The sequence below is a fragment of the Nesoenas mayeri genome (assembly GCF_963082525.1).
Source record: "Nesoenas mayeri genome assembly, chromosome: 2".
Lineage (NCBI taxonomy): Eukaryota > Metazoa > Chordata > Aves > Columbiformes > Columbidae > Nesoenas > Nesoenas mayeri.
In genome coordinates, this window is record NC_137543.1 from 112,745,113 (window position 1) to 112,889,291 (window position 144,179).

At 39.7% G+C, this 144,179-nt stretch overlaps 1 protein-coding gene across 2 annotated transcripts; it reads left to right on the forward strand.

The window, feature by feature from the left end:
- Positions 1 to 19,009: 19,009 nt before the first annotated feature.
- On the forward strand, positions 19,010 to 121,249 carry ARPP21 (cAMP regulated phosphoprotein 21; the record flags this gene model as incomplete). 2 transcript variants are annotated; one of them, XM_080339211.1, is made up of 20 exons in its annotated part: positions 19,010 to 19,177; positions 19,588 to 19,629; positions 20,029 to 20,070; positions 21,054 to 21,143; positions 25,270 to 25,417; positions 26,624 to 26,702; positions 28,010 to 28,069; positions 28,943 to 29,083; positions 45,109 to 45,217; positions 47,058 to 47,159; positions 53,537 to 53,574; positions 55,657 to 55,716; positions 58,316 to 58,545; positions 66,115 to 66,345; positions 70,803 to 70,972; positions 72,560 to 72,664; positions 75,113 to 75,376; positions 82,738 to 82,864; positions 119,690 to 119,841; positions 120,992 to 121,249. In XM_080339211.1, the coding sequence occupies 20 exons, from the start codon at positions 19,010 to 19,012 to the stop codon at positions 121,247 to 121,249; spliced, it is 2,616 nt and encodes an 871-aa protein (XP_080195337.1). The 2 variants fall into 2 exon arrangements, with proteins under 2 accessions (XP_080195337.1, XP_080195338.1); XM_080339212.1 differs by lacking the exon at positions 19,588 to 19,629.
- Between the last annotated feature and the right edge of the window lie 22,930 nt (positions 121,250 to 144,179).

Sequence of the window (144,179 nt, forward strand, 5' to 3'; positions counted from 1 at the left end):
TCTTGTACAGTCTGTTTCACATACTTGCATTGATATAAATGTTTAACATATTAAGTCAACGAGCCTTTTTCATAAGAGATTATAAAAACTTAAGTGGATGTAAAAGAAAGTTATGCAGACACTTTTACTTTCTGAGAATTTGAAACAGTTGTTTAAATGCTTTGTCATATTCTGGTTAATTTTGTCAGGGAGCTTATGCAAACTGTTCAATGTCTGGACTTAAATGAGGATCACTCTGATTTCAGTAGAAGAAGGCAGAGTGTTTCCAGTATAGAAGAAGGTAAGCTGATCTCGAGGCCCCTAATAGGGTGTATCATACATGGATGGAATTACAACCAGCAGCCACACAGGACTGTGGTGTTGGAGGGTTGGAACAGTAGCTTTGCCAATCACAACTTCAGCTGAAATACTGCTAATTCTGGTGTGGCAACGAGTCAGTGCAGTCTGATATTTGAATCAATTGTTACAAGATATTAAGTGTTCACATATTGAGAAAATTACTTCCACTGAAATTGAAACAGGTTTCTCTTATTCCATTTTAACCCTTTGCAACCAAAAAAAAGTGGCTATCCAGAAGTTAAACGCTTGAGAGGTCTTTCGTACAGTAGAGGGGATAATAGGAAGGCATCTGGTAATGAAGGAACAGGAAAGAATGTCCTCTAGAGGAAATCTTCCAGTAGTGTGTGCACTACCAGCAGTATGCAGCCATCTTAACAATGCTCTATGAACTGTGCTTGGACAGCCAAATATTTTGTCCTTCTGCAGGGAGTAGCCTATGAGTTGTTACAATGCCAGTGGTGCTACCCACCAAAAATGTGAGAACTGCCTCTCTTAATTATCCCTGCTCAGTCTGAGGCTTCATGCTTCAGAAATTTTTGTATCGAGAAGCCCTTTGAGGATGAGTAAAGTCTTACAAATTGTTTTAAAAGACTGATTCTAGCCTCCCTAATTGAGTATCTGTAAGAGCTGTACTTCGCAGTTGGGCCTAGAGTTTACAACCAAGATCAATGGCTTATTAAACTCTTCCCTTTTTGGTTCCACACACTCAAAAAAAAAGGGTCCTTTGCATTGAACAGGCATGGGTGGGAGGCAGGTGAAGAAATAGGGGCAAAGATCCATGTTCATGCAGCCAAACAGAGCATGGGAATGTGAGGCAGATGCACTTGTTGCATCGGAGGCTGGTGTTTTTTTCTTGTTGTTTGTTTTGTTGTTTTGGTTTTTGTTTGTTTTTGTTGTTGTTTGTTTGATTTTTTTTTTTTCATATCAGGAAGTCACATTCTTTCTAACAGAGGGTGAGAAAGCATTTCCCAATGAGTGTATATCTTCAAATTGATACCTTTCTTATGATATTGATGAACCCAAACTTTAATTGATTTGTGGAAAGTAATAGGAGTAAAAATACCTTTAAAACCTCATTTTACTTTCCTGTGGTGTTTTTGTTGTTGTTATTTGTTTGTTTAAATACTGCCCAGTATTCTTGTCAGTAGTCTTACTTCTGTATATCATGACAAGAGTGTTTTTAGGCAGCCATGTTAAATCGCAAACTAACACGTTCCATTTGTGCGTGTGCAATATGCTGAAATGTCAGATACTTAATTTTTTAGGCTGTCCTAAGTATGAAAATGACTATACGCCATAGCCTCCAGAGCAATGATATCCTTGTCGTGCTCTGATTGTAGCCAGAACACGAGAGATGCTATATTTTTGGGTAGAAGATAAGAAAGCTAAGAATCGGGTCAATCCTGATATGTTTGAAAAGCTTCTCATTGTGGCACTCTAGTCTCACCAGCTTCAAGCAGCATGGATCAGAATTGCACATAGTAGAATAGTTACAGGTGTTGGGCTGCTTTGCTGTTGGTTTAAAAACGTTAATTGAAAAGATCCATTGCTGCCTTTTTTCTGCCATGACCATCCTTTCTTTTATTAAACTGCTGACAAGCCACTTGTAGTGAAAGAAGCTTGATTCTGTAAATGTTTGTGGATAGGGAGGTAAGTATTTTGGGGCATGTTGGTGTTCTAAAAGCAGAAGTTTTGTTGGTCAGTTGGGATATGTTGGTTTTGGTCGACTAGTATGGCTAGAACAGGGTTCATTCAGTTGGCGCTCCAACGTGTCCTGCCTTGTTGTTTCATTCTGAGTCGTCAAGCGACCACTTTGGATCCTGGAGGCTGGTTAGTCTGTCTCAGTGTTTTTCTGCTCGGTCAGTGCCTTGATATTTTGATTTCGTGAGGTCTAAATGTTTCCCAGAACAAAGGTTTCCAAGAAAGGAGAAAGGCCCTTTGAACCTGACAGCTGAAATTTGGGCAGTTCTATCAGTTAATAACTTTTATGAGACCATGAATCTTTCAAATTCTAACCTTTGGTTGAATGACTAAAAATGCAACATTAAGCATAAGTTAACATGCCAGCAATTACATTTGGCAGCCTTTGCACCTGTCTTTGGCTGCAATCATATACAAATGTAAAGAGCCTCAGACCTTTTTATTCTTAGATCTCCAGTCAGACTGGAGGAAGGCTAAAAACTTGTCTGGATTTGAGATGGCAATGATGTGGATAAGGACTGGGAAAAGTCAGATGAAGACAGAAAATGAAAAAGAACAGTGAATTCCCTCTCTATTCCTTGATCTTCAAAGATACTACTGGGTTTTTTTGTTTGTTTGTTTTGTGAGAATGGTCTCCAAAGCTAGAAATAATAATGATTAGTATTCAGAATTGTTGTAGTAGTACTTCAAAGAGTTGGTCAGTTCCACTGACTTAACTATTATGCTTTCTCACAGGCTTTGTCTATACCAAGAAGGTGAAAAGGGGATGCCAAAGTAATAAGCTTGCACACTGAATAAACCCATAGCAACAAATAACATAAGAGTTACAAGATAATGTCTTTTCATATGGCTCATGAGGATGGGTTAGGCCATAGACCTTGTGTCTGTTCGCAGGAGGATAAGGAACAGAGAACATTGTTTCCCTTTAGATTGAATTCATCCATCTTCAGAACTCATTGTCACTTAGTATTATTTTTCAGTATCATATTATTGTAGACCAAAAAAAAATTCCCTTTGGACAGAGAAGATCTTACTATGACCTGTTAATGGAAAATGGAAGGTCTTTTCTTGGCTGAGAGACGTAGGTCTTTTCTTGGCGGGCTGCATTGTAACTGGGAACACACGATAAAGGGGATCTAACTGTTGGTGTCAATGCACATTGGACTTACTGTAGCACAGTAATGTTCAAAATGGAGAGTGGATTTGTCTGCATGGTGTTTTAAAGGTGTATTAGTGTAAGTACTGGTTTTCCTGATACTTGGTGCTCTCAGCTCTCTTTAAATACCAAGTTCACCATGGACTACAATAATTAGAATACACAGAAATTATAATATTCCTCCTTCTTTTTCTTGCTCTACTTTCCTGTATCTTCCTTTCTTTTCCTCCCTCATTTTTGAAACAAACAATGAGTTTAAGTACCAAAACTCCATTAGTACAACATCACAGTTGAGAATGAAATTGTCAGGATGGCTGCTTACAGTTCCCACAACAATCATAACTAGGCTAAATTGCATGTATGTATTAAGGCATAAAACATAGAATACAGCAATACCGAATATTCCTCATAACGCATTATGCATGCTGTGGGAGCCATCACCTTGCAAATCTTGACTTCAGTGTTTTTAAAATCTCTTTTAAAATGCAACATTAATGTAGTTTTTCCTTTTGCATGTAAATTCTTTTCTTTGCCCACTGGTGATAAAAATCAGGTCATGAATGCCATCTTGGTATCCCTGTGAACTCTGCATAGCAACCAGTCCTTCTTCATTTAGTACTTTTGCAGTGAAAACTGATACAAGAAAAAATAAATAACAGCATGAAGTGAAATGAAAAGCGTATAACAGCGAGTTCCCATTATGGCCGCATTTCATCTCAGTAAGATCTCTGGTAAATATTTTTAGAAAAACAAATTGAAATATTACTTTCTTGGCTTATAGATACATGTTAAGGGGATACATAGATCACCTTTCTATTCTGATGACTGGTAAGTGTCGTATGGTTTTGCAATCTGGCCAACCTTTGGTTCCTGTGCTGCTGTACAATTAACAGTTCCCGTGCCAAGGCTACATCATGTAGATGTCAGGGGGTTACTAAAACCCTGAACTAGGAGGATTTAAACACACAGTGATTGCTGAAGCTAATGTCACCAAGCTGCTGTGGCAGCATAGCAAGCCTTGGTCTGTCCTCTGGTGCAGTGGCGGGACTCATGGGCTGTTGTCATCTCCTTCTAGCCTACTTCCAGTCTCATCCATCCTTTATCCTGTTTGATTTGGTTCTGATGTTTGTATGTTTTAGCTGTCAACCAAATGAAGACTTTCCTGTGAAACTTACAGAGCCAGGAAGATTGACCTGAAACTGGTCATGCAAAGGTCTGATTGTTTCCGCTCAGTTGAAGAAGATAGCTTCATTTTCAGTGGCAGCGTTACTGTTGTGCTTCGGGCTTACAACCATCATCCTCTTCTTCTGACTCCCATTGAAATCAAGAGGAGTTTGTACAGAGCAGCAGCATAGTTTGTAATCAACAGCAGGGTATTGCATTTACAGTGATTTTGTTTAATTTGCTGTAATTGAAGTTAAGTGCAGAAATCTTGTTTAGTTGTATCTTCTTATTATAAGAAGCTGGAATTTTCATAAGGGTCTGTGATATTTTGGTGTCCAATTTTCATTGGAGGTTAATGAATACTTAAGAGTCTTTATTGTTCTATATTTTGAGCAACTGCAGTTTAATGTTGAGTAACAGAATGCTGATAGAACTTTTACAGTTTTAATAGAGATTTGGTTTTGTCTCTAAAAACACATACCAACTTCTTGCCTCATTTTAGCTGCTGGACTTGTTTCCTGTATTATGGTAGGTCCAGGCAGCTCCTGTCAAAATTTTATGTGGAGCATGCTGGATAAACGCAGATGAAAAAGTATTTCCCTCAGCAAACAATGCAATCAGCTTAATTTTGTAATTTTAGAGTGACAAATTAGACTTGAAAATTGTGGCATTATCTGAAATATTTGAAAAGCAGCTACAGCTTTTTCGTGGTTTCAGGGGTGTGTGTTGTCTTTGCAGCTGCTGATAATCTTGCATTGGTATTGGAAGATGTACCATGAGACAGTAGCTCTGACAGCCACAACTCCAAGGCTCCTTCCTTACATGTCAAGATAAGGTTGACTATTAATAAACCCAAACATTTTTATGATCATATACTAGCAGGAAGGTCCTAAATTGTACTTTTGTGTTCCATGAGCTGTCTGTCTTAACAGCTCTCTTTAGGAGAAAAAAGGTTGAGAAGAGGGGTAGAAAGAAGAGAGAAATATTACTGTTCTTGGGGTTTTATCTGTTTAGTTGTTTTCTGACACAAAAAGTATCTCTTAGATGTAACACACAGTGAGATCATAAACTCGAGGTAGGTTCAGGTCTCCATGCATGCAGGCGTTTTCTGAGGATCAGGACTTCTCTAGCACAATTCTCAGCTTGGCACAAACGTAGCCTGGCTGATGGTGTTTAGTTGAGCCTTTGATATATTGGACTACATGGTGCAGTAGCACAAGTTGTTGATGGGCCTGTTCTTGGTCCTTTCTAAATTGTGGCAATTTTGTAATGGTGAGTTACTTAGATATTTAGAGGACAAGCTATACTGTGCCCACAAGTTTTCTGATTCATGACAGCTATGGACCTACTTAAAAGTAAACTACAGCACTGAACTTACTACTGGATTTATATATATATATATATATATGTGTGTGTGTGTGTGTGTTTGAGGTAACAGTTTATTAGCTTCTTTTTCTGTTGCACTCCTAGGGGAAGAAAATAAAACTTGTCAGGTTATTCTGTATATATTGTACATGTGTATAAAGGCAATACCCATCTGTAAGAGCTCTGAAAAATCACCTATGCAACATAGAAACTTGGGCAATAGTAAAAGGAAAAAAAAAACTTCAGCCCAGTTCATCCTGTTTGACAACAACAAAAAAAATCCGTCTAAAGTTCTGGAAGTCTGAATTTTAAGGGAAAGATAGAGAACATTGTTCAGAGATACAACTATTTTAATTGAAGTATTTTTGAAAATAAGTAAACTCTAAGGCAGCTGAGGCTACTTTCAAATCTGTTTTGTTATAAAATTATTTTTCAAGTCCTCCCTTAAGGTTGTTGCCATAACTTTTATACTGTCAAGTGATTTCAGTCACAAACAGAAATTTCTTATGGTGACCAAATGTTTTTGTAATTTAGAGTGAGATTTTTTTCATTTCTGTAAGAGGGTGAAAAATTTCACTCAGTCATACAGATTTGTTTGAAAGTCATGCATTATTGAAAGTCCAGTGATTCTCCAGCAGAGTTGCTAGTGTGTCATTATTTACACTTGCTCCTGCTGGTATCTGCTAAAACTTGGAATAAATGTAAGCTTGCTTATAGTTGGTACCTATATACAAGAAGTCCCTGGGTGTTTTAACCACATTTTAAAATGGAGTATATTTACTAGGGATGCTGTGGTGTTTTTTGGTGATGGTGTTTGTGTTAATACTTACAAACCAAATTTCATAACTGTTTTGTGTGATTTTGAGATACTTTACCGCTAATAACACCATTTGTGGAATAGTTCCTTTATTATTCTGTATGAAACTGCGATTCTCCCCTTTCCCTCTTTTCAGTGTTTCAAATTTTACAGTAGTTACAGGGTTTTAATTGATACTTGATCAGATTTGTTTTTCTCTAAAGTGTGTCATAAATTAAGCAAAACATACAGTTCGCTAGTTTTACTTTTTATTGTCTTTTGAAGAAAATTCAAACAGATCACTTTTAACATCAGAAGAAAAGGGCATAAATAGTTGCCATTGCACTTCGCATGTTTTATTGTAATGTGTCAATGGTCGAGGTCTTTTTTGTTGAGAAGGGTGATTTGCAAGAAGGATCGCAGTTCCTCAGAACTGGGCCTGCAGTGACAGGAGTGGTTATTGACTTGCCCTTTCTTGTTGTTATGTCATGTTTCATCAGCCATTGAAAATCTTGAAGGTGTCAAAAGAAATCCTGAGGCTCAAATAGCATAGCATTACACATTAAAAAGTATTGACCAAACAGATTTTGTGTTGTACACAAAATAATGGGTTTGGTTCTTCCATGGGGAAGGTTAGCCTAGGCTCAAAATATTATTAGATAGGTGAAAAATACTTCATTCACAGGTGGACTTTTTAAAGTGTTTAGAGGAAAAAAAAAATCACTGGATTAAGTGGTTGAATACCACTGAAATATTCATAACTATCCAATAGGAAATTTTTATTAAAGAATTTAGCGCAACTGAAGTTCCAGAGTACTCCTTGAATTCTGAAATCTTAGAGGTACCTTCTTGAATTTTTATGAAAGCCTTTTGTTCTTCCAAAGACTAATAAATGAAGGTCCCATTTAACAGTCTTGTTTAAGATCCAGGCTGGGACCCAAGCCTGGAAATACATCTTTAAAAAATCTGTAGCATAGAGCCGTCTTTGATGCATACCAATTTTCGTAATGTTTAAGTCCCACTGCCTCCATTTTTCTTCTTCAAATTTCATAAATTATATTATCCTCTACCATTTCAGTGTTGTACTTTATAATAATATTTTTATTTACTCTTTGATACTGAGCACAGCAATGGAAAAATCTGATGTTATGGCCATTCTGCAATGGAAATTGAATATATTACAGGCTATAGAACTTCAGTCCCACACTTCTCTCCTGTAATTTAAGTCTCAGTATTTTTAGATTGTTGATATAGTTAGTGGTTTCTAGTGCCAAGTAAGACAGATTGTTTCACAGCAGGTAAACACAATTTTGGATATTATAGAAGTTTTCTTAAAATCATATTTGAACTTGTAGAGACTTCAATCTGTATAACAAGATTTAAAGTAATCAAAAAAATCACTTTTTTCTGTTTTTTTTAAATGTCATTTTTGATTAAAGCTATATATTTTTTCTAGTTTAAATTGAATCGGACATATTCCTTGGAGACATTGGCTTGAATATTTGATTTCTGCTTTGTATTCATTGCTCTTTTATTAGTTCATGTGTCACGAAGCTTTCTGGCTAGGCATATGTGGAGTGGTCAAATACATTTTTAAAAAAACTACTTAGCTCTCTCCCATACATATGTCATAATTTCTTCCCTGAAAAACACAAACAGACATGGAAGCACTTTTTCGGCCTTTTCTTTTGTTCACAGTATTGCCTGGAGCCTGGAAGTACTGGCTGGAAAAGGGAAACATAATGCAGAAACCACAGGGTTTCTGGCAAGGCCCTTTCAGAAGCCAAAGCTGCAAATCTATGAACTGACGCTGCTGGTTCTGTAAACCTGGCGTTCTGCCTTTTCTCTCTTGACTATTGTAACTGCTTTTGAAGAGAATTTCTTCCTCTCACTGGCCATTATGGTGGCAGTATAAAATACCTGGCTAGTATTTTATAGTTGGATTTGTTTCTTCAGGAACTGATCGCCATGTCTAATATATTGTACCGATGCTGCTAATGAGGAAATGTGATGTATATCAGCACGTATCTTAAGGTGGGTTTTAACATAGGGGGAGGATCTCTAGCAACATTTTTAGGGATGGCAAAAGATATAAATGTTGATCTCTTTGTTATTTCTACAAGTGGGCATAAGCTGAGGATATCTGGCACTTAAGTGCTTGGAGCATTGCACAGAAATGTGTAATGGTTTCATTGGCTTTTATAACATGCTTTTAATTATTAGGCATTTAAACTTCTAATTTATAGTAATAATTGGCACGTTTCTTCATTTTTCTTTGAAACCATGGCAATATAGAGCATGAAATACAATCCATAGCATGCTTATGGCTTCTTTTTGTAACGTGTGCCATTTACTGTTCAACTGCATTGCCTGAGACCAACCAAAATGGAACAAAAAAAAAAGTGATTAATGTATGTACATAAAATACAAATATACATAAATTAAAATGTAAAGATATAAAAATTAAATACATAAAATGTACACTTTTAATATAAAACATATAGATACATGTACCTATTTGTGGGTTTATAATTTCCCTATAACATTAGGACAGTAAGATAAAGTGTCTGCCTTAATTTTCTTAGGAAGGGCTTCAAACAATGAGAAAACAAGGGAATGTGGATCTAACAAGAAAAAGTGGTCATTTTCAGGAGATTCAAAATTAAAAACAATAAGCATCTCGAGATTTGATTGAAAACTGCCAAAATCTCATCTAGACTTCTTGCAAGATTTTAAATAGAATAGTGGTATTTAGCAAAATAAGCTTACTTGATGAGATTTTGTCTGCATAAAACACTCCTACAAAACAGATACCCCCCCCCAAAAAAAATGCAATCAAACAAAAACCAACCAATGAAAAAAAAATCCCAAACAAAAACTTTATGCAGATTTTTTTTTTTTTTCTTCAGCTGCAGGCTTGTTTTGTTTCAGAAAATAGCATTAGAAGAAACAGGAATATCTACTGTGTTTAATTCCCATGATCAAGAGACTTCTGGAGGAAAAGAGTGCATCTTTTTTTCTTTCAGTTTTTATGTGAAAAGCTTTTTGTTGTTTTGCTGTTGGTGTTTGTCTGCTAAGGCAATTCTAGTGGTTAAGTGCAGCTCTGTTTCATCAGCATAATGCTGCTTTGCTGTTAGCAATTATTTTCTTTGAGGATTTGCCAATTAAGCTAGTGCTAGTGAAAATGCACCTAATTTGTCAAGAAATGGCAGGATGAAATATAGGGGCCATTATATAAATTGGGAAAGAGGAAAATCAGGAAAAGCATATGTGAGACTTGGTGATACTTGATCCATTCCTGGGACATTTTCATTCTGGTTATGCCTTCCTCCACTGGTGATGTTGGAAAATGTCTTAAATAATTGGTCATAAGTTATGGGTCATCTATGTCATGAGTATAAATAAAAATTTTGCTTTGAGAGAAGCTGCCCAGAAAGTTTTGTGCTGGGATTATGTTAGCTATGCACAAAATTGTTTTATTTGTTTTGTTTAGTGTGGGGTGGTTTTTGTTTGTTTGGTTGGTTTTGTTTTCTTTTGCTTTTTCCCCCTTAGACTCAACTGGTTTGTGTTTATCACAACTGGTTATTAGTGAATGAGGCATGATGGCTTAGCTGGCTGCTGGTTTTACCTGCAGTCTGCTTAGACTGAAGACTTCAAAGGCATGTGTGCTCAAAATGCAGACTTGTGGTGTTTGGGTTTTCTAGTAAAGTCCTTAAACTTTAAGAGGAACTGAGTAAAGATTTAGGTAAAGTTGAGCTTATAGTTTTTGTATGTAAAGCAAAATGGACTTAATCCATGGTTACCTGAGAGGATAGAAATGGCAAAGAGAAGGCATTGAAAGGAGGAGTAGGGATAGCTTGACTTGAAATGTTTCAAGAGCTGCCGCATTAAATAATTTATATATTGTTCACATTAAAATTAATGCAAATTATATGTTCTTCCAGATTTTATTATGTGTAGCAGTGCATCATGGTGTACCACAAATCGCTTTAGTGATCTCACCTAGACTGTGCTGGACACCTGTAGTCCCACCACTTCAGTCCATGACAGCACCCAGACTCGGCAGTAGCTCTGTTTGCCCTCAGCACTGCTGAGACCCCTCTGTGGGGGACTCTGGCTTATTTGTGCTGTGTTGTTGATCACTATTTCGTACTGAGACACTAGTTTTCCTGCTGGCATATTGTTATGATATTCCCTGTCTTTAAACTGGTTTTAGTGTTCTCCACTGTGCGTCAGTGGGTGGAGGAATGTCTGTCTGCACACAGTGCAGTCCTGATGGAGGAAGAGTGTGAGAGACATGTAAAGAAATGTTGAAGCAGATGGTCCATGGATAAAAATTAGACTAGTTCTAGATAGAAATAGTGTGTATCTCTTTAACTGGCAATTAAAAGGAATTGGCTTATTTAAATTCAACAGCAAGTAGTGAGGTGACATAAAGTTATTTCTCACAGGAAGAGAGAACTATTGAGAAATCAGGAAAGCTATTTGGAATAAAGAACTATTGGCACAAGAAGAAAAATATACAAAGTATTTGATGTATACAGTGGGGTAATAGAGAAGGTGTCCTGGCAAGACAGTGAGGTTCTTGAACATCCTTACAGTAAAATTACTAGAGCATCCTCTCCAGACCTCCTTTAATCTTAAAGTAAAGCTATCAGTCTCTAAAGAGGACTTCGTGATGCAATTATCTTTGATAGCTGAAAAATAGACCTGATTATCTGGAAAGATGAGTTTCAGTCCCCCTTTCCCTTTGAATTGTGTATTTGCCTGTGTCAGCTATTGTTTTCATTACAGGATTTGAGGAAAATGACTATTGTGTATTGCAGGGTGACTTGTGTGCACTGAAAGGATGGTTGGGCACCACTGTGTCTCTGTGTTTGGAGTCACAGGAGCTGCACTGTGTTCCACCACCTAACAGTCAGACTACTTAGTTTAATGGTTTTGATTTTAGGGAAATTTGTCAGGTTTATGTCTCGGAATGAGATACAAATTGGGGTATGTGTTTGAAATGCATGAGGCGGTGTTGAAGGCTGGGCCAAAGCAAGCAACTCATTCCAAGGGTGCAGATTTCTACATCTGATTAGCTTGTTAAAAGTTTGGCTGTTAACTCTGTTCCTAGTAAACTTATGTGATTGACATTTATTAGCCAGATGACTCAAAGCCTCATATCTTTCTATGCTGATCCTGGAAGACTTCAAGTGGTCATAGTGACAGATAAAAGAGCTTTTATTTTTTTGAGCCTTTTCTTAAGTATTACAACAAAACTGGCTCTCCCTATAGGCCATCTATATTTATTATCCTCAGTAACGCTTCTAGCTCTGCAGAAATATAACAAGCTAGAGGGAACGTCATCGGTATTATTTGGCTGAAGATAATGACATTGACATGAGGTCTTCTGACAGGGGATTAAAGTGGAAAATATTGGTGGCAATCTATTGGGAACAAGAGGATCCCTTTGAAAAAAGCAATGAGGTGTAAACCACAAAAAATTGCTTTGTTTCTGTTTGGTTTTTGTGGTGTGTTTTTTGTTAGACTGTTCTCATCCCTGCTGTAATTTCTAAGTACTGGATTTTGTGTGCAGATTCGGAGGAAAAACAGTGCTATTCCAATACAGAGGTTTCAGCTGGGATGCTGCTTCTTATATCATCTACCTGCCTCTTTTAGAAGGCAACTGACTGTTGCGTAGCATCTGAAATCTGAGACAATATATTTCAGTTTGCCCTGTTTTCATCAAATTTGACCACCGTTTCCACTGATGATTGTTTGCTGGCCTGCTTAAGATGTGTCAGTGGCCTCTGTGCTGTTGCTTGTACATAGGTGCTCGTGTTTCTGTAACTCCTTGAAAAAAAAAATTGCATCTGCTGATAGTCTCTATTAAAGTGCCAACAGTAAATAAGTCTAAATAACCTTTTACCTGCAAAGGTCTGTGGCACATAGAAGCACAAAATGTAGGCAATCGCTATATCTCTTTTTGTAGTGAAGATGGAGAAGGGGATGAAGTGAAGACAAGAGGAGGCTGGAAATAAAATAAGGTTTCAAGTATTTCCTTTAAAATACATTTTTTTTGCCTTTGGTTTTTAAGGTTTAGTCTTCAGTCTTTCGACAACCAATGAACTTGTAGGATTCCACATATTTCACAGCCTTGAATTTTATATTATTTTGGTTTGATTTGTTTTCACACCAAAGCATTTTGATGTGAGAGCTGGTGTGGATCATCACCCTGCCATGCTAATACGCAGCAGTAAACTTGGCTTCCAAGTGAACATGTGTATTTCTGTGGGAAATGTGGGAAAACAGCAAGAAAGGAGCACATGGTGCTGCCTGTTTGATGATGTAGGTCCTGAAGACTAGGACTGACAAATTAGTAGTGTGTTCAAACTGAAACTCTAGGACTCCAGGATTTATTTTACTTGCCTTTTTGGGGGTGTTTGGTAATGGGTGTTGTGTTGTAGGTTGGTTTTGTGTTTTCTTTTGAACAGTAGGTTTTGAATTCTCAAGGTTCACTTTGAAGCCACCACAGAGAGTTGAAGCCTTTGTTTTCAGTGTGAAGCCTGAGATTTTCCTGGATTGACTTAGAATCATAGAATCGTTTCAGTTGGAATAGACCCTCAGGATCATCAAATCCAACCATAACCTAATCTAACTCTTGATGGTAGGAACTGGAATTTTTAAGTAAATGTTGAATAACAGGAAGTTTATGCTTTAAGACATGGGAGTTTGGCAACACGGAGGACTGTGTGTACTGATAATATTAAGATAATGCTATAGTCCATTTCCAGTGGTTTCCAGGAATCTGATGAGTGAGTTAGCAATCATGAATCAAGGCTATTTTTACAAATATGGATGAGGTATATATTGCATAGTGGAAATCATGACTGATATCTCTGCTTCCAGCTCATGCGCTTGTACCTGGAAGCCATTCATGCGAGTGGAGAATCACCATGGGATGGAAAGGATTCTGACATGTGGGTACCACTTACATCAGTCAGTTTTCAGTTACAGGATCTGTTCAGGCTCAAATGATTTTACTTCTGTGCTTAGCAGCTGTATTTGGAGGAAAAAAAAAAAACCCTTGTACTTCACTCTGGCAGAGTTCAATCCTGCTTGCTGCTGCAGCCTGCTCTTGGTTAAGAATATGCTCTTTGGCCTTAAAGTCTGCTCATCTTCTCATCCGAGAGGCCATTTTGATACTTACTGAGACCATAAGGATCTCAAAATTCCTGTTTCAGTATGTCATGTTTTTGAGATCATCAAAATGCTTCCTGATACGTAAAACAGAAAGGGCTTACTCTCCTGTGGTGGGCTCTTAGGGTTTTGTCAGAGGTGTCTCTGTTTAATTTAAGTTGACGATCGTCTATCAGATGGTCATCGAGGAGGGCTCTCTAATGCTTTTGCTCATTTTTCTATTCTGTGCTTTTTTGACAGCTGTTCTTCTGGGTATAGGATTTAAAATCTTGTATTAAATTTAGCATATTCCTTCCCACTGACGTATCTTGGAATCTGCGTGGTATGTGTTATACGAACATATGTGACCATATGTGTCTTCTTCCATCCCTGTCTCCTGAGCTCTGGCAGTAGCTGCTCAGGCTCAGTGATCCCTACAGCTTCTAAAATCAAAATCCTGTTAATAGAGAAAGCAATTTAAGAAAATAACCCAGCATTTCTATGCAACAGTCTATGCTGATCAGTTGGTGTTTACAAATTCTATACAGATTATATTTCCATTAAGGTTGTTCTGTGAATGGCTTGATGTGGGCACCTATGTTTTTTCTCTTTCATAGTGGTGTACAATACCTGCTTTCAGGAATTGGAGGGTGAAATCTTGCCACAAGCTCCCACAGACTGCTTCTACAGAGCTCAACACCCCGAAGAAATTTTGCTTGCTTGCCAAGATAGGGGTTTTTTTTTTGCCTAGCAACAAGCTTTGCAGTTTCTACCTGAGGATCAAAAACACAAGTGCATTTGTTCAGCCTTTTGCGTCACTTCAGTACTGAAAATTTTGATAGTGAAATCATCTCTGACATTTCTGTTGATGTGCAAGAAAGAGAATAATCCAGTATGTTTTTCCATAGCAGTGCTGTCACTGCAGGACTGACGATAGTAAAAAGTGCATTCATCACTGAATAACCAGATATTCTGGAAATGTGTGAGAAAAAGAGATATATTTTCAATCAAATTGTATCACGCTTAATGGCTATTTTCTGAGTGATTCTTTTCTACTATTTATACTCTCCCGGAAGTATTTCATAGAAACCTGAGTCCCTTTGAGAACCCACCCAAACAGCCAGAAGTGTATTTTACGTATTGTAGTATGTAAATGATTAGTCATCACTTGTAAATTGCCTAATGGAGGAGGAGGAAATTTATATTGAGGGAAGGTGAAGATCTCAATTTTGCCTGCTATATGTCTCCGTTCTTCCTTTTTTTTTTTTCCCTAGAAAATAATGAAGGATTATTTTTTAAAAAAATCACCCTAAGAAAATTTGTAATTGCAGGTTTGAAAAATGGTACCTGTACACCATAATCTGATTTTCCACTTGCTTGTGTTTTCTTGGGGAAATATATGGGGTTTTTTTGTTGTTTTCATTTAAGATTCCATGTTTTTCTCATACATTGCCAAGGAAAAATGAGGTTGGCATCAGAGTTCTCAAGTGTAACAATATGCGGAACTCAGTTTATGAAGAAATATTATTTTGGTTAAGCATGATAAGATTATGTTGAGCATCTGTGGCACAAGACCAGAAATTCTCTTTATTGGAGCCTTGGCAGATCTATTCACTCGCTGATATCATACCCTTTGTTGGTTGGTTTGGTGTCTGGTTTCTGTTTTGTTCTGTCTTATGAATAGTTACTTCACAGCACATGGTAACACTGAAGAATCCTGAAATTATTTTTGTGTATCCTGATTTTGGCACAGATTTCTGATTTCTCAGTTAATTTTGGAGGGCTTTGATTGCAGTGGTCTATCCCCTGGCTGGTTGTTTTCTAGGTGAGACTGTAATGTACTATGTTTCTTTGGGTTTTTTGGTTTGTGGTGGTTTTGGTTGATATTTTTTCTCTTTTGAAAGTGTGAGGAGAAGGGTTAATTGAAGATGGTTATGAGGAAATATTTTTCAGTGAGTGCTCTTTTCTCTCTGGATATTGGGTCCATGAAATAAATTTGCATGTGCTTGAGTGCTTAGGCATAATTTTCCTTATTGTTCTTCCACTCCCGTCATGATCCTGTAAATATGTTTGTCAATTAGATAAAAATTCTGAAAATGCCCTGTGAGAAATAACAAAAAAGTGAGTGGGAAGACCGATTTTGTATTACTCTGTACACACATAGTTTGTTATTCTGTACAAATTATTAAGTGGTTTGAGGAAAAGAAATATGTATATAAATTTGTAGTCTAGCAGTGGTGATTTACAGAACTGCGTGCTGGTCTCCTTTATGCACCCAGGCTCCCGGAGAGAGCAGGACTTGATTTTTGTGAAAGGCTAATTTCCATTTCTGATGCATTAAATTCAGCTCTTTTAATGTGGTAAGTTCCAGTGCGCTGCCACATACTGCACAGCAATTGCAGAATCAAGGAGTCTAATATTGCAGTGAGTTGATTTTCAGTTTTGGTTCCCCTCCCCAGGTAGAAAGATACATGTTTCCTCGTAATGGCTGTTTTTGTGTATTTGCACTAATTGGTTCAACCATGATTCATATGCAAGCCTTGAGAAGAGATGCCTGTCGTTTTGAGGCAGTTCGGCACATGGCCACAGCTTGTAAATCAGTCCGACTCATCCCAAAAATGCTTCTCTTCTGTCAGATCAGCTATTCAGCTGGCAAACACAAGCCTGATGAACAGCATAAATTGCATAGCTGAGGCAACTCTTTCTTAAGGCTTCTTTTCTGAACCATAACCTGGAGATCTCCTTTTTCCTCCTCATACAGTGCCTCAAAAGAAAGTTTTTCTGGTGGCCGTTGTTTGGGGAATAGATTTTCTTCCTTCTTCTATTCTTGATCATTTCAACTTATATTCGGCTTATTAAATGAACATCTCGATTCACTACCCTGGCAAAGGAGGTCACTTTCTAAAAGCACCCACCTAGCTTCTTTTTCAGTTTTTGACTATTGTAATTTTAATTGGAGCAGAAGCCCTAGTTAAATAGCAGGCAAGTACTTTTTCTTCATACCTCATTGATTTCTGTCGGAGCAAACAGATGAGTTTATATATAAATATCTATATATGCTTTTTTTTAATGAAAAGTGCTGGAATTCACTAAAAAAGATTAAAATTGAAGTGAGTAATCTTCAGTGCATAATGCAATTGTTAATTTTAGCTCCTTGCGTAGGAGCTGTTATGCCTTGAACAGCCGGCTCTAGCCTTCATTAGAGAAGAAGCAGGCAGTTTTGAGACAGGTGGAGTTGGATCAAGCTGTGGAAGTGATTTGCTTGAAGCTGGTCATTAGTGTTAGAAATCTGGTCCTACCTATTGCATCCTTACCTTGTGCCATGATCGTTACCGTTGTTGTTATTTACTTCTCGTCTTTTTCCAGGTTGACTATGATCCGTCAAACTCTCTGAAGGACCAGCATGGAGATTGGCACTCTGAACTGTTAATGGGGACATGGGACTCACGTTGTCATTTATCATTTGTGTGGACTTAACCAGCGACGAGCAACAGAAGACACTAGAAAGACAGTGGGAATTATAGCAGTTTTTCAGGTAAATTACTTTGTTAGTGCACCTGATGAACTCTAAGTGTAATTGTTTTTGTGAGCACCATGCAAGCATGTAGCTGAGATGCAGGGTAATATGCCAGTGAATAACTTGTGCATGTGTGTGCATTTTTTGGTGAAAATCCTTAACAAATTAAGGGTTATTTATCAGAGCAGTTTCAGGTCTTGCCATTCATCCTCGTTTGAATTTTTAGCAAAGCGGTTAGAGTTTCATTTGTAACGGCAGAATAGCCAATACAATGGGACTTCCTGGGGAGGGTGAGGGAGGAACGAGACCAACCCAAACTTTCACTTGGCTTATAGTGAGCTAATTGGTGATCTTAATATTCCACCCGGTTTATTTATGAACAGTGTAGCTTCATTTCTTGTGGAATCCACAATCCTTCTTGGATGGGAAGATTATGCAGGGAATGTTTTATTATTTTATTTGTTTACGTTGTCAAAATGAAACCAAAATTTGGAAGAAGTAAGTTTTTAAAACTCAGTACGTCTTGTTTTTTCACTTAAAACATAGCTTAAAAATAAATGAAGGTGAGTGATACCAGGTCTGCTGAATGTTAGTTACAAGCTGTAAAAAGAAACATGGCAAAGTGTAAATTTGCTTAACAGCCACTGTTTCATTGTTGAGAAGTGCCAAGGTATTGCAAAAGACCCTTTCTGAAATAAACCCCTTTCTCAACCGCAGTTGTTTTTCCTGAAGATGCCTCTTAAGGCAAATGGATGGGGAAAGAAAAGTTAAATTATTCATGAGTCTCATTTAACAATTGATCAGTGGGGGAGGCTTGAAGAGGAGGAAGCTGGGGGGAGAGAGAGAGAGGGAGAGAAAATAATAATAGGTTTTAACTTTGAAAAGCCTTTTAAAGCTTCTGTACAACAACCCATTGTGAGCTGAGAGTAAATGCAGTTCAGTTAAGATATCTTCATTAGAAATACCTGCCAAGAGCTTCCTGTAGGATTTTCATAGTGCTGGAGAGTGACATGGGGTTTGGGAAGAGGCTTATGATTTTAATAATGGAGCTGTCAGTTTGATGCCTGAAAATGCTGACCCGGAGAGCTTTATTGCCAAATTTAGATTTCATAGTTATATTGAATTATTGCCTCTTCAAAAATATATATATATATATATAGATATATATACATATAAGTATTATATATATTTTTAAAGCTGGTAGTACCATGGATTTCTGCTATGTACAAAAACCATGGTTGAGTGCTCTAAACAGTGTTGTTGCTGATGCTTGGTTTTTACTTCTGTTTGCACTTTTTTTTTTTTTAAAAAAAAGAAAAAAGAAAAAAAAAATCTAGAGGAAGGGAGCACTTAGATGCCAGAGACCTGGAAGTTTGAATGGATCCTTCCTGCCTGGTGTTGCTGGACCCTGTAGTGGAGAGTCCATCACCATCCCTGCCTACACCACTGTTCTTCTGGGGCTGGGCTGAGAGAGTCAGGGTTGGGAAATCGCAGCACTTTGCCTTAAATCTGCTCACCATCAAGACTGTGTAGATCGAAACTCTGCTTGTTTGATCTGACACAATTCTGCTGTTACTCAATATTGTCAATTCAGTACATCTCTTCAGCTGAGGCATATATAGTTTCCCTCTCCTGAGCTGCGCATTTTGGTTCTTTATCAAAGGAAATGAAATTACTTACTTGGAAATTTAAAAAATACATATATATATAAAAATTCACCCCCAGTGTTTTTGTGTGTGTGTTTGTGTCATGATATCTTGACTTTTCAGGTCACCAAATCTTGTTATTTTAATTTCTGTCTGGAAGAATGTCTGAGCAAGGTAAATTGAACGAGGAGACGGCAGAAGAAACTGCAAAAGAGCAGGAGTCTGCTCTCTCTGAAGCAAACCCGGACAACTGTATCCTCAGTAAATCTGAAAGCTCAGAAGTAGAAGAGAAGGAAGAGAAGCTGAGCGATGCCAAGACAGAGCTCCAGGTAAGAAAGGGACAGTGAACGGGCACGTTAAATAGCAATGTGTTACCATTGCCTTTCCATTTCTGTGATGGTTTCCATTGTCTACGCTTCCCCTATTATTTCCCTCATAATTTTGAGACTCTATCTATTTTTTTCTTCTTTTTTTGATTTTATTTATCTTTTTTTTTTTATATTTGGTCCTTTTGTCTCCCTATAAAATAAATGCTGTTATTTGTTATACCTTTCAAGCTCTTTAGGCTGCTGTCCATGCTATTAATTTTTCTGAGAAGTTAAATCCTAGACGTCTGTGTTAAAGTTTGGTGAAATATTTGACTGTTTTCCCTCTTTGGGGATTTAGAAAACTACCTTGATCTCATGAATTTACAGGTAATACTAATGAATAATTCCTTAATGTGTGGTTTGGTTTGTAGGTGTTACTGCCAACAAAAAGTTGTAATGCAAAGCCTAAGAAGGTAATTTGATAAGAAGACTATCGGATGAGGGGGTTTTAATCCTTTTTGCTCAAACGAAAATAAAAATAAAGGGGGAGACTACAATTTAAGAGGAATTTGGAGAGGGGGAGCATTTACTTAAGTATGCCTTTTCTTACATTTTTATTATATGCAAAATTACAGAACACTGTGCACTGTGTTTTTCTTGTTTATACCTGTTCTCAAAATGAATAAAATGAGCAGAGATGATTCTTGGTTTTCCCTGCTTTCCAGACTGGGTTTGGGGAAGTTGTTTTGCAGTCAACAACTGATTAAAATTTCATTTTAGGAGTCATTTAATCTCTTTGTTTATTGGTAATGCTCTTGCCATGTAGAGTTTCCACTGAAGTGATAACTGCTTCTCTTTTTTGCTATACCCAGAAACGAGGTGCAAATCAGAACCAGCAGAAAAAGAGATCCAAGGTGAGGATCTGTCTTGTTTTGGAGTTGCGTGTCATGGTAGGATAATGAGTTTCAGTCAGCTGTCTGTCTGCAATTGAAATTATGGCCTTTCGTCACTTACGTGGTGGTTGTTCTTTTTGTTTGTTTGTGTATTATTCTCCCCCCCTTACCCCATAATCTTGTTGTACAAAGGCAGTGGAGTTCTTCTAGGTGAAACATATCAGGCTCCTCTTCCTTTATCCATCATACTTCTATGCTGCTGGGCTTGCTGTGTGCTTGCGTTAGACAGCATGTGTGCACCATTGGGGAAGGAAAAAGCTTGTTGCTTTTGCTTTAGTAATTAATGTTTTTGTTTGAATTTAATTTTAGTGAACAAATCTTGACATAAGCAGAGACTGACTAGCTCCCTAAGGGAGCTGGTAGGTTAAGGAGCCTCTAGGAACAACAACAAAACCCACAAAAACCAAACTCCTCAAAAAACAAACAAAAAAACCCCCAAACAAACAAAATAAACAAAAAAAACCCACAGCAACCACCCACAAAATATTATTTTATTTTTCTAAACGCAGATCCATAAAACTTGCTCATTTTATTGTCTGTGTTCCTTTGATATAACACTACTAGAACAAGGGTGGTGGTGGAGGGGAAACCAACCCAAAACAAGCAAACAAACCCAAGCCTAAATGACAGAAGGAACCTATGAGTTTAACTTTATGTTAAATTACCTTCAGTATTGGATTATCCTTTACTGTTATGATCTTTGCTGGAAATGAGTGAACTGTAGCAGAAATTATTAAAGGCAAAAATAAACCTAGCACCTCCCCTGTGTGGCAAATGGCTCATTGCTTAGAATCTTTTTCCATCCCCATCAAAAGCAGATACAATTTTTTTTGGCTGGGTGGGTAGTTGTTATTTGGGATATTTAGGGGCAGCTAATGTGTGCAGCTTATGTGACTTGGGGTCAGTAGCAGTGTTCTCTGTTTTGTTTCCTCTCTCTTATTCAGTCAGGAGCTAAAGGAAAACTTGTCCGGAGTCTTGCTGTGTGTGAAGAGACATCCCCTCGCCCAGGAGCAGAAAATCTTCATGATAATCAGGTATGCTTGCAATCATTGCTGTTAGCTGCATGGTTGCCTTCTATGTTCAAGTTGCATGATTATGTTACTTAATTGGGCATTTAACGATGTCTTTCTTGGGGGAAAAATTACATCCAGCAACGAACACATTTTTATGAAGTTATCTGGTTTAGCGTGAACTTTATTTTTGAAATACTAATTTTATACTATATCACAGGGTGTTGTTTGCTTTTTTTTCCAGACCCCCTGAAAATTTCAGCAAATGGAAAAGAATTCAAAAGAATTCACATTTTAAAATTTAAAAAAAATATATATAGTAACAATCAAAAAGAATATTAATATGTTCTTTTCTCTAAGGCGATCTCTTTCGAGGCTGCACCAGATACAGTTATGAATATGCTCTGGTTTCTGGTTCCTCTGAGACTCCAGTTCATATAAGTGTCCCCCTTCACATAAAATTCACAGGTCCTTTGCTTTCTGAAATATCTTGATAGAGCCAAGGATGCCTCCTACTGAGTGGCATTTGTTTTTTAAACTCTTGGTGTGAATTTTCCGGTATTGAAAAGCGTGTATTTGCGTTTATCTGTACTGGTAGTGTTGTAGTCCTAGCAGCTGGTAAGAGTTCTGTCCCCTGCACATCTGACCTTGGACAGTAACACTTTTTGTAGACTAACTTCAAAAAATATGCCAAAAAGCAGAAGTAAAAACCTCAAATACTCTTCTTTGCTTGCCTGGTAAGAGCAAGGCTTTAAAAAAAACCCAAACCAAACAAAACAGCAAACCCAAAATATCATGAGTACTGCCTGTAATTTACAAGATGTGCAAATGAGATCAGCCATCAAGAGAGCTTGAGCAAGTGACTTCTTATGAGCTTAGCACAAAAAAAAAATCACATTTAAGTGTACTTTCTCACCATTTCCTCTATTGACTTGAAACAAAACAAATCCAGCTCTCCTCTTAGCTCGTAAGTATGGAGAGATTTTTCTCTTTTAAAATTTTTTCTGAAAAACCAAAACCCAGGTTGTTTAGCAGGGGAGCATCTACATGTTCTACTGCTCTACAATGATGCTTACGCAGTAGATGAGCAGGTTATTTTATCAGTTGTTCTGTTGTAGGTATACGCTTTCTGCTTAACCTGCGTTACTCGACATGTGTGACTCTTGTTCTGCTTTAATTTGTATTTTCTATTGTTTAATGGAGAATGAAAAGGAGAATAATATGAAAAGATTGTATTAAGCATCGCATGGTAGTTTATAATGTACTGCACAAGACCTGTATGAAACATCAGAGAGACTGGCAGGTTTTTGAGGTAAAATCCCTGCCTGGTTTGCACCCCGATGCCAGGCAGAGGAGAGGTTCCTGTTACACGCAGCCTCTGGTCTTACCTGGCTTTGACCAGCCGTGGCAAAGATTTCTTGGACCATATCGAAACATTTATGGGAGATAAAAGGCCTCCTTGGACCCCAGCATCCATTTCCTAAAGACACAATTGGCTTGGTGTATTTAATTAGATAGGAGTAGCACTTTTGCTGTTGCTGACCTTTTACTAATGAATTTGGCTCAGCTTTGCCATGGAAAAGCTGGACCTGCAGGCTCCTCCCTGGACTGGCTGAAGGATACAGGAAGTTTTATGCTAACTGAATTGCTTTGCTTCACTTTAGAGGAGAAAAAGCTTATTTTCAAGTATGGATTTTTTAAAAAATATTATTTTATCTTAATGGTTTACAAAGCACAGGGAATTAATTACCAGAGAATGTACAGTACATTGCCAGAACTACTGAGTTTGGATTGTACTGCAGACTTGATGTTTGTATTTATATCTGAATACTTGCCTTCATTTTCCTGTATAGGGAAAAAAACTTGTTTACCTGTATTACTTGATCTTGAACGCTTACTTGATGGTTCACTATGTCCTTACTTAAAAGGAATGTTGCCTTTAATGTTATACTATTGACCAAGAAGTGTATTATTGCAATTTGAACAGTTATTTTGTTGTTCACTTTACTTTCCCTGTATCAATGTATTTATAAACATTGTATTTTATTATTGAGAAAAATCAATAAAAATCTAAGAAAATACACAGTAGCTTGCTTTCCCGACTCTACAGCCCTTTCGTGTGTTTATTCAGTGCATATATATAAGAATTATGTTATATGTAAGACAGTATCTACTGTATGTTCATATATGTGCTTATGTGTAAAGTCTGTTGTTTTCCTTTTTGTAAGTGCATTTTAACAACCACTGCAAAGGGTTAGGATTCATGTCCTGGGAACAGCATGGCCAGTTACATTTTTCTCCTGTTTTGGAAAGTTAGTGGCACAGTCCCTCTGCTCGGGGCAGTGCAGGGAGTCTCTGTTATCCCTCGGGGTCTTTTGGTAGTGATTGATCCAAAGTTTGTTGTTTGAATGAGAAAATGAACTGCCCTTGGAAGTGGAAGAAAGCAGGCAGAACGTAAGTCCTCTAAGTACAACTGAGCAGGCTAGCAAACATTTTCCTATCTATCCTTACCTCAAATGACCAGGAGTTCCCACTCTTTCCCTCTGTATGCTTAGTTATTCACCAACAGTGTCAGCCAAATCTACCAGAAGTAGGGGATAAGGATGGTAGTTCAGGTTAAATTTTGGCTCTAGGGCTTTGTTTCTCTTTTATAGTGCTTTTCATCTCAAGTCTTTTGTGCCACATTTGAACCTCACAAAAAGTCGATAATGATTAAGCTGAGAAATGGCCCAATTTCTGTCTTACTGTGGCATGTTTATGCTGATACCTTGTTCTGTTAGGATCTTGTCTTACATGTGTTGTGGTGGCTGATCTGTAGTTCTTTAAAAAATTCAGAAACATAAAATATAACTCTGGAAAGCAACTTTTGAAATTATAATGGTCTGGTTGCTTTAAAGAAGAAAAAAAAAAAAAAGAAAAAAAAAGAAACCCCTGACTTAATTTTTTTAAATTCATCTTTTAGTATGCTAGTATTCTCTGAAAAATTGTGAAGGAAGGGAATTTGCTAGCCTTCAAGAAACTCTGATTTCTCCAGTATGGGTGAATTTGGTTTTCATTAACATTATGCCAAAAAAAATTATCACACATGCAGGACTCTGTTAAGAAAACTGCATTACCAGGGAGTTTCATGAAGTTTAACTCAAATGTGTGTTTTTATGCTACTTAAGCCTACAGTGTTATTTTGGCCATTTTTTTCTTCAAAAGAATATGAACATAAGAAGTATGCTTCGTTCAATTTTGTCCAACCAGATTGGTATTTCTTCAAGTATATAAATTATGCCATGGTAACTTCAAAATAAAACAATTTGTATTTTGTTAAAACAAAGCCAATATAAAGTGATCTTGTAAGCCAGGAAATAGCAAGTTCTTTAGAGCAAATTGGAAAACACAAACCAGCTTAAATTCTCAGTTTAATTACGTTTTTAAAGCTGAAGCATGCTTTCAAAGGGGCTCATGGTCTGTGAAATGCTGAGGCTTTGAGGATACTTGTGGTGCCTTGGAGAAATTCACTTACCACGACTTGTTTGAAAAATGCAGTGCACATTTCACCCTTTTTGCTAAAGGCATGTTTGCATATGTCTTTAGATACAAAGTACCTGCTAAGTTAGTAAGCCCTCATATACAACTGAGTTTAGAATTTGCTCACAGCTACTGTCAGAGCCTGAAAGCTCAGTCTAGCTGATACTGTGCTTACATGTACAAAATAGTTAATATGAACCTGCAGGATTTTTTAGGGAGGTGAGAGAAGTTATATTTTCTAGACATTTATCCATTGATGGTCATTTAACGTGTACTGATTAAATTGATTGAATTAGAGAAGTGCTTAAGAAAGCCGATATAAAATTTATTTCACTGGTCTAATAAGCCTTAAGTGAGAATTACTGAATTGTAGAATAATATAGTACCTTTAATATAGGTAGACTGAAAGTTTATACGATTAAAATATTAGGGAAGAAATACATTTACTACTAGAATTTGGCCTCTAAAATGTCATTATACTCCTGGAAAAATCATTTTTCAAATAGGAAAGAAATGTATCTGGCTTCAGCTTTTCTAGCTACACATAGTTTAATGCAAATCTCTGCAGGTTGGAAGCCATGGGAAGCCTACTGAATCTGGCCCTGAATTTATCTCTCTTTTTTCCCAACAGGAATCAATCCAACTACAGCTTTCAAGTTTTCCTAGCTTGCAAGAAGAAGATAAATCTAATAAAGATGACTCCGAGAAAGAAAAAGAGAAGGATAAAAATAAAGAAAAAGATAAAAACAGTGAAAAAAAGATCAGAATGTTATCAAAAGGTGAACTTAAAAATATTAAAATTGTTATAGTTACTGTTATAAAAATGATTGTGTTTTTATAAGCATGCATATCTTTGTGTATAATTAAACAGAAGTGTTTTCATATATTGAGAAAATTCAAAACCTGAAATACATATTCACGAGAGCGTTTGTTGTTACAAACATTGGGTTTTGAAAGTGAAGAAACCTTCCAAACCGAGGTTTGGTATTGCAGGGTATTAGTTTTCTTTAATGTAAAATAGGTCTTCTGAACACTTTACCGTGTTGGTATAAACATATATATATGTAAATATATATGTAATTATAAAAGAAGTGTAAGACTCTAGTATGCTTTTTTTCTCTAGATTGATGACTATATTGGCATGTCATTTGTGCAGTGTTGGAGAATTCTCATGGAGAATTTCTCTTAAATGCTGTAAGGAAGTCCATCCATGACATTTAGCCTGCATTGCAATCCACTTTATAACCTACTAAGCATTCTTCAGAAAAGATTTTGTATCTAAATTTGGTATTAAAAAAAAAAAAATCTTATCTGTGGTACAAAGTTGCATTGTAATCTCTTAAAAATAATAATTGCCTACCTGGGGCGTGGATCCGCAGCTGGTGTGAATTGTCAGTTGGCTTCAATGGAGCTCTCACAGTTCACGCCAGCTTAGGGATCTGTGTGTACTTTTGAGTCAGGTGATATGGCAATGCTGAAAAATTAATTCTGACTTCTGTCACGCATCCCTATTACCTGCCCACTCTCAGGCGTCACTAGATTTCAGTCTGTTAATGCAAATAGAATTCCCACTGGCACGATGCTTCATTTCCCATGTGTGCAGCATATATTAAGTGATGCAAAGAGACATTGATGAATAAAAGTGGGTTTTTTTAAATTTAAAAAGAAATTATTTAGTGGTCTAAAGGAAGAACTTGACAGAGTCTTGATTGGCATTTAAGTGATTTTTCAAATGACAAGCACTTTCTGTCAGTGTCTACTTTTGATGCGATGTTCTCAGTAGAACAGTACAGAGGAAGCAAGAAAATCCACCCGGTGCATCTTAGTGTGGGTCTTTCTTGGCTGAACTCCAAAATGAACGTTTTCCTTCGGAGCATATGCTTTCGAATTGTTGTTGGAAAATGGATTTTGATTTATAGCATAGGTTAATCCTAACTATTGAAATGAAATAAATGAGTGCGGGGGTGTTTGTTTTTATTTTTCAGATTGCAGTCAAGAGTATACAGACTCAACAGGCATAGATTTGCATGAGTTTCTCATTAATACATTAAAGAATAACCCCAGGTAGGTATTTTCTGCTTTAGAGCTGACACTCCTGAAATTATAGCTGGTAATCAAGTTCCGTAACTGTATACTGTGTTTTATTAGTTCTGGAGATGGTTATGAGGGAAAATGTAAAGGAGGTAGGCTGTTAACTAAGCAAAAAGCTACAAAAAGTCATCAGCTTCTCCCCTCTTCAGTCACCCATTGCTTAATTTCACTTTCAATGACATCTGGTCTTTGTCCTTACCTTCTTTGCATATAGCTCTACATGATTTTAGCAGTAATATAACTACTGCAGTTGGAGACTTGTGTATGAATATAAAGTAGCTTTCTTTTGGCAGTGCTGTACACAATTAAAATCCCCTGCACAGTGCCAAATTCTGCTCTCGGTATTCCCATAGTTTTCATTTGGAGCAGCAAGCTCATCTCGTCATTAAATTTGCAGCTAAATGTCCAAGGAAGGATCTGTAATGTTTTTATGTGTTGTGATTTTCTATGTTCGTTTTAATTGAATCTGTTAAATAGGTACCACATAATTCTGCAATTATAGGAGAACTAGGAATAATTGGGTACCTAACAGCTTGCATAACCTCTTGTATAGATGACGGAAGGTCCTTGAATTGCTTTATCTGCACAAAATGAGAAAGTTCAAGAGAAATAAGGAGTGATGGACTCTCTCAGGCTTAGAAATAAATGTATATGTGGGAATATGCTGGGGGAATTTTTGAATGTTTTTGGCATGAGAGTGGTGCGGAAAAGAAACATCTGAGACCTTCCAGTTAAAACCAGAACATTTTGACTGAGAAATGCTGTGGCTTTGTCTCCTGGCAGCCATAATTCAAAGGGGTTGTTCTCCATTGTGCTCTCTCTAACTATATTAGATGTGACCAGTCTTCTCGCCTGCAGATCAATGCCTCGTGGAAGATCTGTCTCAAACAAAATGCTGAAAATGTCTGTGGTAGCACCTCTCCTTATGAAAGAGTTAGGTTAGCTGGAAATTTCATTTTCCTTCAAAAAAGTGTGAAAAAGGACCAAAGCTTTCCATAGCAGTCAGAGTCTTTCTATGCAAGGTGTTGATCACAACCAGGTGTGGCTGGAAGCCCTCTCAGATCATACTTGAGCTTAAGGAAGAGCTAAATCTGTCACATATGTCAGCAAAGCAGGCTGCAGTCTTCTCCAAATGCACCAAGGCAAAGCACATTTAATTTTTAATCAAGGTGGCTGACAATACTTGCAAAATTGCTTTAAAAACAATGAGATATTCATTTATTCATCTGAAATGTCTGTTTGTAGTTGAGGCTACAAATCCTTGCATTTCTTTTTGACAGGGACAGAATGATACTCTTGAAAATGGAACAGGAAATCATTGATTTTATTAGTGACAACAAGTAAGTCGAGTTCCCTGCTTGTTTATTAAGTCACGTGTGCATGTAGCAACACAAGCTGTGTGAGGGATATGCTCATATGGACCACGGTGTTCCTGAGTGCTGTTACTGGCACGCTGCAAGACCAGGCTTTTATTTCCTAACACATGGTGGTACTGCTTAAAATACAGTAGATGTAAACAAACAAAAACCTTTTGCATTTTGCTATGTCAGAAATTTTCAGTCGCTTCCACTGGCTCATCTCATTAGGTGCAAAAGTAAAGCTTTCGCTACAGAGGACAGTCAAATATTCTACTTGGTGGGTTTCCATGGGTGCTATGCTATTCTAACGTATTGAAAAATAAAACTGAACTTGGGTGGAGGGATTCTCACTACTACATGCTCTTGATAATAAAACTTTAAAATAATAGAGTTAGAATAGGTGCAGAAGTTATGCTGATGGAAAATAGATGCTTTGTCAGTAAGAGAAAAAAAAGGAATATTTACCAACCCAGATCCTTCCAGCATCGCCCTACATCTGACCTTTGGGGAAAAAGGCAGAAAGCTGTTGTCAGTGTCTCAGCAAATCTGCAGGATTGTTTGTGTGTGGGGCTGGAGTTGAGTTCTTTCCAATATACGGAATATTCAGTCAGTGCCATGAAGTGTGAGCTTTGTTTGTTCCAACATAGTGCATAGAAACATGCTTATGAGAACCTCAAAATAGAATTCCTTTCTCTTGTCTGCCCTTTTGTAGCAGACATTTATATGTAAATGCACGAAGGAGAAGTTTTCAGTTAGATTTCTGTCCACTGAATTATCAAATGTATTGCTATTTTCATTTAATTATAGCTCAGAGGGAAATGTAATTATCATTGTGATTTGTTTCCTTTTTTCCAGTAATCACTATAAAAAGTTCCCTCAGATGTCATCCTATCAGAGGATGTTAGTGCACAGAGTGGCAGCTTACTTTGGAATGGATCACAATGTGGATCAGACTGGAAAATCTGTAATTATCAACAAGACCAGCAATACAAGAATGTAAGTAGCAACACTGCTGTGTTTTCCCTTGTTCCCTTTCACAAGAGCTGGTTTGTACCATAACTGTGTGGCGTAATTCCTTTTTTTCTTTTTGTTAGCAAAAGTGGGTGTTGTTTATCCCTTTCTGGGGTGGGAGGAAAGGACAGGCCTAGCATTGTGAGGGTATTTAAGGGATATGAAGATGCACAAGGAGAAATCAACTCAATTTGTCTCTTGCAAGAAACTTAACACAGTACGTGGGAATGTTTCTTTCCCCGAATCCTTGATGCCACCACTTTGCTACGGAAATGGGCTCATTGCTTTATATGTCACCTGATACCATGTGGCTGTACTCCTAAATAACCCCAACAACATATTTGGAAGATTGTCTCTTCCCTTGTTCTGGCTCTCCCTGCTTCAGAAGGCATTTTCTGCCCAACCTGGTTATTTAGGATTTAGTTCCCCTCCACCCCCTGCCACCATTCATTCCCTTTTCCTCTTCTTTTCATCTCCTGGTTCCACTTTATTTTCTCTTCAGATCTCATCATTTGACCACAGAGTTTTTGTGGGATATAAATTCCTTCTGATGGTTCAAATGCATTGCAAAATTCTTGGCAGGTTAAACTTATGCTGGCATGCTCTATACTCTCCTCTGTGAACCTGTATAAATCTAGCAAAAGCTTGATATCAAGTTCCCTGGCTAATTCAGCAAAGATACAGTCATGTGTCCTTGCCTGATCAACATCACTTGTTCTGTTGAGTGCCACGTGTGTATTAACTGTTATGGAACCATAGCCTTCCTCTCCCTCTTTACCTATCAGCTATATAATGAAGGGGAAGTAATTACAACTGGGTAATGAAGTTTTGGTATCTGGTATTGGAACAGGAAAGCCACATTTGAAAATTGTGTACTTCCTGTATTCAATTAGTGTGAGAAATAAAAACAATTATTTCATTTGCATATCCAGCAGTTAGGTGACTTACTTAGATGCAGTTGCAAAGGGTCTTTTTCTTTTTTAATGTTATTATCTTCTTTAGAAAGCTAGAGGAACTACCTGCAAGATCAAAACCTGAGCCAAACACATTGATGTTTGTTGTTTCATGGAGCCCTGACAATTCTGTGTGTGTGTGTGACGTAAATTTAAGATCATGGACAAATTATTTTAGATCCTTTTCATGGGCTATCCCTGAGATACTCAGACCTTTGTAAAATAACACTTGGACATTAATTTTTAAAGGTTTGAAGAAAGCATGCACTGACAGTCTGATTGTCAGAACTCTAGAAAACTACAGTAGCTCAATAGTTAAAATTAATACTGAGGCTGCTAAGGCTTAGCCTCAGGGTCTGGTCATACCTGCCCCTGTGCAAGGACCATGTTTGGGTATGAATACAAAAAAGCTGGGTATGCAGCAAACCAGTGTTCATTTTTGAGCTGTAAATGATTTAAAAAAATAGTCTCCTCATAAACAAAAGACAGTCAATCATATTTGAATACTTTTTGGGCTGTCCTTGATCTTTACAGTTCTCTCTTTTCTGTTCCCGTCTGTGTCACCTCTGCGGTGCACCAGCTGCTACAGATCTTTCCTCACAGCATTGCTTTCTCCTGGTTAACTTGATAATGTGATAATATCACATTAATATCTGATAACACCTTGCTCAATTGTGTCTATGCATCACAGAGATGTGTAGCACTGGAAGCACTGTTGGAAATGCTTGCACAACACTTCTGGAGAGGACACTGAAGTCTTCAGCAATCAAAACTTCATCTGAGTGCTCTGGTGAAGCTGTGGTTTCTTGTGCGGTGCCAGGCATGAGCTGGCAACCGTGTGGGCAAACTCAGCGGGCAGGGTGCTGCAGGGGTATAATGGATTGAATGACCCTTTCACTTGTGGTCTTGCAAGCTGGAAGTGAGGCATGGAGCCAGACAGCTGAGTTCTGACAACGTTTCTCTGTAGATCTAGAAATAAAAACAGGGCTTTGCCCCGCTGTTGACTGAGTACAGCTGTTCTGTAAGCACCACACAAACTGCAGATTTTTTTCCCTTCTGCAGTGATTTGGTGGTAGGTAACTGGATTATATGAAGCTTGTATTGCATCATGGTGCTGCCAGTGTGTTATTTACTTTATTTTGATACTGCTGCAAAATAAATCTTTGAGAAGTAGCTCTTTCTTTTCATAACTGGAGGAGATGGCATGGTTTGTGGTTGTTGTTTTTTTAGTTTTTTGTTTTTTTAAAATGGCTCTGGCTCTGACAGAAAATAGGTTGTTATTATCCAGCTTGAATAAGGGCTGATGAGATTTTATTATCCACAGCAAATATTGTGTAAGTTCCACATCTGAAAGCATCTAATGTGATTTCATGTGTTCCGCATTTCAGTACTCTCAGAGGAGACAATTTTGTGTGGTTCAGAATCAACACCAAGTACTGGGAGTGTGTTGACTCTATTAATTACTACTTGGGCAGTATCCAGAATACTGGAGAATCTAGAGAGCAGCTGAAACACTGTTCAACGTGGTTATGCTGTAAGCCTGAGCCTTGATAGTTTTATGCGAATTTATGGAGAGGCCCCGTAGGCGGATATTCTGAAGTTTCGCATTTTGACAGTAAATTATCTCTTCATGGCATATGGTTTCCAAAGTACTTTAGCTGCATACTGTGGAGAGAGAAGAATAGTCTTGCATACTCAAGAATTCATAAATTCTGCACTGGCTGTGACTTGTGTGTGTGTGACTGTTTAGGAAGAGCATATGACTTTGCGGAGTCACCAGGTGGGCTTTGAATAAGCACCGTGTGGCTTATTTCTCTGGCTGAGTGAAGGTTTGTGTCACATCTCTGTGCACACTTGCAGATGATGAGTTGTTCCCTGGCTCCAGGCAGTGAGGTGCATTTGTCCTGTTCAGCAGAGATCTCTCGTTCTGGCTGCCCACAGGTGCTTGGAGGCACAATTGTCAGGGGAGTTAATGGCTTTGAGATGAATGGGCTGGTGTGGAAAATCTGGTAACAGTGCTACTTGTAGAGATGCTGTGACAACGCTGCCTTAGAGGTGGTGCAGTATGGAGTAGGGTCTGTCAAACGGGGGACTAGGATATGAAAGGAGTGAGTGGGGACATTTAATTTCTTTCATCAGCTGGCCATCTTAGGGCAACATCTGTTTCCTTCTGTGCACCTGTGCCTTTAAAAAAACACCCGCTTTTTGAGGGCTTGGAATTTGAGAAAGTGCTTATTGAAGAGGTTGCAGGTGGAAGGAGGGCTGTGGCTTGTCTGGCCAACAATGCTGCTTTATAGAGAGGGAAAGACAATGGTAAAAATGCACTCAGAGTCTAATATCTCTGGGATTGCTGTCCTGGAGCTTTAGTAAACTCTTGGTGAAGTCTCTCTTAAAACTATAGTCAGACCACAATGACAGTTCTGCAGTCTGAAGACTGTTTCTGATGAGAAGCTTAATCTAAGGTGCCTTTTTTTGTTGTTTTTAATTTTATTGGAATGTGAACAAGTCATTCCGGTTTTGAAGCTTTTTTATGAAATGAAATGAAATTTTGAACCACAGAGAAGTGACCTCAGCTACCCAAGTGTTTTTGAACCTTCATAAAGTTGTCTCCACTCTAGCTCTCATTACAGAACACTGGATTTTAAAAACAAATTATTTTTCCATATATTTTTTGAAATTAAGACTAGGTTAAAAAAGGAGAATAAATATATTTTTTCATGGTCTCATATCTTACAAAGTCCTGCCTAACTAAATTGTACAACTTTTAAAAATCTTGTTCTCAGCAATATATATGAGAAAAGTAAATCAGGAAATGACGGAGGGGTTTTTGTTGTTGTTTTGTTTTTGTAGTCAAAGAGTTCAAATACTACTTAAAAAGGGAAGTCTACTTTGTTCAGTATGGAACTGCTCTTGTGTCACCATTGTGGTGTATATTTGTCTGTCATCTGTGTCTGCTTGTCATCTATCTAAAGATATACTGAAATGTATAGGGAACTTAAGACAGTGAAATATGATATAAACAGAAATTTGGAATTGAGGCAATACGTTAGGGCATCCCAAGCTGGAGAAAGAAAGAAAAGTTTATGTACCACCTTCTAATCTTCATAGTTTTTATCAAACATCTGGAAGTACTTCCGAGCTTTTTGCACATTTGCTCTTATTATCAGTTCAGTCAGATTCATTCATTTGATTATCTGCAGATAGGTGGGAGAAATGTAGGGGAAGTGTGTTTGATGTGCTTGGTAAATGAAAAGGGTTTTCATTTGGTTGAGATCATCACCCATGTGAAAAGTATGTCTGTACTACAACCCACACAAGCATTCATGTACATTTTTATATAAGTGTGAGTGGCAGGGCTCATCAGAATTGAGAAGGTAGAGTGCTTAGAATATGTAAGGTTGTATTTAGACATTTTCATACATTCTGAGGGTGTAACATACCTATTATGAACTTCATACTAATACTCATATATTCAGTTATGACTAATATTTTTTTCAAGACCATCATGAGTTATGATTCTTGTAATATTTACTTTTCTTCTTATTCTGTTAATATGTAAATGTTAATGTATTACTGGCCCAGCTGGAAGGTTTTTAGTGCCTTTGAGATTCGTCAAAAACCTTGGGCAATACTGAGATGTTCTATGTGTTACAGGAGTTCCTTATAATCAGGGACTGAATTGTATCAGCAGGAGGAGACATCATGTATAGTATGTATGTTGAATAACCTACAAGACCTTCATAGTTACGTCATACAATCTGTGCTATTCTGTCTCCTTTGTGTAAGAGTGTTTTGAATCACAAACAGAGAAGAAAAGTTCTCATTTCTGTTGTGTATATACCGAGTGATCTCGTTGTAGTTAACTTCTATGCTAGTAGAGGTGTGGTGTGCCAATTTCACTATCTTAAGAATCTGAACTTTGGTACAGCATCCTACAGACATGTCTGTAAAATAGCATTCACCGAACATTGGCAATTTCGATGAGGAATAGCTTATAGATTTTTTTTTTTCTCTAGGCTGAAGTGCCAAGAGCACTTCCTTGAGACGCCAAGTACTTTTGAAGCTTTCAAAAAAGTATGCCTTTCCCGTTGGCTGACTAATGTATTCAGTGTAAATGACTTTAATTTCTTCATGCAGTTGTTTGAGGATGGGAAAAATGGGACATTTTCCACATGCAATTGGAAGCAGCTCTTTTTTAGTTAGCGATATGGTAGTAGTTACAACTGTGTACCTGAACACATTTATCTTATTTTTTGGAAAATCTCAGTCAAAGCAATTCAATGTTTTCCAGAGAGTTTGAAGCACAGTTTTGGTTCCCCATGTGCCCTCCCCCTGACACACACCTCCCCCCTGCCGCATTGTACTATGGAACAGTTAGTTATCCAGCAAATAGTTTGATGTATGGTATCTGCATCTAAGCACCTTATGCATTCCTTGATTTTCATATATGTACACAGAGTAATGATCTCACAAGTGTAGAATCACTTTTATGTGCCATATGATGGAGGAAAACAGATGTGAACACCATTATTTCTGTGAGCTTTTTGTTTTGTTTTGTTTTGTTTTTTCCTTGGAGTCTTGCATTTTTTTTTTTTTTGTTCAAGAGACTATGGAGCCCATTCCTGTTTCCTGTTGTTCTTACCGCTTTCCCATCTCCACTACAGAATAGTTGTTCCTTGACTAAAAGGAATAAGAAGAAACTTTCCATCTGGTTTACGATTGCTATTGCCCGATCAGGATAGCAGTGTCATATGTTACAAATATATAAAGAAATATAAGGGCAATAGTCCTATGCAACTAAAATGGAAAAGAAATAAATAACTGAGAAGTAACACTTGTTGTCTGAGACATTTTGTTCCAGTTTAAGATAAATTAATACATTATGCAACTAAGAATTCACTAAGAACATAATAAAGCAATTATGTATAAAAATAACTATGAGTTTATGTATCTACATAGTAACGTAGCTTTGAAGAAGAAATAATATTGGTTTTCATGGATTTTTTTTTTTTGTTTAAATACAAAAGGACCCCTGTTCATTTCAATCTGGGATTAAATTAGGAACATGATTCAAAAATAACCCCTTGTTTTGGTGCAACAGTAATCGTGTCCAGGATTCAAGAGGCCAGTATTCCCCTAGTCATTGTTGTGATGCTTCGGTTTTAGCCTTTAGCTCCTTCCTGGCCTTTCCTGATGTGGCCAGAGCTGCAGCCCAGCGCTGGGCGGTACATCCCTGCGTGCCGAGCAGGAGGAGCCTTCCACATCCGAGAAGGAATGGGGAACTTCCCAAAAAAATGCTTCAGAAAAGCGTTAAGGGCAATTAGACATTTCACGTAGAGGTTCAGGAAATGTCTGCCGCCAGCAGTGGCCTGCATTTCCTCACGCACTGCATTGCCTGGGCTTTTTGACGCAGAAGAAAGCCACCTGATGTGGAGGAATTGACTTTCTTTTATCCATTTGCATGGTGATTGGCGAAGTAATTCAGGATGTGCATTACTGCTAGGAATTTTAGCAATATCTCAATGTTATGCTACAGACACTTGTTTCAGACGTAAAGTTGCCCCTGTTCCACTAAATGCATTATGTGAGGTTGTGCATATTCGTAATTTGACTGCTTGATGCTCATCTGGAAGAGATTGAGCTTTTTTCTCCCAGTCGTTGTCTTTTTTTAATGTTTGTTGACTTTAATGATACTTAAACTAGGACAGCCTTTTTTTTTCTGAGCAAGCTTTCTGTTGTTTTACTCACATGTCTGTTTCACATGAAAGACACAAAAGAAAGAAAAAAAACAATAACAACTTTGTACACTTGAGGTTGAGCTGAATTTGAGCCTGAAATATTGGCTTCATTCTTGCTTTGATCAGTGTAAGCCATATACTGGACCCGTGGAAATGACTTAGTCTGTAAATGAGATGTTAGGGTTAATGAACCAGTTCTAATAGCTCCAATATTAAATTTTCATCTAATGTAATTTATCAGAACTAAATTATGTATAATTAAGGTGGACCTGTACTTTACTGCTGTTCTATACTGTAATGAAATATCAGTTAAGCATTAATCAGAAGACATCTATGGTATTTCTCTTTTTCTATTTTTAAAAAATCCTTAAAATCACAGCACTTAATAATATTAGTTTTGATAAACCTAGAAGGTTATCATCACCTGCTCTCTGTGGGGAGATGGGAGGTTACCCAAGAAAAGAGCTGTAGCAGGAAAGTGCCTGTTAATCAAGCTACTGTTTGGTCATTTATGCTTTCAAATCACTAGAAGCAGATCTGGAACCTGAAATGGCACCTCAGAGGTAACTTTGCATCAGTAATAGGTGAAATAATGTCTTTAAATCTGGGCATTTAAAAAATGACGTGCTGACAGATGAGCAAGTGAGTTTTCGAGGTGGTCCAAATTGGTTTTAGTAATTGCCTTTTACTGTTCTGTTGCCTTCCTCATCTTTAATGTGGCATGATCATTAGAAATGGAAAAAGTACCGTGACTTTTGAGAAATATTTTTCTTTATAAGCAAAGTCAGTTGTTTCTGCTTGCTGTTTCCAAGGTAGCCTCTGACAAGTTATTAAAAATAGACGCTCTTCTTCAGACCAGTGATTGTTCAGTGGATGAATTCTGATCCACGAGTTTTCCTGCTGGAGACAAGTAAAATGTCCATGGCCTGAAGTAGAAGTAAGCACAAGAATTTGCTATGGTATTGATTTGTATGTGTGGGCCATTTTAAGAGGACTAACAGTTTCTTTATTAGCTGGTTGGCTTTTGGGGAAGTATCTTGCCTTCCTTGGTACTCTTCAAATCTTGAATTTGCTTCCTTTTTCTCTCTCTCTTTCTTGTTAATTTTTGAACTTCCAAGATAGAAAAATGTAATTTTAAATAGATCATATCGGTTATACAACACTGTAATTTTCAGCAACTTAGAGTATGCCACATCCTTAAAATCAAATATTCATGAATTCTGTAATAAACTATGCTACCACTTACAAGCCTCTACTAGCTGAAAATAAATTGGCTCTGTGGAAGTTGTTCAGTCTTGATAGACACCCTGAAAATCAAGAACTAAATCCAGTCCAGGAAAGTGGGAGAAGGAGGTCCCTCGGGACCGAGAGAAGGCTTTGCACTTCAGCCCCATGTAGCAGAAGAGGTGCCCTTGGCCTGCCAGCACCTCCTGTAAGTTTAGAACTAGGTTCCTATGTTCTGGCTTCAAAATACTGGGCCAAATATTGAAGCCTGTATTCAGCTGGACTCTCAGGGAGACAAGATGTATTATGGTTTTGTGTCCATAGACTTAAACAGGATGACTTTCTGGAATTAAGCTTTGGGAAGGCCTGTGAACATCATGAGATGTGCTATGATACCTCAACATTAGATCAGGTTCTTTACATACCATATATTCTGAAAGCCTTCAGTATCTGGCCCTCTGTGTGGTCTGGCACAGACTCGGCATGGAAGAGATTCACTGTACATTTACTCTATCCATCTTGCATCCTTCAGCTTCACTCTAATTTTCTTAATGAGAAATGCTACTGGTGCCAGCCCCACTGAAATTGTGCTGCTGGGGTACTGGGACTGAGCATCTTCAAGGGGTGGGCGAGCGTGACAGAATTAACCTCATTCTTTCTCGACAAAAAACCCAGGGGGGCGTAGCTTCCATGTAGCATTACCAGCTCTTCCTTTCAGTCCTGCCAGTTATCTGCAACCCTAATTAGAACGGTTGAATGCCCATCAAAATAACTTGTGACTTTTCACATCCTTGTTGTTTAGTAATGAACACAGAACATGTTTAGAATCCAGATGCTGCTCTGAGAAAAATATTAAAGAATATAAAATCTTCAAGCAGGTAAAGTGTAGCATTTGGTATTTGAGGGCTTTTCCCCAACTCTGTGCTGCAGGGTAGGCAGCATCTTGAAGGAATTGTCTTGTACAGGGTTGATTTTTTTTTTTTTTCCATGGCTTTCAGTGTGCTTTTATCATCATAACAGAAGGTTTTAGTGACTCATACTATAAAAGCAGCAATCTGTTAATGAGGCATTTACCTTCAAATACTTGAAATGCCATCTTGAGTGGTTTTAAGTAGTCAGTTGTGATAATATAACTGCACTGTACTTTAACAATTATCTGTATTTAAATTTCCACTCTGACTTTTTGAAACTGTGTTTTAGCATCCATCAGCCCCTAAATACCCAAAATCCATTTAAAGGCTGTAATTCTTGGCCCTCATTCTTGAAAAGCATTGTTCTGGGAGAATTTAATAAAATAATTTAACCTGGAGGGCTGGGATTCTGCCTTTCATCATTAAGTTGGGGCCTGTTGACAATGACAGTATTTGCTTCCAAGTTCTGTGAATTCTCAAACTCTCAGAATATGTTCCCATGCTTCCATGATCAAAACATTCATTTGTACTGCAGATAATAGAGTTTTGGCCTGCAAGTTAAAGCAAAGAAACAGTAATGCTTGTGTAGTTTTTACTATGACAGTAATGTAGAGCCCTAGGAGAGCCTCCAGCATAAAACCAAAAAAAGCACTGCGGGCAGATGTAGTAGATACTCGCAACTAGCAAAGCAAGAAAAGCCACCACACTGTGTCACAGCGTGCCTTCAAAATAGTGGCCAAAGTAATGTGGGACTGAGCAGTCAGTTTAATTAGAGACAAGTGCAAATAACAAGAAAACACCGTTAAACCATCAGAACACCTGCGTAACAGTGCCCCTAAATCTTCACAACTTCTCTGAACCCTGTTGGCAGCAGCGCTTCTCCTCTGCTCTCATCATCTTGTTGTTCTTCTGATGGTTTTGTCAGTTATTCATTTTGTTTGCCAGATGACGCTCCTGCAGCTACGTGGGAGTGGTGTTTTGTCCATTCCTAGCCCCATTATCCTACCAGTCTTCCACTCTGTGTTGCCGTTCCTTCAGGAGAGCATTATTAACATGCTGTCCCTCATTATGTGCAGTGAACGAACATTGCATTACAAATGCAAAGTTCATTGTGTAGACTCTTGCACACCGCAGCAACCTCCACTTTTGAACTCACTATCCTGTATTGCATTCCTTCAGACAGCTGCTTCACTATTACCTGTGAGGCTTTTGCAGATGATATACTACAGCGCTTGCTAGACTTTATAACTACATCAGGTGCTGCATTGGCAAACTCATCTTTTCCACACATGGTGAGGTTGTTGCTTCTTTTGAAAGGCATCTTGCAACAGCCTGTGCGCTGCGGTGCTGTCAGAAGCATATGCCTCGTAATAAAGATTTATGTGCTGTATATAAGTCAGTGCTGACAATCCCAGACTGTTTGTGTGCTCTGCTACTATAGTGACAGAGTCTTCAGAACCATAATGTTCAAACCTCATGCTTGTCTCTTTCCATTTGTCCTTTTGGTGTGGTATCTGTATTTCCTGTTTCTTAGCCAGCTATTTCAGAGCTAATTAACTTAATTTTAAGTGAGTGTGGGTTTTTTCCCCCAGGATTCCATTTCTTATCTCCCATGCAAACAGAGGTCTATGAAACTGCATTAGTTTGCTTCCAAACATAGGAGACACAAGCAAATGCCCTGTGACTTTCTTAGTCCATGCATACTGATAGCTTGTACCACTCTGCAATATGTTTTGAAAATCTGTAATTTGATTAAATAGTGAATACCTGGTTAAGGAACTTAGGGTTTGTGAGTTTTTTCATTGCTACTTAAAACGATTGACTTGGACTCAAAAGCATTAAATGAGCATGTAATGGGGAATTCTTCTTAAAGGGTCCATGTAATAAAAGTGCCTGAGGAGTGAACTCTGTTTTCTGTCATAACGAGATAAATTGAGAGGAACTCTACTGAAGTAAATGGAAATAGCTCACATTAAAATCACTATAATGATAGTAGGAAAAAACCCTTATAATGGATGTTGTTATCAAAATCTTAACTTTTTTCTTTTTTCGTTTCTGACACACAGAAATGTTTTGCTGCTTATTCCAGCTTTACCATTTCCAAAATATAGGCTTTGTATAAGGAGTGAGTCCAGAAAAGTGTTTTTTTGGCCCTTGCTTAAGTAAGAACTGCAGATGGCTTTTAAGTAATGATAAAATGAGAAAGGTAAATGATAATTACCAACTTGTGAAAGAAAAAGCAGGCACAAAATCTGTAAGAGTCTAGTGATGGAGCTTTGTTCTGCTGTAGATTTGTTACTATATATCTGACTCAGTGTTTCACAAAATGACACTATGGTTGAGGTTGGAAGGGACCTCTGAAGGTCACTTTGTCCAGCTCTCCCTACTAAAGCAAGGCTACCTAGAACCATTTGCCTAGGACCATCCCAAGGATTGAGACTCTACCACCTCTCTAGGCAACCTGTGACAGTACTTGGTCACCCTCGTAGTGAAAGCACAGAAACAAGAAACTTGACTTGAAATGACCATTCTCATGATCTCCCAACATGAAAATGAAGGTGAAAGAGTTGAAATGATGCATGAGAAGGAGCATAGCCACTACAAGTGGGAAAGCAGGATTGCCATGAGGTTTTGCCTGAACACTCTCCCCAAGTCTGGGCCTGATACTGCATTGAAGTATGCAGAAGTGCTCTCAAATCAGGGAAAAACACGGGATAGGAAGCTTAATGATGCCTGTTACATTCTGTGTGTGTAAATTGAGTAAACTGATCACTCACCAAAAAGCTATTTCATTATCTGTCCTTTCCCTCTTTTCACTGTGGAAGAAAATGGATTAGGAGAACGTTTCCAAAGATTTTGAGCAATGGGGGCAGACTTTGCAGAAGTCTGCAGATGCTCAGAAAGTTTCATGAAGCTTTTTATGGTGAAAGGTTTGGGTGCTTCAGAACACCTACTGAAGTTGGTTCCTTGTAGTGGGTAATCCTGCTGGCACCTACCTGAAGAGCATGGTGCTACCTTGCGAGGCAGGATGGAGAAGAGAGGCTGTCTTGGCTGCTGGAAGGGCCAAGGCTTTCTGGCAGATCTGGGAGTGAGAAGGGGACTGCAGAGCTGCCCAGAGATGCACAGCAAACAGCACTAGCTTATTCCGAGATCCAGTTTCTCTTAAATATCCATAGCAGCTGATCCAAAGCTTTACAAGGAAGGAGGAAAAGCGCTGTGTGTTTTGTTCTGAGATATGGTGCCAGAAAGGTGACTTAACTATCCGACAACTTTTAGGAATTAAGTGAATTCATATGCGATTCTGTTCTTGCGAAATTGCATTTTTATGGCACAGGTGTTTTGCTTCTACTCGTACTGTAAAGCAATAAAAATTTGGATGATCAAAAGGTTATATTAAATAAAAAGAAAACAAACAAACACACCCAACTTTACATTTTTTTAGCTTGTATGATTTCACCCTTCTCATGTGTTGGTTTTTGAGACTTCAAGTTATAATCAGGTCTTATTTTCTGGTTTTCTCAGTGCAGTCTCCAAATTGCAAAAATCCTATTAGCTTGAAAGGGAATTGGTATTTCCTGATTAAGCTTTTTTTTGAGTTTGAGGTTCTCAAGTGGCCCACTATTTCCAGACATGGGGACTAAATGAAATGCTGAATGTCATACAGGTGTGCAGCATTGTTTCTAAGCCTACCTTTGCACATTTGTTTTCTTGCACACAGTTGTTAGCATGTAGATGTGGGTGTACTGTGTGGCCAAGGTCAACCCACCAATATAGGATAGGTATTGTAGGTTTGTTTGTTTGTTTGTTTTTGCATAAGATCTCTAAGTACTTAGGGTACTTGAGTTAGTGATGAGATCTTCAGAAATACTCTCTCTTCAAAAAGGCTATGCAAATTCAATTTTTACCACATAAAGTGAGGTTTGGTTAGGATTTTAAGGTGTAAATTAGGTAACCAGCGTGATAGTCATGAATAAGTTCCTGATTTCACATGGGATTGAAATAATAATTGTAAACCATGCTTTGACTTGAGTAAGATCTTAATTCATGCCAGTACTGAAAATAAGCTTGATAAATACACTCCCTTACAAGCATGAACACAATTTGGTATATTGTGCAGACTCTACTACTGACAGTATCAGGGCTAAAAAAGCTTAGAAGAGAAGTAAATGTGATTGTTATTAGTTTAGGACTCCCATGAGATGAATCCCACTGTATCTGCTGTATTACTGTAATTGTATACTGTATTAGTACATTGGTAGTACACTGCAATTTTACTCAAAATTACATATTATTTTTCCCTTTTCAAGCAGTTGATTCATCTGGAAATCCATATACTAATGCAAAAAAAGTGTCTGCTTTCTTTTAGCAAATGCATTCTATGGTTATAGGGAACTTCAAAGCTGTCAATGTGGAACTTGCACTGACTTCCATCAGAGGACGAGACCCAAATCTTTCCAGAGTCCATCACTTCTCTACTGAAGTGATTAGAGCATTTGGTTCCACTTGTTGGTTTTAAAGATTGTTTGCCATCTATATCCTACTAATAATACATTTTTTTCAATAACTGTTAAAAAAGAAAGCGCAGTAAACAGTATTGAAGGAAAAGGAAAACACAGACACATGTAAATATCACTGAACTCTGATGTCTTCTTTAAAATAGTTTACATTTCTTTCAATTAAATGTCTGTTTTGGATTTTTAACGTCTGAGGGAGGGCTGCAGCTTGACGTGCCTGAAGATATTTGTTGCTCTGCTACCCCATTTCTCACTTGACAGTCTTCCCTCAGGCCTGAGATGGCCATGCTGCTTGCAGCCTCACTGGTAACAGTCACCCAGAGTTGCAGTGACAACTGGGCGAGAAGGATCTTCTTGTGGTGGTGGTACCACGGCACTCCATAATGCTCTGCACATTCGCAGAGTCTGCTTTTCACGACTGGAGATTAATCAGCTACTGGGCTTGTAGATTAATTTTATTAACAGGCACATACAGGATCATTAGTTGAGGCTCATGGCTTGATCTAATGCTTCTCTTCTGACAAGTGGAAATGTTTTATATATAGTAAATGAAGGGCAAATGGGAATAAAAACTGAAAATAATGCTATGAAGTATGGAAACCATGTTGTTGTTTAAATAAGTTAGTAGTTGGAGGAGACAATTTCCCAAATTGCTTTTTCAAGCTTTGTTTCTCTCTAATTTTCGATTACTTTCTTTTTCGCTGCATTTTAAAATTCCAATTATTTGTTATGCCTGATACATACTTCATTAGATGCTCAGCAGATAGTTTACAACTATAAATTTTAAACTGATCATTCAATTGCAGAAATTTTGTTTGTGCTTTAGCATGTAAAACCAGAAAAGTAATATTCCTCAGCTGGTCCTGTCAAAGCAGACTGTTTGAGGGAATTAATCTTCATATCTGGCTGTGCAGGCACAGTGCTCATTAATGGGAGCAAAGGCAGAACAGCCCACCTAGAAATCCATTAATGGGGCTGTGTAGCCTTTCAGTGTGAGGAAACATCACTAATGACCCATTAGGTTAGAAAACTATGCAGAGAGCCACGGTCCTCTGGCCTTTCCCAAAAGAAGGCTAGTAGGGCATCCCAAGAATCTCCTGACTTTCACATGTTAGGCCGTATATCTGTTATTGTTTGCACCTACAGGTGATGGACAAAGGCTTCTTGAATTCTCAAAATTTGTGGAAATTGGGCTGGTATGTTTTGTCAGTTTATCATAAAAATACAAATTGTGAACAGAAGTTAGAGTCCTTCAAATTCGTACAGAAAGAAGAGCTGCTGTCTCTTAATATTGTATTTCTAACAGTTCATTACAAATGTTTCCTGCACATCTGACAATGAGCTGTAGTAGACTGTAATTATGGCATGAATATGTGCTGAATTTTGATTTGAATTCCATTGTTAATTAGTTAACTGCAAATCTGAATGCTATAACAACAAAATGGTGGCTGATTTACATATCTGGTTTAATTTTCCATTCTGAAATAAGATGAAGCAAAGGTTTTTATTTTTAAGTTTGTAGAGGACTTTTATTTACAAAGTCACTGACTTCTGTAAATTCTACCTTTTCGTTTCTTCACAATTGGTCCATTGATGTCAGCGGAAGCTTTGTTGTCTTGTTTATGTGGGTCTCTAGACATGAGCATCTCCTACCAGTACTGATGTTAGCAGGTCCGTCAACACAGAGTGTAAGGTTTGTGTTCCCTGATAGAAGCCTTACAGCATGACACAGCCTATTTCTGCTTTTAAAAAGCAGCTTGCGCATTAGCCAGTCCCAGTTGGGTTATAGCAGTACATGAAGCCAAGCTTGGTTCTTCAGGCCATTGGTCACCTTATCAACATCTGTGGGGTTTAAAACATTACAGGTTTAGGTCTGGGCGTGTTGCAGGCTGGAGACTGAGAGCTGTGAGGTGTTGGCAGTGACAGCAGATGCTTCTTAAAATTTGCTTTTTGTGCAAGGTGAAGTGACATGAGATGCAGCTTTTCGTGCAAGGTGAGAGCATGGAACAGAATCCTTCTAGCTTAAGAACCTGAAAATGTTGAGCTTTTCACCATTGGGGTTTGGGTTCAAATAAATAAATAAATAAATATCTGGATGGGTGTAAATTTTTTAGCTAATTGATGTTCTTTGGTCTTCCTGGAGTATCTTCCCGACTTAAAGGTGATGAGATAATATTTTGTTTAAGCAAAACACCATCAGTCCCTTGAATTACCGATTTTGTTTATTAGGAGTGAGGAAACTCTTAGGTTTGGTTTTCAAGATTTCTATCAGTTTTTCCTTACTTTTAAAACCGAAAAGGCTTCACTAGGTGGCCATGTTGCCGGAGGGCATGGCTACCAAAGGAAGCAAATTAACATAGAATATGTTAATTTGTTTTCCCCGTCCTTCAGTCACAGTGAGGAGTGTCTAAATATTTCAGTGACTGAGATTTTGGATTCCCACTCCTTGCTACACAACAACAACAACAACAACAAAAGCTATTTATAGCAATAACAGTTAGCAGCGATACAGCAGCCTCAGACAGCTATAGGCAGCGTCTCACCATGACCACAAATGTTAACTGCTTTTGCACTGAATGCCTCTGTGAAAACAAAGAGCACTGAGAAACAAAGATCAAAGCAAAACCAAAAGAAAGATTTTTTTATTGCTATGTTTTACTTTGCTGGCAGACCAGAGCAAAGGTTTTCTGAACATTTAAAAGATGAAAAAGGTGAAGAATCCCAGAAGCGATTTATCTTGAAGCGAGATAACTCTAGTATTGATAAAGAAGACAATCAGGTTGGTTCTCGGTTCGAGAGTTGCTGAAATTTGTTCTGTTTTTGAAGGTGGGCTGACTGATGTTATTGTTGTTCTTTTGTTGTTGCTCTCTTTCTCCTCCTCCCCTGCCCTCCTGCCCCCCTCCCCGCCTCCTTTGGCGTACGTACCACCCACCGTGGGTAGCATCGAGCCCCGGCGTGGCCGCTTCAGCCGTGGCAGTGTGTGGGTTTGCATGGGCGGTTTGCTTGGCGCAGGACTTGCTGCATGCCCACGGGAGGGGGGAATGCCGGCGGCTCTGGGCTGCGTGGAAGGATGTGTCAGTCGCATTTCTCAGTGTTTCGCCTAACTATGGCAGTCGTGCCGCTCCCTCCCGCTTTCTCCCTTCCCTTGTAACCTACTCAGAGTTGGATTTCAGTATGGACCGATGACAAACTGGTGTAGCCCAAAAAGGAGAGAGGAAAAAAAATTAATAACAATAATAATTAAAAAAAAAAGTCCCGAACAAATGTGATGGTGAGGCCAGGCTGATTTTTTTTTTTTTTTTTTTTAAAACTATCCTAAATTAAGTTTTGACCAAAAATCTATTTCATCTTTTAGTTCCCTCCCTCCTCCTGTGCCCTCACCACCTTTTACTGTCTGTGTAACTTGCTTGTTGTGCATGTACTGTGGCAGACGTTACCCCTCTGTGTTGCCTGTGCCATAACACTAGCTTACCTTAGGTGAGCCCGATGAGTAGGGGAGTGCCAGGGAAATATGTTTGTGCTGCCTTTAAAAGCGGGTGTTGTGCTGTTTCAATCCAGTGCAAGCTGTGTATGTGGAATATATTAACCAAAAAAAATCCAAAACGGTTCTAATGTGAATTACTTTTATGAGAATGTTCTCACAGGTAAGAAGACAGCATGTGCTTTATTTGCTTAGGTTATATTTGCGGAGGGACCTGCCAGTGAGTCTCTCATTGATACTCTCCTTCGTGTTTTCAATAAAGGACTGATTTTTCCTTTTTTTTTTTTTTTTTTCTTTTTATCCCCTTTTTTCCTTGACTTTCAGTTGTACATAGCAGCCTTGCCAGTTACGCTGCATCTGAGTTGGCTTTGATAGCAAACCCCAAGCGTTTTCAGGGTGTGACGAGCTTGGGAATCAGCCAAAGGAAAGCAGCATGGTCTAGCTCACCAGCTGCTGGGGTGCAGGTGGAGAAGGAGCAGTACCTGAAACCCAATGGCCAGTGAAGCATTTCTTGCTGGGGGTCCTCTTCTCTTCTCCTTCCCATGGCACAGCCAGTTTCTGCACTGTGGTTTACAGAAAGGCACAAATGGCCATTCTTTTCCCAGCAAAACTAAGGCTGAGTGTTCCTTTATGGTGTGGAAATGGTTAAAACTGTCATGCCAAATATTTGGGACTTCTCCTCCTGGTACATGTAGACCATGTAGTGGGTTTCTTCTAGGGTTTGCAGCTTAGGTCTTACTGCCTAATTTCCCTCTTTTCTTCCTCGATTTCGTAGGTAGTGCAGCGCTGCCTGCCCTCCTACACAGCCACTAGGGAAGTCGAGAAATCTTAGCAGTTGAGAGCAATGGCACTTAGGCTTGGGCTGAGAACACCCGATTTTAGGACAGGGGATCCACCAAAGCCATGCAGAAAGCCTCGTTTTGACCAGTCACTCTACGAACCCGCGTGTAGTATCTAACTGGATAAGCTGAAACTCTTGGGTGCCCAGCCACACAGGGCGCCTCATGCAGCAACGACAGCTATCGTTTTCATGCTTCATTTGTCTAAGTGAACATTTATTATTCTCAGCTGACAGTTACTTAATGGCAGTTTTTAACAGCTCAACTTATATAACCCTCCTGGTTTTCTTTCTGCTCAGCAAAACAGAATTCTTCCATTTAGAGATGACAGACGAAGTAAATCAATTGAAGAGAGAGAAGAGGAGTATCAGAGAGTGAGGGAGAGAATATTTGCACAAGATGTGAGTAGTTGTTTTAATTGCCTCTTTAGTGCCATACCTTTGCCGGTAGTCAGACAGTCTTGCCCCCCTCCAACACGAACACCGCAGCTGGACTTGCCCTGTGGAGCTGGAGGTGACAGGGAAGGACGATTGGCACAGAGGGTCCGAGAGCAGCTCGAGAGGTGCGCAGAAGGTTGGTTTCTGAAGAAGGAGGTGACGAGAGATGCAGGGAGAAGGGCAGAGGAGAGATGAGGCCCAGCATGTTGTCTAGGGAGTGCTCATCTCCTTTCTTTAAATGTTAGTGTGGTCTAGGTTTCCTTCTTTTTTTCCTTCTCTTTTACCAACCAAAGAGCAGTGATTTAAATGGACACTCTCAATAATTTCAAGTAGCTGTGTTATTTCAACTTCGTTTCAAGCTGAATCAAATTTTTAAGTGTCCTTCTGCACAGCATTCTCATGGTTTTGTTTCTTTGGATGAGTGGCACTAGTTCACTAAGAACAAAGCAAAGACGGAGGTTAAACATCGAGTTGCATGGGTTTTTTTAAATTGACAATTAAGGAACTGTATTTCTGCCGTCAGAAAGAGGTGGTCATATTATTGATGATTTTACTCCGAAAGGAATAATATGAAACAGGCATTATAGTTCCTGCGTTTACCAAAAAATAAGAACTTGCTCTATTGCTAAAAGAAAATGTTTAAATCTGAAACAGCTGTGAGCAATACTTAATGTTCCTGAAAAAGGAAGAAATTTGCTATAATACTGTAATGACAGGGTCCTAAAAGAAAAAAAAAGTCACCATTTTGTTGTTTTATCTCATATCTCAGTGGGAGCTCTTCCACTTAAAGGAATGAACCAAATTAAAACTATTACTGAAAATCATATTTGGCAGTGTCCTTTTAAATTAAAGCTGTTCATATGTTACAGGGCTAATACTAGTATTTTAGATATCCTTTTATTTAACTCTGATTTTGGAGCTGGACACATCCAAGTTATTCTTTTTCAGCACAATACATTGTGTAGTTTTAAGGTGTGTGTTGTCTCATTTGTGAAAAGTAAATTCACTTTTTAATAAGTAGCTTGCCACATATAAATATATTTAGCCTGACCTTTTCTTTCTAGACCAAGACAATTCAAGTCCAGGTAGAGGCCCTTTATTTTACCTTTTGGTTTCAGCATGTGAGTCTGATGTACATACTGTCACAGTATATACCGTAGAGTTACTGAGTCTCTCAAGGGCTGCAAAATCCTCTTTGCAACCTATTTCCTATATAAAAGTTTCTGTTTCTGGCTTATTACAAAGGAGTTTGTACAAAACCAAAAAATCGTTGGGTTTTGAAGCAGACTTTGAATGAGGCACAGTGTTGTTTAAAAATATGGTATGGAAAGTTGTTACCAGAATCATGCAGTTTCTATCACAAGAAACAGCTTGAAGTGCCAGGCTGGAAAAAGTGTGTTGAAATTTGCTCCACAATGCACTGTTTTTTTTATCTTTAGATACTTGTTAAAGACAGGCAAGCGGTGGGCGTTTCAGTTGCCCGCAGCAGGAGGTTGTTGTGGTCCACTGGGTTAGCATCTCTGACTGGCAAGGCCTAAGTAACAGCGTAGTTTGTGGCTGGCATTTTAAATTGATTGAGAGTGAGCGTTTTTAAAGATGGGCAATGTTAGATATCTCTCCCTCTCTCTCTCGTATCCTCTCATTTGCTCTCTCTCCCTGCTATTGCAGGTGTTAGTGGGCATTGTAGTGCAGCGAGTTTCAGCAAGCTGTACTAATAATATTAACAGGAATATATTCTTAGCTGAGCTTTTTTGAGTGGAGCACTCCTCACAGATATGAGGTGTTTTTAGGATGATGACAGTGGTTGTGGTGGTGGACAATGTCATTTTTTTCAATTTTAGGAAAGAGAGAAATGGCTTCCTTTTATAGGTAGCCACTTACTGCATGGAAGACTTTATAGTTTTAAAGCCCTCTGCAATTGTTAATTAATCCAGTTCTCCCCAGGTTTCTCTGAGGTAGGTACCTAAGCATTGTCATGCTGCAAATTACAAATGTAGAAAGAGAGACAGGGAGCGATTAATCATGTGGTATTTTTTATTATCTCTATACTGTTTACACTACTGTAGTCAAACCTTTATTGGTGCCTTGCTTATGAACCACAGCAAATGGATTATAGATATTTCGCTTTTTGTTAGAGTATGCATGAAGAGACCTTGCATGAGAGGTTTTCAAAGGTTAACAGAACTTCCAGAGCACGTTGCACCTAGCACTCCTCCCTGAACATGCTGAGGTGCCCAAAACTCTTTCAATATATACCAGCCCAAGAGTCAGAACTTTGAACAAAATTTAGGAGGAAAAGGCAGTCTGGTTACGGGAGCAGAAAATGCTGTGTATGTTTCAAATGCTGTGAAAAATGTCTTAACCTGGACCTCACATACCAGCCAATAGAAAGTTTGCTTGCCCTTCCTTTGATTTTACAGCACTCTAGTACACTAGATATCTTCATTTCCAAGTGGGAAGGTTTTAACAAAATAAATATGTTCATGAATAATGCCATCATTATCATAGTCCTTATGATGATTAATCTGATATTAGTCAGTTTAAATTATACTTTCTGACAAGTTTTCCATCTGCTATGTTGGCTTTAATAAATTTTGACAAGGGGAGCTGGAGGTTTTAATGACTCCTGTCATGCGTAGAGTCATAGCAAGTGGCAGGGATTAAGAAGCATGTTAATGTGATAACTTAATAAAAGGATCGGTAAAGAAGTAAATACATAATAAATGTGATCATTCCAGCTCACTGAAATAAGAACTTAAAAGTACACATTAAACTTTTCAGGCTGCTAACAGTGAAATATTGCTGCATGACCTGTGTTAAAGCTATTTTCAAGGGTTAGTTTGTTTGAGGTTTTTTTAGTTGCAAAGTCTACAACCTTCCATTTTGAAACATGTTTTTATTGGAAACTTATTTTTACAACAATTTGTGAATTTTACAACCAAGTGCACTGGAGCAGAGGACCGGGTGTACCTGGCTCTTGCAAACAAATTGTTTCTTGTCTGAATTGCTTTGCTTGCTTTTAGCTGGTTGAAAAGTAATTGTCCAAGTAAGACAAAAAACAATCTAAAAGAATTTTAAAAAATTATATGTTGTTCTTTTCCTGTGCACTAATGCAAATTGTAGATTTAACAGAGAATCGCAGATGTATGTGTAAATGGTACACTACATTTGGCTTCTAAGCATGCAGAAAATTGATTCTAAAGACTAGCAATCAAATTATATGGAGGAAATTTTGTTCTTCAAGGTTAACACAATGTATAACCTCATGAGGCATGATCACATAAGGACCATCCATTGTTCATAAATGTATTTGCTAGTAATTATTGTGTATTCACTGAAAAATGTAGATGTTTTATTACTTACACAAATGCTAGACTTGCCCATGGTACACATGAAACTTATTAAAGGAAATAGACCATGCTTTGTATTTTTTGTTGTTAATTGTAATGGCTGTTTTTGACTAAGGAGATTATTCTGAGAAGCCATATCCTTTAGAGAAAATAAATCATTATTCCTCTGTTTAAGAAAACACTGAGGATCTTTATCACTCTCTGATTAAAGAGAGTCACAAAATAAATATTTGAAAAGGTGGCTTCAGCGTGTCTTATCCTTCTAGTAGGAAAAGATTAGGAAGAAGAGGGTTTGAAATTAATAACAACAAAACAAAGACATGCCTCATGTTGGCTACCATAAACTTGTAGCTACTAAAACTCCTGTTTTGCTGTACAGAGCCTTTGTTTGTGGCTGCAGATCAAGTAATAAGCATTAGTTGGTAGCCTGAGATCTATCATGTCTTGTTAACTGACATGAAAATGATTACCTGATGGTATCCACTGCAGGATATTGCTGCATGTTAATAGTTATCTATGTTGGCTAATGTAATTAACAAAAAAGAACAGCAACCCCCAGTATACCTAGTGCACTGGCAGAGCTGATGCACATTTTCCAGTTGAGACTTAAAAAGGTTCTGGGAAATTGAAAGAGTGAAATACTTGTTTCATAAATGTCAATTAGTCATACAGAGCCACCCTAATGGAAATCTTGCACGCAGAGATCTCTGAGGAGGTGAATTTGTAGGTAATCTTATGTAACTTTTTTTCTTTTCTAGGTTTCTTGTCCATGTCTTTGAGTATACATGAGCCAAGCGTTTTCAGAATGTTTTACACAACAGCTGTGCTGTGTACTTAAGCTTTGCTGGTGCTTTAAATTGAGCATTATTGATGCTATAGATCAGGAAAGTGAGTCCTGGTCTTGTAGGAGCTAAATTGCTGTCCAGAGCTGCTTAGCCATCTGATTTTTAACAATAAGAATAACATAATAAAAAAGAACCTGTCTTCTCTGCCTCTCAGACTCACACCTGTACTCAAAAATAGTTTCCAGGGATTTTGTGGCCCTGCACCAGCAACATCAGCCAGGAAAATAAACAGAGTTAGTATGGACCCTGGCTTTAAGTCTGCAATGCAGTTGATAGTGGTTCCCATTGAGACACTGAAAAGGGAGGAGACCTCTCCATTTGCCCCAGTCTCTTTAAAAGCTTGAAAAAATAAGGTACATGCCCATGTGCTTTTGCAGCTTTGTGGGGACACAGACCAGTACCCTGGTCAAACCAAAGATTTTTACTCACTTGTCCCCGAAGCATAGCTATAACACTGCTTTTGAAATGTGACTGAAGTGAAGTCAATGCACAAATGCCTATCATGAACCTCAAAGTGAAGACACAACCCCAAAGTTGAGGTTGTACAAGCCCCTGGAGTGTTTTTGCTATGATTGTAGATAGTTACGCTGAAGTTTGTACAGCCACATTTGTTAAAGAAACATTGTGAGTAAGGTACATAAAATGAGGGAAGATGCAGTGTCTTAGTTCTACAAAGGGTCCCGGCAGTTTTAGGTGGAACAGTTTGTGTCTCCTCTCAGCCTGGGGTGAAACCCTGTGTCTGCTGTAGCTGGTGGGAGTTTGGTCCCTGGCAATGGCAGACTTGGTCCTGATATTACAAGGCTTTGCGCTAAGGAGAGACACGCTTGCCATGGATGCAATGTAGAGCCTTGCGTGTGTAATAGGAGTGCAGGGTGGGAGCTCACCTGGGAATCCCACGGAACTGTCAGATGTTCCCTGATGTGGATGTTGGGTGGGTGAGTTACAGTTTTAAGGAGAAAACGCATTGCCTTCTCAGGGCTAAATTACTTCCTTGTGTAAGTTGATGGGATGGCACTGGATGCGGTGGCAAGGGAGAATCTTGCCCATGCATCTGCTGGAGCATTGGAAATGAGCAGGGTGTTGCTTCTGGTGTTGGCTAGCACTCTTTGAGCAGGTCTTTAGCTCACCCTTTTCAAAACAGAAATGTCCCAAATCTGTGCATATCCAATACCATTAAAATTTGACACAGCTAATGATGGCATTGCATTATTCTTTGAGCTGATGAGTCCTGCTTTTATAGAACTAATGGGCATGATCTCTGGTGCCCTCCTCCCTTTGCCTGCCTTTTGTTTAAATTCAGTACAAGTACTGACTGGCTTTTCTTCTGTACCTCATGGAGATATAATCCAATGACAGCTACGAAGCACTTCCTGTAGTGAACATGAAATAGGAGGGAAATGAAAAATCAAAGAGAGAGAATTATTCATGGGAAATTGAGCACAGCTTCATTTCTCTGCATACAAAATTAAGCAATGCTAAAAGAATTACACACTTGCCCATAGGATTTATTTCTTCCAAGCCCTTCACCTTTCTCAGGATCTAAGTCTTCCAGCAGAGAACCTTTTTGCAATAGACAATTATTGTTAATATTATTATAAAGATTATTATCGTAATTTCGTATCTCATTGTGGGCATGACTGTTTCCTCTCCAACTGTAAAATGTGAAATCACACAGTATTTCTAAGTACTCCAGTGTCTTCTCTCTCTTTGAAGAACTTTGTCAATTCTGCATGCCTTCCTCCTGTTTGTCCTTCCTACCTGCAGCTCTGTGCTATTCTGCAATCTTATTTTGAGGTGGTAGGGCAGACCAGTGGAACCTAATATTACATAGGAAAAATGTTTTTCCCCTTTGAATTGTCAGTATTTTGCACATACCGCCTTCTTTTTATCTCAGGACTGAGAAGTTTCAGTTTGTTTGCAAACTGAGACCCCTCGTTGGCAAAGTGTTGTAATGCATGGAATTCATTTTACTGGCCTGACCTTATTCTTGACCTTTTTCCCCCTCTTGTCTTCTGCAAATACAAATGATGCATGAATTGAAATCCCCTTAAGCCTGAACAGGGGAGGTAATTCTAAAATCAAGGAAGGAATTGGAATAGCAGAGCATATCTAGAACGTCTGATACAATGCCTTTTTTATTTTTCAGTCAGTTTGCTCCCAGGAAAACCTTTTTGTGGAAAACAGGTAAAAAATAGCTTTTTGTGTGTGTGTTGAACTTAGCTGTTTCCCTTATTATTTTGTCTATCTGTAGTTCTATAGTTGTTTATCCTAATGCGAAGACTGTTGAGCAAATTTGTAATTGATATTATCTGCAGTGTTTTTGTGCTTTAAGAGGAATGAAAAGAGATTGCCTTGCACTATTGTTTCTGAGCAGATATGGTATTACTGCTGCTTTCCCAAGACTTTGCATTTCAGTTTAAAAAGCAGATTGTGGAAGGGAGGGGAAGCCCACTGAAGGTTTCATTTCAAATGACAAACCTGTCTCTGGAGTGCCTTTAGAATTTAACGTATTGATCTTTAAAAAGCACTCTAGCAGTGTCTGGATGACGGTATTTATGAAACACCACGCTTGTGTTTCTGTTGTTTAACCTGCTCTCCCGTGGGGCTGAGCGGCAGCACTGACTTCACTTCTTGCTTGTGAAGCCTCGCACGTCCCCCAGACCAAACCTGCTTTGCTGCTGCATTGTGAATGTGATGAAATGGTGACATCTGACCCACCTGTTGCTTTGCATTAATGTATGATAGTTCTTACGGATGTTCTTTTTATTACAATGAATACACTTTAAACAAAGGGAAGAAGAAACCGTGTATAAGATCTGCAAAATATGAAGTGCTAGCTCCATAGCAGCCATAAATTAGCTTAACTGTGATGAAAATCTTAGAAATTGTGCGCCTTTAGGGCAGATAGGCATTTTAAACAAAACACTGGGAATTTCACTGGTGAGTGTTTCAGAAGTGCTAGTCCAAGTCTGTCCTGTGGAGATTTGAAACCTGTTTATCATCCCCTTGAAGGACAGGAGGTTATCTTTCACGGTATTTCTATCTCTGTCCATACTTACATCTGTGAGATGCTTTGATGGGTAAGACTGTTCACGTAGAAAATGACTCCCCAGTAATGGTACAAACCAGCTTTTCCGATGGACAGTCCTGTAAGTGCAAGGAGGGAAGGCTCTCAGGAGGTAATGGCCACTGTCATCTAACCACCTTGTATTCTGAGAGCCAAGGATATTTCCTCAGCTGCTGCTTCTGTATCATGACTATGGAGATACGAAAATAAATCAAAATTACAACAGAGGAACCTGAAGAGCAAAAAGCAGATGCTCTCATAAACCTACTTTTCCGTCTCTGGAGAGACTGGGATAATAAACGTGACATATCTGTTCATGTTCCCGAGTCAGTATGGAAAGTGCTCAGACACTATGCTTCTTGAGGAGACCTTTATGGGATAAACCATGAACTTCACAGCCAGGCCTCCACTGGTTTATGCCTTCAATCCCACACCTGCATGCTGGAGAATGAGGCCAGTTCTGGTGTTGGCACACGGTTTGCTTTGCTGAAACCTGTGAGCCGACTGACCAGCTGTCCCAGTGTGAGGATGCATACCCAAGTGGAGACCAGTAAAAGGGCAGGTTGGAAACTGGGGTTCTGTTACTGCCTGCACTGTTGTTGTCAGGAGGGAGACTTCAGCTGCCTTCCTCAGAACATGGCTTGTTCTTGCTGCATGCCTTACAGCTTTCGATCACGTCAAGCACTTAAACTTGTACTTAGCTCCGTGGACGTGAGCAATCATGTTGATTTGCCGTATTGAAAGTTAGGTATGTGTTTAAGTGCTTTACCTTTCTATTCACCAGACAACCTGAGCATTTCTCTGAGCTGCAGACATTTCCAAGCGACTTAGCAAGTGCTTAAAATTATATATGCAATATTTTGCTGGCGTGCATTTTTTATTTTCTTATTGGGTGATATTTTTAAGAATTTTCTATTGAATGTAGATGTATGGTTCCTTGGTTTCTGAGAATTACCTTGCTTGGTAACAAGAAATGTTAAATTGCCTTCAGCTTCCCTGGCTGACATTTCTTATGTTCAGTTGACTGTGCACAGTTACGGAAGGGGCAGGGGGGGAGGGGGCAATTTTAACCGTATTTTTTTTTAAACTATGAATCTAGCGTAAGTTGAAACATGATACTAAAAATCAAATACAGCTTTACAAATCAGAGAAATTTGAATTATTATGTCTGTTACCATAATCTTTCTTTCATTTTTCAGTAGGCTGTTGGAAGACAGTAGTATATGCAATGAAACCCATAAGAAAAGACAACTGTTTAGGTTTGTATGACTTTATTTAATATTCATTTCCCGGTAACTCACTCATTATATTATCTGTGTCCTTGCTGAGGGAAAACTTGGTGGGTGTGGGTATGTCATTTTTCTGATTGGAAAGGAGCATGGAGAACAGAATTTCTACCTGGCTCATCCCACGCTCTCTGAATGGAGAAGTCACAATGGGACCCTTTCCTTTGGTTTTATAGATCATTGGCTCAGGAACTATATGCTGCTCGAACTGCTGTAATTTGGGGGTGATTGTGACTGGTGGAAGTTCATTTTACTCTAGTATATACGACAGGCATATTTCCCAGAGTAGTGCCCAGACTGACCTTTTTTCCTTTCATTGGTTCATTAAAAGCTGAAGTAAAAGTATGATGAGGTGAAAGTGATTGAAATTTCCGTATTTAAGGCAGCAATGTTTTGAAGTTTCGTGAACTTTTTCTTCCAAACTCCAACTTCTTCTGCTCAGAAAACACTCAGATGTATTCTGTATCCCAGATCACATCCCAAGCCACAGGGAATCAGTAGGAGTCAGTCCATATTTTTTCATGGAGAACATCTTTGTTCATTGACACACAGGATCAGTGGAAGACCCAGCCTGGTGGTGACTGTTCTTCTGAGAGGCTTAGAAAAAGCTCTCTTCCCACACCGTGATCTCCCACAGGTTCAGTTCACATCAACCAGGCTTGAGCATGCCAACCTGTTTTTAAAGTCAATCAGCTGCCACGAGTCTAAGCAGAATAGGCAGAAGTGATGAATGCTTTCAGAAGCGTGTCCGTCATCCAGTAAGACGTGTGGTTAGGTAGGCAGAAGTAGGGTGATCCCTAGATGTCTTTGTGCATTGGGATTTGCATAAGTAGCAGTGATAGTTTGTGTCACTTCAAACCTATATCATCTATATTACATAATTTTTCATTACGAGGAAAAAAGAATGCAGGATTATTTGACATGCGGTTGCTGACTCTGCATGTCTGCACAGCTACCATGGAGGAGATGCTGAGCCTGTACCAGATAAATAGCAGTGCTGGAGCTTCTGGAACTGCGTCCCATGGCCACAGGCAGCAGGCAGAAAAACTTTTCTCCATGCTTTGGGCTAGCCTTGATGATCTGGGAGTCTTGGATTGGGTATGCAGGATTAAGGAGGTATCTTACACACAGACACTCTTAGTAATTAATATACGTGTGGGTTTCGGGAACAAAAAAGAATTTTGTGAAACCAAAACCCATGGGTAACTGGGATAAAAAAGATAAAAAAACATTCTGTTTCTCCTCCTCTTTTCCACTAGAATAATAAATATAAGAGAATTGTTTAATTTTGAAGCACAAGAATGCAAAAGAGTCCGTAAATAATATACTTTTTTTTTTCTTTCCAATTAAATCTTAAGGAAGATTTATTTTTAAAACCTATTTCCTTTTTTTATGTTATTTCTTCTGTGCTGTTTCTCTTCGTGCTTTCCCACTGCCTCGGTCTAGCAAAGGTCAACAGGTTCATACTGCTGGTCACATCTGTGAGAGGCTCAGATCACAGGCAAGAAACACACCAGCCTGATCCTGTCTTTGACACGCTGCTCCTTCGCGTCCTGAGTGACACACCTCAGCGGGTTCTCCAAATAAAAAGCAGGAGCCACATTCACAAGAGAAAGGGGACCAAAAAAAACCAAACTAAACCAACACCCACAAAAAAAACCCAACACCATAGATGCAGTTCCATCTTTTGATTTGTACAAAGAGCTTTGAACCTGCAAGGTATTATACTGTCAAATAAGACAGAGCAGTGGAAAATGTCTTCTGAAAGGCTTCCAAAAGCCAGTGTTCTTAGCATCACTTGGGATAGTGGTCATGGTGCACTAAGCTGTGGTAGGCATGCTGGTTTTGTCATTTTAGCAGCGTATTATAAGCAGTTCACCATAAATTTTCCTCCAAATTCTGCTTACATTTTACTGTGTTGTTACAGTACACTGGATGCTCTGCAGCTGTTAAAGGACAAACAGCCTCTATCCCACAGTTTTTTGTAATTACTGTATGCAGAGGAAAAAAAACAAAAACCACTCAAATGGTACATCTCTAAGTAGAGCATTAGCACTGGACAGTCTGGGGGAGGACCCATGTTTAGGGGAAGACTTTAGATGACTCTACAGAGCAGATGATGAGTGGGGACAATGTGCAACAGAAATAAGGACGATGGATATGAAGACAAAGGTAGAGGGCAGGTGAATTTAGTGGGAAAAGCATTACAGATGATGGACAGCAAAGCAACAAGAGACATGGTATTTACTGAGGGAAGAGACCAGTCAACAGGCAATAAAAATTCTATGTCAGTGCTGCATGATATTGCTATGTCAGCCCTGTTCGATGAAGCGCTCTTAGGATATATGCGAAAGGAAAGCAGTAGTAAGTGCTGTGCATGTAAAAGGGCATAGCAGCGTTTACTTGCAGAAGGCAAATAAGTATGGGAGTCAAGTACCCTGTTTCAGGCGTGTTTTTTGTAAATGCAGAGCATTTCCTTTTTCTTGCTTGCTGCAGAGTGCCCAAAGATAGATTCTACCCTGACAAGATTTTGTTTGTGTGCGTGTAAATCTTTGTTTCCTGATGTCTGTAGGGGTAACAGAGACAGCACGGGGAAGGCATCTGGCAGTCGACAGAGCAGTACGGAGAATGAATTGAAGTGGGCAGACCACCAGAGACCATGGAGCAGCACAGACTCGGACAGCTCAAATCGAAATTTGAAGCCAGCCATAACAAAGACAGCCAGTTTTGGTGGGATAACCGTCCTGACAAGAGGAGATAGCTCATCCAGTAACAGAAGTACCGGCAAACTGTCTAAAACAGGTAGCTAGTACTGTATTGGGTTCACAGTACTTCTGAGTATGGTATATCGCAGAATGGTTTGGGTTGGAAGGGACCAATAGAGATCACTTAGTCCAGCCATCATGGTTGGACCATATGGTGGATTACATGAACAGTTGTATCCCCTGTGCATAGCAAATGTGTATGTCCATCTACGTATGCTAGCATCTGGGTACCTGGTATTGAGTTTTTAGGAATCAGGAAGAAAAACCAGTGTCTGAGCTTTGCAAGTCATAGGTGAGGTAGGCTTTTCCTGTAGCAGAGTTTGTGCATGTCCTGTATAAACACTGTTTTCACTTGTTGAGGCCAGAAAAGATGGCACTCCTTTCAGACAAACCACAGACTTTAGCTTTTTATTAATTTTAATCTTTTTGAATCATGAAGAATTAAATGTCAAATACCTCATGAGAAATCCTGGAACATTTTACTGTTGTTGCTAAAATGCAGACCATCTGTATTTCAGAGTACAGCCTCTCCTTTGCTGCTGGCAGATGAGGCAGTGTGCTGTGGTGGAAGCAGGCAAAAGCACTGAATTCACAGAGGTCCCACGGTCTCTCCATTTCCTTGTTCAGTTCCTATTAAATAAAAACACCATTTAAGGGGACTATGGACCTGGTGGGAATTCTATATCTATTTGCATTAACTTCATGGGTACATTACCATATGAGTTGCAGGGTCTGAATCTAAGTAATTTCAAGCCATGCCATTATGCTACTCTATTATATTTGTGTGTAAAAGTGCATAATAAATAAGGAGCCCATCAGATGATTCCATCAGTTTGGCTCATTTGATAAATATAGTACAGGGCAAAGTGGTAATCAATATTTAGCACTTAGTGCACTTTCAGCCTGAGAGTGTTTTATAGTCAGTGCTTAATTTAAACACCGTTCATCAAATCTGGGTTGGTCAGATTTCACTCCTTTTCCCAAAATTGTACAATAGCCTTTGCTGTGATTCAGGATGCTGGGGAATGGAGTTTTCAGAATGAATCAAGAAAACCTTTGATTTCATAACTACATTCTGGACATCTGGATCTTGAACGTAGTTTAAAATTTTGTTATATTTCACAGCTGTAAAGGAACACGGCTGGTGGGAAAGCCACTCCTTCAGACCCTGCTGGTCATAAAGCTGCTGGGAGCTTTTGGAATATCCTGCCTTTTCTTCTTAATACTTCTATTTTATGTTTCTTTTGAGACCTTAGACAAATATTTGGTTTATTATCTTAAGTTTCATAGAACCATAGAATATTTCAAGTTTGAAGGGACCCGTAAGGATCTCTTTCTAAGTTAAGATTCCCCTTCAGTTTTACTCTGTCCTTATGTATATGAAGTCATATAGAATTAAGACATTAGTTTGACTTTGATAATTAGTACGGTATAGTTGCTTACCTCTGGCTTCTTCCTGAGCATGACCATTTGCAGCACAGCAAAAACAGTGTGTATGTAGTTTTGAAAATACACTCTCTGGTTTTCTTTATTTGTATAAAGGCTGAATAGGCTATACAGTGGGGCATGAAGTGTGCAGTAGTCCATGTTTTACCTCCAGATTTTTTTATCTCTCATGAATCCTTCCATTGCATTAGAATTCCATTTGATACGCCTGAACTAGGGAGGTGGCACAGATTCCTGTTACATTTTTTTAAATATCAGCACCTTCAGTAGTGTGTGGGTAAATGTATTTCTCTCCAGCATTGTATTGCACAGGTGCAGAACATTTAGAATAGTATCAGGGAAATCTAGTTTGGAGAATTGAGACTTATAATTGCAAAAGAGTAATACTTTTAAGTAGCTGTTTTATTCTTACAATCAAGCATATTAAAGGGTGCACTTAAAAATATATATTACAAGTGAGATCTCTGAAGCATGCCAATAGTTGTAAATGCCTCTACACTCTATATACACCAAACTCAGAATTGCTTTAAATTGAAAGCTCTTGTAGCACATTTTTTTAAACATCAGTGATACTAAAATTCCATGTTCTTTCCAAAGCAATTACATATTGTAAGTGCTTTGCATTTTTTAAGTGAAGTGTTTAAATTTGAAAGCTAGTTGAGGCACAAAAAGAGTGAAAATTAAAAAGAAAAGGAAGAGGTGGGGAAAAAGAGCAAGACTGGATGTCAAAACAGACTTACACCTTCAAAGCCAGGACACAAAGTCAAACTGTCAGTCAGTCTGAGGAAAGTCAGAGGAAATAATATGTGAATTGTTATTTCTATCATTCAATCTGAAATATTACTGAATGGCATTAAAGCAGAAGAGAATGGCTGTTCAAAAATAATGGTAAAATATGCCTTGATGAAGTGTTCTCACTTCAACAAAAAATGCTGAGTGCATTCATACAGCTGTCAGAGCCCCCACATGCTATTTGCCTGCGTTTTCTAAGGTACATTAGGTACCAAGTAATGCTTCATTCTGCATGTTTTTGCATTAGATCTTCATCATTCTGTACTCCAGCCATAGGTAGAGCTGGGCGTTCTATGGCTCAATAAATGTGTAAAGCTTAATCATGTTTTTATTTAGGTCTTTACAACAGGGATTGAGATGGGATTGCAGAGGTGTAGCTACAAACATTAGGTCCGGTGCCCTGGTAGAGTGTCAGAGCCTGGTAGGCACCAATTCTGTCCTGTTTCTCCCCTGCACAAAGTACTAATCTGTTCTCTGAAGAACTTTATGGTTCACTTTAATAGATTCAAAGCATTTTTGACCTGTATATGGTATATATGAAATCAGTCTGAAGTCAGCAGTTGGTCAAAGTGTTCTTCATTGGCTACATGACAGAAAATGCTTGTGACCAATTTAAATGTGAAAATTATATATATTACATTCATCCAGAAGCATTGTCAAACACATTTCTTGAGCATGGAAATACTAAGACTTCAAGAATTTTCCCTGGTGGCTCATGGCTGCATTTGAGAGTATAAATAGTGATGCAGTATTAGCACTATAGCCTTTCTGCATCATTTTTAGTATTGTCACCAAAATCAGGTGTTCTGCTCCTAATCTTAACTTGTGATAAATCAGTAAGTAATGGTACATAGTGGACAAACAGAAACTGAAACACAGAAAGATTTTAGACTCCCTTTAGGCCAAGATAGATCATAGTATGTGCAGTCCCCTCAATAGAATGCAATAGCGTCAATTAGTCTTAGACTTCAGTTGCATTCAGCTGCACAGGAACAAGAGTTTAGCCAAGAAATTATGTTACTTTGTTCTTGCAACCTTCACAAAAGGGGCTGTTTGCAACCCATTACATGGTTATCTTACTGTTGATTGTTTAGATAGCCCGATTCCACTAAAAAGCACAGACTGTATATTGGAAATAAAGTTTTCTTCTGTTATTCTGAAACTTGGTAGATATATAGAAATGTATTATGCTATAATTCAGTGTTGAGTGGGGAGTTTATAATGGAACAAAGTGCAATCAGATTGCATTCCTATAACCTAGGACATCATCCAAAACCTTGATTAGTTTCTATTTCCAGTAATATAGTAGACTTTCCAGGATTGACTTAGCTTGTAGAGTGGTAAGTGAAATAGATGTCCTTGTAGGCATCAAAGATGTACCTGTTCAGTCTCTAATACGCCCATGAAGAGAAAATCTAGGTTATGAGTTACCATGTTATTTTCACTGACATGTTACAACAGGTTTTAAGAGACATCATTAGGAGGCAAGACAAGACATGTTTCAAAGAACTGTCCTCTGTGGACCTGGATATCTATTAAAATAATTGTTGGAAGACTTAAAAGATGTAATGTTGCATCTTTAGCTTCTCTTAATGGGTTTTCCATTCACTGCAATGCACAGCTGCTAGAGTGTATTTCTTTCCCTCCCATTTATGAGAAGCTGGCTGCTTTGGGTTATCAGCTGTGTTGACACAGATCTGTAGGGATCGTTAACTTCCTTGGCAGGCCTCCAAGTAATCAGAGCCACAATCTAATCTCTCCTGTTATAGGTGTTCATTGCTATCCCAGTTGCGAAAAGTATACTACAGTCATTTCAATATGTTAACTCATTTTTTTTTTTTTAATATAAAGTATCCTGTAAATTATAATTCTCTCTCAGAGTTTTGGAACTGGATTTCTGCTTCTTTATGATTTTCTTTAATCGAGCATTAGTTTGATGGATCTGGTGAGTCCAAGAGAAACTGCGGGAATGTTGATGTATGGGTGATAAATCATGAGCCAACTGCTTCCAGTTATACTCTTCCTGCCAACTGACTGTGCTGAACTATTAATCTTATTTTGGGACGTGCAATTTGTAGAGGAATAATTGTGTTCAAATGAGTAGGTACCATTGTTATAAAAAAAACCCAACTAAATACATTGTAACATACAGAAATGCAAGTGACTTACAAAAGTAGAAAAAAAAATATTCCTAAGCCAAGAAACTTTAACCCAGACAAAAATTCTTCCAGAGGTGATCAGCACTGTACTGCTCCTAAAAAGCTGACTGTCTGGAGCATGTAGTGAGTAGATCTTGAGAGTCCAGTTGATAAGAAAGAAAAAATTTACCTCCAACTTAGAAGATGGGATGAACAGAGATCTTCAAAGTCGTCAGATACTGAATGCTGACCCAGATAAAATGGAGCAGGACGTCTTGGATCATTCACTAGTGTTCAGGATATTGGAAAATTAATGGGACCTCCATGCTCTCCATCTGCAAGCCCCCTAAGCTATTAAGACCTTGTGGTGATTTTTCTGTCTCTTTTTCTCTTAGCACTCTTTGAACTGCTATAGCTCTTAGAATACTTTCAAAATATATTAATGGAATGTGATGAGAATATGAAGGTTATTATTATACCAACTGTGAAGTAGCAAGAAAATTACAGAAGAATCTAGAAGAAGTACCCGTCATTACATAGTGAGAAAAAGATGCTGGATTGTGTAATGCAGGCAAAAATCTCATTTAGTTATAGTTCCATTCAGAAGTCTTTAGCGAGACGTCTCTTAATGTGAATCTGAAAGAAGTTGGATAGGTTTGGTTTTTTTTTCCATTTGCTACAGTACTGAATTCATTATGTGGTGATTTCGTATTCCAGATTTAGACACCATGAAAACAGCTAATCAGAGCTACAAAGACAAGATTAATTGGTGTTAATTTCCAAACATTAGTGTTGGAATTTGCTTGGCTTAATATGTCTAGACTTAAAATGATAGGAAATAAGTTGTAGTGGTTGAAAAAAAATAAAATAGATCAGTCTTACACAGGATAAATGGTAGCAAAATTGGTTAAGTAGTAATCTCTGAGAATTTTTTTTTAACATTCAGAAAATTACTGAAATGGTTTTGTGTCTTATTTGTGTTTTTTCAAAATTGCCAAGTTGATCTACTTACATGGGAGCACAGAGCATTTCAAAGTTATCATCTTGGCCAATATGCGGTGATAACTCCTGAGGTTGTTCCACTGTTTCTGGCTACCATTTGATGAGTACATTTGAATTCATTGCAGTCCTTTGGCTTTTTAACTTTCCGAAGCTGGTAAAGATCAATCCATGTTTCTGCCATAAAAACAGCTGAAAGGGGGGAAATAAGAAAAAGAATTAAATGTCAGAGTCTTTTACACTAACGGTGTTTCTTCACAATAGCACAACTTGGGGTAGAGAGGTCTGGACTCAGGCTTGGTACTACATACACTCTTCAAAATAATACTGGGAGGTTTATGAAATCTAACCATTGTACTCCTGAGTCTCCAGGTAGCTTTTTAAACCCTTGACTTCAATAGGTGATGGAAAAGAGGAGAAAGTAAAGCAAAAACTCAAAAGAAGCAACATGAAGTGCATGTAGAAGGACCAGAGAAATGCAGGAAAGGACCCAGTAACTGCTGTAGAAAGGAAATTAGACTTATGTGGTTGCATTTATGTTTGGGAGGAAGATGCAAAATGCTGCTTGCTGCTTGATGAGGATGATTTGCAAGAACATCTCTGTACTTTGTAGAAACACTGAAATCTGAATTGGTCCAACAAATAGAACTATCCCTCCAGGAATAATCTTTCTAAATTTCTGACCTTAGTCTACAAGGAGGGGAAAAATACAGCAACTATTATAATACAATTTCAGAGTGTATTTATAGAAATTAAAACTTTATTCTGAAATCTTTGTTACTCACCTGAATAGATACTGGAGAAGCAGATTTAGGGTCATGCTGATGGCAAATGGTGCACGGTTGATAAAGAGGACTGTCTCTGTAGTAGCTGCTGTATGGATATGAAGTCTGAAGAAGATGGATAAAAATGTGTTTTGCATAGCAATATGCAGTAATCTGTGGAAAGACCCTCTATTTGTTAAGTAACAGGATGCTGTGATTTCTTCAAAAGAAACTTGTTTTGCTCTAATTATGGGGAAATAAATTAATTCCAATATGGATTTGACTGAAAATGAATCTGAGGCTCTATGCAGTCTACTGCAGGGTCCTCTTGTAATGTCCCAAATATGACAGGATGTAATTTGCCCTAGAAGAAAAATGTTTGCTAAAACCTAAGTCTGAGTTCTGTCTTTTCTTTTAGTCTACATCTGCAAGAGTTCACTAAGGAGGTTAGTAATTAGTGTAAGATGCATAGTCATTGCAGAGAAGTGAAAGAAAAGAAGTTGCATTTAAACTATCCTTTACTTTTGGAAGGAAGCATCCATATAGACTTTGTCTTGCATACCTCCCTTGTATTTGCCTTAACATCCTGCTTTAAGGAAGCCAGTGATCTGAGCCTTACACTCTCAAGAATTTCTTCTCATTTTTACATGAAGCAAATTGAAATCTAATCAAGTAGTTTGGAAATTATATTTCTTTTGTGTTTTTTTTTTTTAAATAATGTGTCTCCCCATCCCTCCAGGCCCGTTGTGTTTTAACACATTTGATTTATCTTGATTGATCGATTTTAATAAGCTAGGTGCTGAAAAATCAAAGTGGCCAAAGTCTTATTCAGTATCTTAGGTAGCTTTAAGTTAATACACATAGAATCATAGAATGTCCTGAGTTGTAAGGGATCATTGAGTCCCATAAGGATCATCGAGTCCAACTCCTGTCCCTGTACAGGACAATCCCACAGTTCACACCATGTGTCTGAGGGCGTTGTCCAGTCTCTTCTTGAACACTGTCAGGCTTGGGGACATGGCATATGACACAACTACCTTGTTACTTGACCAACAACTCAGTTGCTGTTGTGTTGGGGTTTTTTTTTCTTGCAGAAAATGTTTGGTGTTTTGTGTGTGTGAAGTTTGGGTTTTTAAAATTTTTTTCATTTACAGACCCCATGTTTCATTTTTATACCTTATGAACTGATAATTTGGCATTGTTAATACATGATGAGCATTTTGTGCTCTGTTTGATAAAACTGTTTACTGGCTAGGGGGAAGCAGATGTTGGGGGAGGAAAGTGGTCTTTTGAATTGTAGAAATACCACTGGATACTGAGCTCGGTAGGGAGTGAAAACCCCACTTCTACCAGCCCTAGTAGTGGTTGCCTTTGCAGTTTGTGAAGTCTGTCCTCACATATGTGCCGTGTCTGAGGGGGACTGGGCTCCCTTGTAACCCCCCTGCTGCGGTTGTGTCTCCCCGTCAGGCTCAGAGTCTTCCAGCAGCGCTGGCTCCTCAGGATCCTTGTCACGAATACATCAGCCTCTTCAAAGTGCATCTCTTGTCCCTGGGGTGACAGCCAGCTCTTCAGGCAACGTGTCCTACCCTGAGAACGGGATGAGTGGCCAGGTGGCCCCCAGCAACACCAGCTATATCATTCTTCCACTTGAAGCTGCAGGCATACCGCCTGGCAGTATCCTGCTCAACCCACACACAGGTCAGTACGATGCTCTCTTGCTTGGTCCTGCCCTTTAGTGTTTCTGATGTCATCTGAGGAACTGGCAAATTTCATGTTTCTAGAGGTATTTTCCTGGAGGCATTTTATGAGGAAGCAAGCAGCAAACATACGTAGAAATGATATTTGGCAGGTTGTTTTCTTCGAACCTGTAGGCAAAGCTGGATTGGTTTTCTGAGGCTGTTGTGGCACAGCCAATGTGAAGTGATGCAAAGCACGCTGGTGTGGTCCCAGGCAGGATATTCATCTGGTAAAGTCCTGGCACTCTCTGGCTGTGAATCCTCTGAGATCCCATTAGCTTCAGTAAGGACAGACTCTCTTCCATATCAGGCGTGCTGAGATATGGTGCAACTGAAATACAATGCTCAAAGTTTTAGAGATTGTGCTTAACAGCAGAACAACTTCAAAAGGCTTAGAGGCTGCATTTGAGTTAGCACTTCAGAGTTAATTTCTTTATGTGATTAGCAATTGTATTTAAATACAATATTTAAAATTTTTCTGATAAGAGAAAGTCGTAATCTCTTCAATTCCGCATCGTGGCCCTGGTAGTTATCAGCACTGGTGCACTTGAACGAGGCATTCACAGTCACCCAAGGACTGTGGACACTTCAGAAGCCACTCAGCTTGACCTTGAGAGCTTGCTGAAAATTTAAGGCAATTTGTTTCCTCCTTTGTCCAGATGAAGTCTGGATAATGTTACACTATTGCTCCCCATGGTGTTGTACTGACAACATTAAAAAGGTTGTGGGAGGTTGAGAGTGTGATGCCTCTGCAGTGATTTAGACTATTTCAGTGACCACGACTAGCTGTGCTGTCAACTTTAGCTGAGTTATGCTGGGTTTAAAATAACAAAGCCTACAGTGCGATGTATTTTCCCTTATACTGGGACCTGAGAGTTGAAATCCAAAATACTTTTTCAAAGTCCTTAGTAGAGCATTCAGGAGCTTTTTATTTGGGTATTTTTATTTATAACCAGCATTTTACTTATATTACACCCCTGTGTTCCAATATTTTGATGCAAATGCTTAAAACTTATTTGTGAGTCCACTACTAAAAATACTTTTTAGTCAGAATGCGGTCAAGAAAAAGTAGAAGTTGAAGTGTCTAAGAAAAACACAGCCTTGACAAACTATTAAAACTAGTTTTCCACAGACATTTAGAGATAGTAGTATCTTGGGCTGATCAATATGTATCAGCATATATAACATCAGGGAGGGTTCCTGTTTGGTTAGACTCAGATGTGATAAGTTCTTCCCAGAGAGATTATATAGAAAAGCACATGTTTGTGCAAGTTACTAAAGCCTTTACTATTTATGTGTACATTTTTTTTTTAAGCTATTACGTTATGGACACCAGTACCTAATACTGTCAGCATAAATGGAAAATTACTCGGAGGAGAGGATAAAATGGGAGGTGGGCATAAGACAAAACCCATAATTAATAATTTACTAATTTATTTTGTTCTGGTAGTTAACAGTTCTGTCTGTAACGCTGGTATTTCTTGTTCAATACAGAAGGCCACATTTTGTGTGCTATGTGGTCCATTCCCATACAGAAGTCAGCAGGCCTAGGGAGAAGTCCATCTATAATTCAGGTGATAGGACTGAGAACAACAACTGAAAGGAACCGCTGCTGCTTCAGGCCCACAAACAGCTGAGAGGTTGTGCTTGTTCCCAGCCATGGCAAGGGCACAAGCTACAGCTCACCATACTTATAAACCAGAAGAACTGTTTAGGAGGAACATCTCCTACAACTGCTTTGTCTATTTAGCAATTTGCAGCAGATAGCTCATATTTTTCCCCAGGAGTCTGTCTGCCACAGGTATGATCCCTTTCAGTACTGTCACTAGACCAGAGTACCTGATCTTCCCTCCTGGTGTGCCTCATTGTCTGCAGAGGCATAATCAAAAGCTCCGTGTATGTCAGTATGTTTAGCATTCAGGAAGTAAGTGCTTTTGTGTACATAAAATTTTGCATTTCTTTAAAACCACATGTTTTGTTTCTGTAGCTCCCTTGTAAATACACACATAATAAAGAAAATGGAGGAAGCAGACTCTTCTAAAGACAGAAATTCTTGTCTCAGACTTACAGCTTCACACTGCTACCTGTGCCAGAAGTCAGGCTATACTGTAGCATCTACTGCGTTTTTAACATGCAGCAAAATACATGCTGCAAATTTGTCACTCTTTGAGCTCAGAATCTTTGCATCTTATTAGAGTAATGTTACAAAAGAAGCTCCATAGGGAGGAGACTGAGATTGCTGGATGCTGTCATCAGCTATCAAGGTGATGGATGCTGTCAGAAATATAGATGAAGAGAAGACAGTTTAAAGAAAAGGAAAAAGGAGCTTTGTTTCCTCTAATGAATAGATTCTCTTTCCCTATGTAACACCATTCTTTAGCTCTTTCTTTTCCTCTTGCAGAGAGACTACTTCCAATCATTTTTTGATCGTAACACTGTGTGCTTTAAAGATCTTTGCTTCCTTTCACGTGACATAGTCACCGGCTGTGCAAGCCTCTAATGACATCCACAGATGCTGTCAGTATCTCCCTGATCTGATTATACCTCTCAACTCCTTCTCAGGTGTTGATCCACACTTTCTTTTCCATATCCACAGTTTCCTTTGTTTCTTCTCCTTCACCAGATAGAGAATCTTCTTGCTTGCTTTGGGAAAGCACATTTATGTGGCTGTGCTGTTTTACTCTCCATTTCACCTGCTTTACCAGTTTGTTTTACCCTTTAAAGGATTCCTCTTGACAAGTTCTCTGACTTAACCTCTTTGACAGTGTAGGAGCATTTATGTTTCATTCTTACTCCTTTAAATGACATCACAATTTTTGCCCTTCTATCAAGGCCACAGTTCACAATTTACAAATGTCTTCCCTGTTACCATCTGATCTCTCCTTTTCATTTCTTATTTCAAGATTTCTTTATGAAAGGTCTTTCTTTTCCAGCATTGCTGACCTTTTCTCTTCCAGTTCTGTCACCCGCTGAGCCACAGGACTTGCTCTTTACAGCTTCCCTTGAGTGTCTAGCATGGGTTTCGGGACCCTGTTATCCCACTCACTCAGTCCGATTTTCGCAGTCTCCTAAAGGACTTCTGGAGCCCGAGACCCCCAGATCTTGGGAGTCTATAATGTTGTCACCTGGTGCGTTCATAGCAAGAAGCAGGAAATTGGGCAGTGGACAGAGCTGCCCCATGCTTCTCTTCTACCCATTCTAATCATGACCTTTCTCACTGGGAGTGTGAGACGAGTCCAGTATAATATAGCAACCTCATCCAGAAAGCCTTCATGCTTTAGAGAGAGAAGGTGAGGTTTATTTATATGGTGTTCCTCATACATTTCTGACCATGATAGTTATGAGGAAGAGTAGAAGGCTGAGTAGATAGAACAGGTAGAGAAACTCATGGTATACAAATTAGAAGTTAATTGTTTCACTAGTGCTCTCAGTCACTAAATTCCTCCAGATCTCCTATCTCAGATATTCAGACTTCAGTTACCTACTTTAAATGTTATCACTTCATGCCAAAGTTAGGGTTTTTTTTTTTTCCTCGTGGAAACATCTGTAATTCTTTTGATTTATGAATTTATGATGGAAGTGAAAAGAAAACCAAGGTCATGGAAAACATTTTCCCTAAAGAGAAATACCATTTCTTTTTTCATTGTAAGACAATGAGTCGGGTAAGCTTTTTAAAAAAAAAAAAAAACAAAAACCAAACATTACTTTTGCAAGGTTGTTTCCCCCAGCTAAAATATCTGAAGCAAAAATAATTCAGCAACTTAGTAGAACATTGGACAGAATTTGTCCCATATATAAGAGATTTTCAAAGACATCTTGTTTCTTCCTTGATGACTTTCAGTACTGCCTCCTCTAATTACATAGGCTACAGGTCTCAAAAGGACAGCACTATGTTATTAGAATGTGTAAATAAATTAGTAACAAGGTGAGTGAGTTTGTTTGGTTTTTTCCCTTCCATGCAAACAACAGTGTGTCAGGAGTAGTTGTGTACATTTGACTGCTGTTGTGTAGCGGTAAAATATACATGAATGTTCTCTACCTCCGGTGTTTGCTCCAGAGTTCAATTTTAATATTAATTGATTCATCATGGAATGACTTAAATGTAACCATAACACTTGAATAATCTTATAGCCATGGTAACCTTCCACGCATTCCTTGGAAGGCCATACTGCCAAACCAAATATCTACTGTCTGCCTTGCCTGCAAAAAAATATAAAAAAAATAAAATAAAATAAAATATATATATGTATATATATGTATAAATGGTGGAGACTGTAATGAGGCATTGAGAGTGACAAGCATTTGACTGTTGTAGCAGGTCAGCTAAAGAACAGTCATCTAAAGCAAGGCTGTATGATTTCATACAGAAAACAGTGCGTTCTTAAAAGTGTTCAGCAAAGGCAGAGTGTTTTGTTTCAGGTCAACCGTTTGTAAATCCTGATGGGACTCCGGCAATATACAATCCTCCCAGTGGCCAGCAGACGATGAGGAGCCAGATGGTGGGACAGTCTCAGCAGCAGCCTTCATCCCAGCAGCCTCAGCAGGTTCAACAGCCACAGCAGCAAATGGCAAGTCACCTCGTCACACAGGTAGGTGTGGTGGCCATTGGGAAAAGAGAAGAAGCTCTCAGAGGGTACAAAGGTTGACCTAAAGGGTGGGAGGGAAGGACGCAGCTAGGCAAAATATCAAGATGTTCTTTTCTTTTGAAACAAGTGAGGCCCATGAACTGTATTTTCAATGTGGATGACACAGATGGGGAAGGAAGATTCCTTTTTCAGTTCCAGTTAAATGATGATTTCATTTTGAGAAGGGCTGTTAAATGAGTTGCTGTATGTCTACATAAATTTATTTTGCAAAAATCACCCGTAAGTGAAAGCTGAAGCACTCATGCTCAAAGTATTGCAGTCTGTAATTCTCTGTCCAAAGAGATGAGGACCTTTTCTTGTCCCTTTAGACAGCAGTGGGGTTAAATGAAAGAATCAAGTCCAATGCAGGGCTCTACGAACTCTTCCGTGTCTGGTTATATCAAGCCTTAGCTGTGGGTAGCGTGCTTTCCAAGCACTCCTGCCCCAGACCGTGGGTCTTCTGCCTGTGCCCCATGTTCTGGCCATGACCCTGCTCTGAGCGAGAAGCTCTGGAGCTGCAGTAGGAGAGGGAAGGGCAGAGCAGCGTAGTTTGGGCACGGTGCCACTGTACGTCGGCTCTTTGGCCCCTGGCCTGGCCGTGGCTTGTGGCCAGATGCGGCTGAACATGGGCAGCAGGGTTTGGGTCTGGTTCAAACTTTTGTGGATTGTGAGCTTGCTCTCTCAGAGCAGAGCAGGTGAAGGAAACTACTCAAGCAAGGATCGTACGCGCTGCTTAGTCACAGAGCAGCCAAGACGTGCTATGGCTCTTGTGTGGCTTTATAATTTGGCACGGTTTCATCCCAGGCTACCCAGAAATAAAATGTTTAAATTCAGTGAAGTTGCTTTGATTTTACTGGGACTTAAGTGTGCTTCTTATTTCTTGATTTGGTCTTAGCAGTTTTAGAAGATAGAGGTAGTACCAAACCTGTGTAAGACTCAAGTTAAGTGAGAGGTTAAAATGAAAGGAGTAGTGAAACTAGCTAATCCAAGGTAATAGCGCAGTGGAAAAATTATTCTTTCACTTAGATAAACATCTGTTCCAAGCTGACAGGCCTGTCTCTGTTGGTTATTCACAACCTGTTCTGTGTCATTTTTTTTAGCTATTGTGTTCTGTCAAAGCAGCTTTAAAATCATTATTCCTTTGCCTATGACACACTCGGAGTTAAATCAATCATTATCAGCAAAATTCAAATATACACTTACGCTGTGCTGTTCTTCCATTTTATTTCTGGAAATTAAATGTAGAATCATAATTTGGCTTTGCCTCACATCTGTAAAAAGAAAGTGTAGCTGTGGTTTTATTTAATCAAACAGCCATCAAATATATGAAAATAGGCAGAAAAAATCTGTAATAAGGAATTGTTTAGTATAAGACTAAAATAAAGACTAAAATCGCAGTACTTGACCTCTTGTATTTAGGCTGTCAATGACTCACCTGCGTTTTCAGAGCTGTTTGTGATCTTTGTTCTCAGTAATGGAGGTGGTGGTTGTTGTTGTTATCTATCTCTAAGTAGGTTGTATTTATCGTCTTTCACTGTGTTTATTTTGCAGCCTGTTCAGGCAATGCAGCCATCTTCTCAGTCAGTCCAGTATCCAGCAGTTTCTTATCCTCCCCAGCATCTCCTGCCAGTCTCTCCAACGCAGCAGTTTTCTGTGGTACTAATTTTTGTTTGTTTGTTTGTTTTCTTGAGGTTGTGTGTGTGAGCATGAGTATGCCCAAGGAGAACCTCTGGGGAGCACTGTGAGTGGTGTCCCATATGAGACCCTCATCTAAATCCCTCTTTGTCTTGACACTTTTGGTACTAACAAGCATTTTGTAAGAGCGTCCCTATTGACTCTGGTTAACTAAATAATCTGGAGGATAATGTGAGGAGCAAGGCACTTTACCTGGTTAGCAGAGCCTCCAGAAAAATGTTTTGTTGTGCCTGCGATAGGAGCTTGTGTCTCCCCACTTTACGTCAAGGGAGCTTGAATTGCTAGCTTGAGCATTTGAGATTTGGATTATCTCCTTTTATATCCTCAAGGACCAGAGAAGAGACCTCTAGAAACCGTTATTTTTTTATTCTACATTGTTTTACTAGTATACTAAATCCACTGCCTGGATTTATTCCTTGATGATACCAGCGCACTTGGAAAACAGAGTAGTGGTGAACCAGCTGCAGAAGGTGTGGTACGCTATTCATCATGACAAAGCACCGATGGACATGTATAATAAAAATAAATAGAGTACTCTTTGGGAGTCTGAATCTGGGTTGTTGCTTACAGAGCTAGGATTATACTGTTGTAAAATTAAGCTGACATTTTAAGAGGCACTACAAGTTGTTTTTTCTGTTATTTTTTTCTCTTGCTCTGGTAGTCTTGTTTATTACTGATTTTTTTTGTTTGTTGTTTGTTTTTTTTTCCCAAGGTAGAGATGTCGTGTAGTTATAGTAAGAAATGGAAACAAAGCTGAATGGATCCTTGCAGCTAAAATAATGTTATTAATACCTGGTAGATGAGCGGTATCATTTAAAGGACAATAAAAAAATGTTCCTTGCTGAACAGAAATTGTGTATCTCAGGGCTAATTATCTTCAAAAGTGTCTTGTAGGCATCTCAGGTTGTTCTAAGTGATCGTCGTAAGAAAGCTAGTATTTTTAGTGGCTAATTTAATAATGGAACTTCACCTGAATTAATGTCTTCAATGTACATTACATTATATACACAATGTCAAGATTACAGGGTTTTAAAGCTCTTGGTCTCTGTTGTGCAAATCCAGAGACATTCCAGGCTCAGTGAAGTTTCTTGTAGAATCTCTTTGCAGTTATTTGCTATCCAGGTAACGAGTATCCTAGCTTTTTAAATAAACAACTGATGTGCCTGATGTAGGATGATGATAAATTTAATAGCATTATTTTTTATACCACCTGAAGGTGTGCCAGGAGTGTTTAAAATTTTGGCCCATGGTATCTGCTTTCAGAGTGGTAGAGTGAGTCTCTGTGCAGTCTCTGGTAGTGCTTCCCATAAACGAACTTTTTTTCGCTATTTTGAAGTTTCCTGCCAATAAATACATTGTGCAGGGTGATTTGGGAGCATGAACACCACAGGGATGCGAACAAAATCAAAGAGGCTCTTTTTTAAAAAATTACATGGATGTTCTAAGTGGAAAGCATTTTTATAGTGCTTATTCCCTATCTTTGAGGGGTATCGGGAGGGGACCATAATCTGCATATTACCACACAATGGAGTTCTGTGCTGGATTTATTGCTGTATAGTGTATGTTTTAATTGTGAGTATTTAAAAATCACATAATGTGGACACAAACAAAAATGCACAGAATCACATTTGTAAGTCTTTGACCTTCACAGAATATACTTGAGAGCATTGATTAGCAATGGATCTTTTTGTGAGACTGAACAGATACTGTTTAGAATCCTTGTATCATTACCAGCATGTAATGAGACTTAGGTCCATTGACTTGATTTGGTACGTTCATCCTACCATAGATTTTTTTTTTTTTCCCCTTCCAGTCAAATAAAGTACTTTTTTCTTTCAAACTCTGAATAAAAATCCTTGAAATAGCAACCGAAGGCTTAGCTTTTTTTACTTTCTCTATGTTTACAACCTTGGATTTTCAAAACAGTCCAAAAAGGAAAAGGTCTCCACCTGAATCCTACTGAATTCCTCTTGGGATCCTTGTGAAACACAGGTGAAATTAGCAGCATGTGTTTGGCTGAGGAATTCTGTGTTTGTGGAAAGAGGTATTCATAATACTATTTTCATGCCCTTTGTGTTTAAAATGTCTTCTTTTGAACACTGTAAAAATTCACTTGTCATTTTAGAATAAAAGTGGGGAGCAGAGTAAAAGCCAAAATAATGGGCTTCTGTGCTGAGCAATGCCATTCACCCTGCAATCTGGAAGTCTTTGTCATTTGGCATTTATAGTGATTTTCATTTTAGTCGCCTCCATTTTTGTAGATATCCATGCAAAGTTTGGAACATACTTGAGCTGAGCGATTCCTTCCCCCCGCCACGTGTTCTGTTTGAACCTGTTTTGTTTTGCTATTTTGCATGTCTACTGCAAACATTGTGTCTGCATCATTTCCTACTGCCTTTTACCCTGCAGCGAGATGACATGACAACACAGTTTAACCAGATGAGCTTAAGTCGTCAGTCATCAGGAGACAACTCCGAATCGCCTTCTGGTCCTGTCTACCCATCGCCTCTCCTGCAGCAGCCTGCCCAGCAGCCGGGTTATATTATGGCTTCCCCAAGCCAGCAGCTTCCTCCAGGAGGCTTTACGGGTTCAGGTCCACCAGTATCCCAACAAGTGCTGCAGCCTCCACCACCGCCCCAGGGCTTTGTGCAACAGCCACCACCACCTGCTCAGGTAGGCAAAACCTTGGCTGCCAGTTTGGCAGGGTGCCTGTGATGACATCAGAAAGACAATATTAAAACATAAATCTAGATTTTAGATTTTTATTTTTTTTCCCCTCCTCGATAAAAGCTTAGCAGATTTTTAGGCAGCAGGAAACTTGCAAAGACTGCCGTTTCTGGGGTTTCAGCAATTCCTTTTCTATCCTCAAACCATTTTCTGAACATATGTTCGTACTCCAGGACACATCTGCACATGAATATGAAGGAAGAGGGTGAGTAAATACCCGTAGTCCTTTTTCCCTATGTTATATACGAAAAGAGCAACATGCACATCAGCCCAGGTAGTCGTTAATCATATTTAATTGACTCGAACATGTGAGATGTCACAGATCAGTAATTTTAACTCTCTTCCTGAAGACTGATTATGTTTTACTGTTCACTACCAAACATCTCTACTTGTCTCCTGGGTACCTTTACGGAATATTGAACGTGATTACTGTCAAGAAGTAAAATGCACAGATGACTTTCTGGCCCATTTTCAAGACATGCACTTTAAAAAGCCAAATTTCTTTATCCAATTATAGGTAACTTTATTTAAACTCTACTTTAAAATGGTATTAATAGTATTTCTCCTGATTTCATTTTTAGGCAGCAGGAAGAAAATATATAAAACATAAAGTAAAAAAACTTCACCACTTCTTTTAATGTAAAAGTAGGGTAAACTGTATTGATTTTTTTTGTTCGCCACTCCTTACTGAAGAACTCTGATTGTGTTTGTTAATGGGATTCTGTGTTGACACAGTAATGACGAATTTATACTGTTATAATGTTTTAAGTGGGCTAGAGATCTAGTTAATTAGTTCACTAATTAACAGTAGAAGAAATCTGGATGCTACTGGATGCTCACATCCCATAGAGGACTGTGACATCCATTTTCTGTAAGAAATTCTGCAGTGCTTTTTCAGAGAGAAGGCTTGCAAAAAATAGTTTTTAAGGAGCTAAAATTCAGTATGATGTGATTGTAATAAAATATTGTTAGGAAAAGATTTCTCTGTTTGCCCAATGTAGCACTTTAAAAAAAAGAAGTGAGGAAAAAATGATGTAAAGAGCAGAATCAGAATCCCCTGATTAAATCTGTCTTCCCATTTAGACCGTGTATCCGAAGTGAGTAGGTAGAGGCTGTCCAGGCTTCACTCTCTGTGCACAACCCCCAGTGCCCTCAGTGTTTTCTGGCATCACTTAATCAAACCTCATGACACTTCTAGTGAACCAGATAAACGCGAGCACCTCTGTTTTACAAGCTGTCACTGCAGCAGGCGAAGCGACGTGGTTCCCGGCCCTGTGGGCTGGGGTTTGCTGCGGGAGCGAGGGGGCCTGCAGCACCCTGGCATAGCGTTACTTTGTGAAACTGTTTTCATTCATTAATACTTACTCTGGTGCTACTGCAGGGACAGATTACCTCCTTCAGAGGACAAGTGAGGAGAAGGAGCCTTTTCATGTGTAGGCTGCTGTTGAACCAGTACAGTATTGGTGTGTCTAATGGCCTCATGTGTCTGTCCATACCTCAAATACAGCATGTATGGGCACTTTCCTCCTACATTGTAACAAAGTGGAAAGTTATTGAGGGCAGAAAAATACCTCTTGGGTTTGCAGCAACTTCTGTTATTTTGCTGGGGAATGGTTTGTCTTCAGAGGGTGTAGAAAGGTGAGGAATTCAGTGCTGTCAGCTTCTTCTGCATCCACTGCACCGCACACACCATTCACCTCCAGCTTGTCACTATTCCAAAATAATCCTTGTCTCATCCAGATACCTGTATGGAAGAGGATGCAGGGGGAAGTCAGTCCCTGCTGCCTGTGTGGCTGTACTGTGAAAGTGCAGTGGTCTTGGTCTGCTGGAACATTGAGGGGGCAGGAGCTTTCGGCGTCCGTGTACGCAAATGAGAACTTCTGGTCAACGTTTCAAGTTTCGATTCGTTCTCTTCAGCCCTAAAATGAGTCATGGTGGTTTGGGTACTACTTGTAGCATGTGCAGCAAATAGGGGATCCCTCTTATCAAAAGATGAGCGAAGCCTTGGGAAATAGTAGTTCAGCTTTCTGCACAGGGCAGCTAGACCCCAACTCTGTGTCTTGCCCATGGCAAAACTTCACTCTGGCACTGTGAGCCATCTCAATCACCTGTTACTCTTTTGGGCTTAAATGCAATAGTAAAGCAGATGCCAAAGCCAAGGCAGGCTTAAAAAAAAAGGGGGGAGGCAATAAAAATGGTAGAGCATGTAGAACATTTTGTGATGCATTAATCAGTGCAATGCAATCAATGTTCTAGTAAGTTGGCTGTCATGCCCTGTATGCTGTTGGAAAATAGCATTGGGAACGTGGGTGGAGGTCCTGTGAGTATGGTCATTTCCTTTGGGAGCTGAAAGGAGAAGAAAGAAATGCCCTCCAAGCCTACAGATCCAGTGATACTTTAGTTAAATTATTAGCTTTTGTATTAAAGTTCAATTAAATGTTGCTCTACAGCTGCCCTCCAAGATTCTCTCCCCCAGCCTGTATCACAGCAGAAGCAGATTGAGTTTGAAATGTCATGCCTAAGAAGTGGCAAGAGGACTCCTTGCATTTCTTTTGCTGCTTCTTTCATCACAGCTGTTCCCCAGATAGACAACAGAGTTGTGGTTTAATAACCTGAAAATAATCATCTATCTTCATTCATCCAGTTGAGGAAACACAAAACTCAAAACAAAACACCAAAAAACAGCCATTACTCTGGTTTTACTGAAAGGAACTTTTAGCAGCAAATTCCTGTTTGCTTTGTGTATCACAAATAGCAAACATATGTCTTTACTTTCTTTATTTTCTTCTATTTTCCGTTTTCTTCTCTTTCTGATGGTTCTTCTATAGCACTTTTGGGCCCAGACTCTCCAACAAGGGTCCACATTTGGTTTTTGCAGGACTCTGTCATTGGTGCTTGTCATTGCTCTGCCTCTGCGAGTGAAGAAATAGGAAAACTGTGAGTACTATGCCAGTAGGAAAGCATACACTCCTTTTAAAGTTCTTTTCACCTCTGACTCATTGGCAAAATGATGTCCACAAATGAGGTGGCATGAATTCTTGGAGAGTCTGGGAGAAGTAATACACATGTTGAGGTATTTTTTTCACCTGAATTAATTTTGTGTCATCATTTTAACCATCTCTTTGCAAAAGCCCCCTCCTATAGAGTGCATAACTACCATAAGACAAAATCTTTATTCATAGCATGTCTCTTCTAGGAAACTTGTTATGAAAAAGACTGGGGAGTCATTGCAAGTGACTGGATCTTTCCTTGATGATCTCAGAAGATGACATTGAAGGACAGGCCTTTAGCTGTGCACAGGCCATTATTTTTTTGTTACTGTTATTGTAATTATTATGGAGGATTGGGGGTAGGGGAGGGGAAGAGAAAAATCCTTGAAGAATGACTGATCCCAGTCAGGTACTGGGAAAAACAATACCTCCATGTGTCCTTACATCACTGTGGTGTTCGTTGCCTTCATTCCCGTTCATGCATCTGTAGCTGCCATTAGCAATAGTGTCATCATCACTAATCAACTGGATGAAGCTGTTCATCCAAACATAAATCATTGTCAGTGATGTGAAGAGAAGGTGGGATACCTGTCTGATGGCAGAATCAAGCTGTGAGTCAGTAGAGAGATAGGTTAGGAAAGCAATGTCAGTCTGAAAGTTGTGTGTAATCCTCTTCCATGAGGAAGTAACCAACATACCTGTGGACTCAAGGGATGCTGTTAGAGAGCAGTCTAAGGGAGACCCAGCCTGGTAATGGGTTTTGAACTGTAGGTGGGCAGAACAAAGCAGAAAGCTGATGCTGTATTAAGTCTCTGCCTGTCATCTAGAGACAAAGCGCATCAGAAAAAGGAAAAAGTAATGCCTGTTTGTGGCATTTCATGAGTGTCTCTGAAGTAATGTGCCCAGTTCTGTTACAGTGTTAGTTAAAGAAAGAAAATGCTATGTATGAGAGGAAAAATACAGATGTGTTGGAATGGTCAGTTTACAAATTAGGTGAGTATTCACCTTCAAAATAAGAATATCCATGGAGGTATGGACCATCTGTGAACTATTTTCATGGTATTTATTAAAGGGGAGTATTTTTCACAGTGTCAAGGATTATGATCAAGAAGCAATGCTTTTAGACTAAAGAAGGCAGAATTTATTTAGGTTGTGGTCTTAGAAGCACATTTAAAAAAATACAGGGGTTTTGGTTGGTTTTTTGTTGTTGAATAACCATGTAGCTGTGTCGGCATGCTTGTTAGCATAGTGGAAACCTCCTGTTTCTGTGAAGGAAATGTGTTAAACAAGCAGAAGGTCTAAGGTGAAATGGTTCGTTCACACGGGAAAGCAATTCAAATATAATTTGACATGTCAGTCAGCTGCTCAGCTGCTACAGAAATGTAATTTTTTTTGTTGAGAAGCACATAAACAGAGGTGTTAGTAACACTGATGTAATGAGAAACTAAAAAATTCAAGAGGGTCAGAGTAGACAATGTAAGTGATACCTGTTATCTCTGATCCTTCTAATTCCACTCTTCAGTAAAGTAATATCAGAAAGGATAAATAACATTTCAACTATTGGCATAGAGATGTACTCAAGACACATGAAAATAGATCCTTCCAGACCCTTAAACCACCAAACACCCAAAATTTCTGTGTGCATATTTTAGACCAAGACCTTCTTTTGATGTCTAATATCTTAAAAAAGCAAACAAAACAAACAAAACCACAAAAAAAACCCCAAACCAAACAAAAACCACAAAACGACACCAAAAAAACCAACCAACCAAACAGGCTCCCCCCAAAAAAATCCACAAAAAAACAACCAATGAACTAGAAAAAAACCCCACATCTCTTCTTTGCAAGTCATGTATGCATGATTACTAGCAAATTCATCCATTAATCTTTCTAAATGAAATTATTTTCTTACTCAAACTCCTATTACTAACATTTTTCAGCCTGATAGATTGCAGTGTGATAAGCTTCTAAACAGAGTATATGATAAACGTATTGCAATGAACTGAGAAAATGAGAGAAAGGGAGAAAATCCTTTGACTAACTGGTATATTATCTGTGTGATAAAAATAAATGTTTCCAAATTACTCTGAATGCTTCAGTGTATGTATATATATTTTTGTTAAGCATGTTTAACTATGAATCTCCTTTCAAAACCTATAGTCTTTAGGCTGTGTTTTAAAGTTAAAACCTACAGACTCTTTCCACAAGAGATAATTTGCATTGTTCTCATATGGTCCTATATTTTCAAATATCCAGGGGCTTGTCTGTGCCTGGAGAATGAGGAAGTTGAGGATAAATCAAATAAATTTAAATCCTTTAAGTGAGATTAAGCTGCAGCCAGGAGAAGTGAGAGTATTTCCAGAGGGGTTTAATATTTTTTAAATTTGTAGAACATGATAATAGAAAATGAAGAATATTTGAGAGGATGTCTGCTCTGTTCCCCAGCTTTGACTTGATGTAGGCTGAGTCTTCTCACTGCTTTCAGATCTCTTACTTGAGCGGTTTCCACAAGATGTGTTAATCACACTGAACTTGCCTGATTCCTTAATACCTTGCTATGATGTTTAAAGAGTGACTTTTGCTCCTTAAATGTCTGGGTCAACTTTCCTATACCTTCTGGCTTTTCTTTGCAGAGAAACAAATTCGTAATGATTTTATCAATTTTACAGAGGCGTTTTTACTTTTGTTAGTTTAGTCTCTAATAGCCATTAGGTGTCACTTGGTATTGTCTGGAGGGAGGTTAGTTTACAGCATTTTCCAGTCAAACATTATGTCTTTCTGGTATTCATTTGAATCTGGCTGATATTATCTGACGGGGGTACAGGATGGGGAAAAGGGAAAAAAAGTATTTCCATTGATTCAAGAGCAAATGAATAGACCTTGAAAGAATAAATGGGTATTCAAGCTCGGGACTGATAGGTGATACTGACTAAGTTGGTCTGGTGGCTGAGTCCCATTTTGTTGATCCTAATACTTTTCCCACCACAGTCACCCATTCAGTAATCTTCTGCTTACCAAATTAGCCATCCATACCCTCATCTCACCTATTCTTTTGTATCTATGCCTGTTCTCTTTCATCTGACATAATCTCTAGGAAAATTTCTGGTCTCTCTTCTGATGTCCTAGCAGTTTACAAACCTTTACTCTGTTAATGCTTTCTGAGTGATCAAGCTGAATGAGGCATTCCAGGAGCATTTCTTCCCTGTGAATAAAAGTGGCAAAAACACTTCTTACTTTCATATTAAAAAAACAAAACAAAACAGCATTTGTCTTTGTGCATATGTCTGAGTAGGGTAAATGCTAGACAGAAAGTAAAAAAATATTGTGTGATTTATAAAGGAATGCTGACAGATGTTGCAGAAGTCATGAGAATCAACGTTCTCCCAAGCCTGTGTCTTTCTGCATATGCTGCCAAACTCTGTCAGGTACCTACAGCATCCACTGCAGCTGAAAATGAAAAATTTTGAGTGCTTTGAACTTGCCACGGGTCGGTTGAAAACTATTTCGCTCAAATGTCTCAGTAACAGTGGTATAGCATGTGTGGGCAAAACCTTTAGTTCCAGTCACTCTCAAACTTCTACGTTCACCCCCGTGATAAGGTGATGTAGTACATGTTGCTCTGTAATGGCGATAAGAATAGAAAAAAGAAGCCTACCTGACAGATTTCTGACTCAGTGCCTACCCTCAGCTCCTGTAAGAAAACAACTACGATTGTTTTTTAAACTGTAATTGTATTCATACCAAGTATGAGAGAGGCTTTACAGTGAAATGTTCATGTAAGGAAGGAGGAAGCTGTTAAACAAAAGCGTGAATTGTTTCTTACAAGTGTTATGGGCACACACTCTCCGCCTTTCCCTCTATCTCACCTCTACATGTTTTTCTCCAGGCCATTCTTTGCTTAGAATTGACCGTTTTTTCCAGAGTTCACTTTATGGTTCGACATACTGCCTATACGTATTACGTTGTTCTGGAAGATGGTGTTTTCAGCTGGTTTTCTGCAGCCATTTGATATTTTACTGTAATTTCTTTGGTATATGTATGTAGCTTTTTATGCATCCTGTCCATTTTTGTCTCTTCTAATTGCAGTTCTTTTTCTTCTGTTTCTTAAAGTATCTGAGAAGAAGTTTGAACACTGATAGCCCTTTTCCTAGCAAAGCTGAAAGCAAGCAGCAGTTCTTGAAGAGACATACTGCAAACCTCTCCTCTTACTTTTACCACTAATATGCTTAACTTTAACTCATTCTCCTTCCAGTTCTGTATTTTCTGAATCTTTGATCTTTAAAGTCCATAGTTAGCTGCTGTTCCCTTTCGTTGCAGATGCCAGTGTATTATTACCCATCTGGTCAGTACCCTACCTCAACAACTCAGCAGTACAGACCCATTGCCTCAGTTCAGTACAATGCACAGCGGAGTCAGCAGATCCCACAGACTGCACAGCAAGCAGGTATTTACATCTGTTACTCATTTCTTCAGCTGCTCACAGTGCCCTTGCTGGTGAAACCTATTGATTGTGTTTTAATTTTGAGTTTGAACAGCAGAGGAGAAAGTTGGTCACTGTTCTGTTTGAAAACAGAGTGAAAATTACAAATTGATGAACCCTTTGCATGTTGATATGGAACCATGGAAGAGCAGGAGTTGTGTTCTCCAGCACTGCTGTCCTGTGCACAGTGCTGTGTCCTCAGTGTCGATGCTTCACATGATGGGGCACGGAGAAAGCCAGGAGGGAACTGGTGTGGGCGGTCACATTGCACGTTCAAGGCAACACTTGCACTTTGTCGTTCATCATGCAAACTCCCCAGGCATTTTTAAGACTACACAGTGGACAGGTATGCAGGGGCTGGTTGTGCTCCACCACCTTCTGCTCTCCCTGAGCTCAAGGAGCAGCAAGGTGGTCCATGTGGTTGGTGCCTGTCAGGACCAGCTCCCCGCAGCGATGTGCAGCTGGAAGGGGGGCCGTTACACTGTAAGAGAGTGAGTAGCAGGTCTCACAGTGAACCGGTCTCTTTTCCTACTGTGTCTTGCCACTCCTTATGACACCAGAGTAAGAGGGATGTAGGCAGAGTTGGGATGGTGTGTGTTGAGGGAGGGCAGGGATTGTGCTTGTGAAAGAATCCTCGCATTTCAAGGGAATAAACAGCTCTGGGTTTAGAGGTGGGGTTTTTTTCTGTTTTTTTTAAGTTGTTGATCATGTGTTTCTTTAGTGCACACCTCCAATCATAGGGTGTCTCAAACAGTAACTCCAAGGTGGGTGGGGGTTTTGTTTCCCAATAGGGCTTGCAATTACAGACATGCCAGGTAGGACAAAGCATTCATCTTTCTGTCTGAGTTTGGCAGAAACCTTTCTGAATGGCAAAGCATGTTCCCTGCAAAGACATTTATGTGAAAGTCTTTTAAGATGCAAGTCAAGAGCCCAGACGTGAGACATGAACAAGACTTACGGGGTCATCCAGCCCGTCAACCTGTCTGTAATGCGACTGTTGGCAATTTTGTTCACGCTCTCTCAGGCGCTCAGGGAAACAAAGACATGGCAAACACAGCTATAACTGAGCAATTGATTACTACTTCTTCTTTTTTCTTTTTTTTCTTAAAAAAAAAAAAAAAGGCAGTTCTATGTTCTAATAAAATGAGTGTTGTTTTGGTCAGTGTCTTGGTGACTGTGTCTGCTTTCATAACTTTGTATTTAAACATTCCTGGGAGAGAAAGGGGTGAGATATTGCACAGAGATCATCAATCTCTTCTGACTTTTCCTGCCTGACAGTCTGGTACCATATTTATTGTCGTTATATAGTGGGTCTTTGAACTTAAGTGCAAATCAACTTAGATGACATTATCTGAGTCTACTGTATTGTTATAAAACCATATTTATCAGTTTAATGCTATATCCACAGCCTAGTGGAGATTATGGCAAATGAAGTGCATAAGAGATGGTCTGAAGCACTTAAGTGATGTTCTGGAGAAGATCCAGCTATTTGATCTTGAGGAAATCCTAGTTTTAAAAATATAATGTAGCACAGGAGTTGTTATGTTTGAGTACAGACAATGCAGCGATGCAGATGCTAATTTTGTTTCTGTGTTTACTACATCATTTTCGTTACACGTTTGGAAAACATGAGTCAAGGAATTTGTGTAAAATATTTAGCACATCAGTCTTCTCCTGCAATTCGCTCTTCCAGCTGCCTGCTCAGTTGGAAACATTATTCTTCTCTCTTGTTTAAAAATGAAAACATTGTGACTATGGTTTAAACTCCCTGCTGTGGTGATGATTTTGAGCATTTAGCTGTTCTCAGATCTTGAGACTTGGCTGAGAACAGATTTGCCAAGCTGGTTCATTCCTTTGGGCTCAGATGCATCCTTTCCATTAGTCATTGTCCGAGTGTGTGATAAGCACGCCAGAAAGCAGCTTGCAGTTTCCTGTAGATCTTTTCTTGGAGATGGTGTGAAGATCAATTGAATTTATGTTCCATTGGCATTTGGAAAATAACTAGCTTTCCAAAAAGCCACATATTTTTTACAGCATTATGGTACCACAGTAGATGGACCAGTGGCACCTAAAGAGAGCAAATACCTTCCACCTTGTGCTGCAGCCTTTTGACAGCAGGGCGGGTGTGCTGGGGTGCACCTCTCCTCTTTCAAGCTGCTAATTTTGAGGAAACTTTTGAAACATGGTGTCATTGCAGCTTCCACCTCTGTGTCAAACGTGATAGAAATTAGATGTAGAGCTCAAAAATTTGCTCTGAGGGTTATCTGAGGAAAACTGTCAAGTGTAATCACACTCATTTTTCCTTCAGAAACTAGTTCTGAACACAGGAAAAACATGAAGAAAACATTTAAATCTTCCTAGAAAGTTGTATGTGATGGGAATACAGCAGTCAACAAGCAGGCGTTTCAGACTGCAGTTTTCCGTCCCGTGCAGACTTAGTTTCAGGTCAGCACATGAGCAGGTTGTGCAGGAGCTGGGGAAAACTGGGGGCAGGAAAATGAAGACATGAAGGAAAATAGCACTGGCAAAACTTAGCTCAGGTCAGGAATATTGAGGATGGGAAAGGGGGAAGAGGTGGGAAGAAGGCAGATGAAAAGATAAAAAATTTGCCTGTTTGGAGGAGCTTTTGGAAGCTTTCAAAGCAGCAGCAAGGAGTTCAGATCTTACTTTGCCCACTTGGGGCTGCAGAGGTCAAAGTTGGATCTAATGCCGGCAATTTGTTTTGATTTTTCTTAGAAAAGGTCTCTTCAGGAGTGGAGCGATGTTGATGACTTTTACAGCAAACGGCTAAAGTAAAATGTCAGCACAACATCTGTGATGGCTAAGGGAGCCTGTACTCTCTCGTGGCTCGGGAAGGAGAGCAATATTAAGTTAAAATGGCTCCAGGGCAGAAAAAAAGATGAGCTCACCTAAAATTCGATTAGAGCTCTGGCAGCAATAAATCATTTGGAAGGAAGGAGGAGAACTTTTTTGTGTTTTTATTTACCTTTTTAGTTTTATTTGTTTTCCTTAACTGCTGGTTTGTATGAGAACATAAGTGACCCACTTCTGGTAGAATCCTGCTACAGAGGGAGTTGTCTATGAGGTTTTTATAAAAACTTCTGCCTTTTGAATTATGTTCATTTCTGTTAAAGCAAAAAATGTGGTGTCTGACAGCACACTAGCGTGGTCTGTAAACAGAAATACCTTCATTTCACTCAGATACGTACCCTTGTTGCTCTTTTTCATTTGCTTCTTCTCCACCATTCTTGTGTCCAGTCCTGTGCAAGTCAGAGTTTTCCAAAATGTTGCCATTGAGTGGGGCCAGAGTCAAGCCAGCATCTGTCCCACTGTGGAGTATTTAGGACATCGTAGGTGGATTCTTTGGGTGTGTTCAGGAAGCTGTTCTCAAAAACAGGATGCTCATTTTTCAAACTGTGTGGATATGTTGCTACTACTCATTTCTGTACTCTATTTAGGATACTGTGGGATGTCCAGTTCTGTAACCACACAGAAGAAAACATTATTTCTGTATTCTCATCTAGCAGTACTCTATAAATTGCACTTCTAACATCATCAGTATTTAATTCTTTAGTAACTATCCCTATTTTTGTAGCTTTGGAAGCTTTCAATCCTAGTTACCGTGCTTGAATAGGAAAATAGAGATATACTGATGATAAATCAGTAGTGATTTGTATTTTACTATGATAGAAGATACCAGCAATGGGTTATTTTACATCTGTGTTTCTGTAGTTGCATTCACTGTAGCAAATGCTGTGCACTTTGATGATTTTTTTTAAGTAATTCATAAGCATGAGCTGGATAACTACATGCGTGTTACTTTGGGATATTACCATTCACAAATGAACAAGCTGCAAGAAATTATATTAATTTTTCCTACTTGGGTTCATTGTTTTATGTCTGCCTTGTGTTCCAGATAATTTCAGAATGCAACAGAAATTTTATGGGTAAAGTAATACTTAGATCCTCATTCAGGTCTGCTTCTAAAAGGCAGTCAGCTTGGTTTGTCACACAGTTGTAAGGTAAAACTCGATGTTGTGAGATTAAAGCCAAGACCACCTCTTTGTCTTCTGAAAGCATTTGTTGCCATAAGCTGATACTGAGAGGAAAAAAATAGGGGAAGGGAAATGCGCAGCACTAAAAAAAATTGTTTTGGTATCATGGTCATTAGAGAACCTTATAAAGCAGCTTTCTACCTTCATTAGCAACCTGACAAGAGCTCACGGTCCATGATTTGTTTGCATAATTCCATCTATAATTTTTGTGCTTATATAAACATAAACAAGTTCAATTTTTAAGTATCTAATTATCTGAAGAAACTATTTCTTCTACAATAATTGCTTTCTGCATTATTGAAACAGATTTGTTCTGGAGGTGTCCATCTGTGTTTAATGCTATATTTCTTTTTTCAGCAGATACTGCTGCTCCCGAAAAGCATTGCAGAGGGGTGTCTCTTATTTTTTACAGAGGCTTGACAGGAACAGGACGAACAGAGCGCTATTGTTTTAGATAGTTAAGCATAGTGCTGCGTTCATTAACATTGGTGTGAGGCTTTGTAATATTGAAGCATTTTATGAAATGCTAGGGTCAGATGAAGGAGTTGGCAGCAGTGGCACTAGGAGGACTAAGATGAAAATTTTAATCTTGAACTGATCCACACAGATGTTATTAGTTTCTGTCCAAGTATTTCCATCTCTGAGCAGCTGAAACATAGAAATGTTTCATATAAAGGCTACCATTTTGACAGTGTTTCGGACCAAGAGCATCTACGAGGCAGAGTTCAGTTTTCTTGAATCACGTCTGGAGGGGAAGGAGCCCTTGGTTTTTGTTTGTGTTTTTTTTTAAATTTGATTTTATGATCTGCTTCCAACTTTAGGCATTCCCATGGTGTAAGAAACCTGGATGCCTTGACCTGAGAGGGTTTTAAACCCACGTGTGCACTGCAGGGGAGATTCTTACTGGGATTTCTGCTGTTCAGGGACGTTCCCCATCTTTCTTACAGTGTTTTCTCTAAAGGTCTGAAGGACTAGAGAATTAAGTGCATGAATGAGAAGGGCATAAAGCAAGAAACTAAGGTCTTACTTTTATAGTATTTCACTTTTGTATAGGGTGTGTGGTTAAGATTAGGTCCAAGATCCATATACCTCCTTAGTGTTTCGTATTAGCCTACCCATAGCAAGTTTCTTACCTAGAGTATCATACCTGGATTTTATTCCCCTACTGCTGAAGGGGGAGTCTGTGACTGAATAGTGCATTAGAGATTTAAGAAGCCTGCTGGGAGACCCAGGATTTGGGCTTAAAAGTTATAAAATTTCTAATCTTAGAAAGACTAATCCTGCTGTCCTTCTGACATTGAGCAATTGTGCTGCACCAGTACACAACCAGCATTCAGCTTTACAGAATATCTGTAATTTAAATTAATAGCAAAATTAATACTATCACACTCCCTGCAGTGTACTTGATTCTGGAAATTAAAAGGCAAAAAAATCACTTTTGTCAAAAACCTTTGTTCTTCCTCAAATGACTTGTTAAATTATTCAGCATTCACATGAAGAGAAAGCAAATATTGAGGGAAGAGAACACCAGTAAACTTGACAGCCATAAGAATCTTAAGACAGGCATTTATCTGTTTTTTTCTTTCAAGGCTTCTGAAGTTTTGTTTGACTTCTGTAGCACTAATTAAAATCTAAGCCATTTCTGACAGTGTCCCTAGGGTTTCACACTAATTTTATTTTTTGTTTTTAAAGAAAATTAGTATGTGTTAATCTCTTGTCAGTTAATGTACAGGAGCAGCAGAGAGAGAAAAGATTTCTAACAGCATTGTGCAGTGGATAGGACTTCAAAATAGCCTCTGTAGAAATTGCAGAGGCCACACTAAGATGTAGGGAATGCTCTAAGGTGTTCGACAATGTCTCTGAAGAATCTTTGTATATCTGTCTTTGCCAAAAAGAGTCATACATCATCTCCTGCTAATTCTGTGTTGGATCAATGCACAGTGCTTCCGCTTCTTGCAATGGAATTTTCCAACAGTCAGTAATTGAGAGGTTTATATTGTAGTCCTTGAGAGCAAAGTCGGATTTCATTTTTTGTTTTCCTTTTTTTTAAAGGGAAAAAATAAATATTTATTTGTTTCTTTTAATTAATTTTTCCTTTTCCAATACTGTCCTGCCATTGCTAGAACCAGTGTAGCCCCACCATCAACAGAAATGCTAGAAGTCCTCTCTGGAGGGGCAGAGGCCATCTCCAGCTCGGCTTCAGGCATGCTGCTCACAGTAGGTCTGTAGGCTTTGAGCCTCAGTTTTCTGAAACTTTCTTGCAGATGAAAGCATGAAATGGGATGGAGAAGTGCAGGAGGCCTTTTGGGTCTCAGCTAATATTTGAAGAGATGATCTGAGTGTACACCAGAGAGCTGCACTGTGCGGGGAGGGGCGGCGTTTGCCTTGCAGTTGCTATTGATTGAGGATTTAAGAATCGAAGCATACTTTGCATTTGTAAAACCTGATAGAACGAGACACTTATTTAGATTGGAACATGGCAGAAGAAATGCGTGTAAGTATGAGGTGACTGGAAGAAGGGCCACAGTGTGTGTTCAGTGTTAGGGCAGAGGAACTCAAGAACGATGTCCCACTAATTTGAAGTGGTGCTCTGCTGCCCAGACCTAATATGTAAAAACACCCTGGTGCCTCTACCTGAATTTTGATCAACCTTTCTTACAGTCAGTTATTGTTTGCCTGAACTGTCTGCAAGAACAGCATCCCTCTGCAATTGCAAGGACGTTTTCTGTTTGACTCGCCAACAGTAGATATATAGAATGTATGCATTTATATAGCAAGTGAGCAATTGTCCTAATTGTTTTTTGGGGTTTTTTTGTAAGTGAAATATGGCTGATAGTGTGGCTGTGTGAAGGAGACGAGCCTTATGTCTTCCCCAAGAAAGGAGCTGGTTTCCTTAGCAACAGGCGTGGATATGTAATACCTCTCCAAAAAGTTCTTCACCTCTTTCCCAGGTCTTGCTCCCTGTTGCAGCTCGCTCATTATACACCAGAGCAGATAGCATTCCTGCAGCATGAGTTAATTGTAATGCATGGTGGCTGGTAGCTGTCACTGGTATTGGATATAAAATAAAAAAAAATTGAATTTGCTGTCTGAGTGTCTGGTTCTAACAACAACTTGATTATTTCTGTTATTACTGGTGATACATAGTCCCTGCTGAGGTTCACTTCCAGTGGGTATCACTGACATTTATCATTATGAACGAAAAGGATAAATGCAGGTTTTCTTGCTGCAGACTCTAGTGAGGGCTCCTTCATGTCTGATAGGATGTAGATTGAGAAGGGAAAGAGGGGATTCTCTGCTTGGCCTTTGCTGTCACACTAAAGACCTAGCTGTAAATGTGAGTCATTTTACATTAGTTCACTCCAGAACTGACAAATAGAGGTTGGCTAATACTATTCAGAACTTCTGTTTCTGCTTTTGTTTATGCAGTGGTGGCAAGACATGCCTTATCCTCATCAGGAATGGTATTTTCAGGATGGAGAGGCAAATAAGCACAGTACTTGATATGTTGAACTGAAATTCCTTTTTACACAACGCATTTTTTAGAAGTTTGAATCCCTAACCCAACCATATCTGAATAGTGGGAAGTTAGATAAGCTTTTACCCTGGTTTATCTGGAGGGAGCTGAGATTAGAAGCACCTTAACACAGATTTTTCTTCTGTATTTTTATGCATTTGATTTTTGTTTTCAGTGCAGTTCCCAGGATCCTAATGTGTTAATAACAAATACAGTTTTTTGACTACTATCATATGAGTGCTTAAGAGGAAGGAAAGGAGAAGAGATCAACCTGTGCAATAGTGATTTTTGTACCATAGTAATACCAAGGAGCTACAGCTAGCCTTGAGAGCCCTCCGTGCTAAGATATAGATAGATAGATAGATAGGTAGATATGAAGAGATTTTCTTTTTCACCCCTGAGATGCAACATAGAGCTTCCATCCACAGCTAAAAGAGTATTAAGGTAGGTACCATGGTGGTCATCCAATTCAGGGCTGTTGCTCATCTCTAAAAAGTTCCTTAGACAGCTTAGATAAATCAGAAAAAGAAATAAAAAGCTTTTACTGTGGCAGCTGTTCATCCATTCACTACCTGTAAAATGCTGGGCACACAAAGCTCCCACTGAGTTCTGAAAACAGTAAGTTACTTTTGGGATCATATGTGCAGAATCCCTAAGTGTACTTCCCTAAATAATACTTCATTTGGGATAATTAATGTTTTTGCAAGTGTTCGATTTTATCATCATCAGTCTTGGTGTTCCTTGTATTAGCTTCTGCCATGAAAACCCACAACCACCATGAGAAGTGGCTAGCGGACTTTGCCTGTAAACCTCAGCAGTCTTTTGCGTATTGTGAAACATTTCTTTCTGAAAGGCTTTAGCCCTGTGGCATTACTTAAGTGGGGAGGGGAGGTGGGGGAAAAGCAGCCATTTCTGAGCAAGCAATTATTTAGGCTATATATATATGTATCTATCCTTGCTCTTTGTCAGCCTGTGTTATCAAAACAATTTGTTACATGCTTCACCACTGTCCTCAGGGCTTCCAAGTAGCATGCTGGCAAACCAGAACATCTTCAAATAGCATCTGCTCTGCAATGCTGCATTTCCACTTTGCTTTTTGTTGAGAGGTGCCTTTCCTCAGGTGCTGAGGCTGTAGGGGTGCAAAAGACTGGATTTTTACAAGTCCTACAAAGGAACTTTAGCAAATTAAATTTTTAAGGTTCCCACGTACCACTGTATAAACAGAAGGGAAATGTATGAAATTCTAAGAAGCAATGTGCTGTGTTAATAGTTTGTACCAAATGGCAGTTTTCATTCTGTCTCTGTTGGAGAAATAGAAAGCAATCTTATGTAGCACATTGTGAAAAGTAAGGGCATAAACAGGATCTCAGTGAGGCTGTTCCTTCGCTTAACCTTGACCCACGCAATAAATAATTATAAATACAGTCACATTGCAAGGCAAAAATAATTTGGTGAAACAGAATTATATCATGCAGGAATTAGAAATCTGAATTGAGTTTCCCGATGTTCTTTTTTTCCAGAAAAGTATGAATTTGCCTGTGATTTGCATGTGAAAGAGTGGAGCTGGGTTTTACAAAGCATCTTTTATACCCAGGCTATCACCAGACGATTTCTACTGCAGTGCGGGCATAGGCAAATGCTGTTGTGCTTTCTCAGCCATAACTCACATAGACCCTCAGATGATAGGAGTTATTTTATCAAGGGAGGAGGTAATGTCCAAGGTGTGTGGATATATTAACATCTTCAGAATAATTTCCTGCTCCATATCATCAGTGCTGCCTTCCACAAAATTTTCGGTGGTACCGTTTTTCAGGACTAGCGAGGTGATCGTCCCCCCTGTACTCACTGTTGGTGAGGCTGCACCTTGAATAATGTGTTCAGTTTTGAGCCCCTCACTACAGGACACTGAGGTGCTGGAGAGAGTTCAGAGAAAGGCAATGGAGCTGGTGAAGGCTCTGGAGCACAAGTCTGATGAGGGAGAAGAGGATGCTGAGGGCAGGCCTTATCGCTGTCTACAACTACCTGAAAGGAGGTTGTAGCATGGAGGGTGTTGGTCTCTTCTCCCCCAAGCAGCAAGTGACAGGATGAGAGGAAATGGCCTCAAGTTGTACCAAGGGAGCTTTAGATTGGATATTGGGAAAAAATCATTCACGGAAAGGGTTGTCAGGTGCTGGAACAGGCTGCCCAGGGAAGTGGTGGAGTCACCATCCTGGAGGTGTTTAAAAGGTGTTCAGATGACGCTTTTAGGGACATGGTTTAGTGCCAGTGTTGATATGATGATCTTGAGGGTCTCTTCCAACCTAAATGAATCTATATCATATTCTGCTCCATTGTGGTGAGCTGCTGAGGAGGCTAAATATACAAGTCAGAGCTGCTTTACCTTTAGTCTCTGTCTCCTGCCCTTGCAGCTTCAGGGGGCACCTTTCCCCTTGGTGCTACGCTGCTGCTTCTCACAGCTCCCATGCCTGCCTTACAGGTCCCAAAGCAGTATTGCTGACCTTGCTTCACCTGGAGGCTTTTCAGCCAGCTCGGTGGTAGCTGCCCAGTGAAAGGATCAATGAAGTGTGTATGATATGGGTCATCAGTTCGTATCACGGAGCTGTGTCCAGGATGCTCTCATAGGAGAGGGAAAGGATGTGAAAAAAAAATATGCAGGAGGAAGAGAACGAGTTCTATTTTTCTACTCCAGAAGTGTGCTTCAGCATACTGGCCCACTGGAGCAATAGGCAGGAGCCATTCAATCCCTAACTAACTCCATGAAAATGGAAAGCCAGGCATTTCTTATGTCAGGGTCATTTTAACAAAGAAAACATTTCTAAGTAAGAGAATACAAATGTTTTTCTGCTTTTCTTCGATTCTCTCATTTCTGTCTGCCAGAAATATAGCCTTGCAATAAAAGGAGCAAGAACTTGTTCCTGGGAAATATAGCTAGCAATAGCGGTGGGTTTGTAGGGCATTGTCCAGAGGCCTGTTGACTCTGGATGCTAGTCCCAATGTTTTCAAGGAGATACCGTATGTCTGCAGTGAACCATATTTATGCTTCCGTGGTGGAATATTTACAGTGATAAATACTCATCTGATTTTATCTGTTTTCTCCATGTGTTGATAGTGAGCTATGGATATGTAATGATAAATGAAATGTGTAATTGCACACACACTCCTCGTTTCTTCTATGCAAATGTGAGACAAAACCAAATGGCTACAAAGCTAGTAAAGAGACTGAAGCTTTTCCTGGGGTTTTTACCTTTTTTTTTTTTTTTTTTTTTTTCTGGTGATGTATTTATTTTTTACATTATAAAGAAGAAAGTGGAAGCGCAGAGCTATCCATTTTTATTAAGAGTTTTAGTCAGGTGAGCAGTATGTGGTAGGACTGAGTCTTTTTAGTCCTCAAACAAACAACTTTTCTAACTGATTTGAAGCCTGAAGGAGGGCACAGTTAGTTCAGTTTCTGCTTGCTCATTCTACTCAGTCCTGATTAATATGCTACATGAGTTTACAGTGGCATTTGAAATGTATCATGCAGCTCATTTGTGCTATAATATGGCCTATTTTGTAAATATAGAATGATATGATTTATTGTAGAAACAGGTGTGAGCACGTGGAAATACAATTTGCCTTAGAGAGTTGTTTCTAATTGACTAGTAAAAAGCTGTTTCCAAGTAGGACATAATTAATCAGCAAGAACTCTTTTCCTGAGTTTCCTTCTGTAAATGAGCAGACTCAGCACATCCATCAAGTAGAACTGAGAAAATGAGAGGGGAAAAAGCCTGAGTCTCCAGTGAGCAAAGTGGTTGTATTTCTGTGAAGCAATCCCAGCAGGGCGCTTTGCTGAGTGATCGCAACATTGACTTTGAAAAGAAATCTTGAATTTCTCATTTCTCATGGATTTGTTGAAGTTTTAAAACTCTTGCAGTGGTTACTGTGTACCAAGAAGAAGACAGATGGGTCAAGAAAAACAATGGCACAAAAAATGGGCCGATTAAGCAAAATGTTTCTGTGATTCCTCTCTAAGTGGTCTCACACATTCTCTTGCAGCTTCTTTTCATTATATTGTGTTGTACAAGTACATTCGTAGTTCTGTAAGAGCTCTAATCATGCGCAGTTCACTAAGCACAAAAGTGAATGTCCAAAGCTTATGTTGAACATCCGTTTTGCAGCAGCATTGTTATAGTGTATTGAAAGTCTTTAGGTCTGGACGTGAAACAAGTGATAACCGTGTTTTTACAACACATTGTAATAATTGAGAAATCTCGGGACATTTTGATAATCAGAAATGAGACCTAGTTGGATTTCAGTATGTATTGAGTTGGTGGAAGACCTGTCACACTGAGAGGTAGGACTTTGCCGTTCACACTACACTGGTGATGGAACAGGGATGCGTGTTGGTAGATCTGCTGTGGAGGTGGTTGATTTCAGATTCTGCTTTAGTAGATTCAGCAACATCTCATTTATCTTCTCCAGCAATTTGGGAATGAGGTTTATTTTCTAATACCTGCAAGTCAAAGGATTCCCAGTGTTTAGTACGAAGTCCACAGAGCTTAGTGGTTAGAGAAAGATGTTTGCAGGGAGGGCAGAGCTTCCTGCATGTGGAAAAGAGGGGAATGTTTGGGTGTGTGTTACAGGAGTCAGCCCTCAGAAAATAACCCACTTAATTCGTAAGAATTTACTTCAAAAATCTTAAGAACTAGCTTGTTGGAGTGAAACTCAGAAGACCAACAGTTAGGTGGGTTCGTGTATAATTTCTTAATTGGGTTGTGCTGTAAATGAACAAAAGCCTCAATGTTCCAAATTGTTGTTCAGTTTCTTAGGTCAAGGGCATGGATCATGTTTTTCCAGTGCTTTTGAAACTAGGGATAATTTTATGTTAGTTTTCCAAGAATGTCCATGAGTTGCTTAAAGAACTCTCTTAGTGTTGCTGCACAGTGAAGGTACTAAACCTCTCTTTCAGGATTCAGTGTATTAGCTGGATTTTTAGCTTTGCTAAGAAGTGGCTTTCCAAGTATTTTCTAACTCTTTCTAACGTCCAAAGAAGGACAGAACTAAGAAGAAAATACTAAAACTGTCCTTTTTAAAACCTTATTTCTCTAAACATCTGCAATTTCTACAGCTCCTTGTATCTGTAATACTAGAAATGCAGCCTGTAGGCTGCTGGTGTCCTTGGAAAGAATTGTGTTGGCCCTAAGAGCTGCCCTTTTTTGCACAAATGTTGAGGACTTCCTAGTACCAGCAGCTCAATTTTGTTTAAAAAGTACTTAAGATTTTTTTTTTTTCTTGGAAAAAAATTTGTGAGGTTAAGAGCTGTCACTGTATGTTAGAAGGAAATGTGAAATAGGCAAGGCTTATTGAAATTGTTCCCCCAATTTGGCTATTTTCATGTGAAAAACAGCTGCCTTCTTTGACTTGTCCCTTTTTTCACTCTGCAGTGGAGCTGTGGGCCACTGACATGCATAATTACATCCATTCCTGTTCAGGTAATCATTTCAGGATTATGAGCCCCATCTTGCTCAGTAGGACTTGCTTACATGTTTAAAATGCTTTCCCGCATAAGGATTTTTTTCCTGTATCTGAGGCAAGAGCATGAGCAGAACTGAACACTAGTGCTTCCTAAGGGACAGTGGATTCTGTTCTGATCTCAGTTGACCAGCTGTTGGTACTATAACATCATCAATACCCATGCTTTGGGGTGGCCTCAAGACCAGATAAGTTTGTGTGGAGGTTTTTTTTCCCTTTTATTTTTCATTATGCTTTGTGTCAATCTTTCTTTCCAAAGATGAACATATTTTTTACAGTTAACAAAAGCCCCACATGTGTGACTTCTGAGTAATGAGGAGAATATGCATAGGCAGGTATGTTCTTCCTCATACGATTAAACAAGGAAAGAAAACTTGTGGCTTCAAGCACCAGCTCTCCCCAGGGCAGGAGCTTAACATTTAACAAGACAACTGCCCTTTTGAGGTGTCCCAGCAAAAGCAGATGCAGATTTCATTGAGGCTTGATCTTTCAAAATTCACTTCACCTACTCAGCTTACTTCTTATGGGATTTTTCTCACAACGCACAAAGGATCCATCTGGAGAAAACTGCTAGCAATGTATACCAATTCATCTGGGTGCTGCAATGTCTAGACCTGTGTAAGGGCTGAGGTGAAGGCTTTATGAGCTGTCATGCTCAAAACCATTTTGAAGTCCTATGTGAAATCCTGTGTTTCACAACACAGGAAATATGAAGACTAGAAATTCTTCTGGGGGACAGTTCAGCAATTTATAGGGCAAATTCTGTTGCAGTACCTAGGATTATTATGTAGTTAAATACTGCATCTAATTCACACATGCCTAAGTAGGTGGAATTAAGGTTGTAGGAGCTACTTTTTAATCGCCTATTTCTGATTATTTAACCATTCCACCATGGTGCTTTCTTGGGCCATACGAACACAAATGCATTGATCTGTGTTCCTATTTTAAAGAGCTTGAAATGTGACCCCTTAGGGCAATGCAGCTGTACCTAATAATGACAGATTTCTCACAGTTTTCAGTGCTTGACTTTCATTTTGGGGGCCTGCTTGTCTCTGTACAGATGTCTATGGATGGTTTGCTCCAGATTTTTTTCTCAAGTTTTTTCTTGCAGTTCCTGCATCCCTAGCTTTAGTACTAACTCCAACTCCCTGCTGGAGTGTCCTTTGGTAGTGAAACTACTGTGGTCACGACATGGAAAAGCAGGGTTGGCGTGAAAGGAACTTTGAGGGGTGTGGGACTTCTCTTTACTTCAGATCGTAGCTTTCTGCTGGCGTGAGCTGACATCTGGGACACGTGCACAGACCATCCTGCACCATCAGATTTCTTGTGTGCAGGGCTTGGGATAGAACGGTGCTGCATGACTAAAGGGTGTGTAAGGTTTCCATCCTGGCCACTTCAGCCTTTGGTCTGAAAAGCATATTATTACCTGATGAGTTAGAATTGTATTTGTATTTTGTCAGTACATGAAAATAGAGCCTTAACAAAGCGATACCAGTTGTCCTTGCTTGAGCAATAGTATTGATCCCAAGAAGATGGAGAAGCTTTTGTCTTCTTGTTAAAAAGATTGTTATATTGACATAACAGAAACGGAAAAATTGAACCTATTATAGGGCGGAATTTTCCTTTCGTTTGAAGGGCAATGCTGCAAAAAGACACTTTACAGTTACTAGGCTTTAAAAGCAGGTGATTAAATACTCTCAGCTTTTATATGGTATTTACCTTTTATGGCAGCTTTCCAGAACCGTTATCTTAAGCCTGGGAATCCTGCTACTATTTTCTTTAGAGACCTAAAGAACCTGACATACATGGAACATTTCCAGTTTTCACATTAACTTGTTGTTTGTGTTGCCCTAGTTGCTGGAACCCTTGAGTAGAGCCATGGATAGGTAGGATTGATCACCTAGTTAAAAGGAAGAGGGGGTGGGAAGGACTGTGTGCCTCAGCAAGTTTCTGGGCAGTATAGAGAAAATGGGGAAAGGGAGACATCAAGGAGCAAGTGGTAAGAGTAGACACCACCTTCTTTCCCTTTCCTTTTCCTGATGCTCGCTGTGTAGTCTTTTTCTTGCACAGAGAGTCGTGAAATTGTAAGTCCATCGCACACTGTGTTACAAGATTCTGTAATGGGATCTCACAGGCTGCTGGGCTGGCTGCGCAGCCTGGAGAACCTGCGAAACTGTCAGAGGACATGGAGGTGGAGAACAGTTTTCCAGTAAATTGGGCTTTTCAGACAAAGTAGCATCTGTGCCCACACTGAGAATTAACCTGCCAGGGGAGCTGTCCTGAAAGACACTTCAAAGACTGCAACATAGAAATGGGTATTCGGGAAGAAGGGAGATTTGGAACTTACACAAGTGACATTTTACAGGGGATTAAGGGATTGTTTTCTGTTTTTGAGGTGGTAGACAGAATAGAAGTAAACACTTTCTTGTCCCTTTTACTGCCCTGATTACTGGAATGCTGTGAGGGTTATTTTGCTGCTTCAGAATGACAAGCATGAGCAGGTGATGATGAGGAAGGGTATTCTTTGCAATAGAGAGGGGAGAATCCATCTCCTGATCAGAAGTAAAGTTTAGCAGAATATTTCTGGTCTTTTGGTAAGGTAGAATTTGCAGGATGCTGCAAGCACACTCCTTTATTTAAGTAACAAATGTAAGTCTGAAGCATATAGACAAGAAAAAGAAAGGGGAGGAATGACTTCTTTGTTATGGCTTTGATATTCATGTTGTTGTTACTGAAGAAACAAAAATGCTCTCATTCTTCTCCCTTGCTTCAAAAAATCTATTTCTGTCTTGTACTTCTAAGTGCTGTAAAAAAATCATAATTACAGTGTACTAAACTAATTCTTTTACACTGCATTGACCTTAAAATAATGTTGAATCCATATTTCCATTAACTAGCAATGAAAAAACTATTAAGAATAACACTTAACACACAATCAATTCAATTCCTGCAAATGTTTCTAAAGAAGAATGGTGCTGCAGAGCTGTAAATAAATGGAAGTGATAGCCTGCACTGTGCTGTAATATCTGTACAACCCAGAATTCCAATTCAAGGAAGAAATGTTCTTTCTTCTAATCATTAGATTAGACTACAAAAATAGATAAAGGGGCAGGCTCAAAAAGATGCTGAGGTCTTCTTTCCCATATGCTTTAGGGAAACTAGAAAAAGAACTACTAGGTTTTGCCACTTCTGCATTTTCTCCGAGTCTCCATCTGTAGGAATAGTGTTTACCTAACTTACTTTTACAATATCAGTCTGTATATAGGTGTTTTATACCATTTTAGTTACAGTGTCACTGGAGCATTTTTTATATGGAGACTGTAAATACAGAAACATGATTCTCTCAGGCAGTTACTGGCATAAACTCAAGAAATGGCCAGCTTATTCTAGGAACTTATACAAACTCATTCTATAAGTATGCAGTATGTCTGAGGTCCTCAGGTTATACGGTAATTGGTATCATAGAAATAAATAGGTATTCATTGTCACTTCCCAAGGGAGAATTTTTGATTAAATAGAAGTTAAAAATGCCCACCAGAAACAAGCTCTTTGTTAAATGTGCTTTATCTTTTGGAGATGAGCCGATTGCAGTGTAATTTCTGATAAACTTCTTTTGATCCACAGCGAGATGGAGCTGCTTTGACTGAGTCATTAACTTCTTTTGTTGCTGTAGGAGCTGTAAAGACACGAAGATGTGCTTCCTAGTGTGTCAGAGTGAGAAGACTGTAATAATTGGAGCCAGATGCAATTTGTTAAGCTTTCCCTGGTATCACGAGTCTGCCATGTGGCTCTCCGTGGCACTGTCCAGGGACATGTTAGTTTCAAAGGATGCACTCTGAAGTCCACATTGACTGTCACATCAATCTCGGTCAATGGTAGAATGTCAGAGGGTGGAATTTAGCCCAAAGTCTCTTAAAAAAACCCACTTTTTAAATGTTTTTACAGTAGTAAAGCCTTGCTGTGGGAGGAGACTTTGTCATCACGCTTTTTCTGTGCTCCTTTTCCAATGCAAGTCTGAGTCATGGGAAGAGCCTGGCTCTTACTGCAGGATTGAACTGGTGTGACCAGTTAACAAGCATGCCCAGTAACTTGCTTCCTTCACAGAAGTGGTGATAAAGATGCCAGCGTGGCCATGGTGACCACGATATGGCCAAGTCCCCATCCCATTCTGCATATTAGCACAGCTGTACCATACCAGCACTTAGGTCACTTAATTAGCCCTGTTGAAGCCATGCAGCAGGCAAGGTGTACAGTAGGGTGACAGCCTGTAGGTCTGCAGCCCGTGGCTTGCTTCAGTGCCTACAACCTGGAAGCAAGAGGCAGTTATTTTCCAGGTTCCACCTGAGACGTAGCATCCAAACTGTGACCTTGTGAGCCAAACTTTGTTCCAGAGCCAATTTGTAAACGCTCTGCGTGTCGACTTTAGCTGGGAAGTCCCATCCACTCTCACCATCGTGACGTTATCTTCCAAAAAGCCCATGAAAGTACAGCTTTGATGTGTTTCTCTAGGTGCTCAGATGCTGTTGCATCTGAGGTATTATCATGAAAAACACATTATCACAGTAATTCAGGGCCTTTGGGCATCTGATGTTGCCAATTGCCTTCACTTCTTGCTGGTATGTAATTTATCACTGGTGTGGCTTACCCTGCTAAAATGTGCCCTTTGTGGGCAGAGGCGAAGCTAATATACTTTCAAAGTGTGTTTGAATTGCTCCAATAAATCACTGCTGTCACTGTGAGCAGTTTTATCTCTTGCCAGAACAATATGTTATCTTCATGCTTTATAATCTTGATACTATTCTGGACTTTTATTTGTGTAAATTCTAACGCATCACAACTTATTTCATCAAATGATTTGAGCAGTCTAGATTTTTTTTTTTTTTTTTTAATGGCAACTTTGCCTTGGTTTGTAATGAGGACAGCACTTTTATGGAATGTGTTTTATAGGAGCAGTTATTATTTTTTACTATTAATTAGAATCATAGGCTCAGAATAATTTTGGTTGGAAGAGATCCTTAAGATCATTGAGTCCAACCATAACCTAACTCTAGCACTAAACCATGTCCCTGAGAACCTCATCTAAATGTTTTTTAAACACCTTCAGGGATGGTGACTCCACCACTTCCCTGGGCAGCCTGTTCCAATGCTTCACAACCCTTTCCATGAAGAAATGTTTGCTAATATCCAACCTAAACCTCCCCTGGTGCAACTTGAGGCTGTTTCCTCGTGTCCTATCACTTGCTACTTGGGAGAAGAGACCAACACCCTCCATGCTACAATCTCCTTTCAGGTAGCTGTAGACAGCAATAAGGTCTCCCCTCAGCCTCCTTTTCTCTTCTTTAGCTCTAAGAACACTTGCAGTTTGTTTTGAATTTGTTAATTTTTGTTCTTTTAAGCAGTTCATGGAGCTGGGGCAGCCTTGTTTTGTAGCTCATTTGCTCTCCTGCTCTGCTGTGTAGACGAGCAGCTACACAGCCATCCAGAGCCATGGAGTTTCTGAGAATAGGATAGTGGGGAGATGCAGGAGCCTCCCTGTCTTGTAGAGTTTATTTGCTATCTGTGCAGAATACTCACCGCAGTAATCAATTGTGCGGATTTAAAACGAAAAACCTCCTCAAATCTGGAAAGCAGTTCCAGACAAGCCTTCTTACCTGAAACCTGCATCCAGACCCACTCTCCTGGGCAAGGACCAGCTGCACTCACGCTGTCTGCCTGCCCTGTCCCAGATGCGTTGGGTGGGACATCTCCCATCCACCAGCTCGGCTGCCCCACCAGGCACGTTCCTGATAACGTCACTGTAAGGTATGAACAGACATAAGTGCATCCATCGTATTTTTCTTCTGCCACAGTGGTATTATAAATCTTTTTACGAGTGTGACCTGTGGCTGCTTCAGGACCTCACTGTTACTTGGAAGCTCCTTGCAACAAGAGCCTCTCCTCAGCTCTCCTTTCTCAGGGATGCTTTAAGATGTACTGTTTCCAGGATAGTCAATAAAATGTCTCCTTTTTATGGCCATTGCTAAAATACCAGTGAATATTTATGAACCAATTTGCCATGGCTTCTCCTATGATGGGAAAAGAAGTGCTTTTCTTTTAATTGATGCAATAGCTCATTCCAGAATGTGAGAACAAGGTCTATAAAGTAGTCAGTTTTTATAATTAGAAAATTATTTATTTGCAGCAGATATATTTGCTAAAATGTGAAGATTGTATTCATCTGTTTTTGAGTCTGAAGAAGTTATGCTAATTGTTTAAAATTGAACAATGCCTCTACTGTAAGGAAATTTTATAGGTGTATATTGAGTTTCTTGTCATAAGGAGTAGGCTAAAGGTTTGACTTACATTTGTCCTCTTTCAGTTACAGAAGTTAGTGTTTATTCTCAAGGTTTGCACTCAGAATGAGCAGTAGTTGCTGAAGAACATTTTGCAGATGTGTTTGCAGATCCTGTGATTTTCTCTTTTCAAAAATTTTAGCTACACAGACATTTTCGACAAATTGGCCAGGCACATCAACTACCACTTCAGAAATGCATGTTGTAAATTTCACATGGAGAGACATTTTTGGCAGCTGCTTTGCAATTTGACTTTGAGCAGCCCCAGAAGAAGTATATGAAATCGGTTACAGCATCCAGACCACGTAAGCAAGAAACAAGTATTTTAGCCTAAGGTCGACTTGGATGATCATGCTGCATTAAGTTCAGTGATTGCTTGTGTAGGAATGCACATATACTGCTGGCCACATGCATAGATCATTTCATAGGATCAAAGGAGCTAAGTATGGAGAATACTTGCGTTTCTGTGGAAAAACACGAAGACACCTGCTCTTCCCACAGGAGACATCTGTCCCACCTCAGCTGAGCCTGGGGAGCTGGCAGTTGCCTTTTAGCAAGTATTGCAAAGCTTTTCAGACCCTTCCAGGTTAATTTCAAAATGCCTGTTCGTATTGCTTTGCTGGCAAATCTCTGATTTGTGGAGACCTGTAGTTAAGACTTGTGTTCTGGCAAGTGACTCTTGCCGTGCTTTCTTCCTCTCCTTCCTGCCAGTATTGGCAGACTTCAGGCTCTGGGAATTCAGCCCTGCTCTTGCAGGTGCTGACAGGAGAAAAATAAAAGAAAAAAAGAAAAAAAAAAGAAATCTTCTTAGGATCAAAGTAGGGTTCTTCATCCAACTGAAAATTTTGGAAAGCTCTGTGTGAAACTCTTAGCAAATGCAACACTCAAAGGTCTCTTCATATTATATATTGGACATCAGTTGTTTATCCATTCACTTTATCAGTTGAGTATACAGCACTTGTCAGTACTGCTGGATTTAAAAAATGAAGGAGCTTATTTTACAGATGAGAAAACTAATATACAGAAAGGAGAAGTAATGCACTCAGGATGTACTATGTCCCAGGCAAGCAAAAAGCTATCAGTATTTATGATGTACGCAAGGAAAAAGTTCTGCTAGCTCTCAAATCTACCTTGACCACACACCCAGGCTAATCTTCAGTACTTATACTGAGTTGAAGACTCCATGTGTTTATGGTCTTTAGTGTGCATTTTCCATAGCTCTGTATGCTTAGCTAGCATTGCTCATGACTTCAGACTTCGCAAATACCTTTGGCTGTGAGGATTGTAAACTCAGCTTTGCTGGGGTTGCAAACTAGTAATGGTGTGCTGTGTGGGAACAAATGCTCCGTAGCAGCTCTGCCCCAGTGATTTCTGAGAGCAGACATTGCCCTGGAGAGACCCACAGCAGGCAAAGCACAAATATTCAGGAGACTTTCCTACATTTAAATTAGTGCTATGCTTCATTTTTTGCTAATGAAAGTAAATTTTGTGTCATTTATGGTTGCAGATTCCCTGAGAGGAGATAAGGGGATCAGGACTGATGGGTTTTGCAGAACAAGTCTGCATAAAACACTTTTGCTTGGCATACCAGCCTTCTCAGGCTGTTGTACTGGTTGAGTTAACCAAAATACCTTTCTGCGTAATAACTCTGGACCAGCTACAGCGGGAGTTTTCCAGCAAATGTGCTCTGCAGTGAAAGCTGGGGATGAGCAAGGGTGAAGAGTGGTTTATTCCCATGTAGCTGAATTAAACCCTTCTCTGGCTGACCATTTTGACATCTGTTGACTAATAGACCTAATTCCAGGCTTGCTTGAGCCCACAGCAAAGCTGCTGCTAGTGCGAGTGAGACTGGGTCTGGTGGGGTGATGTCTGCCTGTGTCCCAAGAACTGCTGTCAGCCTTTTGGCCAACTTGGCAGAGAGACTTGGAAATCAATGTAGATACTGAGCAGTCTCTTCTGAAGCCACCTCCATCCTCTTTCTGCCTTTTCCTTTTCTCCCGCTCTCTTTGGACCCAGATTTCTTGGGGCAGCTGTACAGAAGAGCTTGCCACTTGCTGCTGGCAGTGTCAAATCTATTCATTTCTTTCTGTGAATAAACAAGGAACTTGTGTCTCCAAGTGTTAATACTCTTGTTTTCAGAAGTACCCCTAAACCCTTTGTGAAAGAGGCAAAAGTGAAAGTTTATATACACTGTGCATTCCCCTTTTTTCTTTTTTTTTCTTTTTAATGTAGTTCACATTATACTGCCCACCCAACGCAAGAGCTGAAAATACATTTGCCTGTGATATGGAGATAAGCATGCTTTACAGATTTAGCTGCCTAGTTTATCAAAAGAGATTGTAAAACTGTATGAGTGAGTTATTTTGCAGATTGCTTGGCCAATTCAAACAGAAAAATTCTCAAATTCCTTTGAAATGAGATTATTTCCCCCCCACACTTAAACCAAAAGATGAAGCCAAGGCTTTAAGTTGCCTATGGGCAATAAAACCATTTAATTTCATTTAAAATATTTTTAAAATGTAGATCAAACGAAGTTTTTGAAGTGTTATAGATTATTAGTGTTTTATTTGGAATGTCAGATGGGAATGTTTTACTTTTTCAGGCATTTTTGGCTTTTACTCACTCCTTCGTAAGATTTGGCGACAGGTGAAGCTAACCAGGCTTCTGTAGCGCACTGTAGCGACTACCTCTGTAGATTTTGCTGTTCACCTCCTTCCAAGAAAAAGGTTTAGCTGGAATATACAACCCAGTTTTATTGCAGTAATCTCAAGTATTGCTTTTGTACCTATGGCAGAACTGAAATCTGTGTTTGCATTTCTGCAGTGATACAGAATGCAGTGAATGTATAGAACTGGTTGATACAAAGCACATGTAGGTACTTTTGCCTTGTACTTCAAGGCACAATGGCAGCAAAGGGTCTTAATGATAACAATTGCTATAGTAGCAGAAAAGGCCTAACCCAGTTTTCCTAAGAGCTCTTTTTATTTAAGAAAGATAAGAGAAGTAAATTAGGGTCTACTAGTAAACTAGAAGGGTTTATTTGCAAGATAAACATGACTGGGAGCATTCTGCCTATGCCATGGAAGTAAATAGTTCAGACTCATCCCTGGTTGCCATTTGGTTTATTATTTGCCAATATTTCATGGTGCATAGCCTATGCTTAGTCTAATGTCACGTGCATATATGTTCATATATGTGCATTGGGCCATGTTTGAGTGCAGACTCAATCCCATCTTGCCTCACTTTCCAGCTTGTGGATTAAGCAGTGGCTGGGCAAAAGGAGAGTTGAGAAATTATTTGACTTCATATATTGTAGAACTGAATTTTACTGGAATGGAGCCTCTTTTTCCTTAGGTTGATTTCTACCCTACTGGTCAAGTTTTTGCAGAAGCCTTTTAAAGGATACTAAGAATAAATGTGAATAAATGTATTAGTATCTCTCCTATTGGAGATCACTTCCTTCAGGGGCCTGAGTTCCCTGGCCTCAGTCCAGGAGTGTACTCAAGCCTGTAAATCATTGCCCTGAAATCAAGAAATTGGCTCATATGCTTAAAAGTTAAGCAAATTCTTAAGGTCTCTGCTGTATAGGGGGTCAGAGTAATCACTGTGTTGCAGGTGAGTGCTCCTAATACGGTGTAAAGCTGGTTAAAGTTGATTGCTAACCCCAGTAGTCTTTGAATTACGTTCTGCATGGGTGCACTTGGAAAATATGAGATTTTTGCAGTTGGACCCATATGGGCAGACATATGTTCCATCAAAGTCCTGTTGGCTTCAGTATCATCCTTGCGTATGTTTGCATCTAGCTTGGTGATGTAGCCCATAACTTGCTGTGGCCTTATGTTATAGGTAAATAAACAAGCACAAGTCCTTTTCCTCGGTGATTTGATACGTTAACCTATAGGTGTATGCAGAAGCAGTGGGGAGGAAGAGTGCCTTCTTTGCTGCAGATGGTATTTACAGTTGGTGTTGCGTTTATGAAAACTCTACTTGAGGCTGAGCCACAAAACAAAGCCCAGCTTGCGAGGGTGAAAAGCATAGATCATTAGTGAGAATTTATGCTGCCAGCAGAAATTTACCCTATTCTGCCCTCAGTAAAATGCAGCACAGTTTGGTGAGCCATGCATCACCAGCACACCAGTGTCTTCCTCCAATACATAGGGTGTGGGCAGGAGCCTGTACCTGAAGCTGCGTGGAAGCAAAGAGTGCGGCAGGAGCAGCGAGGACACGTGGACCATCATCTCCTGACCATGCTGGTGAGCAGCAACCTGCCGGAGCACTCCCTGCATGGGATGGGGCTCTAGGTACTACTGCTCTCTGAGGCACTGCACAGAGATTTTGGTGTATTTTCAAGAAAAGTTTTGTGCAATTCTTCTGTTTTTCTCTGGGAAGGTTATTTATGCTGGGTGCTTATTCTTCTGTCTCCAGCTGTCTTGTCTTTGTCAAGAATATGCTAGCTTCAGTGCAGGGACCACAGCTATTCCTTGAAGTTTGCATGGTAGCTGGTGTGATGGAGGTTCACCCTGGGCTTGTGCTTGTAGATATTTTAGCAATACCAGGAGCTAAGTTATAGATCAATATATGAGGGATCAACAGTGTGTTTGCTCAGAGCTTCTGTTATTTATTTAGGGGCAAACCAGAAAATCAAACTAGTGTAATATGGAGATGAACCTGCTGAAATTCAGTGAATCTGTGGGGTCACAGCTTGTGTGGAAAATCTGATCGCGCTGGTTTTGTATTTGTTCTTTTTTAGAATCACACTTAATTGCACTTGTGTGACTGTCTGTCCTGTTGCACACAGTTCTTATGGATTGACTAAAAAAAACAATGGATATTGCAAATGATTGTTATGCTATGGTCAGAAACGGTTTTCTATAACAGAATGCAGACACAGAAACGTGTATGTATATATAGGAAATATTGCACAGTGTTCTGTTTGTGTAATGAGCTATACTGACCATATGTGCTTCCAGCCTGCTCTATACGCAAAGGCTGCATCTATCTCCTGCTTTGCTTCGCATTCAGCACAGAGCAGTTGTGTGCAGTCAATTCATGCAGCACAGCTGATGATCGGTAACTTAGACACTTATTATTATCTTCCTGTATCTTGAGTGCTGCCACTCATGTCTGCAGGTACTTTTGGCTGGAAGTAACAGCTGTAATTTCAGTCTGGTGCCCTTGGAAAGGCCAGGCTCATTATGCTCAGTGGGGAAAGTGATCATATTGCCACCTGACTCCGGTGAAGACATCATTCGGATGCAATCAGAGAAAGAAAAATCTCTCTAGTGGACTATCTTGGGTTGCTGTTACTTGACTGTTTTCATTATTTTTACAAACTCTCCTGGGCCTCCTTGTGTTGGACCACTGCATCACGCAATCTGGAGCTGTTACTTGTCCTGCACATGGTTAGAGCATAGTGGTTGCAATGAACGGGCCACTATTTAACTTTTTAGCTCTCCATTTTAGCTGATATTTGTTTCCACTGATATGGATACGGGTTTGTGCATGTGTATGCATACCAAGAGTTAATGCCAATTTTTTTTTTTTTTTAATAAGGGTTTGAGTTTACACCAAGTGTAAGTCTGTACCAGCTTCAATATTGATATTCCTGCCCTGAACTACAAGAAGTTACCATTTTGCATGAAAAACAGTCCCATGAGACAAAGAATACATTTGTAACAAAGGTTAAATTTTGCAATTCTGCAAGTAGGGTTTTCTGGGTAGCATGGTAAGAGCAGTTTGTTCTTGCAGCCTTCAGCTGAAGTCATAGTTTTGTTTTTGTTATTTTTTTCTGAAAACAATATTAATAAAACAGTTAATCATCAAATCATTTCGGTTGGAAGAGACCCTCAGGATCACTGAGTCCAACCATAACCTAACCTAACTCTAGCACTAAACCATCTCCATAACAACCTCCTCTAAACGCCTTTTAAACACCAGGGATGGCAACTCCACCACTTCCCTGGGCAGCCTGTTCCAGTGCCTGACAACCCTTTCTGTGAAGATTTTTTTCCCAACATCCAATCTGAACCTCCCCTGGCACAACTCGAGGCCATTTTTTCCTGCCTTATCGCTTGCTACTTGGGAGAAGAGACCAACACCCTCCATGCTACAACCTCTTTTCAGGTAGTTCTAGACAGTGACAAGATCTCCCCTCAGCCTCCTTTTCTCCAGGCTAAACAGCCCGAGTTGCCTTAGCTGCTCCTCATCAGGCTTTTGCTCCAGACCCCTCACCAGCTTCGTCACCCTTCTCTGAACTCTCTAATACCTCAATGTCCTTCTTCTAATGAGGGGCCCAAAACTGAACACGGTATTCAAGGTGGGGCCTCACCAGTGCTGAGTACAGTGGCACAATCACTTCTCTAGTCCTGCTGGCCACACTACTCCTGATACAAGCCAGGATGCTGTTGGCCTTTTTGGCCACCTGGGCACACTGCTGGCTCATGTTCAGCCAGCTGTCAATCAACACCTCCAGATTCTTTTCTGCCAGGCAACTTTCCAGCCGCTCTTCTTTGTATGCTTTATTTCTTCACAGTTCATTGTAAATCTTAGCTTTAAAGAAAATTCAGATTGTCTGCAAGACTGTATGGACACTTTATCTCTGAATTCAGCCAAATCCTGCACATCACGTTGTGTAGTCATTCCAGATTAAGACCTTCTATAATATTTTGCTGGTAAGGGCATCTTTCTAGATGCCACTTTTCGATGTGAGACAAGACCTACAGCATGCCGACACTAATGAGTGTCACGGTCAACACTAATGAGTTTTTACTTTGGTGTTTTAGTTGTGTATTAGCTATCCAAAAATCCCATGAAGAGGAATTGTAGCAGACTACAGCAGTATAACAGTCTATGGCCTTAGTAAGGGCTATGACTAGATTTGCATCTGTCTTTAAGCAGTAAAGCGCTCAAGAGCAACCCCATAATTCTCCGGAGTGACCTACTGGCCTGCCCATGGATCTGTGTTAACTCTTGTTAACGTCAGTAGGATTGGTGGGCAGGGTCCGAGAGCAGAAGGATTATACTGGGCTTTTTCCTAGTGCTATTTGGGACCTCCCTGATGCCACCAGAACTGCATACCCACATGTAATGCTTGCCTTTAGTGGCTTAGCTCCATGGGCATGAGAAGACTTCACTCCTCTTGGAATAATGTTTTCCAGGTCCCGCAGTGACCTCAGCTGGCTTTGGGCAGCTACACTGCTTCAGTGTAAACCCTGGCTCATCGTGCTGCCCAAAGAGAAATGCTTTCCAAAGCCCATCTCCCCAAAGCTGTCAAGCTTGTTCACGTGACTCCATGAATTAATTTAGTTCAAAAGCATAAAATACTTTCTTCCTCTCTATAGATCACCTGTGTCATTTTCTAGCTTAGTGACTTCTTTTTTTTTCCTCTTTTTTTTTGCTCTTTTTTTTTTCATCTCCAATAAGATTCAGAAGCCTCGGATTACCAAAACAGCTGCACATGCTTTGTCTGGGTTAATGCATTTAAGTCAGGCTCCACAGTCTGGTTAAGTGCCAAGATCCTGGATCAGCTGCTTTACTGGAATTATGCTGCTGTAATGGAGCCCTGCATTATTCTGTTGCAATTATTTTGGCTTGCAGCTGGCTGTTCTCCCTATATTTTTACTAAAGTGAGATAAAAGGATTTTGTCTTAAAAATAGAATTTTCCTTTCTGAATCTTACAGAAGCTTTGAGTTACATACTGTGTCTGTAAGAGGTGCCCCTCCATTTATCTTCAGATTTATCTTCAAGGAGAAGAGCAAATAATTTTTGTCATAGTTTTTGAAGAACAGGAATAGTGCAAAATGGTCTCAAAACATAAAAGTGCATTGAAAAGAGGCTAAAATAAGTGATTAAAGTGTCGTATAATAACATGGTTTAGGGTTCTCAGCAAGAACAGGTTTATTTTCAGCATCAAGCTGCTTACTAGTAGCAAGTTGTTCTTGAAGCTGTTCTATAATTTGGAAATCCTTTGTGTAGAGGAGTAAAATAATAAGTCCAGATTTCAAACCAAAGAAAAACATTTCCTGAGCCTTGAATCTCCTATATTCATATCGATCCAAGCTCTTTTTAATGCCTGTTTATATACATTTCTTGTCAAATAACAGCTCTCTCAGGTTCTCCAGTTGATAGCGAAAAGTAAACTGAATGCAATCGTTTATCTTTGAACTGTTCAACTGTGCCCTTCTTCATGTTCCTGTTAATAATGCCAGGTCTCCCAGGAGCACTCTCACGCAATTTTATCACATAAGCTTTTTGTTTGACCTTACCTGCTGTTCCCCTGGAACACAGGGGGCGAAAAAAAGCCAAAATGCCAGCCTGCCTTAATTAACATTTTAGTCTCAGAAGGTGTTACAGTATGTGATTTCATTAGGTATTTAATGAAAATATTTAATCATACTTCTTATTTGTCTGGGCCTTTTTACTTGGTAGTGAGGTCACCAAGTTTTAAAACAACTCGTTTAAAGTATGGAAAAGTGACTGAGGGATGGGCATGCATCTTTAAATGATTCATAAATTCATTGTATCCATTATTATTTTGCACGTTTGCCCTAAAGGTATTGGTTGGATGATGAAGTATAATGCTCTAAATAACAGTTCAGTGCTCTTTGTGAAAACATTCTCTCCCCGGCTCCCCATGGGACAGCGAACACGCACATAAATGGTTCTTAAAAGATAATGCTATTCCTTGTTTCTAGCAGTTGGCACTTGGCATCATAGAAAAAGGGTAAAAGAAAATGTAATGGATATTTCTTTGACATGTGAGAAGCTCTAAATCTCACGTGATATGCAGCATTACTTTCATCATTTCTCATTGGCATAATCTAAACAGCCACAACAGGATCCTTTCTGCCATCCAGGTGAGGCCATTTGTTTTATGCAGTGACTATTTTTGAGGAAAAGGCTGTGTACCAAACACTCCCTCTTAGCTTTTGCAAAGGTGTACCTTATTCTGGTTTATATAGGGCAAGCAGAGTTATGAAAATAGATTAGCAAGGCCCTGATCTGGCACATCTTTTGAACTGGGAGAGTTTGCATTGCTAGGGGAGTTGTTTTATTCCCCTATTTTTTTTTCTCATTTTGTTAGCAACCAATAAGTGCCCTCCATGCTTCAGATGGTCTGCACTTTGGGTTTCTTCTAGCCCCTGGGATTGCAAAACAAGTAAAACCGGGATTTCATATACCTTTTTGAGGAAGAATAAATGAAGAGGACAATGAGGGGCAGTTCAGCTAGATAAGATAGATCCTGCTCCAGCAGTTGGATAGAACTAGCCAGATGGGGGATTTCAGAGCTGTTATCCATTAAAAAATCTCTTGTGTGTCAGGTTATTTTCATCAGGAGTTTTTACTAAATCCATCAAATAGATTGCTCTGAAATAATGAAAAATTGCAGCAATCTTGCAAATTTTTTATTTTTTCTTCTTATGAAGCTGGATGAAGATACTTTTGCACTATTGATTTTCCAGGATTTGTGACTGTAAACCAGAGAGAGAAAGAAGGGTGGAGAAGACAGACAAGCTGTCTTCCAACCAGGGTTTTTCTTCATTCCCTTGTGATAATCTTACTGGCTCATATCTGTGATGCATATACATCTTGCTGTGTTCCTTAATGCAGCTTAATGTAGCTCTCTGTGAGTCTGCCAACAAATGTGGCTGTTGATCTGTGACAAGGTTCAGGAAGCATGAATGTGCTCTTAGCAAAGCCACGGCCAATTTAGGGGCCAGGGAGCTACGATTCTGGCAGCAATTATGTGTCAAGCCTCTAAGTTCAAAATCCTACAGTTTTATAACCCCAGCTCTGCAGAGAATTATTCGAGTCACTATCATTGTAATCAATTTAGGAATATATTTACTGTGTTATGTGTTTTCAGTGAATTTAACTGGAGCGCCCTTAGCTAAAAATTGTTTTGATCCCTGCACAACTTGAAAGAATCAATGTCATTAGTTTTAAATTTTGAAAACAAAACTAGCATAATACCCCATGCTTTCCCCTGCAAGCGGTGCTACTGGAGTGGGATGTGCTTTTACATGAAATGAAAGAAGCCAGACTGTAAGTAACTTACATTAAAAGGCTTCCCATGTTTCTGAGGGTCTGTGGAGCCTGTGGAGTGCCATGGGGAAAGGGGTCTGTGTGCTGTTGTATTTTTTGACACATGTGCTGTTTTATGTGTGTTACAAGCCACCTCAGACCTCCGCGTTATCTGTTGCTTCTTAAGACTTCTTTATTTCAGACATAGGTATTCTTGTTTTTTTCCCTTGTATGTGTGTGAAAACTAAGAAAAATAATTGCATGGTCTTACATTTTGAGGGGAAAGAGATGGATTTTTAGCATCAAGCTATTGTGTATTTGTCCTTCTAGGTCATACGGTATCCAGTTCACACTCATAAACTTTCTATGATGTTTTCAAGTGAAACACAAAGCATTAGTATCTTACTAGATCAAGATATTTTTATGTGTCACAGTAGGACACATAGGAGTGGATGGATCAACTGCAGCAGATTTGGTTTGCAGCATGCCATAGATTTTAGAGCCAAGCTTAAAGTACAAAATTTTTAAAAAGTGGTTTGGATTCCAGCTGCACAAGATGCAGTTTAAATCTTCAAACTCACACAGAAAATGACACACCGATGGGGAAACATTCATTAGTGTGTCTTCTGTGGGAGCCTTTCAAACTGCAGACACTTCGTGGTGAGGCTAAAGTCAAAATCAGCTTAAATTTATATCTTAATTTTATGTTTTCCATGAGACCTTTAGTCCATTGTTTGTGGTGAAACTGGCCACATAATGACCAACTACATAATGAGAAAAAAAACATTCTTCAGCAGCCACCCGAATCTAACATGTAACACATGGACGTGAGAAGCCAAGTCCGAACACAATGCTTTGGGTCAGTGCTCCTCTAGAGTGAGCAGTATATTTGGAGATTTTGTCACTGGTGATAATGATGTTCATGTAGGAGGTGAAACATCTGTTTGCAATCTGGTCCTTGAGTATCTCACGCGAGGTGAGGAGCATTGGCAGGAGGGACTCATGGACACCTGTAGCAGGGAGGGCTTTGTTCTGGCTGCTAGAAACCCTTTGCCTCCAATTCCTGCTCTTAGTTGTGCTGGGGGGGGATTTCAGTATGTGCCTGCCACAGCTTGGCCAACTGTCCTAAATGCAAGGTTCCCCAACTTGGCTTCCTTTCCTCGTATTCTACAGATAACATCAAAAGGTTCTTTGTGTCAAGGCACACTGTGAGATCTTGCCAAACTGCTTGCTGCAGTTTTTTTTTTCTTCCTTCCAGTTTTGCAAGTACTTTGAGATGGATCAGTTCACAGCTTTTGGCAAATGAGTTGCCAGAAATTTTACCCGACTTACCAATGTGTGCATGGCTGAACTGCAGTTCTACAAGAACGTTGTTTACTTTTCTGATTAGTAACTTATCGTGGGCATTGTAAGTTTCTGTGATTGTAGAGTAAGAGCTACGTCCAACCACTTTAATACTTCACCCATAAATTATTTTTAAAAGTAAAGGAAAACATAGTCTAGCAAAACTGTGGGAATAGATACTGATCATAATCTTCAGCCTAGAAAACCTATTGAGCACTACTCCAGCCAGGGCAAAGTAAACTAAAATAGGCCAGAAATAGCCTATAGTATATCCACCATACACAGGTGAACTCTTTCCTTGTGGAACAAACTGGGTGGCATTGTCAGTATGTGGTCAAAGGGAGGAAAGACTGGAAAAAGCTTCCCATCTCACATAAGAGTAGTATTTTTTCTTGGAAGACAGCAAATGTGTTAAGAGATAACTGGGTGACATTTTCATAAGTATTTCAAGTCTGAACGTGTGATTTAATGTTCTGAATAATACCGGACACAGAGCACAGTCTAATCTTATCTTTATTCCCAGAACGTCTTATTGAACTGATGAATATCCTCTAGCAAGCTGTCCATCCTCATTTAAAAGGTTTTGGGTGATAGCAAATGTGCTTCCTCTCTGGGTAAATTGCCCCCTTGCTAATTATAGAGTCAGTTGAAACCTTGAATTTTATTTCTAATCTGAACAGTTCTAGGTTTAGCCTCCAACCACATAGTTTTATTATACTGTTTTCTATTCTGTTCAAGAACTATCTATCAGCAGATACCTCTTCATCTTTTGAATAAATTGAACAGAGTTGAGCTCATTAGGTCTCCCAGGATGAGGTGCACTTTCTGACCTCAGATCATTTTTGTAGCTCTCTTCTCAGCCCTGATTTGTTTCAGGGAGTCTTCTGCAAATGTGAGCCCCTGCAGTGAGCACAGCACTCGGGACTGTGTGCAGAATCTGCTATTACACTGTTTCCAGCACACCAGAGTGTATTCCCTGATGTCCACACCCAGAGGTGATGCTTGCTCCCCTTGGCTTTTTTTCTGGGAGCTCAAATTCAGTCTTTTTCCCGGTGCTTCTGGTGGTATTAGAGGCTGAGCTGGTCTGTACTGGGGCCGTAGGGCACCAGATCTGTGCACCCAGCCCAGTTAGCCCTGTTGAGGTTTCCCATTTGAATTTCTTTTGGGCTTTGCTGGCCTGAGCCACTGCAGTGTGTTGCCAAGGTTCCTGCGTTTTGGGTTTGCTGGTGGTGACAGCTCAGCTTCTCCCAGCACTACTGCGAGTGAAGCGGGAAGGGAGCAGATGGGCTCTCCAATCACTTCACGTCAAAACCACTGTGAATTTATGCATTTTTATTGGATGGGCTTAAATGCAAGGACACTGTTCAAGTGGTGAGAATACAATAAGAGTGCATTAAGATTTTCAGCTCAGGGACTCATGCCAGACTGCCACGCTTGTCAGGCAAAGTGCTCATTACTTTTTACCCAAGGTGCTGATACACACATTACAAAGCTATCTTGCTAATATATGCTTCTAATCTAAAATGAGCAATGAAACAGTGCCTCCAAACATGGATGTGCTGTTCATGAAGGATGTATGCTGAGGCCAGTAAAGCACCAAATATTCTTTAATTACAGCTCTGGGTGATGTTACTGGCAGAGATGTAAGACCACTGCGTTTTATCTTTTGAGATCTGTCGCCTCATCAAGAAATTAAAACATTTGTGGGTCTTTCATGCAGTCTTTCTCCCCCTGGGATGTTTAAGTTAGCTCACTGTCAGCATGGTGATGCAGGCTATAAAGGTTCAGAGAATTACCTTGATGGTATGACGGCCTCTTCCATTTCAACTGCAATCCAAGGCTCATTTTTCCTCTGAGGCATTCATTGAAATTCTGCGCACGATTTGTTCCTCTGGTTGTTTAACAATGTCTCTCATGTTTGCCCTGATTTAAAAAATCCTCCTTTGTAGCAGAGATAACATAGAGCAGGATGATATAATTGCAGTAAAGAGGCCCTGGAGCTTGCAGTAATAGGATGGTTCATCTGATGTGTGCTGCCATTAGAAAATAACCCACGTATGTATGTTCTCAGGGGACAGTAAAGAGGCTTTTAAGGATTACACTTTATGTAGTATGAAAGCTAATGAGCAAAAGAGCAAGTATGGAGGAGACTATGGTTGCAGAAAGCATTCCTGTTCTCACTCGTTTCCTGACACCTGTTTAGCTCCAAAACATCCATCTCTGCCCAGCAATGCATGGCTTTTTGTGCACTGCAGTCAATTCCCAAGCCTTTTGAGAACACTGGATTATTTTAATTTCACTGAAAAAAAAATAGCATGTCAAAAGCATGGCAGAGCTGAGTTCAAGGGTTGATAACTGATGTGTGTGTACAAAATAAATAGTTTTGGGAGAATAACCATCTCTGATAGTCTGTGCCCTGGTGGGAAAAAAAAAAGATTTGCTGGAATGATATAGTTTCGTGAATGTTGCTGAAAGGTTGATATATTAAGACTATCTATCAGTTATGCAGAGCCTCACTTCTCCCATCTCCGTTCTTTTTCTGGCCAGTACAAAACATGTGAAGACATCAACACACAGTAAACACCGAAGGACCCATTTCAAATGTTCCATGGTGTGCAGTCAGAGTTGCAAAGTTTGGGCTGTGGAGGTAGAAAATTCAGAGCAGCTGATTTCTGATATTAACAACCTCTTGTTCAAATAGATTGCCATGTGGAGTGCACATTTCTTCCTCTTGCTTTTGTGCTGAGAGAGAAGCCATCTAGCAGAACAGGCTTGGGCGGCTTTGTTTTTTTCACAGCATTTTCCTCTTGGTTATGTAGCTTGTTGTAGATAAATAAATTAATTCACCTTTTCATAGTCTATACCCTCTCTGCACTATTGTAGTACATTTTTGTACCTTGTCGGGTTTCTATGTTCGAAGGAATGGGTGAACTTATATCTTTCTTCATGCAGTCAACATAGTAAAGGATCAGACATAGCTCTCAGGTAAAGGGAAGTGGCTTCACTCAAGTTGCAGAGCTTCAGAGGTGAAGCTGGATTTTGACCACCTGCTCTACTGGGGTTCTGCAGCAAGGTCGGACATCCATAACTTTGTATTCCAAAGGGTGCTAATAATAATTAAAAAGAAGTCCAAGAATATTAAGTGAGGAAGAGATGACAGCATCTTTGAAAGGATACGAGCAGGCTAGTAACCTTCTTAAACATCCTCATTTCCACCCACAAGTGAAGGGATCCAGTGGTCAGGAGGCTGCAGTACCTCTTTCTGGGTCGATGATGTGACTTAATTTCTCTTAACAGCAAAGAACACTCAGGAGACGGGATGAGATTCTTACATCAATACCTCTTTGCTCCCTCCTAACCACACTGGAACTGTGTTAGAGTATTTTTTTCTGTTTGTATTGAGGCCCCTCTGTGTGCACAGAGCATTGTAAAGGGCTCACAGAGGGAGCAGCAAAGTCTGGTCTTCTCCAAACACCCAAGGGTGTGAGCAGGACTCTGCAGTGGGGACACGGGTGTGAGGAGTGCACATGCCCTATGGGCAGAAGAAATTGCTAAAGTCCTTGAAGAGTAATAAGATCCTTAAAATAATAATAGATCTAGTGGACCTCAGCTCTTAACTTGTCCTCTTTTTGTATTCCTGCACGTAAAGCATGGAGTGGCTGAGCTGTGTACTAAGCAGTGTTTGTCTGTTAATACAGAGGAGGATTTCAGGCCAGAGGTGATGCCCCCATGTGATGATGCCTGCATGTTCAAGCATAAGGATAGATACTTAGTCATTTCCCTAACTTCTTGTTTCAGTTTGATACTTGTGGCTGTATTGGGCAATAAATTTGTTGTATTTGGTGAATATGGAACACAAAGCTGAGGTGAAGAGACAGCCGTATGTTCAAATGTACAGCAGAGTACTAGCAGTAGTCTGACTAAAGTAAAAGTAATGCAATCATATTTGCTAGAGATAACAGAAGAGCTTCTCCCTTCCTGGCCCTGGTGTGTGTCTGTCTGTCGGTAGAGCAGCGGTCACCACCCTGTGTCACTGCATCAGGATCCACCTTTTTGAGCCCAGATCTGATGTCTGATAGCACTCCCCAACTTCATGTCACTTGGTTCCTTGCCCACCATCAATCTGTCATTCATTGCAACATCTGGAACTTTGACAACTGCAAGTGACATGAGATGAATTATCTGATGCTGCTTCTGCTGTCAGTTGGCTCCTCTCTCTTTAAACTTCCAGTCTTGCAAATACCAGAATAGCAGTGCTAAATTTTTTGTTTCTTCCCCTTCCCCCACCCCCATGACTGTTATACAGGAACTGGAGAGGACTTGCAATTTTATTATTGCTATATAAGCCTTCTGTAAACTCAGTTACAGCACTTCTGCTGTTGGTAATTTTGTGACTAAAAAATACACTGACACTGTGTTTGTGCATAGAAAAAGAGCAAATTTGAATGTGTAATAATCTGGTGCATTTGGGAGATGTTTGATGCTATATTCCAGCTGAGTTAATCACTCATGGAACTCTTTTTTTTTTGTTTTGCTCAATTGACTAGAGACATTAATCTCCTATCTGTGGAAAGGCATCTTTAATGCCAAAAAATCGATCAGAGATACTTGGCATTTCTCTGGCATCAGAAAATATGTTGAAGGAAAGCTATCAGTTGACAATGGACCAGCAAAAACAGAGACATTGGTTACTTTATTTTTCTTACATAATGAAGAAATACCTAGGTGATGATTTCCAATTCGTGAAGTATATTGAAGCATGTACTGTATTCATGAATATAAATTGAGCAGACGTGACACACATTTTTCATTTAAAAATAACACAGTGTTGCTGCTTCTGATAATTCTTCTTTGCCTGAAATATGCTTATTCTGAGAACATCACTGCGGAGTTAATAGTTCACTGCATAACTGCATGTTAAAAAAATACAAGTGCAAAAGGACATGGAATGTCTTAAGGAGAAATAATTTATATATTTATTATAACTGTGGCTGGCTGCCTTTTTCAAGGACAAGATCTTCCTGCATCTTCATTTCCTTTCCCACTTCTCCTGCAGAATCCTTCATCTCTAAATAGTAGCATCACCCAGACAGCCAACTTCCATCTGATGAGGCTTATTCTCAGCTTGGATCACGTTGCTGCCAAGCAGTGCACCACACTGCTCACACTTCACTTCCCATCCACGCTTCTGCCTCTTTAGCAGCTTTTTTGCCCTCCAGATCATCCAGACTTTGCCCATTTCTCAATCAGTCCTAGAGGAGCCATCCCAGCAGAAAGCCTGCAATGTTTCGTTGACTTTGAACACAGAGCCAATCACAGGTTGAAACAAAAGCACCAGCTTCTTATCCCTGTGCAGTCACTTGTGTGTCAGCAGCGTTTGCACCGAGCAACGGGAAGGGCCAGACACTCACTAATTTATTATTTTCCCCTTTTGCCAAATATGCAACCAGTAGGGTGGAATATGACATCTAATACACTTTAATCATATAAAAAGCCTTGCAAGGAGGGGCCAGTGTGTATATAGATGTTCTCTTTGATTAAATAAAGCCTTCTCTGTTTACATTGTCTTATGGAGCTGCATTACATGAAAGATAAGAGGGTAAGATAAGAAATATGACCTGAAAGAAAACTACCAGATTAGACTATGAAGACCAAATACTGGTGTTGTTGAAGCCCTGGGAGTTTTGCCTCTGGGGAAGCAGCCAGGAACCAGTAACACCCGGTGTCTGCTCGAGGCTTTACAATCCAACAACGCAACCAGGCACCCCTGAAGGTGGTGTGTGGGGTTGAAAAGCATGAGGATGCTCACTCACGTTAGACTGCTCTCAACTCACACCATTCATTTATTCCCCTTCAATTTCTACTTCTAGTAATACTTGTCTAAAATTAGAGCAACTTATTGACAAATGCAGTGAGAAATGATGGGATCATTTGCTCTTCCATAGAACAAGTTTAATTTAGCCCCTGTGATTGACAGGTTATTTGAAGATGGCTTTCTTCTTCCAGGTTACCAGCCTGTCCTGCCAAACCAGCAGCAGGGGTTCCAGGGTCTCATGGGAATGCAGCAGCCACCCCAAAGCCAGAACCTGATGAATAATCAACAGGGAAATCAGGTGCAAGGCATGATGGTGCAGTATCCAGCCATGTCGTCTTATCAGGTACTTGGAAGCTATAAAGACTGATTTTCTTGGGGAGTGCTTAGTTGAATTAAGTTTTCCTGTCACAGAATGGTCTTTTATTACTTCATTAGGATGGTGTGTGGCAGGAGGCCTCCTGATAAATACACTTCTAAGTCAAATTGGTTTATTTGCTTCCTGTTTACGTATTCTTAGTACTCCCAAATTTCATTCTGAATTGGAAATAATTTAAATGAACTATTTATTACAGCTTACAGTGCAGGTAAAATGTCACAAAGGATGAAGTAATTATACTTCTTCCTGTGAAGAAAATGAATTGAAAAGAATAAAAGCCAGAACATTGTTTATTTCTTTTGCCAGTGCGATATTGTTTCCTGTAATGAAGCTGAAGGCTTTGCCTGATCCAGTTAAAAATTACTCATCTGTGGAGACTCCTGCCAAGCATCTCACCATTTCTTCTCTAACAAGCTGTAGCAGATAGATTTTTTTGTTGTTGTTGTTTAGTGGATTTTGGGGAGAGGGAAGTGGCTTGATTTTTACCAAGTCCGTAAGTTACCCAGACATATTTCCCCAACTTTATACCTGAATTCTGTGAGATATGCTAAGGGCCTGGGAGAGCCTACGAGGTGGCCTGTCCTTATGTTTCCCGCTGGTCCTTCCGAAAAGTTAAGAAACCAAGTGATACGTAATTCATATTAATAGAGTGCACTGATTGAGCAGCCATTCATCTTTTCCCTTGACTTCTCTGAAAACACTACAGCAACCCAGATGGAAATGGGGGAATTGCTTGTGGGTAAAATTTTCCCCTTACATCTTCAGAATGACTGTACTGAAAATGTGCTTTAAAGGTTAATAATCAGGTTAAAGGTTTAGACCTTTTAGGTATGCCAGGGTTGATTCTTCTGTTTGCACTTATCCCAGAAGTTCATACTGAGCTAGATCATGACAGAGCCACCTACTAGAACCAGGAGCTGAGGGATTTTTCTATAACCCTATTCTAGCAATGAAAATCCTCAGGGATGAGAACAGTTCTGAGCAGGAGAAAATGATATGTTTTGGCAGAACATGTTGATTACTCAAATTCAGCTAGAAGGAAGATTCAAGACCTACTGTAATTTCTTTTACTAATTACTGGGATTTTTTTCCTGTGTCTTTCTGTATTCCTGTCTAGGTGCCAATGACCCAGGGTTCTCAAGGATTGCCACAACAATCGTATCAACAACCAATCATGCTACCTAATCAATCAGGTCAAGGAACACTTACAGCCACTGGAATGCCTGTCTACTGTAATGTCATACCTCCTGCCCCACAGAACAACCTACGGTTGATTGCCCCACACTGCCCCTCCAATAACGTTCCAGTTATTTCTGCCAGCTGCAGGACAAACTGTGCGAGCATTAACAATGCAGGGTGGCAGGTCAAATACTGACACTGTGGCTTAGCGTGGATATACGAGGATAGCGGTGCATTATTTGACAAATAACTCATGGCCTTCAAATGAAGAGGAACACAACAGGATAATCAGTTGAGGGCATAAGTACTGACTGCTCAAGTGATTTGCTGCTGGAAAAATCTGTAAAAAAAATAAGAATAAAATAAATTTTGAAAAAAATGTTTGCTGGTTAATGGTGCATATTTTTGTCATGTCTGCTAGGTATGCCTTTATAGCTTAGCTAGTGACATGAATTCATTGAGGTAAGATTTTTTCCTACCACTGAACACCACTGTGTAGATTGTAATATCCCTGATTCGGATTAGTTTTGTACTTTGTGTTGAGTTTGTGAAGCTAAAAGTATTTAAAAATATAATAAAATCACATTGTACCAAAGCTGTAATGGAAATTAAAAAAATGAAAACAACAACAAAAAATAATTACTGAATGGAAGGAATAATTTATATACACTATAGAGTTTTTTTATGGATATATACTGTATTGTAGTGCTTAATCACAATAAAGCTATTTGACCTCATGGAGAAAGGTCATGTTTCTACCACCTGCTTGGTCTCTTCTCTGTTTCTGAGTGAACATCCCTTTGTTTCTGCTTTGTCTTGTTTCAGGTGAAGCTAAGGGAGGAATGATGCTTGATGGGTTTATGGAAGTCTGAAGAGAAGGCAAACATACCTGTGTCTTAGCACGCACTACTGTAACAGCTGAGGCCATTTAAAAAGAGTAGTGTAGCCACCCAGAAAGCATTCAATGAATGAGTTTGTGCTTTTCCAGTGCCTAGGACCAGTAATGTCACAAATGCAGTTCGCCACAGCTACAAGCCTCTACTAACTTACACCTGTTCTAGAGGCCAACCGAGAGCTGAGTATAAGACGACATAGATATCCTGTGATATCCTGTCAACTGACTAGAAGATCAGTTGCTACTGATGTAGCAGCCACAGTACCCAGCAATTTTCTTCTCTACCCAGTTATTGCTACTCCAGCGATAAAGATGTTTTGCAACAAAAAGATGACAACTCAAGAATTTGGTCCATCATGTTTAAATAGTGGGGATAAACAATATGCTGGGGTTTTGGCTTTTTAAAATATGCAGCACAGTGGTTTGCCAGAAATTTTTAGAACCCTTTTTTGAATTTCTGTGGTGTTTCTCATTACTATAACACTTCCATGTTCACTCAAATTCCCAACTTGTTCTGCTAAATTATTCTTTGTTCATAAATGCTGCATGGAGTTCCACGTTCTGTTTCAGTTATGACAACATTTGAGTCACAAATTTGTTTACCAGGAAAAAGCCTGTGTCAGTTTTCAAATAAGCTGCATTTTTTATCACTTTGAACACCTTTAAAATAGGTAGGAGTTGAGCACCCCGGAATTACGCATGTACATAATGAAAAAGCCTGAGATCCTTCTGTGTGTAAAGTCTGCCTGTGTCATAGAATGGTTTTAGGTACAGTCAGAATGACAGTAGCCTACAATGCCCTTGCCCATTGTCGAACTGAATGTGTGAAACAGCTTTTCCATTTAAGAGGGGTAGCGTTTTCTTTGCACTCCTCAGCTGTGGAAGCAGGAACTGGAAAGGCTACAGCCCATATTTAAACAAATATTTTTTCTATACAATAAACAGGATTCAGTATTTTTTTTATATACGTGTCTTAGAGTGCAGAATTCCTACTGAATCCAGTCCTGTGGGTTCATAAGAAAGCCAAACACTGAATTTTATGTAGTGTAATCACGAGTCATCTGCTGAGAGACAGTCAAGAACAGGTAAGTAAACACAATTCACTCTTCAATTAGAGGTGAAATGCCTTGGGAGAGCCTACTGATTGATTTTTTTAAATTTTTTTTTTTATATCAAGATGCTGCATTAGAATTTTGGTTGTGACCCTGAGCTCTCAGTTCAGATGCTCTGCATTGTATGGTTTATTTAATTTTATTTTTTTATCTGCTACGGAGGTTTCTCTCCTGGCGTTACTATCAGTCATGACACATAATTGGGTTTGCTGCTGCTGGGTTACTGATGGCTGTGCTTCTCTGTCAAGGCTCCAGAGTCCAGCAGGAAGGACCTGCGGGTGACCTTGCCCAGGACAGGTTGTGTGTACCCAGGCTGAATGAGCCGTGAGGGGGATGAATGTCCGTGCGTGCGGTGTCTGGAGTGAAGAGACCTTTTGGTAACTGCCACGTTCAATTCCTGTTTCTTCTCTTCTTTGAAGCACTACTGTTATCTTATTGATCTTCCTTCTTGTCAGAGAATTATGAATGAATTGCCTGGTAAAAAAAACCCTTCCCTTACTATCAGAGCAAGGGCAAGCTGGGCTGTAGGTGCTCTCAGCAGGGATGGGCAACGGAGTGGAAAAGCAAAGCCTATGAATCTTGCTTCTGTAAAGATACTATCTCGTGTCCTTACACCGCTCTTGGTCACATCCCCTTGGCAAACAGCGTATCCCACGACTGAGAGTTCCCATAACTTACCTGTCTCTGCCCGTTCTTTGACCAGCTTGTGTCAAACACGTACCCAGCTCTGGGAGCAGGGATCCCGCTGACTGACTGCTCTCAGCCTTGTGTCAGCAGCACCTACCTGCACATTCATGTACCTTCCTGCTGAAGTGAGGCTTCAAGTTTTTATGTAAAACTAAGCAATTTCAGGAGGAGGTCACGGGCACTCACCCCAAAATGGCCTTCGTCCTCTGATTGTCTCACTCTCCAAAGAGTTTGAATCTCCTTAGGCATATGAGAAAACTGAATTTCATCTCCCTAAGCTATGGAGAATGCCCTAATTATTAAGGTGTCATATACATGGGGGAGATATCTCATGTGGTGGTGCACGTATTTCCTTTATTCTGGAAGAATTTGTAGTCGAAGAAAATTAAGTAATTCTGTTTCCATATCAAATGAAGCACATAAATTATTCTCTCATTTTATTTTTTTTTCAAATCATAGACTATTTTAAAGTCTTTCTCCTAAACTTTTTGTTCATTAACAAAAATATTCTGAGCTGGACTGTTTAGCAGCCTTCTGCTATTAAACCAGAGGTGTTTTAGCCTTGTCAGAAGGTGAGGAGGACAAAAGAAGTTACCTGCAAATACAAATAACAAAAATGGGTAGGTGAATCTCAGTGCTTCTTTCTCAGTCCTTTAACATAGAATCATAAAATCACAGAATAGTTTGGGTTGGAAGGGGCCTTCAAAGGTCATCTAGTCCAGCCTGCAATGAGCAGGGACACCTTCAACAAGATAATGTTGCTCAGAGCCACATCCAGCCTGGCCTTGAATGCCTCCATGGCTGGGGCATCTACCACCAGTCTAGACAATATCTTCCAATACTTTACCACCCTAATTATCAAAAAATGTCTTCCTCATGTCTGACTTGAATCTCCTCTCTTTTAGTTTAAAATTGTTACCCCTTTTCCTGTAGGTACTCTCCATAAGAGGAGTGCTTTAGACACACCTGACCAAACTTCGTTCAAGCAGCTCAGCAACTGATCACCTTCAATTCAGAGTCCAGCTTGTAGTAGTGAAATGACTTACAGGCCATGCTCCTCTCCCATAGCGTTGCTCTGTCACTGTGGGCTTGTTTTTCTCTAGTTTTCCCTTGGAATTTCTCAGGCTCAGGCAGCACCTCTGTGGCAGCCCTGTTGTGGTACTAGGTTCGTTGCATTTTCTCTTTAGCTGCTGCATACTCACTTTGGTAGTTGTATATTGCTTTCTTCTTTTTTATATTCTGAAGCTGATGGAAAGTTCTCCCAAGGCCCCATACGTATTTAATTTACCACTTTTTTGTTTTCTTTTTAAATTTATATTGCACTGGGAAACGAAAGAGGCATATCCTGAATTAAGCTGACTGCATCAGATGACATTGATCAGCCTTTTGGATGGGTGTAAATCATTTGGGCTGTAATTTGCAGAGGCTGTACATCCTAACAGAAGCCAGATGCCATTTGCTATTGTTTTGCCCTTTGTGCTGCCCGAGAAGTCAATGATTTCCTTCTAAAACTCTATTCCCTTATGTTTCTGTTTAAGTCCGTGTGAACAGCTTCCTGTACCGAAGGAAGGCTGCATAAATTATTCCAGTAGCAAGGAATGGAAATGTGCCAGGAGGCTGTAATATGCCCAGAGCATCTTGCTCTCTGTCCCATTAGCTGCTCTGTAGCACGGTGATCTGCCCCGCAACAGACATTGAGTGTTTCAGTGTGATTCTTTCACCAGCATTCCCAAAAGCAATGCAAAATGTGCACTGGCCAGTGTCTTTTCAGCCCTCTCCTTCACAAGGCTGCTGAGCTGTGGCATGTGTTGCCCCTTTGGGATAACTGCAAAGAAACCAGATTCCTACCTTACCTTGTAGTGGGGAGGCTCTGGTTCAGGGTCTGGCCAGGTCTCAGAGCTTTGACTTGCTGTCTCCCAGGGCTCCTCCCTTGACTGGTAAAGAATCATGGAATCATCGAATAATTTTGGTTGGAAAAGACCTTTAAGATAATTGAGTCCAACTGTTAACCTAGCACTGTCAAGTCCACCTTAAACCGTGTACCTAAGAACCTCATCTGTGCATCTTTTACCAGGGATGGTGACTCAAACACTTCTCCAGGCAGCCTGTTGCCTATGCCTGACAGCCCTTTCAGAGGGAGACTAGTTTCCTTAGTTCTCAGGACTATGCCTCTCGTGCTTAGCCCAGAGACTTCAGAAATACACACAGCTTCAACACCCACTTACCTCACAGTGTCTGAAACTACATTTCTGAGATGCGACATCACCACCTGGTCTTAGACAGTGGCCAGCTCAAGGCAAACACTGAGACAAGCTCTGACTAGCACTTGGACAACAATCCTGCGACCCTCAAGCACTACTCACAGCTGCCTGGCAGGCTATAGAAATGCACTGAGTGTTTTGGAGTGGAAGAAGCCTTACCACATGCGCACAGCTTGTGCCTACCATGATATAGGTGTTGCAGAAGTTTGAGGATCCCTGCTCCCAAAACAGGACAAAAGATCCCCATCTCCGACTGAATTCTTGTCCCTGCTTTGCTGTAAGAATTGACTCTCTTCCCTGCTGGTTCTTTTCATTCTTCAGAAAGGTGGATATAATGAGCCTTTGAGGCAGTGGACTGATGGTTAAATAATTAATGCCACTCAGTGTTTCTGAGGATGGTTGGCCCAGCACTCAGTGAGTGACATGAACTGTTGCTATACTGCTGTATGTTTTGCAGAGTTCAGCTTTGGGTTGAATACTGCTAAAAATACTGCTTTCAAGTGCATGTCAGAAAGGAAAATCAAAGCCCACCCTTCTCGCCCTTTTTGCGATATCTCACCAACTGTGGAAGGGGATGACTTCTCGCCACCTCTCCTGATACAAGGACAAGAAGACATAAGAGGAAAAAAAAAATGCATATTAAAACAAAGAAAACAGGAGAAGAGCTCTTTTCCCCCACAGAGTGTATACAACCTGTGGCATTCCTTGCTGCAGGATGTTAGGTGTGCTTTCAGAAGTAGATGGACAAGGTCAGAGAAGAAAGTTGTACTGAAGGCTGTTAAATACAGGTAGACATTGTCTAGTTCACAGAGGCAGGGAACAGCCCAGAGAAATGTTGCCATATCATTGCCCCATTCTTAAACCTCTCTCCAGACGCTATCAGAGATGAGTATTGGACTGGGGATGAACCTCTGACCTGACACAATATGGCAGTTCTGTAAAGCAATATTTGTTACCCAATACTTGGTAAGGAAATAAAATAATAATAATAATTAGTATCATCTGAAAAGCCCATCCTATAAAAAACCTTGAAGGATTGGAAGGAGGAGGTGGGGTTAACCCTAGGTTAATTTTATTCAGTTTGTTCAGTGTCAAGTGCCCCTGACTCTGTGAGTAACTGACTGGCCTTACACAGCAGCTTGTTCTGCTGTTCAGAGTAGGATGCAATATCATGTTGAGGATGAAATAAATCTTCCAGTGAGAAGTACCTCATGATCTTTTAATCAGCTTTCATTTCTTCTTTGTAGCATATAATTGTTCATTACTGTTGCAAAGGTTAATTATACAAAAACAATGTTTTTGTGCTAAGAGTTGTTTGCTTTAGTTAAGGATAACTGATTATTTTTTTTCAGGTGGCATTTTCTATGTAAGCTGTTATTTCATGTCAAAAGTCCTGGCTTTTCTGACCATCAGGTGTAGTTGCTACTAAGAGTGGGTTTTATAATGTTTTGTCTGACTAACAGAGGTTAATTGATGTAGGAATTGCAGGAATAAACAGCAAGAGAGCACCTGAGATTAGCTTTCAAGCTGAAGAATAACAGGTGTTCTGCAGATTTAGGAAAATAATTCAAAAAAACGTTGCCTTTTATGTTGCAGGTACAGTTTTACAAAAGACAGTTGTAAAAAGGAAATGTAAGGAGAGGATAATATTATAGCAAAAATACATGCTTCCTGGCACAGAAATCTCCAATGAACTCTACTGAATATATCCCTAGAGGAAAGCTTTAAAAAGGTCCTCTGAAAAAGTGCTGTGTATCTTGAGATAAAAAGCAGACTTCACAGTTCCCAAGGCTACATGTTTTTTTCTTAACCCTAAGGGTGAATCATATGGCTGTGAATCAAGGCTCTTGCCATATCCAGGTTTTGCTTGCAAATCTATGCCATATCAACTTCACCATCACAAAAAAAAGCTCTTATCTGCACAGAAAACAGATGTACAGATGTACATGAAATGCTTTATTTTTTTTTCCAAGACTGGAAATTTTCTACTTAGCTCCTATTAACTTTGATCTCACCACAATCAAATCTTATGCCAGGTGGAGCTCCTGCGAAAAAAAGGACTTCTGTGCATGGACATGAGCTGGCAATGTCCAGCAATGATGTGCACTAACAGCCCAGAGGCCAATTGTATCTTAGGCTGCATCAAAAGGAGCGTGGCCAGCAGGTCAAGGGAGGTGATTCTGCCCCTCTGCTCTGCTCTGGTGAGACTCCACCTGGAGTCCTGTGTCCAGCTCTGGAGCCATCAGTACAGGAAAGACACGGACCTGTTGGAGAGGGGCCAGAGGAGGCCACAAAAGTGATCAGAGGGTGGAACAGCTCTGCTGTGAGGACAGGCTGAGAGAGTTGGGGTTGTTCAGCCTGGAGGAGGGAAGGCTCCAGGGAGACCTTATTGTGGCCTTTCAGTACTTAAAAGAGGCCTGTAAGAAAAATGGGGACAGACTTTTTAGCAGGGGCTGTTGCAATAGAACAAGGGTTATGGTTGTAAACTAAAGGAGGGGAGATTCAGGCTAGACACGAGGAAGAAATTTTTTTACAATGAGGGTGGTGAAACACTGTCCCAGGTTGCCCAGAGGGGCGGTAGATGCCCCATCCCTGGAGACATTCAAGGCCAGGCTGGTTGGGGCTCTGAGCAACCTGATCTAGTTGAAGATGTCCCTGCTCATTGCAGGGGGGTTGGACTAGATGGCCTTTGAAGATCCCTTCCAACCCAAACTGTTCCATGATTCTATGATTCTGTGTGTATGTATGTGAGGAAAAATGTTTGTGGTGGAGAAAAAAAAATTGTTTGGTGGGTTGGTTTTTGTGTGCGTTTTGTTAGTTAGTTAGTTAGTTTGTTTTGTTTTTCTAAAGCTTTTCAATTAAAACAAAGGTTTTTAAAAAATTCTCATGAACCATGCTCCTGTTTTCCAAGCTAAGTTTTGCTGATTCATTGAGGGCATGATTTAGTCATGGGACATGATGTCAGGTGGTGGGTGATCTCATCAAAAATCCTTTGATGTGCAAAATTTCATGTAGTTATTTGCACAACAAATGATCTCATCTAAGAACCAAAAAGGGAGAAAATTGACATTGAGACCAAACCTTAAATGGTAAATCTGGACAAATTCTGCCTTTGAGATAAAAACTTTTCAAATACACTAGTGAATATTTCTATAGGAAAAAAAATAAAAAGAAATTACTTTCGATACCTCAAACTTTGCCACCCATTTTAAAGTCCAGGAGATCAGCCCTTAAAACAAAATGCTGGATATTTTTGTAAGTTTCCTCTAACTAGCAGTTTAGAACAATTCACATGTGCACTCTTAGTTAATCACATTAACAGTAATGGAGGACAACCAGCATCCAGAGTCTCCCTGACCCAAATTTTCAGTGAGGGTCAAGTCTTGGCTCCGCTTAAGCTTGAGGTGAGTGTTCTCTCACGTGGAACAAGCATGAATGCATTTGCATGAAGCTCACGCGTGGTGCTTGAAGCAAGCTCCTGTGTGCATTGATGGCCACTCTTTCATTTTGTTTCATCTGTACAGATGAAACACTGAGGCTTACAGCATGTGGCAACTCAGAACTGCTTCAGGCATCCGCAGTCCTGCTTCCCACTGGGTGCATAAGCCTGTTGGGCAACACATTCCCATGACTATGGGCTATGCACAGCTTGATACTTTTCTTATTGGTATTGATATCAGCAAACCACATGTCATTGGGCTTGCTGCCATCTTCCACTAGGCTGAAATTGTCAGGGAGTGGTTCAGAAACTACAAAAGGGGTCCAAATTATATGGATAAATCTGGCTCCTTCCTGCTGTCCTGGGGATGGAGAAGGGGGAAAAAAAAAGGTCTGTTTTAAGTATTTCTTGAACAGTCCATTGGGACTTGAAGATTATACATGGTTGGCGTGTGGTGGAAAGAGTTACTGCTGATGTGTGAATAAAGATGTTGCAGACATCAGAGCTGTCACACAACAGTGGAATGAGCTCTGGACGCGAAGCATTCGTATAGCATAGGAAAAAATTTGATCTGAGAATTGTTCTTTTATTTATCAATGTGCTTCTATGCTCCCCTGGACTGGGGCTGTATTTTTTAGAAAGCTGCCTTGCTCTACAGCCCATGTTCTGTGGTAGTGATCTAGAAGCATCGCCCTTCTCTGATTAAGAAATAATTAGGTTTTGGACCAAATTATTTTTTGAGTGGGAAGGCTAATTGTCTGAACAGATGTATGTGTCTGTTTAGCAAAAATGTTTATTAGTGAGAGTAACTGACATTGTCCAAGTAGAAGTGTGTAAAGGGAAGCGGCATTTTTTTCAAACCACTCATCCGCCACGGGATCCTTCTGGTATAACTGTAAATTAGGGCCATTCTTCTCATTATTAAAGCACATTTTGTTTAAAAACAAGGGTGAGGTTTAACTACAAAGGTACCAGTGGCTCTTTGAAAACATTTTTCGTGCAAAGAAATACACCTTTCTTTCGTGAGAACTGAACACTTCTTCTGCATTCAAAGCTGCAGTGGCAAGGCCTTTTTGCTCATCTCTGCTGTGATGAGCTCTGTGAATGCTGATACAGTCACGAGTAGCTAAAAGAGAATTTTTGCTGCATTTTTTTTCCCCTTTTCCCTTCCTCTTTGTGCTGTCCACTATTGTTCCAGGTAAAGAAGCCTGTGCTGCTGTGAGCTGGGGCTGAGGGGGCTCTGAAATGACATACACAGAAAACAAATGGCTTGCAGATTCAGTGAGAGAGGTGTGATAGCAGCTAGTTTTGGGGAGCACGCGAGGAGGTTCAGAGACAATGATATGCTGCTGTGCGCTTCAAGTACATGTGCTGAGCCCCCAGAGATTAGTGCAGCAAAGCCTCTGAAGGTGCTGGCTGAAGCAAGGAGCCTGCACTCACGCTTGCTTGTGAAGGCACGTCAGCACCAGCGTGACCTGATGCCACCGTGGCTTGGAAATGAAGTCATACCCTGGCTGCCTGTTCTCTGTGCCTATTATGGTCAGTGTTGTAGTGCTCTTTGTACAGTGGAAGCATGAAAAAGCCAGCTGTGGCCATACACAGGTGCCAGGGAGAGAATTTCCAATATCAGCAATATGTATAAGATGAGTAGAAAAAGGATACCTAATCCTCTGGCACCCCTGAGATCCAGAAGGGAGATGAAACAGATGCTAATAACCACATTATGGGAATGGTTCTGTGGGAGAGGACCAATCTTTTGAGCTCATACAGAAACGCAGGCAGAAGAGGCACTATTAGAGATTCTCAGCCTGTGCTACCAACAGATAATATTTCCTTTTGCTGCTGCTGCTTGCATTAGAAGAAGAGCTATTTTCCTCAGTGTTTTATGATAAAGACATATCCATATCAGTGAGGATGCAAATCGCTCTGTGCAAGTCCCTGTTCCTCTCTCTTTTGACAACAGGGGGGCAAGATAATTAGTGCAGCTTGACATCTAACTTCTAGACAGTGAGAAGTGGGATAAATGATACCCACGGCACAGAAATCATTCCAGGTAGACCAATGACATCTATTGGATTGCCAACGCCCTGTGCCCAACTATCATCAAAATGCACACTCCCATCCCCCTAACCCCCCCAATATTTTACCAAAGTGGAACACAGCCTTTTTAAAATGAATCAGTGCAGTGTGTCTCATGGGTAGTAGCTGGAGAAAAAGCCCAAAGGTCTGGGATGCTTTATCACAGAATTATTAATTTCTTTGCAATTAGTAAAATCTTGAGCCATGAGACGACCAAGAGGAAGTGCTGGGATATGGTATTTGACACTAACAGATAACGGAGGAATGGCTTTAAATTCAGTGCACTGTCTTGAGTCCCAGAATACAAAGGGTCACAACCATTGTGTTTTTCAGCCTATTACACACTATATTTCTTCTCAACAATAATTTATCTGTATCTGGCCTCCCAGCCAGGCCAGTTCAGATTGAAATGGGGGCTGACAGCAAGTAAGAGAATCTGGGTCTCACGCCAGCCTACACAGGAGTTAAGGCCCTGATAGCAGAGATCCATGTTGTTGGTGGCTTTCAGATAGCAAGGAATGTCATCTGCTGGCCCAACTGTCTCAACAGATGCACATTCCTGTCAGTCAGCTTTGGTTCACATCCATACTTAGCTTGCAAGTAAGTCCCTAATGCCAATGGCCCTAGACATGCAGCTATGTGACCTTCTGGTCACTTGTGAGGACCAAGCCACCCTGGCATCTCTGAAGCTCAGAGTCATGATAAAGCAGGCGTCCTGGTCAGTAATCTGCTGTGACACTTAATCCTGCATTTGTTTCTTGCTTACTTACAGCAGCCGAACTGGGCATTAAGAGTCCTCTGTGCCTGTGGTGCTGGAATCTGGAGCTGTGCTTGAGCAGGTGACGTTGTCTCCTCCCAGCCGTCACTGGTAACTGCTTGGCAAAGTCCAGCCCTGAAGTAAGCTGATACGGCCCTGTATAAATATTTCACAACACTCGGCTTTTAAAAGAAGCAGAGCCCTCTAGGGAATGGACAGAACAACTTCGCCAGTGTTATTTTTCCAACCTCAACCAGAGTAGACGTGTTCTCCCTAAAGATGTGTGCTCTCGTGCAAACTGGAGTGGTGTCCTGATGGGTCCAGCTCATCTCGGGTCTGGTGGCAAGGCAGGCCTGAGAGGCTCCTGCACAGGCACACTGCTGGGCTCCTGTCGTGCCTCTCTGTGCTTTTAAGCATAAGCTTGTGCTACTGTTCAGAGAGCACCAGCCTTAGCTCCCCTCAGAACTGTTAGTTTGCAAGCCAGGGGGATGAGAACGGCAAAGGGGCACATTCATGTTTAAGGCATTGGATGCTACTATATAAGGTAGCAGCATTTTTTTTACCCTTTTCATTTCTGATGTGATTCTATAGAGAGGTATGACATGTATGGAAGTTGTTTTACACTAAGTCCTTCTGAAAAACCTAGCTCATTAAACTTGTGTTGTGTTCCAGTTTTGTTACGTCTCCACTATCAGTGCACATAACATAGTGGCAAACATCAAAAAAAAAACAAGGACAAGTGTAAATAATTAGCTATTTTAGTGTTGTATTTGAATGCTTTTATTTATTCACTCATTTTTATTTCTTTCTTCTTATGTGTTCTTTCTCAAGCGTGCATTTTTCTTAAAATGCCATTGAAATTTGAACATCAATTAAAAGGGAAGAATTATTTTTCAAGCAATGTCACCACCTCTAAATTTCTCCCTGAATTTTGTAGATTTTAAATTCATTATTTCTTAAACTTAAAATGTTGTTTTGATTTGATGGCTTGTTTTTTTCTTTACTTTAGAATTATCTTCATAGCTACAAAATGCTCTTGGAAATGGAATGTTGTATTCAACGTATAAAAGCAGCCAATACACTCGAAAATATATTTTCCACCTAGCATAAGTTATCATACATGCTGTTGGCATTCAGATTTGCTAATGTGCTTTTGGCTAAAATACACTAGATACAAAATATGACTTTAATTGACATGTCTCTTCGAAAAAGCATTCTGGTTGAATGTGTGCAGTAGAGCTGCCCATTACAACACATAGATGGGCAGGAAAACTGCTGTCTCAGGGACCAGATTTACGATGTTCTAACAATTCTCATTTTTACACAATGTAATACTGTAAGCTAGAGACACGAGCTTGCATTAAGGTGCCACGGGTTTGCACACTTATGGCCATCCTTGTGCACAAATTCTACTTCTAGTGTTTGCAGCTATCTAGAAAAAGCAGTAGTGACATCACCATACAGGAAAAAGAGGATAGTTTTGGAATCTGATAATGTAGAGCTTCATGACTGAAATCCACTTCTTCCCGCTCTTTTACTAAAAGTCTTAAAATTTCTACCCTCTTTCAGATGAACTGCTGATCATATAGGAAACACTCTCCAATAGCACCACACTCTTGATAGTATTTTTTTTTTATATATAATAATTTTCCCAGATGTTTGGTTGTAAACTCCCTGCATAAGGAGGCTAGTCTTATCATTTCTTAGCAGATGGAGCTGCTTGAGTGAAGGGTTTTGACCAAGATCAAGCAGCAAGCCAGCAGGCAACAAAAAAAAAACCAGAAAACCAAAAGAGAGCAAGAGTGCAAGACAAATACAAAGTTCCTCCATGTAGCTGATGCTAAAACTAGGAGACATCAGCATGGTAATGCTCAAGGCTGTAATGAATTCTTTGTCCTCCGTGTTGCAGAGGAGGGTGCATGATGAATCTCAGAAGTAGGATTCATGCCTTGCTCATTCAGAGCAGCTTAACTTCAAAGGCAAGGAGCAAGACTTGTGTGGTCCAACCCTTGCCTTCTCTTACTGTATTTCCTTACTCGATTCATTTTTTCTCATAAGAGATGGATAACAGGGTTGTTGATGTATCGGCAACAGGAGAAATCCAACTCAGACAGCTTATATAACCTGACTTTTCAAGATGTCAGGGGATTTTTTAGATAGATATATATATATATACTTATTTTTTTGGTTATCACTGAAACAAAGTTGTCCAAAGTTTGGAGCATGGTAGGGCATGAGAAAGCTGAGAAAGCTCAAAAAAAGAAGGGCAGATGTGATTTTTTATTTTTTTTTTTTTATTTTAAACTACCACAGCTCTAGTAAAACAAATCAAATACAGCTTTAAAACTTCCCTGCTTGAACTTCTCCTCTTCCCCTTCCCTCTCCCTGGGATTTCTGTTTTAGAGCTCTTGAACTGATTTGTTGAGACAGATCAAAGTATAAAGTATTTCTCAGCTGGTCTTATTTCTCTCACTGGATTGTAGTGGCAGGAGACAGGCAGCTCATTACCACTGGGAGAGCGCTCCTGTGAAACCAACTTCATTACAGCTGGTAAGAAAAATAAGATTCAGCTGGAGCCCTAGCTCAACTCACCATCATAGAAATAAGTTATTTTAGAATAAATAAATAATGTCACAGTGCTTCTCATTAGGGTATGAGGCTGAGTATTAACATGATGTTAAATACATCTGAACTGTACTATTTCTGTCTGGTACTGTGAAGGCTTTGAAGTGTATCTTGGGTTTGTCCAATTTCAAGCAAGTTTCTCCTGTGCTTGTACCTTTTCTTTCCTCTTCAACAGAGCTTCAGTGAACAGAAAGGATGGGGAGAAGGTTATGCACCTCAACATCTTGTGAGCCTTCTCCAGGTGCTGACTGCATTTTGTCACCGGAAAGTATTTGATCTGGGTATGTTTTCAAGGTGAATGAACACGGTCATCTGAACCCAGTGGTGACTCCTCAATTTTTGCAAGAGTGCATCACGGAGGCATAGCATAAAGCAGGAAACCCAAAAACAGGCAGAGACCAGGTTTGTTGGCTGTGAGCTCCCGTTTGAGAGCAGCTGAGAGCAGGCAGGTTAGGAGGTTGCTTCTTGCTGCAGACCAGATGTGTGAGCAGTCTTTTCGCAGGCTTCTGTCAGACAAGGTGCAGGTCAAGATTTCTGCCTTTGCCCTTGTCCTTCCCTTAGCACAAGCCCTCAGCAACCCAAAAAACAGGAAAAAACAAAACAAAACAGAAAAACCCCACAACAAACAACCCTACTTTGTTTTAACTAGGGTCAACACCATGGTTTCCTCACAGCTATGCAGACTTTATGGGTAAGGCAGTGGGAATAATGGTTCCATCCAGCATCAGAGCTGGTTTGTGAAATTATCCCCTGAAAAAAATTAACCTGGAAAAGGTGGGAAGAGGAGAAGAAAGAGAAGGGAAGTAACCCAACCAAAGCCACAGTTTAGCAGCAGGGATAGGAACAGATTTCAGGTCTCCTGACTCCCATGAAATCACACCCAATTCTGAAATACTTTTGAGGTGTGCATGGCTGTACTGGTAAATTGAAAAACAGTATGCAATAAGCAGAATGGAGGTGCCTTTAATTCAAAAGGGATTTTCCTGAGGCTTTGTGCTTATGTCTCTGCTTAAATGCAGACCAATACATTTTGTGGGCTCTTTGCCTTTCCTTTTCCTTCCCTTTTCCTTCATATAAAACTGAAGAAAGCCAGAGAAAAGTTATGTCCCTGTAGGAAGTGTAATTATATTATATGTCAGCTAGTGATAATTTTTGAGTGGCAGGTCTGGGCATTTTGGACAGGTATGGTTAGAATATGGGAGATACCCTGGGCAATGAGGCAAGAGGTACTGGTTCTGGCAGAGGAACTAATCTGGCCTAGGGGAGCAGGTGGCTTCATTTAAAACCAGTGCAGCTGTCCCATCTAACCAAATATTAAACTTTGCTCAGGCTCTGCTCCAGGATCCCTCTGCAAGAGTGAGTCAAGATGTGAGATGGAAGTGAGGTCACATCCAGAGTTTGCCTGCTAAAGGAAAAGGTTGGGTGTGGACAAGAGAAGGTAAAGGGGTAAGACAGATTTCCAAAGCAGGGCTTGTTGCCCCTTGTATGACTTCAGGGCAATGGGAAGAGAGCTGGTGGAGGCAAAAGTGCGTCACTTAATAACTTTTTCTCTGTATGCCCCAGTGTTCATCTCAGCAACAGTAACCTGGTTTGCTAGACTTGTGGTGCAGAAAATCAGATAGTCACTTAAAGGACGAAAAATGGGACATGACTTCCTGCTTTACCTATGTTATCCTGTATGCTGAGATTTAGATAAGTGTACCATAAAATGGGGCAAATTTTGGCCAGGTTCTTGCAAGACAGAACAAAATAAGGCTGTGTCTTGTGTGCCCAGAAGTGCTGCACTCCTAGGTCCTCTGAAAAGGAAGGACCGACAAAGATGTGATATTAATGTATACTCCTGAAGAAGGGCCGAAAAACAGGTTCACTCCCCACCCCCGTCTCAGCAGGTCTACTGTGAAATTAAATCTCCCCAACAAGGCAAGGTTTGAAGAACATAAAGCACATGAAGTCTCCTCAGGATACCGTATTTGAAAATTGTGTCCTCAGTTTGCTGTAGGGTGAGTTCACTGGGATTTCCTGTACACTAATGTCACTGTTCGGTAGCTCATTCTTCTCATCTTTCCATGACGTTCCCACATGGACACACATGCCAGAAGTCTATGTGGGGCCTGTGACCAAAGTCAATGTCCTTGTGGGCACATGGAATAGCTATGCAGAAATATTAATGAAATATTAATAAAAGTGTCTTAAAGGTCTGTGGGGTTTTTTGTGTAAACACACACCTAAGCACGAAGACAGAGGAAATACAGCCTGGAAGGCATCTTCTGTGTCAAGGAATCCTTTCCAAAGCACTCTGTCACCTTGTTGCTCTCATCCATGGATGACTATAAAATCATAGAGACATTTTGTCCCCCTGCCCCTGTGTGCGTGGTTTGGAGCCACACCCATCCAGTGGTTTGAGACCTTCTGATCTCCAAACATCTGGCAAGATTTTCTCAGGTGACTGTAGCACAGAGAGGTTTGAGCTGGTATTGAACAGGGATGGTGAGGGCTCTGTAGCAACAGGTTCCAAATCTCTTTTCCTGACTGTATGTCATAGCTACTGTTTAGCTACCTCAAAGATGCCATTTTAAGTAACTGAGTTGTGCAGTTTGAGGTCTGAAAAGGTATGTCAGGAGCCTGTACCCATTTAATGTATTTTTGTTTGTCTACAACCACTTTCCCAAGCTGAGGACTGGCCTGTATGCAGCAGTCTGTTGTTTCCTGAGTAGTTCCTGCTCCACAAGCACTTCTACAAGGGGCTGAAGAAGAAAACAAATATTTATATATCAGTAAATGTGTTACTGTCCCTACACACTGCCGCTCCATTCTTACAGAAATGCTCCAAAATCAGAAAGAGATAGACTGACATCTTACTCTACCGTCATGCTTTTGCTTATGAACTAAACCAGATATAGCTCACAGATGAATTCTAAGAAGTACAGACAGAGTATCTATTCCACAAATATCCATAAGAGTTTTGCTATTATTTCAAGAGGACCTGAGGCTTGATTCTCTCTAATTAAGTCTTGGCTTTGTTAGGCAGCAGCTGTGGATTACTTACAGCCATTGGTGGTAGTGATGGGGCAGCTGTGTGTAATTGATCTTCCTGATAGCCTGTATTCTTTTCACTAGAAGGAAGAAAAAGTGTGGGCTAAGCAGGGTGCTGGGAGTCAGTCCTGCTGAGTACTAATTCTAGTTGCTACTGTACCCTGCACTTCTGGCATCTGAGAAGTTGTGATTGTTTTGGATTGATTTCCATGTTGGTACAACAGGGAGAAGCTTTTCCTACTGTTGTGAACAGAGGTACTGAACCAATTAATTGATTAATATTGTGAAATGCTTTGAAGGGAATAATGTGCGTGCTGGAGAGACTGAACTGTGAGCAGTGGTACTAAGTTCCTGCATATTCTAAAGCTCTTCCCTGCAGCTCCTTGAAGTTGGATCCCTGCTTTATTTCTCCTGGTTCCCCAGTCCTCTTATTACAGCTCTTATGAGATGTTAATACAAAGCATTGCTCTAATCCTACTATTGTGTAGCCTGGCTCAACGGCCAGCCCCATTTCCTTAGTCTTTGAACTGTTACACACCAAAGTTCTTGATTTGTACAGACCCTACCTGTTTGCTCCCATTTATTTTGCTTCAATCCAGCTGCTGGGCAGAGCATCCAGCTGCAAAGAGTTGCTGATGTCTGCATAGACAGTAAATACACCACAGCTGTAATGGACTGATGGGCTTGGTCACCCAGAACTTTCTCTGCAGTTATTGCTGTAGGATGGGTGCTAAATAGAGTCCATGACTACGCCAGCAATATTCATGCTTAACATGAACAATCCCTAGAAGTGTTCTTGCAATGATGACCTGTAAAATAAATTGGTATGATTTCTTTTGTGAACAATGTTTACTGCCTACTAGCAGTTCTCTGAAGTTCCTCCTTGCTTGCTGGGTCCCTACAGAGCTACATGGGATTTTTATTTGTTTGTTTGCTTCTCCTCTTTTCTTTTAACCTTCTGATTGCTGGCTATGCTAAGCTTTTCACTATAGGGAATGGACAAAGTAGAAGCAGAGCTTTCACTTTTAAGCATATATAGTTTTGACTTTTCCTGTGATATTTACTCCCTGCTAGCAGAGAGGAGATTAGCAAATGATTTAAAAGAGGTGTAAAGCTGGCTTTCTTTAAAAAAGCCCATAACATTAGATATGACTATGCTCTGCCAAGACTGCATGATTTTTATTCTTCATCAGGATGTGTCAGACTGTACTGAACACAAAAGGGGCTCAGAAATGCCACCACCTACTAGCAGAACCATCCTTCAGTTTATCAGACTTGGGCAGTATTTTCCAAACTTGCTTCTGTTTTTTTGAAGTAGGAAGATTTAGTGTCCTCTTCGCATATCATACAAGCACTAGTGGGTGTCCAATTACCCCATCAAAAGAGAGTGGTAAATCCCATAGTTTAGGATTATTATTACTTCTGCTCTCTTGCTAGAGATGGCTGGGAAGGTGTTGTTCTGAGGAGTGCTGAGGTAACTACAGGATGTGTTGGTGTTTTGTGAGTGCCACAGTGGCTGTATGCAAGTAGTACAACCTGCATATGACAGTCTGGTAGGAGAGCATTAGAAATCAAGGTTGAATAAAGCTTGTGAATTTGTTTTCTGTCTTTAGTGTTGTCCATGACCAAACATTTTGCTTCCACAGAAAAGTAGGACCTTCTTCATCAGCCTGTTTTCTGTTGCTGCTAAAGTCTTTGCAGCAATCATGATTTTTGGTGTACCAAGTACTGTCCTGTTACTTGTGTCCTGCTAGGTCATGTGCCTTTTCTCTTGGAAAATATCAGCTTTTTCTGATAGGTAAAACCTGTACAGAAGCAGTGCAAAGCTAATTTCAAAGATGAGAGTTCACCCACAAACATCAGAAATACTGTTGCTTGAGACAACTGGCTGCTTCCTGTGTGCATTTGATTGCATGAATGATTACAGATTTGAGACTGCAAATTTATATTCACTTTTTTCCTTGCACGTGTACCATTGTGGGATGAGCTTGTATGTTCTTCTGCCATCTATATATGGATTATGCTAGTCCTGTATGTTTCACTTTATCTTGGAGGCAATCTGAACTATCAAGAACCAGTAAATAGGAGGTATTTGGGCAATGTCTTGTTGTTGTCTTTTCTTTCTAATGTTGCATCTAGTAATTTCTTCACAGAGCATAAAATTTTGTAGCTCCAGTGGGAGGTTGGTAGTATGCGGTTTCCCATCTAGGAATAATTTTTAGAGGCTCCTTCTTTATTTGTTTCTGGTTTAGTCCAGAAGGTGTTTTTTTAATCATATGAAGTGAAACTGTGGGATTCTTTGCTATATGCTACTGTTGATGAATGCAATTTATGGGCAAACTTCTGGAAGAAAAAAAATGATAACTTTTAGACTAAGGCATTGTCTCTCATTTGAAAAGTTTCCTGAGCCTTACATCCTGAGAGGCTGGAAGACTATTGTGCAGAATGAACAGGATATGTTTTCCCAGTCTTAAACTCTCTTTAGTTTCCTGTAGAGCTCAGTCTGAGACAAAGCTAAGTGCTGGATTGACTTTGCTCTGATTCAATACAACCCGTTTTCTCCTTTGCTCTCTGCAGGTAGCAGGTTATTGTTTAACTGTCAGTAAGATCTTTGTTCTAGCTGAGATAATGTGATATGAATCTTGATAAGTACCCCTTTTTGGTAATGTATAGTTTTAAGACTTCATGGAGGCCCTTTCAAAAATGTTTATTTACAAATACATGAATCTGAAAAGAATTCTCCCAATAATACAGAATATCTAGTTTAGATAAAGTAGCCATATGGATGGTTAATAGATTCCCATATCCAGACTGCTTAAAGTCCTGATAAAGTGCTGATAAAACAGGAGCTGACCTGTTTCAGACCTCATCATATTTTTGCCTTGGGTAGCAAGCAAAAGTAATTTAGTTTAAATCATATTGCCTTTTTTTTCCCAACTTCACTCCTAACCCTTATGTTCTACCCAAATCAATAAGAAGGAAAGTCTCTAAACAAGATCCTGTTAAAACAGTGACCTTACACTTCAGCACTGCTCAGGTGGGTTTAATAAGCCAAATAATTGTTTCTCTGAGTGTTTTTGCCCCTGCACAGACAATAGGCAGATGCAGTTATAATTGAGTTCAAAGACTTTTCTCGTAGATACCAGCAGCAATCCAAGGAGTCACCTTTATACAAATTTTTACTGGATAAAACTAATATGCAGGAACTTCGTCATTTTGCAAACTGATTTTTAAGGTACTCAGAAAGTGGTTTATGCGAGATTATCTAAAGTAGTATTGAACTTCTGCTGCACAAGGGCCTGAAGTATATACATCCAGAGATTTCCCAACAGAGTGTTCTCTCATTCAAAATTACCAATTCATCAGAGGTTCAACTAAGTTCTAGTTGAAAAAAATGAAATCAATAAAACACCCAAAACAAATACACACACCCCCTGAACAGAGCCCTGTGAAAACAGAGGACTGAAGAACATACTTTGAATTTTTTTTTCAGATACATTTGATCTAGAATTTTCAAATTGTGGGTTATAGTAGAGGAAATTGAAATTGTAATGTTGTACTTTGCTATTTTGAACTGAACAGGTTGGTCTGGACTTTTTATGATGGGGTAGCTGTTTTTTTGAGTCATTCTTAATTTTATGGCTTTTTTTGGTTTTGTTAGTTGTGTTGGGCTTTCTTCTTTTTTATAATTCAAATCAGAGGGGTTTTGTGGATCAGAGACAATATGGCAATCCTGGAGTTCCTTGTGTAAAGTAGAACTGTATTCATGCTCCAGTAAGACAGTTAGCTGTCTAGAACATCTAGAAGAGGATGTCACCAAAACAAAGGCCCTACAGCTGGCTCTTTTCTAGGAAGAAGTTTCCCTTGTGCAAACGAAGCAGTGAAGGTGAAGCAAGGACAGACATAACTCCTGGAGGAGGGAAGAAAGTGTGTAGAAGGGGGTGTATGTAGCTGTGCAGGACATGATTGTACCCCAACGTGCTGAACCACGAATTCTGCATCCGGGTGGTGCAATTAAAGGACAACATCTTTTGGTTGTGGTGATTTTTGTAAAACAAGACTCACCTTTGGTGTTTCTCCTTCATAAGGCTACCTGGAGTCGTTCTGGTTGTACCTTTGTGTGCCAGCTGGGAGGTGGGGCTACTTGTTGTACATCTGTCCTATGAGAACTATTGTTTTCTGTAAATCATCCATGCTTATGACCTCAGGTATTCTATATAGTAGTCATAAAGCAGAAAATTGTAATCTATTTCCCATCCAACTGTCTGCCTTATAGGAAATGAGTGTGTCTGTAATTGGGCATGAAGTATTTTAAATTGGGCCATCAAACAGAGTACATCTGTTGTTCTCATTATTATTCATTACACATCGCAGCCACTGATGTTGTGTTTTCATTAATTTTTCTATTAACTTTTCCCCATCAATATGATTAAAGATTCCTAAATCTGAAGTAGAGTAAAACAACCTGCCACCACCTCCCAAACCTAAGATCAGATCAAAACCATCCTGCATATAACATTAGGCAAAACTGATTCAGCCTTATAAAAATCACATATCTCTGAAAACAGATATGTTAGCAAAGGATTAGCTGTTCAAATGGTCAAGTCAAACAAGATATAATCAGGGCTAACTTTACATCTCCTCCTCATTTAACTTCTCCCATCTGTGATTTCACAACAATTTACATGAGTGTTTAACTTAGTACCACCAATTATCAATGTATTTAATTTGGCCATACAATTGGCAAACATTTCCAACTTGGCTAATTTTTTGTATGCTGTGTACTTAATGTAGCTGAAGGATTTTTTAAAATTCTCTCTTGTTATGGTCTTTTATAAAATATATATGACCTCTCCTGCCTTCTGTCTTGTTCTGGCCATTATAAGCAATGTAGCCTTTAGTTTGAAAAGTACTGTTTCTAGCTGCTTGTAAAGAGTAGGAAAATGATGGAAATAGATGTTAGAATGTCTCTAGACATGGTGTGTTCATGTGGGTTTAACACACACAAATTTAAGAAACCCATTGGTGACTGTAGTTTCATCAGTATTATTTTATTATATAAAAATTGCAGGCATGACTGTTTCCTCAATATAAACCTCCTTTCCCCGACCTGCCCCTGCCACATAAACTGCTAGTGACTGCTGTAATGTTAAGCCACTCTGACAGAAGGGAATAGAGCATCATCGGCCACAGCAGTAGTCTCGTGTTTAAACCTGCCTTTCCCAAAATCTTCCACATTTTCTGTCAAGCTAATTTTAACTTGGTACTTTTAGGGAATCAGTGAAAGGATTTGTATGTTCTAATGTGCTTTGAGGGTCTTCTGGTGCTTTTGGGGCTTCAAGAACTGCAGTCTCTGCTCAGTTACAAGCTCACTCTCCTCGGCAGCAAAGCTTACAAATCAAGTTAGTGCTGATCATAACCTCCTCAATGTAAGTTAGTTTTCACAGTAACTAGTATTTAGGTTTTGATTTAAGAACGCAGTCAGGCTTACTCTGGAAGACCACTGTTACTTCATCTGGTCTTGTGTGCCTTACCTAGTGGAGATGGATTAAACTGCATGCCTTGGAAATTAGATCACAGTCTATTTCCTAGCTGGGAAGAACTAAAGAAATGGATGCCAATAGAGGAATTCGGACAGGGATGCTGAAGACTCTTGTCCCAAAGGCTGCTGGCAATGGTCTGTTTTATGTGCTTTTTCAAAATATGAATGTGTTAATTAAATCACTTATTTCTCCCTCTACCAAGCATGAAGTATGTGTGAGGATTGTCTCTTTGTTCAAGACCCATGCGAGTGCAATACATCCTACCATTCACTTCTCCTGGGAAGCATGTCAGAAATGAGACCATACACATAATGCACCAACCTGAAATGGCAATGCAGTGGGGAGAAGAAAGCTTGTGTTTGGGGTCTTAGCTGCATTAGAAAGCCAAAAGCAAGAAACTGCCTCAAGGTTGCACTGAATCAGTGAATTAGTCCATCTAGGTGTTGTGTAGCACCTGTGCCCTGCCTTTGAGCTTTGCTCCACGCAAATACTTTGCATGTTTGTAATGGTAACTGACATGTTTTCAGGAAAAAAAAAAAAAAGCTAGCCAGATCCTATTGATCCTATTGTAGATGTACTTCTTTTAGAGCTTCTTGACTTTGCAGAGTCTGTTTCTGGAGCCAGGGTTCTCAAAGGGTGCTGAATTCAATGGAGTTTCTTAAAAGACTCCAGTCATAGCCTGCTGCTATCAATGA